The sequence below is a fragment of the Phascolarctos cinereus genome, unplaced genomic scaffold, assembly GCF_003287225.1.
Source record: "Phascolarctos cinereus isolate Bilbo 61053 unplaced genomic scaffold, phaCin_HiC Scaffold_5;HRSCAF=322, whole genome shotgun sequence".
Taxonomy (NCBI): domain Eukaryota; kingdom Metazoa; phylum Chordata; class Mammalia; order Diprotodontia; family Phascolarctidae; genus Phascolarctos; species Phascolarctos cinereus.
The window spans coordinates 43962657-44106835 of NW_027555958.1; the positions used below are offsets into that span (position 1 = coordinate 43962657).

Below are 144179 nucleotides of genomic sequence, written 5' to 3' on the forward strand. Positions count from 1 at the left end.
TTTGTTCTGATTCTTCTTTCACAGTATGACTAATGTAGAAATATATTTAACATGATTGTACACCTATATGAGATTGCTTGCTGTTTTGGGGAGGGGGAAAAGAAGGGAGGGAGAAAAATTTGGAACTCAAAATCTTACAAAAATGAATGTTGAAAACTACCTTTACATGTAATTGGAAAAAATACTATTAAGTTCAAAACGAAAAAAGAAAAAAAAAGAGGTATGCTCAGGTGAGGAAATGCAAGAAACAGAAAGAGGAAGCCTGATAGAGAGTATCTGGGTAAAAGTCAAAAGGAGAAACAGAAGTGGGTTCCCAGCCCCAACCCCTTAAAGCGTACTACTGCAGAACACCTACACAGAAAGAAAAACTAAATAGCTTGGGAAACAGATCCAAAGGCTGCCACAAAGGGATAGTGGTGACAGAGGTCTTCAATTATTCCAGACATCAGCTGGAGCTTTTCTCTCTTTTTCTCTCTCTCTGCCAAAATCCTAGCACTTAACTTGGTGATAATTTCATCCTTCAAAAGGTGGAGAAACCAACAAGGGATAGCTGATTCTTGCTAACAGGGAGAAACTGGTTTCTGCGATAAAAATGACGGGAAACTTAGTGGGGAGATTTAATCCTAGAGATGGTGATAGAGACAGGGAGGAAATCTGGGCATTGTCTGTTACATACCCTAGAATTTGGGAAGGTAGACGTCAAAGAGTTTAGAGGAAAGATAGGTAAGATACCACGGAGTAAAGTGCTTCAAGGGAAGTTAGCTCAGATGGGATGGCAGATGTTCAAGAATGAAATTCTTAAGAAACAAAGGGAAATAATTTCAATGAGAAGAAAAATAAGATTTATCTGAAGAGACCAATGCAGATGCACAGGAAATTCAGTAACTTTTTAAAAAGTAGAACCAGGGGTTCCACAGGGGATGTGCAATATTGCGTTTCCTGGTTTTGGCTGAGCACATGTGATAGCTCAGCATTTGGGTGCTTTAAGGACGACAATCTCTGGCTGCTTCTGGTGACTCAGTGCTGAAGGTTTGTTGGGAATGATGAAGCCAGCTATCTTTAAAAAGAAAATGACTTCACTCCGGGCCCTCCTTTTTTTAATGCTTCATATATATAGCAAGTAGCTTTCCTGCCACAGGTAAGTTGAGGGGCTGCTCTTCTCCACATACTAGCAGAAATGGCTGCCATGGACATGTGGAAGCTAAAGGCTACTTCTTGCCTAGGTGATCTCGATCCTTGTATTGGTCTTCTCTCTTCCATATTTGCTCTTTCCTGATCTCAGCTGAATGAGCATCTCTCCCAAAGTGGACGTGTTCAGGCGTGGAGCCGCCTCGTGAATTTGAGAGCCATGGTAGCCACGTATCCTTTGGTCAGAACAAACTCCAAAGCAAAAGGAAGAATCCTCATCCTCAGCAACTACTCTCATGCCTTTGTAGCAGATGACCACCAGTATAGAGACTAGCCAAGCCCTGGCCGGGCTTGCCAGAAGACATCTACCATGAGATGAAATGCTACGTAAAGAAAACTTTGTGTTTAGAGGATGTTTAATTGAGCTATAAGAAATGATGAGTAGGAAGACTTCAGAAAAACCTGGAAAGACTTATAACTGATACTGAGTGAAATGAGCAGAACCAGGAGAACATTATACACAGAAACAGCCACATTGTGCAATGACTGACTTTGATAGACTTGGCTTTTCTCAGCAATGCAAGGATCTAAACAACTACAAAAGACTCACAATGGAAAATGCTATCCACATCCAGAGAAAGAACTATGGAATCTGAATGCATGTGGAAACATACTATTTGCTCTCCTAATGTGAATGTATAAGTACATCAGATTGCATGCCATCTTGGAGAGGGGAGAGAAAATTAAAAAATTTAAAACTCAAAATCTTATGGAAGTGAATGTTGAATACTAAAAATAAATTAATTATTTTTTAAAAAGATGTTCAAGTCTGAAACTCCCAGAAAACTATAACAGTAGCTAATACTGCTTCTTATTTAAGTTTGCTTCTGTCAAACATGTTCTGTGGTTAACATTTCTTTTTTTGTGTAGGAAAGAAATACCTGTCCCTTAATTTTTATTATATATTGAATACTTTTCTATTTTCCCATTTGGGAAGACCCTAAACATGGGCTAAACTTTAATTAAATCATGCTCAGGTTGTTGGGGTGGGATTTAACAAGCCAAAACCCCCCTCTTTAGAAGTCAGATATCCCCAGGACTGAACCTTGTCCATACCAAGTATGTACATCTAGAGCAGATGGGATCCTTAGTGGAAAGGGGAGGGGTACAGTAGCCTAGGCTTCTAGGCCCAGCAGTGGATCATATTGTTACACACACACACACACACACACACACACACACACACACACAAAATAGAAGCAAGGCCAAGTGGTAGAGGATGATGATGTGATTCTACAAAAATAATATCAGCAGTGCTAAAGTTCAAAATGGACTGAGACCAGAGAGTTAAGCAAAGACTAATAGAGAATGGTTTGCTCTCTTGGTTTGCTTACAGTGACTAGGATAAGGTCATAGATGGCATCCCTCTAAAGTTTGTAGATGACAATACCAGATGACAGCTAGGATCCAGAGAGACCTTGACAGGTTAGTACACTGATTTAAGTCTAATAAAATAAAATTCAGTAGGGATAAATGTAAAGTTTTATACTTGGGCACATTCATAAGATGAGGGAGCATGGTCAGATCATGGTCTGTTTTAAAAATAAGATCTAGAGGACCAGTGTACCATAAACTTATTAGAAGTCAACAATGTGATATGGTAGCCAAGAGAGCTGATGCTGTCTTGGGCTACATTAAAGAGAAGCATCACTCTCAAGAATGAGGACGTGATAGTCTCTTATGGAGATGCAACTTGGCAGTTATTCCTGCAGGAGCTACAGTCACATCTATTCAAGACCCAGAAAAGAAAGTTTTTGCCACTAAAGTCCATGGCACTGTTATATGTTTCAACATTAGAAACTGAAAAATTTTATCAGTGGAAATGGCATTAAAGAAGAGGAATTATCTTCTGCTTTTGAGCTGTCCCCTAAAGACCATGGGACCTTTCTTACTTGCAGTGAAAAATCTTTCATATGTGCTCTTTCCCTAATTAGAACATGAACTCTGAGAAGGGACTCTCTTGTTTTTCTATTTATATTCCCAGTGCTTCACACATAAGTGCTTAATAAATGCTTTATTTATTCATCTATGTGCAAATATGCATGTGTGTGGAGAGAGGTAAATAAGTCACAAAAGAAAATCACTTGCTCTCCGACTAAGCTAAATTATGACATGGCAGGAGAAACAGAAGGGAGCTACTCATGCAGCTCCTGTTGAGGAATTATATCAGCAGTTTTGTACTTTTTGATGGGTAATTCAGTGTTAGGCAGGTCCTATTCTGTTTGATTATTACTATTACTAGGGTTATGTTTTATTTCTTTTTCCTCCTTGTTAAAAGCATTCTAAGCAAGTGGTATTTTGCATTATGTGAGCATCATATTTAATCTTATGGTAGATTTAATGTCCCCTCCAAAATGACTATCATAGCTCTGAAAATTTTTAGCAATGGTGGCTGATTCAACACTGGCTTCAATAGCTTCTTTCCCAAAGTCTATATTCTGTTACTGTGTCTTTAAGAGAGGTTATAGAACCTTGAAATGACTGTTTAACTGCCATTCCCAGGGGAGGAATCTGTGAAGAGACTCTTTTCCTGTCCTAATAGAACAGGACGGTGCCAGGTACAGAGAAAGAGGATGAAAAGAACTTTTTTTTTTCCTTTAGAGGGTTCAAATGGCGGAGCTGTGCTACAAGAGTGAGAAGTTGGCGTGATGCTCAAGGGCGCCTCTGGCTGTCATCTTCCTCACAGCTTCAACACTGTCAATAATGTTTTATCTCGCTTTGTTGGGTTTTTTTTTTCTGGGTTGCCTTGTTAATAAATCACATAGCCAGTAACTTTAATGTTCACTTAAGCCTAAGAGATTAGGGATTCTGATGGAGAGAGATGAGCATCTGCCTATGGGAAAATAAGTTTCTTCAATTTGTTAAATGAGTAATATTTAATAAATTGAGGTGGGGACTCTGAACTTTTTCAGTCAATCAATCAAAATTTAAAAAGCATTTCTTAGTCAACAAGTATTTATTATCAAACCCTCACTATGTGCCAAGGATACAAAGAAAGGTAAACAGTTGTTGCCCTCAAGGAGCTCATATTCTGACGGAAGTAACACATAAGACCCTAGGTGTAAATACCGCCTGCCCCACACACACCTACCTCAAAACTCAGAGGGGAAATCATTAGCAGCTGGAGGGACCGGGAAAGGCTTCCTGTACAGGATAGAATTTGAATTGAAATTTGAAGGAAGCTAAGAGATGGAAATGAGGAGGGAAGAGCAATCTAGGCATGAAGGCTAGCCAGTGAAAGGCACCAGTGTGACAGCTAGGTGGTACCAAGACTCTAGAGCACTGGGCTTGGAGTCAGGAAGACCTGAGTTCAAATCCAGCCTCAGACTTTTATTAGCTGTGGGGCCTTGGACAAATCACTTAACCTCTATCCACCTCAGTTTCCTTAACTGTAAAATGGGGACAACAGCACCTATCTCCCAAGATTGTTTTGAGGATCAAAAGAGATATTTATAAAAGCACTTAGCACAGTGCTTTATTATTATTATTATTAGCTAGTATCATTATGTAGAGAAATAAGCTTGTCTAGCAGGATTATACAGTGTGTTTTAGTGGAGCAAATCATAAAAATACTGGAAATGCAGGAAGAGGTCAGTTTACGAAGGGCTTTAAATGCCAAACAGAGGACTTTATATTTGACCCTGAGGATAATAGGAAGCCATTGTTAACTGAGTAAGAGGGTAACATATATTTATGCTTTAAGAAAATCCCTTTGACAGCTGAATAGAGTATGGCTTAGAGAGAAGAAAGACAAGATGGGGAGAACTATTAAAAGAATATTGCAATAGTTCAGCTGAGAGGTAAGGAAGGCCTGAATTATGATAGAGGTTGTGTGGATAGAGAGAAAGAGAGGTAAACAAAAGATGTCAAAAAGATAGAAAGGTCAATATTTGGCAATGGATTGCATATATGGAGTGAGAGTAAGGAGTTAAGGATGACATAAAGGTTGTAAGTCTGGATGACTGGAAGGATAATAGTACTCTTGGACAATGACAGGGAAGTTTGGGATAGGGAAGGGTTGTGGTGGGGAAAAATAATAAGGGAGATGTGCAATTTTAGTCATTATAAGGAAATATTAGATCTAAGACAACTCCAAAAGACGCAGGACAGAAAATCCATATCCACATCCAGAGAAAGAACCATGGAGCCTGAATGCAGATGGAAGCATACTATTTGCTCTCCTTTTTTTTGTTGTTGCTGTTTTATTTCTCCTTTCTCATGGTAACTCCCATTAGTTCTAATTCTTCTATACATCATGACTAATGTTGAAAATATGCTTAATATGAATGTTTAAGTAGAGTCTATATCAGATTACATGTCATCTTGGGGAGGGGGGAGGAGAGAGAGAGGGGAGCAAATTTAAAACTCAAAAGTTTATGGAAGTGAATGTTGAAAATGAAAAATAAATAAATTACTTTTTAAACATAAGGAAATATCCAGGCATTGGATGGCATAGATAGAGAGCCAGTCTCAAAGCCAGGAAGACTTTGTTCAAGCCCTGCCTCTCTGTGACCCCAGGCAAGTTACTTAACTTTTGATGGAAAATATCAGTCTATAAATTGCAGAGTAAATGCTGATCTTCATTATAGAGGGAGTTTCCTCACCCAGAAGTTCCCATACCAATGAAACTGCAGATTCAGTCCCTATCCCTATTCAAACCTACCCATGAATTACCCTGGAACTCAGGATTATGAGAATGAATATGGTAACAAGTTAAGTAGCTGACTGAGGGAAGACTACCTCACATGTGCTACAAGTAAGCATAGTTGACTCCAAAACCCTGTTGTTACAATGTCTATTGTGGTAGTGCCCTTTTTTGAGATATGGATTGACTTAGACAGTCATGATTTTCTGATTCTGGACAAAATTCAACAGTATATACTTACAGATTTTAAATATTTAGAAAGGGAATATTAATCTTGGCTTCATCAAGAATAGGTCATGCTACACTAACCTCATATCTTTTTTTTTTAAACAGACTTGTTAGACTAGTAGATCAGGGAAATGATATAGTGTACTTGGATGTACACCAATGAAATAACAGATTCATCAAAATACTGAAATGTGTATGTCTTATCCTTCTACTAGATCCTAAATTCTTAAGTCCAGGGACTTTTATTTTTTGTGTTTGTATTGCCAGCATCCATCCCAGCAACCTACACATAATTGGCTCAGTGCCTAGTACGTTTTTACATTCTCTTTATCATTAAACTACTCATTTGTAAATAATATTCTTGCATCATTTAATGACTTATTGTAAATTCAGTATGATCTTGCCATATATGAATATATGTCATATATGCACATATCTCTATATGTATATATACATATACAGAGCTCTGTATAAGTGTATTATATATAAACATATGCATATATTTAGCTGAGAACCTCATCCTGTGATTCTGTGATTTATGGATCCCGTGATATTTTAAAATTCTATAAGTAATTCTGGCTATATCTAATGAAATAGCAAATGGAAATACAATTTTTCTTGAGAACTATAGATATACTTCCCCTTTCAGTGTCATTTACTGAAATAGCAATGAGAAAAACTTTTATTTATGCTTACTTTTATAATCATTATTGTTTGTTTTAGGCTGATACTCAAAGCTATAGCTAGATATGTATATAAAGAACAGATTCATCAATGCAAGTATCATAATTGTAGAAAAGAAAGCTGGAAAGGGTGGCAGGAGAGACCTGAATTCAAATCCTAAATCTGTCACTTATCAGCCGTAAGGCCCTTAGAAAGTCATTTAACCTTTCAGTCTTAGTTCCCTCCTTTATAAGATAGGCCTACTTCATAGGACAGTTGTAAAGAAAGTACTTTGTAAAATTTAATAAATAATTACTAATGGAATATAAAGGATAACTTGCTTTTTCTTCCAACATTGCTGGAACAAAGTATAATGTCATTAGATTTAATTAAATATGTAAAAATGCATAAACATGTACACTTGCATAAGCTTATTTCTTCGGTTATCAAAATGTTAGCTTGTAGAAGAGTAGACTTAGTGGAAGTATGATCACTGCCTTTGAATATTTGAAGAACCATCAGATGTAACAGGGATTAGACTTAATCTGTCTAGTTGTAGGGAGCAGAACTGGAAAGCAGGAAAGCAGGTGAAAGTTACAGGGAGGCAAGAGAAAGGACTTTATTACTATGAAAACTATCCAAAATTAGATGGGCTTCCTTTTAGGTAATGAATCTCTTGTCACCTACACTACAAGCAAAGTTCAAATTATCTATCGTGGTTTTTGTAGTGGGGGTTCCTGATTGGGTATAGAGAAAGACAATGACTTCTTTTAAAGTTTTATTGCTACCTTTTGTTTTCATACACCTCAGTAATTTCCTTCTATACCTTCCACACCCCAGTGAATCCTAATTGCAAAAAAACAGTTAAGCAAAACTGATAAAGCAACTGCGTGTGATAGTACATGCCACATTCTATACCTATAATCCCACACTTCTCCAAAAGAAACAAAGAAATATGTTTCATCATCTGTTACCCAGGACCAAGATTGGTTACTGCAAGTAATCTGGCTGCTTTTTAGTGGCATTTTTTTATATCATTACAGTCATCGTATATATCGTCCCTCAGTTCTGTTTCTTTTACTAAGCAACAGTTCATAAAAGTCTTATCGTATTTCCTATATATGTAGTTCTTTGCACAAATATATTGCATTATATTCACATGCCACAGTTTGTTCAATCATTCCCTAAATGACAGGAACTCACTTTGTCAGTTTTTGTTACCACGAAAAGTGATGCTCTCAATATTTTTGCATATATAGAATATCTTTGTCTTTGAATTATATGATTCATAGGTCAAAGGGTATGAATTGTTTAGTGGCTTTTCTCATATGATTCTAAATTTCCCACCCTGCCCTGCCCAGAATGGTACCAACTGACAGAATGGTACCAACAATGCCTGTCTTCCCAAATATACTCCAACAACTACTTTTTACATCTTTTATGAACATTATCAGTTTGATGGCTGTGAGTTGAAACTGAATGTTGTTTTAATTTGCATTTTATTACTAGGGACTAGGAGCATTTTTAATATGGTTATTGATAGTTTACACTTCTTTTAAAAACTATTCATATCCTTTTTGATCAAATAGCTTTTTTTTTTTGCTAGGCAATGGATTAAGTGACTTGCTCAGGGTCACACAGCTATGTTTTGTTGTGTTTTTTTTTTTGTCACACATCTTTTGGAAAAGAACTCTTCAGCTTATATATTTATGCCAAGCTCCCATGAAACCTGGGTATCAGAACTTTATCAAAAATATTTAGAGCAAAGACTTTTTTCCCCATGTGAATTTTCTCTTATTCTATATACATTTTAATTTTGTTCAAGTAAAAGCTTTTTTATGTAACCAAATTTTTTAATTTTTATTTTAAATAGCCTCTATCTCTTGTTTAGCTGAGAATTTAATTCCTAATCACAGATCTAAAAGGTACCTGTTTCTTCTCCTCTAATGTTTAAATGATGTGATCTTTTATATTTAGGTCATATAGCCACGTGTAATTTATTGAGGTATATGCTAGTATAAACAAACTTATTTTCTGAAAAACTGCTATTTTTTTTTCTTGTATCAAATGGTTTGGCCTCTAGGATACTGATTCCATTTTTTTTCACTCTTCAGGTTACGTCCAATCTCATGGCAGCTTTGTTATCATTATTGTGCAATTCAGAGGAAATGAAAGCAAAGGCAGTATCTTGGCCCAGACATAGAATAGTTTGTTTTCTCTTCTATATTTCTTCTGAATGTCCTACTGACAAATGCATTTCATGCTGATCATTTTAATGGAGGAAATGCAATACTAAACATTCTAGTCTAGTCCTTCCTTTTTCCACAGAAGGAAACACAATACTGAGGACTCAAATCTTTCCTTTAAAAAAAATTGTGGAAATACACACCTACATTTTATAAGAAATAATTGTTTACCCTACTTAATTAAAAAATTGTATAGCTGATTTAAGAAATCACATTATATATTTACATAGACGGAAAAAGACAAGAAATTACATCACACATTCACATAGTGGGGGGGGAGAGGGAGAGAGACAGAGGGAGAGAGATCAATTTGAGATGGGTATATCAATTCATCTTCATCTTCCTTATATTTAAGGCCAGATTATTAAATTCATTGATTATCTTGCCAAATTGGCACTGTTGACTATCACCGAAAAAGGCATTTAATGCCGTTGAAATTAGTTACTTGGGGGGGCAAAAATATTTATTAGGCAGTTACCATGTGCCAAGCGCTGATCGCAGCTCTGGGGCTTCATTCCGATAGCAAAAGAAGCTAGCTAGCCATTGCTTTGAAGAAGCTCACACTAACAGGGAGACACGGCACATAAATGGTGCAAAATTAATTCTAAAAGAAAAACAGCCCTAACGTGCAGAACAACATTGTGCAGACTCCTGCCGCCATTAACCCCTTGGGCCACGTCCTTTTTTCCTCTATCATCTAGGGCAGGCCGGCCCAGCCGGGGAATGCACGAGCTACAGATCCTGGAGCAGTGATGGGCACTCTGGTAGGGCCGCCGCGGCCGCGCTCAGGCCCCCGAGCCCCGCAGGGCCGCACGAGGCGGGCGGAGGTGAAGCACGTCCGGGGCAAAGAGGCCAGGCCGCGCAGCACGAGGGCAGCGGCTCCAAGCAACGGCGGCGTTCACCCGGGCCTGAGGATTACTAGGCGGCGCTTTCCCGGCAGGCTGCGGGCTCGTAGGGCGGGAAAAGCGGCCTCGGAATTGGCCTGCCGGGTCCTCGTGCCCTGGGCGTTAACCGCCGGGGGTGGGGCCTGGCGAAGGTTGGCACGTGCGCAGTGTGCAGTGTGCAGAACGTACCTGCGCCCGAGAAGTTGTCGTCGTTCGTCGCGAGTCGGCTTCCCAGGCGTCCTGTAAAATACGTATTTAGCCCGCTGTTTCCCAATCTCTAGTTACACAGGCTGACTCCTTCGAGTCTTGGGCAGAATGTCTAAATATTTTAGAAACCGACAAACGGGGCTTGTAACTTTTTGCAGAAGGTTGTGTCCAGGCCGCAGATCATGAAAAGGGCAAATTGAGGCGGCCCAGAGGCACGCCGGGCCTTGGTTATCCGCCCATTACTGCGGATTGAAAGGGGAAAGCCACAAACCATACGAAACTACAAAAGATTTGCTAAAAAATCAGATGCTTAAAAAATGCATGTGCCCTGCTTCCCTTTGTTGGCCTCTAGAAAATCACCGTGGGCAAATTGGGTGCAGTGTGTTGTCACTTGCAGTAAGGGAAGAATAACAGTCTGTTATTTTAAACTGCAGCCTGAAAAGACAAATGAGGGGAAGGGAAATGGGTTTTTTGAACAGGGAGGGCATGACGGGGTAGTGGGGTAACAACTTTTATTAGTAGTGTTTACTGAGGAATTTGCTGACCCTACCAAGTAGACCAAAAAAGAAAAAGTGCACAGAGAAGAAACAAGCCATATTATCTTTTTTTACTTGTATGTCCAATTTCACAAACTGTTGAACTTGGCTTATTATTTTCCCTTACATGATGATTCTTGCTAGTCAAAGGCAAGTATAAAAAAATGAGAAAATTATAGGAAGGAAGATTTTTTCTCAAAGTTATTTAATTTTGGGTGTGGAAACTTTCCATGTGTTCATCTCTTCTTCATTAGAAATTCTTGTCTACTGTGTATAGAGATGAGAATTTAGAATGGTGAGGATAAGAATAAAATCGAGAGTTAAAAATTTTTTGGGTTTTTTTTTCACAAGGTTGGAATAAATTGGACACTTTTATGAAGAAAAATGGCTACTGCTCAGATGCAGAGGAATTTTATGGTATGACTCCATTTATATGAATATTATACTTTGCTACTAGAAATAAACCAAGAAGTCTCTTAGTGGGTCCCTCTGAGCTCCAATTACTTTATAATGGATTTTTACATTTAAAACATAATTACAATCAAATGTTTTATGCTTGGGCCTTTTATTATAAAAATAAATTATGTTCTCCCAAAAAATAATGATCACTTAGCAAGTGCTTGACATGTTGAGAATGCATTAAAAATGTGTTTTAAAAAAAAGGATTTTGGGAGCTTTTACTTAAGTTCTTGGTTCAAGTTCATTCTATATTAGGTCTTAGAGAAAGTTGCTTAGTGACTTTAAGAAATATAAGTTTGTCAGCTTCATTCCATCTTTCTGGAAAAGGAGGTCCTTCCACAAAGACACATATCAGTGATTTTCTTCTAAATGTTGTCTGTTGTTCTAAGTACAGAAGAAGCTTGTATCTCTGTTGTTTCTAGCTAGATAGTGACAAAAAAAAGAAAATGACCTAGCACTAGTGATAAGTGTTGTATGCTTGCATACAATTGTTCTACTACCAAATTAATGTTAGATGACTTATATTTAGTAGTGTACATTTCAGTTACAAAAAGTCTCCCTCCTTTATTTAGCACAGGATCCCCCAACCACTTAAAAGACTAGTGGGGGAAATAGCTAAACTTATTCAAAATTGTTATTGAATTATTTTTGTCAACTTCATTTTTTACTATGACTATTGGAAAATGTTTTAATTCTTAAATTTTAGAGTGCAGTGATATTTCCTAATAAGATTTCAAGTGAGCAACAGTCCTTGGTGTTGGTGAAGAGGCTCCTAGCAGTTTCTGTATCCTGTATAACATACTTAAGAGGAATATTTCCAGAATGTGCCTATGGAACAAGATATTTAGATGGTAATGTAATTCTTATAAAGGCCTTTTTAAAGGATGTGCCGTATTTTTCTGTTTCAAAACTCTAATTTAGCTTTGATTTATTGAGATTTTGATTTTTAAGGTTTTAAAAAATCTATCTGTCTCCTCTGCTTCACCCTTTGAAGGGCGATGAAGACTGGTCTTCAATTTTTGCTTGGTGTGAATTATTTCTACCTGCCACTATGCACTAATAGTGCAGTGGACAAAAGTAGTGCACTGTAGAGCTTTGTGCAGCAGTAGTATCTGTTCTTGTGCTGATTTAAATAAATGAAAAGAATGTGGACATGATATACTATGCTTATTGACCTTTTTTAGACTGTTAATCTCTTGGTCCTGTGAAACCGCTTATATTTTGCTGATGGAGTCTTAGCAAATACTTTGATGATAAATATGATAAGAGTATATTTTTTCTAGTTTTTTTTAGATTGCACAGTAATCCTCATAATACCATGCTGTATTATTATTGTATTAGTAATACAATGTGTTCACATTTTTTATTTTTTAAAATACATAATAATGTTCGTTACCTGGAAATTCACTGCTAAATTTCAACAATAATGTAAATTTAACCCTTGCTATAGTGAGTTCAAATCTGGACTCATATACTTACTAGCTATGCAACCCTGGGCAACTCACTTAACCCTGTTTGCCTCAGTTTCTTCATCTGTAAGATGAATTGGAGAAGGAAATGGCAAACCACTTCAGTATCTTTGCCAAAAGAAAAACAAAACCAAAAAAACAAATGGGGTTATGAAGAGTCAGACATGGCTGAACAACAAAAAACCATTGATATGTAACTGAAGAATTTACAAAAAATATCCCCCCAATTGATAGTCAGAGGATATGAACAGGCAATTTTCAAATGAAGAAATTAAAGCTATTTATAGTCATATGAACAAATGCTCTAAATCAGTGTTGATTAGAGAAATGCACATCAAAACAACTCTGAGGTACCACGTCACACCTGTCAGATTGGCCAACATGACAAAACAGGAAAATGATAAATGCTGGAGAAAATGGGAACACTAACTAATGAATTGTTGGTGGAGTTGTGAACTGATCCAGCTATTGTGGAGAGCATTTTGGAACTGTGCCCAAAGGGCTATAAAACTATGCATACTCTTTGATCCAGCAATACCACTACTAGGTCAGTTTCGCAAAGAGATCATAAAAATGGGGAAAGGATCCACACGTGCAAAAATAATTTATAGCAGCTCTTTCTGTGTTGGCAAAGAATTGGAAATTGAGGGAATGTCCATCAATCGGGGAACAGCTGAACAAGTTGTGGTATATGAATGTAATGGAATACTATTGTGCTATAAGAAGTGATGAGCAGGCTGAGTTCAGAAAAACCCGGAAAGACTTGTATGGTCTGATGCTGAATGAAGTGAGCAGAACCAGAACAATGTACACAATAACAGCATCATTGTGCAGTGATCAACTATGATAGACTTGGCTCTTCTCAGCAATTCAATGATCCAAGACAATCCAAAAGACTCATGATAGAAAATGCTAACCACATCCGGAAAAAGCACTGTGGAGTCTGAATGCAGATCAAAGCATACAATTTTCACTTTTTTTTTCTTTCTTGTGGTTTTTCCCTTTTGTTCTGATTTCTTCTTTCACAACATGACTAATATGGAAATATTTTAACAGGATTGTACTTATATAATCTATATGACATTGCTTGCTACCTTCAGGCGGGGGTAAAGAAGGGAGGGAGGAAAGATTTGGAACTCAAAATTTTACAAAGATGAAATGTTGAAAATGGTCTTTAAATGTAATTGGGAAAAAATACTAAGTAAAAAAATTTACAGTTTCATTCTGTACTTTGTATTTCATAAATGCGATTTTATTTGTTTCTAAGTTTTTACTGTTTTTTTCCTCAAGAAGCAAAATAGCATTATCATATTTTTATGTTTAGATCTTTGTGTCAAAATTCTGAGAGAAGACAAAAATTGTCCAGAATCCACTCAGTTAGTGAAATGGTAAGCATAAGAGTACCTAATAGGAGAGGTTTTCTTTAAGTCACAAAAATCTTTGGTTGAACTTGTTTTAGCTATGCATACTTTAAATTGTTTAACTGAATTTAACCCCTTCAGCCCTTACAACCCCATAATATTTCTTCAAGTTTCTATTTTTCTCAGGTCCTATAACAACACAATAGGCTCGATTTCTGAATTACCTCTAGTTACCCTCTCCCCCAATAGCTGCCAAAACCTGTATTTTGCCTTTAGAATATTTCCTCTTGTCTCATTTCCTATTTCCTGCTATAATTTTATAATTCTTCCATAATATATGAGAGAAGCCTCTGTTTAACCTAAAACAGTGAAACAGTTTTAAAATTACTTTTGTAATGGTCTATCTTAAGACTTATGCAAAGAACTTAATTTTCTGGAAGTACTCAAATATGCAAGAGTTCAAGATAGAAGACAAATAACGTTTGATTTTTTTAGGATGCTAGGATGCTATGATGCTTTGCAGAAAAAATATGTAAGTCTTCCATTGTTATTTCTTTACCTTTTATATTAGTATATATAGTATTACCATGTTAAAGGATCACTAATTAGACTAAGAAAGGCATACTCCAAAGTAGATAAAAATCTGAATTATAGAATATTAATAAAGAAATAGCCTTCTTACTTTAAGTCATCTGTATCAATTAGAAATAATACTAAGCAAGTATTCCCAAATCCTAACAGCCTTGTTTTAATTAATAGATTAAAACGTTTGTAACTAACAATCATTAACTTTAAAACAGCATATTAAAGTTTGGGGGAAAATCTCCTTCTTTATGTGTTTAATGTACTTTCAACAATCTTTCTTTTTCCATGACTTACTTAGCATACCCTTTATCCAAATACAGTGTCAAGGTATACCAGTACTGTATAGATTGAATTAACAGATTTTGCATCAATAAGGATTGGCTACAAACTTATAATATACTAACCTAACTAAAATTTGATATAAACATAATCATGAGTATATATCTACATTTAAACAGAAATGTAGTCCTAGAAAAAATTGTGAAATAAGCTATTTACTACTTTTCATCTCCCCTTTTAAGGGCTCTCCCAAACTCTTCTGTTTTTTGGTCTCTTTCCTTACAATTTCCTTTAGGCATTCATATTCTGCCTTTCCTTTCATAAAACTGGCTCCCAGGAAAGCAGCAGTCATATCATTATTGATGTTTTAACATTTTAAGTTTCTCAGAGTATTTACTTTTATAACTGGTTTCAAAATTCTTATTTGATTTAAGCCAAAAAACCCCGCACTATTATTATTCATGAAACTTTTGGCAGTAAATTGTCTGTTTGATATGAGATTAATGGGACACAAGGAAGATTTTCCTAAGGCATCTGTTTATGTAGCTCACCCTGTACGATAGTAATTTCCTATTGGGAATAAATAGTGAAATAGTAGTTTTAAAATGTTATGACCCATCTTAAAATATTTTACAAAATTAGGATTTTTTTTTATTTCAGCTAAGGATGGTCGTTCTGGCTGTAAGTACTTTTGATTCTTTGATATTTTTCAAGATCATTTAATTTGGCCTTGTGTAAGTGATGCCAAAATTTAAAGTAGTTTAATCAGTTGTTTCTTTTACTGAATTTACCTGATGAGTTTAATTAAAATAGGCTTATTCTTAAATAACTATTTTCATTAATTTTAAATAGGTATACAGCAATCCAGAAGACCCTCAGGTAAATTTGATTGATCTAGTAAAATAATGCATTGCCTTTAATATCTAAAAAGACTTTGTTTTTCAATTTGTGATGTAACAAAGGGGAGATATTATAAAACTTTTTAGTTTTCAGAAACTTTCACACACTTCCTTATTTGATAAGGAAGCCAGGGCTCAGGGATTAAGTGACTAATGCAGAGCCGCAGACATGTTCAATAGTGATGGCATAATAGAGAATAGCAAAGGCTAGAGAAGGACCTGCTGTGAGAGGTGGGAAGGCCTTGTGTTTGTAATGCAGTTGGTTAGTAAAATGTCAACAGAAAGAGCTATGACACACAGTATTACATAATAAGTGCATTGCTCTGGAAAGCCCCAGGGGCCCATCTGACCAGAGGCATCAGAGAAGCTCTGTCAGTGACCTGGCATGCAAGTGGGCATTACAGGATGCTTAGGAATTACACAACACACACACACGCACACGCACACACGGAGGACTGAAGGCTTTCCAGCAAAGAGACGTGTGCAAGTGACTGGAGGCAGAACGTTGACAGAGAGAGGAAAAGTCTGTTGGGCATAGAAAATTCACTGGGGAGAGAAGTAAATGAGGCTAAAAAGGCCAATGGAACCAAATCATAGAAGGTCTTGAATGTCAGGCAGAGGAATCTGAGCTTTAGTCAGTCAACAAGAAGGAGGTACTCAATGTTTTTGAGCAAAGGAGTGACATGTGCAAGAAGGATTATTCTGGAAGCAACATTCGGGGAACTTGGGAAGTGAAGAAGACTAAGGAAGCTAATGAGGGTAGGGTGGTGGCAATGAAAATCTCTGCTCAGAGCCTCATGGGAGTGGAATAGAGGGGGGAGAGGGAGAGACAGACAGAGATGTGAGAGAGAGAGAGAGAGAGAGAGAGACAGAGAGAGAGAGAGATGTAAGAGACAGATGTGAGAGACATTGTAATGGTGGAAACAGCAGCAAGAGGGATAGGACCCATGACTACATTAATATAATGTGCATTGGTGCATCTCTGAGTAAGGGAATTTCCTTTTTGGAGCTTAGAGTTTGGGATAGTTGCCTAGGGAGGTTAAGTGGTTTGTCCGGGGTCACACAGCTGGGAGGGATCAGAGGCTAGACTTCAGTCCAGGACATTTCTCTATCTCCCAGGCTGTGCTGTCTCTCATAACTGATTGGATAAGAGAGGGAAAATTAAGAGTTAAAGAAAAAACTTTTGAACATGGAATGTGGTTTAAATGATAATGCCCTAGGCAGAAATAGTAAAACAATAGGGTTGAAGTGGAAACACAAAGAGCTTGGCTTTGGGCTTGTGGAGTTTTCAGTCCCTGGGATGCACTGAAGTGAAGTAAGTAGTTGGAGATAGGAATCCATAGTTCAGAAGAGAGCTGCAGGTAAACAGGTCACTTAACCTCTGTGGACCTCAGTTTTCTTATCTGTAAAATAAAGGGATAAGATTACAGGATATTTAACTTCCTTTCTAGTACTAAATTTCATAAAGTTATGATTGAGAGTTGGCTACATAGAGATTGAAGCCCTAAAAATAGCTATATGCCAAGGCAAAAAGGTGTAGAAATAGAAAAAAAAGAGGGCCAAAGACAAACGTTTGGGAACACCCACATTAAAAGACTGGTAAAGGATTAGGAGCTTTAAGGGGGGGGGCGGGCGGGGGCGGGGTGCTGCTGGTATAGATGTGGGAAAAGAACCTGGAAAGGGTGGAGTCTCTGAAGATGGAAGGAGAAACAGTCTGGTTAGAAGAAATGATTAATAGTATTAACACCTGCAGAAAAGGTAAGGCGTAGAACTGAAAAAGAGACCACTCCCTTAGACAATGACCTAACAGTTTCAATAGATTGACATAAGGCTGCAGTAATGCCCCTCTTACTGGGATAACCAGTCCACTGCTTTTTCCTATACCATATTGGCTCTCTACAAAATACTGCTTATCTAATAAATATGCCCATACTTGAGGTCAGAGAAGAAACCAACACATTTTCTCTCACCTTCAAACTCTGAAACATCCTCAATCCTGATTGTACTCATCATTTGGGGGTTTGAAACGCATCCCAACCAGGGAGGGGAAAAGGGAAAGGGTCAGAAATGAAGAGAAAGGTAGAGGGAATGAGAGAAAGGAAAGCAAGAATAAAACTAAGGGAAAGTTCCAGAGATAACTTAGTTCTGAAGTGAGAGTAGAACAAGCATGAAATTCCTCTCCATTTAAAGTCTCAGATTATGCAGAAAATGATAAAACATCAAGATTTTTTGAAGGAAGAAAATATTTTTTTCTCTGATTCTCTTTGGTATCCAAATGAAAATATACATGATTGTAAGGCCTTATTAATCATAAAAAGCTATAGAAATGTAAGTTTCATGTAATAGAAGATGTTCAATAAATTTACATTGATGATAATGGAATATATCACTTAGTCTCATTCTCTGTAGGCAATTTGAATCAATAACACTGTTGATTTGATGAGGGGCTGTACAGAAATTGGTGACTGGGGGGAAAGATTAAATAAATATATACTCTCTTATAACTTAACCATAAATCCCTACTTCCGTGCCTTACCATGATGTGGTGGTGACCATGGGTTCTTGAAGACATACCAGTGAAACACAATTTTTGGTGGGTGCTGTCAAGCTTTAAATAAGGGCTAGGGGACAGTGTATGTGTTGACCAAAGACTAGCCTAGATAAGTTAGGAGAAGACCGTCATTACTAGAGGGTTGGGCACCAGGTAATAAATATTTTTGGCCATTGTAGTACATAAAGATTATCTACAAAGACAGAGGGGTTGAAATCATGGATCGCTAATATAGTGAAGTAAGCTAAACCAATAGAAAGCAGTATCCAAATAAATGTAGTGAAGTAAACTAAACAGTAAGCAAATACAAAGCAATATCCAAATATATTTATAATTTTTAAAAATTTAAAATAATAGCTTATGTTTATATATTGTGTTACAGTTTACAAAGTGAAATATGTTATTTAACTAATTCCACAACAGCCCAGTGAGGTAGGTAGTGCAAGTATTTTTATATCCATTTTTTAAATGAAAAAACTGAAGCTTAAAGAGTCTAATTGCTATACACAGGTAGTTTAAAATTTTCCATTATCCATAAAGGACTATGCTCCTTTTTTTGTCCATTATCGCTGTGTATACTTCTAAAAATAGTTATAGTCCATATGAAAACCATTTTTTGATTCTATTCTGTTGAATTTACAAGCTTTACATTTTAATAGCCAAATCAAAGCAGCAAATAAACATTTGGAAACTAGCATTCTATGTTAGGTACATAACTCTAATATTTTATTTGTGTTTTAAGACAATTTCAGAATGTTATCAGTTTAAATTCAAGTATACAAGCAATGGACCAGTTATGGATCTCACAAGGTATTGTCCTGTTAGTTTCTTTCTTCCTTACTGAGTTCCACTTATTCATATTGATAAAACTAATTTAAGAGTTGCTATCTGTAGCTATTCAAGCTATCCCATCTACCCCTTAAAGGAAAGTTGTTAAGAGTTGTGATCCTTTAGTAGCACTACACCACAATTGTGTCTCAGGATATGTTAGTCTTATGGAAAACCTGGACAAAGAGCAGGAAAGCATTGAAATTATTGAATTGTTGTTTTATTTGGGGATTGGAACCACTTAGTAAAGTTCCAGCACTAGTTTCTTTGAATGTTTGTATAAAAAAATGAACGAGATTATGAAGGCATTTTAATGTGTATAAAATTAAACTGAGGCGTGATTAACCTATTAAATGTTAGTGAAGCTCTTTGAAAATAAATATTTTCATGTTATGATGGGTTTTACCTGAATAATAATGTGATATACTTGAATACATTTAAAAACATTAAATTTGGTATGTAAATTACTGATATCATAATTTCTCTATTATTTTGTTCTTTCTTAGTAAAAGCAAAGGCAGTAGTTCTAACCTGTCATCTTCTGACACAAAGAAAGCAAGTATTCTCTTAATTCGCAAGATTTATGTTCTGATGCAGAATCTGGGGCCTTTACCCAATGATGTCTGTTTGACAATGAAACTTTTTTACTACGATGAAGGTACTATTTACATTGCATTTTGTTTTTAGCAAATATATACAAGTTTTATTATTGAAACACCTGGGTTTAACTGTCATTTAGCTATATGATCTTACAGTATAAACTTATAAACTTCAAGAAACTTCCCATTTAATGTCAATATTTGAGAATGTAGCTTGGAATAATTTAACTATGTAAAATGTTAGTACTATATATGTTTCTCTGATGACAAGAATATATTTTAGGGGCACTTACCTCTTAGGATATATACTTTATTTCACTATGAGTTTTTATTTGTTATAATATATTCAGAACTCAGGCAAGGCTCTGTGAGTTGTACTGCTAAGTTTTCTTTGAGTTCATAAAAAATGCAGGAGTTTTTGTTTTTGTTTTTTGTAGTTACACCACCAGATTACCAACCTCCGGGTTTCAAGGAAGGTGATTGTGAAGGAGTAATATTTGATGGGGAACCCACGTACCTAAACGTGGGTGAAGTTCCAACACCTTTTCATACCCTGAAAGTGAAAGTGACAACTGAGAAAGAACGAATGGAGAACATTGATAAAACTGTACTAACAGAGAAACAGTTAAAAATACCACTACAGAAAATCCTGATGGATAAAGAAGATCTAGAAGCACAAGAACAGTTTATGAATGTAAGATTTGTGTAGGCCTGTGATGGGTGATAGCACCATGTTTTACTCTTAGTTCTAGTGGTCAGGGTCAGGGAAGGATCTGTGTTGACCTTATATTCTGTGAATTTAATTTAGTACAATCTAGGTAGCGCATTGGACATAGTGCAGGACCTGAGTCAGGAAGACGAGAATTCAAATCCAGCCTCAGATACTTACTAGCTATGTGACTTTGAGCAAGTAACTTCATTGCTGTCTGCCTCAGTTTCCTCATCTGTAAAATGGAGATAACAAAAGCACCTTTTTCCCAGGGCTGTTGTGAGGACAAAATGAGTTTTACAACACTAGTTCGTAAAAAGACTTGGAAAACCTTAAATATTAAATAGTTTAAATACACTAAATATATTATTACATAAATGCTAGCTATTATTATAAACACATTTGAGAGAAAGGTAATTCAGATTGGGAAGAAAAGAAATTTTCCCTAATAACCTTGCTTTATTAATGATATATAGTGCTATGTAGAATATTTTCTTGAAATACTCCAAGTTGTTTGACATATATGTTCATTGCATATAACCTTAAAATGTCCCTCAGATATTATTTTAGATATCATTGGGGCAAACAAGTTATTGTTCATACTATTCTGTCACTTGCAGCTTTCTGACTAAGGAAAAATATAGGATCTGTAAGAAGTGATTTGCTAAGTAGCAGTATCTGGTTCAGTGCTCCTAGTGATGCTGATATTCATTTCAACAAATATTTATTTGATTTATATTCTGATGTAGAGTCAGTGTCTTTTACCTCATGATGTCTGTTTGTCCATGACACTTTATTTACTACAATGTGCAATAAATTAATCATAGGTACTGGAGATAGAAAAAAGAGAACTAACATAGATGACGATCTTAAAGATCTTAGGATCTTGAGTAGGGAAATACATAGACACAAGTAACTTGTACGAGGAAGAATGTGATGAATGCTAAAGAGTAGTCCAGGCAAAGTGCTCTGAATGATTTGAGGCAGAAGAGATCATTTTCATCTGGGGAAGAGAAGTAAGAGTTCATGGAGTAGGTGGAACCTGAGTTGGGCCTTGGAGGAACAGAAACTTCAAAATATGGAGTTGGGAGGAGTATAAAGAGTCCATTAGGCATAGGGGATCGAATGAGCAAAGATGAGGTAGGAAGAGTCACGATGAGACCAAAGGATAGAAAATAATAGACTTTGGCTACTGTGAAATGAGTGAATAAATGAATGAGTAAGCAGCAAGATGGTAAAGTGGATAGTGCTAGACTTGGAATCAGGAAGACCTGAGTTCAGATCCAGTTTTGCACACTTAGCAGCTATGTAACCCTGAGCAAGTCATTTAACCTCTGCCTGCCTGTAAATAGTGCTTTGCAAACTTTAAAGCATTATATAAATGCTAGATATGTACAATATCATGTGGAGTCAAGGCTCTTTGCCATCTTGGTTACCTTCCTCTGAACAATCTCCAGCTTATCATTGACTGTCTCAAATGGTGATTTCCAGAACTGAACATGATACTGCAGCAGAGGTGCCTAAATTATAGTGGGCAGATTATACTAGGGCTATCTTCTTTCTATTCCTGGAAGCTGTGCTCCCCTTAATACAACCCAAGACTACATTAGCTTTTTGGCTGCTACATAATACTGTTTCATGAATGAATGAAGCATTTATTAAATGCTTACTATGTACTGTGGTAAGCCCTGGGGATGTAGATAGAAACGTAAGACAATCCCTTCTTTCAAGGAGCTCAAATTCTAATGGGAAAGACAACTTATAGGGAACTCATATGGAAAGGTCCCATGATCCTTAGGGTACAGTGGAAAAGAGGATGATACTGTCTCTTTTTTAAAAATAGCATTTCCACTGATAAAATGATATTTTCTGATGTCAAACCATTTGATAATGCTAAGGGCTTTGGTGGCAAGAACTTTCCTTTCTGTGTCTTCACCAGCTATGTCCATAGCCTCTACAGGAGCAGTTGCCAGGCTGCATCTCCATGGGGGTTGCTTCCCAGGTTGATACCTGAGGACACTGGCCTAAAAGCACTGTTTTTCCTGAAGCTTTTGGATTCAAGATGGAGCAGGATCTTTATTTGGACTTTCTTTATTGAGGTTCGAGGGAAAATGTTGGTCAAGAGGTAGTAGTGGTTTGACTTGCTTGGCACATGCCACTTCCTTTTTGTTTCTCAGAGTACTTTGCTGCTTCACCAGGCTGGCTGTCTTGCCTGTCTCAATGTATGGCAGTTGGGTGACAGTTAGTGAGAATGACTGGCATATTTTTCACAGGAGTCGTGTACCCAGCTGATGGCTGTAAGGACTGGGCTGGAAGCACACTGAACCACTGTGAGCTGGCTGGCCACGAAAACGTCCAGATCTTTTTCAGAACAACTGCTTTCTATCCATATCTTCTCCCTCTTATCTTTGTGAAGTTGAATTTTTTGGACCTAAGTATAAGACTTTATTCTGATACCTACTGAATGTTATCTTGTGAGATTCACTTAAAATTTTAGCCTACTAGATCCCTTTGGATCCAGACTCTTGTCATGTACTGTTTAGCTATCCCTAGCTTTGTGTTTTTTGCAAATTAAGTGAACATGACTTTTATGCCTTTATCCAAGTCCTTGATAGAAGCATTAAATAGCGTAGATCCATGGAGAATTCCCCTGGAAACCTTCTGCCATGTTGTTGAACCATTAATGACTACTCTTTGAGTCAGGTCATCCAACTAGTTCTAAATCTATCTGATTATATTATTATCTAATCCATATCTCCCAGTCTTCTCTACAAGAATAGATGATGTTGGGGCAGCCAGGTTGCATAGTGGATAGAGCACCGGCCCTGAAGTCAGGAAGACCTGAGTTCAAATGCAGCCTCAGACCAAACATTTGAGACTTACTAGCTGTGTGACCCTGGGCAAGTCACTTAACCCCAATTGCCTAAAAAATATAAAAATAAATAAATAAAATAAGAATAGATGATGTTGAAAAAATGTTAATATAAATATCGTACTCTGTGATTTAGGCTGAAGTTTGCCAGAAACAGTATTTCTGATTATGTAACCAAGCCATTTCTAAATTGGAAAAAGAGATGTCCAAACTGGCATAGTTCTTCATGCCTTCATTTTTGAGGCAGGATTTCTTTTTTAATTTTTTAAACATTTTTATTTAAAGTTTTGAGTTATAAATTCTATCCTTCCCTCTCTCCTCCCTGAGATGGTAAGCAATCAGGTTGTACATGTCTGCAGCAGGATTTAATTCAGGTCTTCCTAATTCCAGAGCCAGTACTCTATTGGCTCCACTGCCTAGCTATCTCTTAATGAACAAGGATAGGCAAATGAGAGTCAAGGGCTTCAAGCAGTCTAATTTGATTGGAGAGTAGAGTGTGGTTGAGATGGGTAATAATCACTGAGTTTTATATAGAATTATAAAATTTGTAATAAACTTTATGTATATTATCTTAGGACAAACTACCTAAGTATAAAGTGGATTATCACTAGTAGGCTGGCCATTTAGTGATTAATTATTTGGCCATGATAATCCATTAAACAAAGAATAATACAAAATAGCCCTCAATTTTGTGTTATCCTCTTCTGTTTTTGTAATAACAATGGGAGAGTAGCAGAAAAAGGGGGCAGAGAATGCTAAGAATCACATTTTTAGATTATCTATAAACACTAATCTCAATTTCCAATGAACAAACTACTGGAGGAAATGTATCAATCTTGAAATTTTTGTTATAAATGAAACCATAAAACAAAAGGAAATTACAATTAATTAAAGGAGAGAATGGCTCACAGCTTCTGTTTGATGAGGCAAATAAAGAAATGGGTGGAGTTGGTTTTATCCTGCAGCCAAAAGCTGGAGGAAACATTTCTTGGAACATTTTGTCATCTAATATTGTAATACATATAATGTACCTACCTATAGAGAAAGTGGAAATGGCATTTTAAAAAAGGTAGTTAAAAAGTAACTGGACCAAACCAAATAAATAGACAGTAGAGAACTGTGCTAAAGGTAACACAGTCTGAAGGCAATAAGGAATCTATTCTTAAAATATCTGAAGGAGGGAAGATTACCAAGCAAGGAAAAATCTTGGGCTGTCCTCAAAAATGTGATGGAGAGATTATCAATAACTACAAAGCCATATATGTAGTTTTTCATCTATATAAAAAATTTCTACATTGAGGATATTTTTGATTAAGGGCATTAAGGTATTTATAAGAGGACAGGCAGGTTTTCACTTGCTGTATTCTACAGTAGAATACAAGGTCTCATTGTGCTTACTGTTTGTTGACTATAAAAAAAGGCAACTAGGGGGTACAATGAATAGAGCACTGGACCTGCAGTCAGGAAAAGGAAAAATAAAATAGCTAGCATTTATATATGGCTTTAAGGTTTGCAAAGCACTTTAACAAATGTCATCTTATTTTATCCTCACAACAACCCTGGGAAGTAGGTGCTATCACCATTTTATAGACAAGGAACATGAAGCTGACAGAGATTAAGTTACTTGTCTAAACTCACACAGCTTGTAGATATCTCAGGTTGAATTTAAACTTACGCCTTCCTGATTCCAGACCCAGTGCTGTATCCACTGTACCACTGAGGGGCCTCTTTATAGTCAATAAACAATATTTATATAGTATTCTCTACCTGGAGTTTCACATGTTACAGATGACATTGTGATGATTGCATGAAATCCAGAACACTTCAAAGCTTCCTAAATAAGATTTGTAACTCAAAAGTTTACCATCCACATAGGAAAAGCCAAATGGATGAAAATGTCAGTCATTTGTATTATAACATACACTTGGGTGGACAACCTATCGAGCTCATCAGTCAGCATTTTTATCTTGGACAGACACTGAAAACGTACAATGACCTGAGCACAGAATTAAACAGAAGAAGATTGGATTGAATTGCATTTGAAACAATGAAAAGTTCTTTTGATAGTCTTAATTTCTTCTTGAAATTAAGGCTTATCTGTTTAAAACCCGTATTTTATTTAATGTTGCTGTTATATGACTGCAAGTCATTATAAACCACTATTTCTGAAAGATTGAGGTTAGAGATCCCAGAAAGGGCCCATGGACATTGTATGGTGAGCATTAGTGAGCTGTGGGAGGACCTCTTTAAAGAAATCATTTGACTGGAAGAAATATGGGCTGGTCACAAAATAAAAGTCAGGATACCAACCAGAAGCCTGTGTGCTGTGTTGTTATCTGTGTGGTAACCAGAAATCTCAAGGAAAGGCTCCATGGTCCCCTGTTGCAAACATATGGGAGACCATGGGTGAGAGTCAAACAGGACTGGCAGGGTGTAATCTGCGTCACTAGAGGGAATAGTCACATTAATGAGACCACAGATCTGCTTGAATATTGGAGTAATAAGCCTGTGTGGTAGGTATAAACATTCTTATTCCCTTTTTACAGATGAGGAATCTGAAACTTGTAGTTATTAAGTGCTTCTCTAGGTTCACACAATTATTGTTAAAGGTATGATTAGAACTCAGGGCTTTCTGACTTCCAGGTCCATTGAGCTGTCTACTACACTGCACTCCTTCTTTCTAAACGTGAAAATAGGGGCAGCTAAGTGGCGCAGTGAATAGAGCACCGGCCCTGGATTCAGGAGGACCTGAGATCAAATCCGGCCTCAGACACATAACACTTACTAGCTGTGTGACTCTGGGCAAGTCACTTAACCCCATTGCCTAGCTAAAAAACCGAATAAACATGAAAATAGTAGATGAAATTGACAGGGTTTGGATGTGGAAAGTGAAGGAGAGAAAAGAGTCAGAGATGATGATAGTGTCATCAACAGAAATAGAACAGGTTTTGGTAAGAAGATAATAAATTCAATTTTTGGACATATTGAGTTTGAGGTAGTAATGATTTTTCTAAATAGAGATGTGAATAACCAGTAGACAGCTAAAGATATTAAACTAGATCTCTGGTATAGTTTTTTAGAAGCATCATACTTCCATGAAAAAGTCTCTTATCACTTGGAAGAATTACATTTCTTCTTTTCTCCTTTTTCTTTTCTTTTCTTTCTTTTTTTTTTTTTTGGCAATTGGGGTTAAGTGACTTGCCCAGGGTCACACAGCTAGTAAGTGTCAAATGTTTGGTCTGAGGCTGGATTTGAACTCAGGTCCTCCTGACTTTCAGGGCTGGTGTTCTATCTACTGTGCCACCTAGCTGCCCCTGAAGAATTATATTTCTATAAGGATGCAGCAGGTGTAGTGTCATATTATGTTTAACCTTTACACGAAATTAATTTGTTTAAAATTGTAATAGATGAATATCATGAGAAAAGATAGAAGGTACGATTTCAGAGAAATCTGGGAAGATTTGCATAAACTAATACCCAATGAAGAGAGAAGATCTAGGAGAACAATTTATATAGTAACAACGTCATATAGACAAATGATTCTGAAAGATCTAAGGACGCTGCGGAACGATAAAGTGATCAAGCACAAGTCCAGAGGAAGGATGGTGAAATGTGCCACATGCCTCCAGACAAAGCGGTGATGGCCTCAACATGCAGAGTGAGACATGCATTCTATGTAGGACAGCACAGCCAGGATGGGAGTGCGTTTTGCTTTACGAGGACATATTTGTTACAAGGATTTTGTGTTTTCCAAATTTTGGGTAAGGAGATAGGAAGGGAAGGTAGAGCTAGCGACAGGGTCTACTCTTCCCCCAAAAGAAAACGGAAGGAATCACAGATAAGCGGTACCACTTTGAAGATTACGTGTTAAATTTATTATATACAGTCAAAGAAAAGTAAGCTCTATATAATGAGATTCCAATTATATATGTAATCTTCTCTGCTACTATAATTCATATGGAAATGCTGATTTTATTTGGTGTTAGGTTCAGAATAAAAATAAAGTTTAAATTTAAAAAATTAATTTTTCATGGTAGTAAATACTTCTCTCTAGCTGTTTTTGTGCCTCTTAGTAATATGTGCATTTCATTCTTGTTTATGTGCTTTCTATATAGGAAGATTTTGTCATTAGTGATAAAATGAGAGAACAGGAAAAAAACCATGAGTCTTCAGAAGTTGGAGGTAGGTTTATGAAAATATAGATTAATTCACCTTAATTTCTATTTTATGTCATTTTAATCTTATTGTTTCTACAGAATTAAGTTTAGCTTGTGAGGAAGATGAAATTATGAGGTCTGAAGAAAGCCCAAATCCTTCCATCTCTCGTTCTCAGGTATAAAAACACTTTTTAATTTCACTTTAAAAGGATTGCCTTTCAGTTTTCATGGAAGAAATATAAACTATCAATAGTCACTTGAAAAAATGCTCCAAGTTACTAATAATTAGGGAAATGCAAATTAACCCAACTCTGAGGTTCTACCTCATATCCCATAGATCGGCAAAGTTGACAAAAAAGGCAAATGATAAATGTTGGAGGAGTTTGGGAAAACAGGTACATTAAAAACAGGTACTATTGGTAGAGCTGTGAATTGGTCCATTCTGTAAAGCAATTTGGAACTAAACCCAGAAAGTTAATAAACTGTGCATATCCTTCAACATGGCAATACAACTATTAGGCCTACACCCAAAAGAGATTAGCGAAAGAGGAAAAGGACTCATATATTCAAGAATATTTATAGCAACTCTTTTTGAGGTAGAAAAAAACTGTAAACTAAAGGAGTACCCATTAATTGGAAAATGGCTGAACAAATTATATGAATGTAATAAAATACATATTCTGCTTTAAGAAATGATGAAAGCAGCGGTTTCAGTGAAACCTAGGAAAACTTAAATGAATTGATACAGAGTGAAGTGAGCAAAACTAGGAGAATGATTTATACAATAACAACAATATTGTAAAGATACAACTTTGGAAGATTTAAGAGCTCTGATCAACGTAATGACTGACCACGATTCCCAAAGGACTCATAATGAAACAGACTAACCATCTCCTGACAGAATGGGGATGTTCTCGGTGCAGAGGGAAACATACTGTTTTGGACATGGCCACGTGGTAATGTGTTTCACTTGACCATATATATTTGTTACAAGGGCTTTGTTTTTCTTTCTTTTTTAGTGGGTATAGGGAGGAAGGTAGGAGGGCAAAAGAGGGCAGATGTGGGTTAATTTTTAATTAATTTAATTTAAAAAACAAAAAGATCGTATTTCCCAAGAATGAACAATTTCATTTATTTGTTTTGGCTTCGTGTATTTCTTTTTTTTTTTCTTTTTTTTTTTTGAGGTAGTCAGGGTTAAGTGATTTGCTGAGGTTCATACAGCTAGTAATTGTCTGAGGTCAAATCTGAACTCAGGTCCTCCTGACTCTAGGGGCAGTGTTCTAACCACTGTACCACATAGCTAGCTTTGGCTAGCTATTTCTTATGTTTTATTTGCTTATTTTCAGTTCTTCAAAAAGAATATTCACCAATTTGAGCTCCTGTTACTTTAATAAAATCTGGCAACTGTTGGCAGAAAGTCATTAGTAGCTGCAGGTTCATTTAATGATAATCTTACATGCCATTCCTATATAGTCATAGATTTTTGTGGCCAGAAAGGATTTTATAGGTATATAATCATAACTCTTATTATTTTACATATGGCTCACAGAATGCTGTGGGAGGAAGGGTCATATGACCTGGAGGCAGGAAGACCTGAATTCAAATGCAGCCTCAGATACTTAATTAGTTGTGTGACCCTGGACAAGTCACTTAAGCTCCATCTGTCTCAATTTCTTCATCTGTAAAAGGATAATAAAAGAACCTACCTTCTAGGGTAGTTGTGAGTATAAAATGGGATAATGTTGGTAAATTGCTTAGCAAGCCTTAAAGTGCTGTACATATGCTGGTTATCATCATCATCATCATTATTATTATTATTATAGACCAACCGCCTTGTTTTCTAAGTGAGGAAGCTATGACCTATGAAATTAATGTGACATGTCTAAGGTCACACAGTGTCAAAACTGGCACTAGAACCCAGGTTTCCCAGGCTCCAGCCCAGTGCTCTTTCACTTATACCAGTACTCCTTTAGTAACACTGATGTTAGTATCTGATTTTCTCAAAGTTAGAGCGAAATATTCCTTAAGTTACTTTTCACGTGTTACATTGTTAGATGGTTTTGTACTGTGGTGATATATACTCTCCATTTTAGGTTGAGCAGTTGATCAATAAGACATCAGAACTTGATGTATCAGAAAGCAGAACAAGAAGTGGAAAGGTTTTTCAGAATAACATGGTAAGTACTTCATTCAAAATGAAAAGTATATATAGTACAACTGGTTTGTTTTATTTTATAATTTCCAATCATAGTGAATTGTGTTGCAGTTAAGAGTGTGAGAGAGTGTGGCCAATTGGATGATTGCTCAACTGAGATTTATGGGATGTCTTTATCTTAGAGAAGTCAACACAAATCAATATGATATTTAGCTTTGTTGTTTTAGAAACCCAGCGTTACCAGTTTACCAAGGGGTGGTCGTGCTGGTTCAAGCAAATCTTCCCCTGTCCTGAGCTTCCCTGTTATTGTCAAGGGCACTAATGTCTGCCCGGTGGTTGCAACTTCAAGGTCGTTACAGCTTCTTCACTCTCACTCATCCTACATATCCAATGTTACCAAAGGCTAAGAACTTATATATTGTAGGGAGAAAGTGCTCTCTCTGCTTTGAGGGCCAATGCTTTTTTGGAACACAAGCCAACCGGCCAGCTGGTTAGAAGCATAAGCATCTAGTCTTTTTTTTTTTAATTTCCTCCTGACAGGATAGCTGTCTGGCCCAGCCCTTTCTCTGATTTAGGGTTAAAATATTTTTCTTAGTCCATTTAACCCCTTATGAACTCATTTTAGAGGGTTCTTTCAAGGAAACTCCACAGAAGTCATGTGGGTCTGAGGCACAAGATTTTCCCTGGGTCTCTGAGTGAATGAATGGGGTAGAGGAAAGGCAATAACAACAACAAAAGACTGGGGGAAGAGGGGTGTTAGATGTGAGTCTAATGCCTTCTTTACCTGCAATTCAATTTCTTTGTTGTGAATTCCTGCCTGTCACATGCAAGTATAGTTAATAACAAACCTGCATACTTTAAGCTACCCTATAATTAGATGATGTGTTATTTTATATTGGTTACATTTTTTATTAATGTTTCCTTGATGAAATTTGGGTGACACCCTAATCTCATTAGCATCACATTTTTATGTGTCTCTTAGGATGGATAACTTCTGCAAATGGCTAATCTTATCCATCTTATATTCATTTTTGTTTCAATTTCAGACCATTTCCCCAAATTCTGGGGGTGTATGCTATTTAACCTACATGCCCTAAGCATCAAATATAAAATTAAATAATAAATAATTTTAATTTTTCACATTAATCATTTATTCTCAAAGTTCACGTAAGAGTTATAGGGTTGTAAAGGAAAATATTATAAAATAGAGTCCTCCAGATTGTGGCTCAGTATGTAGTGTACAGCATGTGTCTTGTTTTCCAATCCCAATGAGGTGAGAGTTCACACAGAGCAAGTTCCTAATCACAAGTAGGAGAAAAAAAGAAGCGTGGAAAAGTAGAATCACTAATACCAAAAACCCTCCACTTAGATTGAATGTTAGAATGTAGGGAGAAAAAGCTGATGTTTATAAAATGACATGATAAAACCATTTGAATTTTTATTAGTTTGGGCAAATCTTCTTTGAAGAGTACACTTATTGGGAGTATGGATCCTTTTAATAAATGGTGAATGGAGATGTGAAACATAAAAATGACATGAATCAGTGGCTTAGAAGTCTATTTCTAGCTCTTTGAACATATAGCAGGTATGTACCAAGAGGAATTAAGTACGTTTCTTCCCCTTCCTTCAAGGAAGACTCCTAGAACACCTTAAGAAATAAGGCAGCTGATTCTGTATGAGGAACTACCTACCACATGGACATAAAGGAAAGACACAGAGTGAGCACACCATGCAGACTTGAGGGGGGGGGCAGGCCAGATAAGACAGAGACGCTAAGACACATGTGAACCTGAGAAGAGGCCTTCGCTGAAGAATGCTGCGTTCACAGGGCCCTAGAAGGAAAGACATGGCAGGAATTGGCACCGGATGGACATACTGAGCTAAACGAATACCTGGAAATAGACCAGCACTGAAAGCCAGTGCACTCACACAACCCTAGAGGAAAGGAACAGGTGCCAGATGGAGATGCTGAACCAGAAGTGGAGCAATGGGGGTGTTGTAATGGGGAGAAATATCAATGTGGTAGGAAACTGAAGTGAGGACTAGAAAAGAGACCAGAACCAAGTAGCAGTAAGTACAGGGCCATGACCTGAAAGAGCAAACCTTTTCCTGGTACTGCAAATCCTAGAGATTCCATAAGGATCCAGATCCAGATGAATGTGAACTCTAGCATTCTAAGCCACATGTGGTACAAGTATAAAGTGAAAAAAAAATGTATAGGTCTCTGTGGGAAGTGGGAGAGTTTTGTTTTTTTTTACTATTAGCTTGAGCATGAGTCCTTTCTTTTTTGTACTAAAAAAAAAAACCCAACAAAAATACATTCAACTTTTATATAGTAATGTCTTATTAGTTCAAGCAATCAGGTGAGAAAAAAACCAGGAGAATTTATAGTCATGAAAACCCAGAAAGAGAGAGTGCCCAGGAGAAGGTGGTCAACAGTGTTAACTGCAGCAGAGAGGTCAGAAAGGAGTGAGATTGAAAAAAGGCTATCAGATTTGGCAATGAAGAGGTAGCTTGGGAGAAAGCAGTTGAGCAATAGGGTTGCAAAAGGCTGGGAAGTCAGAGGAGACTGTGAGTAATGGGAAGGGATCAAATACAAGAGATATCATTGATTAACTACTGGACATTTCACACTGAATATCCTTTGGATGTCTCAACTTTGATGACACAACTGAACATCTTTCCCTCAAAACCTACCCCTCTTCTGAATTTCTGTTACTTCCTGTGATAGCCCATACTTCTAGTCACCCAGATACACAATTCTTCACTTTCCATCATGTCATAAATTCAGTCAGTTGCCCAGTTTCTTTATTAAGACCTCAATAACATCTCTTGTATTTGATCTTTTCCCATTATTCACAGTCACTGTCACAGCGACTGTTTATCAATTGGGGAATGACTTAATATTCTTAAAAATTTGACTCAGCTCTCTATGTATTTGAGAAATGAGGCCTTTATCAGAAACACATGCTGTAAACATTTTCCCGCAGCATTCTGCTTTCCTTCTAATCTTGGTTGCATTGGTTTTGTTTGTGTAAAACCTTTTTAATGTAATATAATCAAAATTATCCATTTTACATCTTGTAATACTCTCTATCTCTTGTTTTGGCCATAAATTCTTCCCTTATCCATAGATCTGACAGGTGAACTATTCCATGCTGCCCTGATTTGCTTATGGTATTACCTCTTGTGTCTGAATCAGGTATCCATTTTGACAGTGTTAAGGGGCCCCCTGAACTTGTCTTCCTGAGTTGCCATATTTTCCAGACGCACTAGACCCAGAGTATGCAAGAGGCTCTGAACTTGTCAAGGATGAAACCTCCCAAGCTGACATAATTTGTTGTTTGTACCCCAAGCTGGACTCCCTGTGTGTCAAGACAGGAGCCAGTCAGTTTTCATCAGAAGGAGAAACTGTCTTGTGTTTCTGGGACCTTTGTAGATAAGCAGATCATCCTATCTTCATGGTCTAGCAGTTCCCAAGGGAAAAGAAGGGATTAGTCCTTTTCCCTATAACTTAAAAGCCCAAGGCTTTCCCTGCACCACTAGGCTGCTTGGTATAAGGAGTTGCCACATGCATATGCCTTTCTCTTATAATAAATCCACTTCCAATGCATGTCTCATGGACTTGTGATATTGTTTTTGGTTAACAACCTTATCTTGGTATACAGTGTAAGATGCTGGTCTATACCTAGTTTCTGCCATACTGCTTTCCAGTTTTCCCAGCAGCTTTTGTCAAGTAATGAGTTCTTGTCCCAAAAGCTTGGGTCTTTGGGTTTATCAGACACTAGATTACTGTGGTAATTTATTACTGTGTATTGTGTACTCAATATATTCCACTGATCTACCACTCTATTTCTTAGCTAGCACCAGATTGTTTTGATGATTATCGATTTATAATACAGTTCGAAATCTTGTATGGCTAGGCCACCTTCCTCTACATTTTTTTCATTAGTTCCCTTGATATTCTTGACCTTTTGTTCTTCCAGATGAATTTTATTATTTTTTTTCTAGGTCTATAAATTTTTGGTAGTTTATTTGGCATGGCACTGAGTAAATTAACTTAGGTAGAATTATCATTTTTATTATAATTGGCTCAGCCTACCCATAAGCAATTGATATTTTTCTAATTGTTTTAGATCTGACTTTATTTGTATGAAAAGTGTTTTATAATTGTGTTCATATAGTTCCTGGGTTTGTCTTGGAAGGCAGACTCTCAAGTATTTTATATTGTGTATGGTTATTTTAAATGGAATTTCCCTTTTTCTCTCTTGCTGCTGGACTTTGTTGGTAATATATAGAAATGCCAGTGATTTATGTGGGTTTATTTTATATCCTGCAAAAGTACTCATCTTTTATCCCTTCCCTTATTTGAGAATCCAGAAATGTCCCCATTTTAGTTTTAACCTTGCCAATTCATAAAATTTTATTTTTCAGATAAAGAAAACCTTTATTAATTTGGTCTATCACCTTGACAAAATTTTTTCAATAAGCTAAGTTTAATGTTGACAGTAATAAGAAAAATTTTCCAGGACTAACCAATGGTTGGTTTATCTAATTTTTATTTCTTACAATGAATTATTTCCTTTGAGTTTGGAGTTTTTTAATGTAGTGGTTTTTTTGATCTTTTGTTTTGTTTTGTTTTGTTTTCTGTCTCTGCCGTCCCATTCACATCTAGTCTTGAGGGACTGATTGGCTGGTTCCAAAGGTGCTACAGTACTGTGCCACTCCCTGGTTCTGAACCCATGCGTGCATTGAACTCAAAGTTCAGTCTTAGATGGGGCTTGGCCTCTAATTACAGGGATTAGGGTTCCCTTTCTCACCCGCATTGGCTTGCTAAGTCCCCAACTGGAGGAAAAAAATGCTTCAAACTTCCCAAACTGGGGAGTAAAAGAATATAGTATGAATTAGGTATGAGACAGGTAAATTATCCTGTTACCCAAAAGGAATGCTAAATACAGAACACTCACAGGCACACATTAACTGAGTTATTTCATGAATTAAGTAGGATCTAGTAATTTATAACTACTGTTATAATCTGCTGAAAGGCTGATTTTTTTAACTGAATCAAAACAGGTGTTTTGTAGTACTGCTAATTAGGCATTTTAAGTTACACCTTGGCTTAGCACTGAAATCGCTGGTAAAATGGGCAGACCTAAGCAGGCCCTCTTCTTTTCAGTGGCTGTTCTCGTTAAGAACACTGGAATAGTTGTTGAGGGCTTCTCACACCTTGCCTCAGTTTAGCTCTGACCTTTCATTGGACCTCTAGACCATTTGAACTTACATGGCCACTTCCAATCCTGAACATATTTACCTCTGGATATTCATTTGCCCAAGATCAGGAAAGGTCAAACAGGAAGATGGCAAAGACATCCAGGAACCCCTGTGCAAATCTCATCCAGCTGTGGCCTCCTACAAGAGCTGCCATGTCCTAATACCATGATACTTTTAACTGGAGTCACTTGATGAACCTGGAGAACCGAAGCCAAGGGCATGACAGACGGACTCTGTAGACTCTTGTAACTACTGCAGTATCCCACTAATGACTAAGAGAAATGACTAAGGAATTATTCAGGATTTATGACATCATGCTAGAACACCAACTCCTTTAAGTGATGGGTTACTACTGAGCCAGAAGCCAGCCTTAGATCTCCTGTGCAATCAGAAAGAACCAGGAAGGACAGCTCAGTGTTTCATGGAATGGCCCCTATAGGTCCATTCGTTCTCCATTACACCCAGTAAAGTAGCAACATTTGGTATATTCATGTTATAATCCTAATTAAAGAGCAATCACTTTCATATCCTACAGACATGCCAAAAATATTTGTCATGTCTTTTTTTTTTGGGGGGGTGTTAGGCAATGGGGTTAAGTGACTTGCCCAAGGTCACACAGCTAGTAAGTGTTACGTGTCTGAGGCCAGATTTGAACTCAGGTCCTCCTGACTTCTGGGCCAGTACTCTGTCCCCTGTGCCACCTAGCTGCCCCAATATTCATCACTTCTCAAGAAAAATGTCATGTTTTGGACAAATTTTGTTGCCTTCTTGCAGAAGATTTCATCCTTCTAAGATTGCTTTGGGAATGTTATGATAAGATTGTTTAGGTATGCTTGAGATATTAAATGAGGATCTTAAGATTAAAAGATTACTTACAATGGGGGATTGCCTTCCTGGTTTTCTTATCTAACATTGTCTGAGTCTCATCCTTACAGTGTGAATCATCAGGTTCATGTTTTTCATCCAGATTCTAGGTTTCTGGTGTTTTTGTTCCAAATAGTTCTTCACTGTATAAAACAGTTTTTATGGCTTAAGGTAGATTTAGATATTGTACAGCATGTTTAGTTGTGAAGTATATTTCTCCAACAAAAATAGAAATTCTGGGAATTGTAAACAGTGTAATAAGAGCCCTGCTTGCAGTCAGTCAGTAGTCTAACAAAAAGGATGTGGCACAAGTGAAGGGTCTGAGTCTCATCCTGATCACCTATTTTACAACCAGAAGAGTAAAGTTTTGCTTCATATTTAAAGGCTGGCTTGCCACATACATAACAAAAATTATTTAGATGATCTATACATGAGGCATAATGAGAATTTAAATAATACACACCACTATTTACAAAGGACAAGAAATTGAGCGAACAATATTAGAAGCAGTAATGCTGTTTATGTAATGGTACCTGACGCACAATTGAACAAAAATGCGATGTGCTTCATGTTCCAAAGTTTCTCTATATGACAGTAACAGGTCCCAGCCTGCATACCTAGTGACTTCTCACTGCAGCCTCCTCTCCTGCATCCTCAACCAAATCACACTCTATTACTTGTACTGCAGGTGGAGCAAAGATGCTCTGGCTCCCCTTGCTACACGGTTCTAGGGGACCCTTGAGGAGTAGGATATTTCTCCTCTCAAATGTGATTGACTTGAGCCCCTACTGGCTGTTCCCAGTTCCATTTAACAATTTAAAATCAACAGATATATAAATATTTTCCCCAGTACCTCAGGGGCATAGTTCCTATATCACTTCAGTCTGGGGGGTGGGGAGGTGGGAAGGGAAGGATGAAGATGATAGGATGATAACTTAGCTCAGTTACTACATAGCATTCGTCTGTCCTGGATGTGGCATCGCTGCGGGGAGTTCCAAAAGTTACTCTAGAAGATCCCTCCTTGCTCTTTGGGGCGTTGATGTGAGGCTGGCAGCAACATCTTGCCTCCATTCTGACTCTCAGGCTAATGTGGCTCATGCTTCTGACTCCATTGGAAACTTTACTCTCTACCCCTAGGAGGGAAAAGAATAAACCAGACAGCCAAGGACAGAGGCTCATTTCTGGGGGATCTATGGCCTCAGAGGTGAAGGCCTTAAAGCTCGTTTGCTTTTATAGCATGGCCTCTCATTGTGAGCTCCCTTAGACACAAATGAAGCAAAAAGAGGGTACCAGAACTGACACAGGCCTTCTGGAAGATACCAACTGTCTTGGCTATGTAACTAGTTGAAAAAGGTTCTTCCCAGCCAATTATAGTATGTCTACACAAATGCAAGGCTGTTCTAAAGCCAGCTTATGCCAGATTGGGAAAGCTGATTGTTAAATTTTCACTGTGAATATTTGCACCTCAGAAATGGGCAACCACAGGGTTTTATTATTTTATTGGTTGTCTAGACATATGAAAGTGATGGAGACCATGTTAATAATGCATATTAATTTTAACAGTGTATCATGCACATATTTTTGGAGAGCCAGTTGTTAAACATTTGCCAACACACCCCTGTTTTACATGTTTCATTTTTTTGGGTACTTCCTTTTCAAGTCATCCTGATTCTTCTAGAAGCACCAGAGTCCTCCTGGTAGAGAGATTGTTTCAGCAAGCTGATGGGGTCTACACGTATGCCAGATACTCATTGCAAATAATCTAGATCAAAAATCACAATAATGATGGGTGTTTAAGAAGTTCTATCTGCACTTTTGAATTCAGCATGAAAATATACAAATAAAATATCAAGAATTTTTATATGACAAAATATGTGTTGAGCAGTGTTATCAACTCTACATAAATGACTAAAAAATCTATGTAACCAGCCCCAACTTCTTTCATGAACCCCGGTTCCACATTACCAGGTATATATAGGAGGATATTTCTACCTAGATGTCCCATTAGCTTCTCAGACTCAATAGTTCTACAGTGGTCTTAGTTATTTTTCTCCCTAAATCTGTTCCTCATCCAGTCATCCATCTTCATAATCTTAGAGACACCCTTCACTCTTCCTTGTTCATCTTCCGTATCTAATCTGTGATCAAGCCTTGTTAATTCTACCTTCACATCATTTCATGAATTACTTCTCTCCACTGACACTGAGGCCTTATGTTAGGCTCTTCCCTTTTTTTGGAGTGAATTACTGCAGCCTTCTAATTGATGTTTAGTTTTTAGTCCTCTTCCCCTTTGATCCATCTTTTATGTAACTATTAAAATAATATTTATAAGGTACAGTCTTAGTCAGGTTGCGTCAAAGCTTAGAAAGTATTAGTGGCTTTCTATTGACTCTAGGATAAAGTAGCCAGCCTTTCCAACTGGCACTTAACGCTTCTCAGAGTCTGGCTCAAGCCTACCTTCCTAAACTTGAGTTCATATTTACTCTCCTTCAGACACTTTATTTCAGCCAAATTGGCCTGCTTGCCAGTACCAGAACTTAGTATCCCATCATCTGTCCTGTGCTTTTGAACGTACTGTCCTGCATGACTAGAATGGACGTCCTTCCTTACCTTTCCTCCTTGAAATCATTGATGTTGGTCAAGGCTCAATTCAGGTGCCACCTTCTCCTCGAAACCCTTCTGGATTTCTTCTAATTACTGGTGCTATTTCCTTCTCTGTGGATGTGTTGGATGTGGTACGTTTTCTAGTAGAGTATAAACTCCTGGAGTGCAAGAACTGCTTTTATTTTTGTCTTCGAATCCCAGTGCTTCTCAGAGTGTTGTAGACATAGTAGATGCATAATAGATGTTTGTCGGATGAATTATTAAATGTTCACAACTATAGCTTTCAGTATTATTACTATATATTAGCAATATTTGTATTGTCATACTTTTGTGCTGTAGCAGTATTTTTATCATGGAAATAAAAATTGAAGAAACATTGCAAGTGTCTATAAAAAAAAAGTTTTCCTGCAGGGAAGAATAAGGTAACTACTTTCTTCTTTTTCATAATTCTGAAGTTTCTGAAGAAGTCATTTTAGATATGAGATTTGGTATGACAATGATAGGGAAATAGACGTCTGATCAAGTAACGCCTTACTACTTTGAAAGCTAACCAATTATTTTGTGTCTCTTCAGGCTTACAGAAATCAGCCAATGAAGCTGTGTAAAGAAACTAAGAGGAGTCGGCCTGAATCGAGGCGAAAGGTAAATGTGCTGCCGTGGTGTATGTTGTGTGAAATATGAACTGTCAGAATATCTCCAGAAGCTAGCATCAAAGCGGTGAATAGGATAGAAAATGGGCTTTCTGTGGCGCATCTATTATTGATGGTCAGTTCTTGGTATAAATGTGGGGTTAATTCTTCAATAAGATGCTTTGTCCACATACCATTTATAGTAAAGTTAGAATTTTGTTCTCCTAAATCATCAGATCACTTAGAGCAGTGATTTGTGTCAGATATTACTGTGTACTTTGAGGAGCCATGATTTTGTCAGTGAGAGTATTCACTCCACTGAACAACTACCATGGTCTTAGTGAGTTGCTGTGGCCAAAACTTTCATCCCTGTTTAGCTAACCTTTTTGGTTTCTTCAAACTTCGATGCCTGGTCCTAAGATACTAGGCATACATTCTCCTGCTGGCCCAAGGCTCAGAGCCTTTCCAGCCCAATAGGACCTGCCACAGCTGTGCTTTGTTGACAGAGTCTTCCAAAACTTCTAGGGTCACCTTCATGACACAGTGAAGCTTCTGAGTAGCACTTTAGGAAAGATGTAATACTACATTAAAGTTAAAAAACAACAAATGTTTTAAAAAGAATAAAACCCTGTCATTTGAAGTATTTAAGAAAATAAACAGCTCACAACTACTTTCACTTTAAATTAATACTAATTGTTTTAAATATAGAATAATATTAACTTAGATTTGTGTAATACCTTTTCTAAAGAACTAATTAAAGTTCTAAGCACCTTTACCTGTAGTAAAATTAAAATACGGGTTTCCCGTTTCCTCCCAATGAAATTCAGAGTTTTAACAATTTTCTATAAAGTGATTCCTGAACTATAGTTTATACTGATAGCTTTTTTCCCAATATAAATCTTTATGAAAATTACCGTAAGCTCAGGAAATCATGTTAATAATGCCCTAATCTTAATCTTATGCATCTCCAAAGGAAAGACATTTTTACATTTGCCTTTCATAAAGTATTTCTCTCTCTTTGCAGTTCAACTGAGTTAAACATTTATTAGACATTTACTGTGTTAATGGTAATGTGCTAAGCCCATGGGATACAAAGATAAAAAATGATCCAGTCCTTAACTTCAAATAGCTTACTTTCCAATAGAGGGAACATAACGTACATAAATACATAGATGCGCATATATATATATATATATATATATATATGTATGTATGTATACAGATGTGCAAGTATGTGTCTGTAAATGTATTCTATGTGGACCATATATAGATACATACATAAAACACAAGATCTGTGATGCTAGAAAAGGATACATCCAAACAAAATACTTTAGAAAAATTTGAGGATTGGAGAACACTTTTAAATGCTAGACTTCACAAAGGAGCTAGCACTCTATGCTAAGTGTTTATGGAAAAGGACTCTGAACAGTAGAAATAAAGAGGGAGTATTTTCTAGAAGTTGGGGATGCCATGCTAAGCCTTGGGGACAGATTTATAGTACAACATTGCTTAGTATGTAGAGTTCATGAAGGGCAGTAATATGAAATAGACAAGAGATTAAAATTGCTTATTTGGGGAGCACGATGCTTTTTAATCTGACATTGCCTAGTACATACTTCAAATGTGTATTGTTTTAGCAGCCATCAGGAAAGACACATATTAATAGTCACATCTTTTTGAAGAAGATGTGAATTCTTATATCTTTACATCAAAGTAAAGCTGACCTCAAATAGCAAATGAACAGAAAGAGACCTAAATTCACAATGAAGTTGGCACAGTAGAATGTATCCTTCCTTAGCTGTATTTTCTCTTGACAGGTCCTCCAACCATTTGAATCTTCCTGTAGTCAAGATTCAATGCCAAAAAGGAGAAAGTTTAGTGAACCAAAGTATTACATATAGAGATGATTTTCCCTTCTGCTTGTTTGTAAAGATCTTCTCAACTTATGCTATCTAAATTGAATATTACATTTTAAGGTGTGTCTCCTCCTCTGCCTCTATACCCAATCCCCGAAGAACTTGAAACTTTATGTATGTAACCCTAAAGCAGGTCTCACACATTTTAGAATTGACTATAGCTTAAAATATTATGAATTAAGAACCAAATTTTGATCTATTCTGAGGAAGTTTGTGGGACAAAGGCAAATAAAATTGTCAGGTGACTGGTTAACTCATTTTCCAATTAGCACTGAATTATCTCTGTTTGGCAGACCATTCATTTAGAAATATATCCATTAATTTTTAATTTGCTTTAATACTACCAACTCTGATATATTGAGGTATTAACATTTTGGGGATTCACAATTATATGTATGTTTGAACTTTACCATATAAATTGTGACTGTCATTGTGTTTTATTATTAAAACAATATTCTTCAGTACTTTTTTATAGTGTATTAAAATGATGATCTATAATTTATTGCAAATATTGGTACTTTTAAAATGTTTTTACAGATTTCATACAGCAACAGATTTTATTGTATGACATTACTTTAGTAAGTTTTTATTGATATTTTCTCTTTCTTACATTACCATTGTATGTATCCCTCTCCTTTCCCTCCTGGAGAGCCATCCTTTATGACAAACAGTATTTTTTTTAGAGAAGAAAAGTCAGCACAATTGATGATACATTGAAAAAGTCCTAAAACATGTAAGACCTGTGGATCTTTCACCTCTACAAAGGGATAGGTGGGAGGTGTTTTCTCATAGCTCTTTCTTTGAGCTTTGTTTGATCTTTGTAGTTTTGTTACATTTATGTTTGATTTTGTGGTGTGTTGTTCTTTCCATTTATATTGTTGTAGTCACTGTGCATATTGTTTCCTTGGCTCTGCTTACTTCACTCTGCATCAGTTCATCTAGATCTTTCCATGTTTCTCTGCATTCATCACATGCATCATTTCTTACTGGACAGCAATCATATTTCATTATTTGTTTAGCCATTCCCCAGTTGATGGGCATGTGCTTTGTTTCCCTCTTTCAGCTATCACAAAAAGGGCTACTATAAATAGTTTGGAGGCTGTGGGGACCTTCTCTTACCCATGGCTTCCTTGGGGTATAAGTCCAGACATGGACATTTCAATCACATTATTTGCCTAATTCTAATTGTTTTCCAAAAGGTTGTACCATTTCACAACTCTACCAACAAATTGTCAGTGTGCCTATCTTTCTACAGCCCTGTCTGTGTTGCCATTTTTTGTCATTTTTGCTGATTTTCAGGATCTGAGGTGAAACCTCAGGGTTGTTTTCATTTGTATTTCTCTTATTATTCGTGATTTGGAGCGCTGTATGGCATTTTCAATAACAAATAAATCCTTTACTGTTTAGCATGGTATGACTTTCGTGGCTTCTAGTTTTTATTTAAATAGAAGAAAACTGGCAAGCTCTCAATATATAGTGTTTTGCTAGTTGGTACCTACACTTTTAACTAGTGGGTGGGAAAGGTAATTACAGTGATTCGCATTCACCACTCCAAAGTGAGAATTTCCTCACCACAGCCGGTGGAGGTGGGCCTAGCAAGGGTTATCTCCTTTTTGCAGATGAAGGGCCTGGAACTCTCGGAGAGGTTAAACGATAGCTCGCCTGGAGAACCCCATAGAGGGCCTAATTGCATGGGGTGGTACTGGAACCCAGGATGCCAGACTTTAGGGCCATCATATGCTTTCCATTAGGCTCGGTGATCTCTAGCGGGGAGCCCTCAGAATCCGCCAGTCTGGGGTCTAGGCCCACCTGACAGGGTTTGGGTTTCCATTTCTTTGCAAAGCAGAGTTTGGTTGGCCAGGTTCTGAAAACATCAGCCCGTCAATTTCTGCACTGACCAGGCTCAAGCTTTGCTGGCCCGCAGGCCCGGCCGGTGACGTCACTCCTTCTGGGCCCACCCCAAAGCGGCTGGTTTGACCTCTTCCCGCTTCCCTCCTCACCCCCTCCCCCATCTCCCTCCTCCCATCCTCCCCGGCCCAGCCCGGCCCAGCCCGGCCCAGTCCTGCCAGGATGCTCCGCCCGCACACCTGCTCCAGGGGCTGTGGGTCACGCCCCTCCCTCGGCCGGCCCCGAGGGTGGGCTGCCTTCCGTGCCCTCCAGGTTAGGGGTCCGCCATTGGGCTGGCCGGCTGTCAGCCCCGAGCCTCGACCTACCTCTTTTTTGTGGGGTTTGTCTGGACGGCAACACAATAGCGGGGGGGGGGGGGAGGGGGACGCCCACCCCCTCTCTGCCGCCCATTGGCTGGAGCTCCGCCCTGGCGGGCCCTGATTGGCCGAAAGCGGAAACACCAAGCTAGGTTGCCTAGCGATCGCCGAGGAAGCTGATGTGTTAGTCCTTGTTTGCAGCCGAGGATCAGGAAGTAAAGTTGGTGCTTCGTCGGCGCCAAAGAAGTTTCTCACCCCGAAGGAGCGGAGGGTGAACAGGTGTCCTGAGCCAAGGGGAGCCCGACGCCGTCCGGGCCCCGCATCTCGAGGAGCCGCCGAGACGCCAGGTGAGTCCGCCCGAGGCCTCTGCCCGCTGCCGGCCGCCGGGCCGCCTGTTTGCTGGTCAGAGCGGGCGCGGGCTGCGGTGACCTGTTGGTTGTCCGTCGGCTAGCCAGCTTGCACACCCACGTACGTGGCCCCCGCACAGGTCCAGCTAGGAAGTTCTCCTTCTTGGTCACGGTCACGCGGGGCTTGAAGTTTCTCGGCCGTGGGGCGGCCAGGACGTACGCTCCGGCTTCCTGCAGTGCCTGATGCGAGCATTTACCTTCGTCTTCCTCCTCCCTCCTCTCCCTCCTCTTCCTCTTCCAAGTAGGCTTCCCTCCAGCCTGCTGGAACGACCCCACGAGTGTGCCTACCTGGAACATATTTTGCATAAGAAACCGTATTGTGAGGGATTCGACCTTACATCTTTTTCCGCTTTAAGTGTTGCTTATACATTTTTCTTATGTACAGTCGGTATTGAGGTTCCTCCGAAGCACAGCGTGGCTATTTGAAAGTACAGTGTCCTCTAAGAAAGGACAGGGTCCTGGATGAGGTCCTGAACCTGGGAATCGGAGGCCCCCCCTCCCCCCAGATCCAACTGCTGACACGTGGGCACATCACTGAGGTCAGCAGCAATTTCCTCTTAGTCCCTACCTGGAAGGATTGTTTGTGAGGCTCAAGTGAAAGAACCGAGCAATAGGTAAATGGCACACCTGCTGTTGTTGGTAACTATGTGACCTTATCAAGTCACTTTACCTCTCTTGGAGTTTCCAGTTACCTCATCTGTAAAATAGGGGAGGTGGACTAGTGAGCCCCCTTTTAACTCTAAGCCCTGTTACTAGGGAAGTTTCCTTCAACCTTCAACTAAAGAAATGTTTCCAGTGCACTGCTCACTTGCACTCTTATTCTCACTTCTTGGGTACCTGTATGTGGATGGCCTGGCTATCATTACCCTTCTCCTTACACCTTTATTTTTCAAATGTAGTCTGATGGCAGCACTTTTCCTTTAGATTTGAAAAAGATGCCACACATGAACCGTGGGGAGATCGTTTGGTATGAGTTTTTACAGTGTCAGAAATAGATTTGTAGTGATGGAAGAACAAACATTAACCAAGCTCCTACTATGCACAAGGCATGGACAGTACAAGACAGAAATGAAGCAGTTCCTGTGTTTAGATCCGTATGTTTTATTGGAGAGCTATAGCACATGCACAAATACAGTACTAAGTAATTTGAGGCATGGGTGAGCATTAGCAGTTAAGGAAGTCAGAGGAAGTCTTAGGGAAGGAGGTGGCAGGGGAGCATGTTTTTGAAGGTGTCCTGGAGGAGAGAGCACATTCCTGGAATAGGGGATGGTGTATGCAAATGCAAACCGAGTGGAGGATGAAACATAAGGAAATACTAATAGTGCAGTTAGGATTGAAGATGGAAGATCTATTAGCAGGATAGTAAAATAGAACAGGTAGAAGTCTGGAGGTCCTGAGTCAAGTTGGTGGCTGTGAATAGAGAGAAGGCGTTGGGTAATTTTATGGAGATAGAATCTAGTTGATGGATATTAGAAGTGAATAAAAAGAAAGAGTCAAGGATGACTTTAAAGTTACAAAGCTGAGTGACTCAGGTGATGGTGGTACTCTCAACAGATGTAAATCTGTCCACGTTCCCATGCCACTTTCTGTTGTGACCAACTGTGTGCATTTGCCAAATGGAGGGCTGGCTAAGATTAGTTTAACCGCTACTTAGCACAGTGCATAGCACATAGTAGGTGCTTAATAAATACCTGTTGCCTGACCAACCAACATTAAGTCTTCACTAGCCATGGAATGAAACAAAGTTGACTAGTCACCATGAAGACAGAATTATAACCGTGACCTCACATCATTACTACTATGGATGTGCTACAATTCTCGTGATTACCCGTGCTTGCAGCCTTGAACTCATCTTTAACTCTTTCTGTCCTTTATCTTCCATATCTAATGAAACACCAAGTCTTATGGATTCCACCATCACAAAATTTCTTAAATCTGCTGTCTTCTGATCATTCCCACTGCTATCATCCTAGGCCAGCCCTCCTCACCTCAGGCTGTTGTAATAACCTTTTTCTGTCTCTCTGTCTTCATTCTTTCTTTCCCTTCTCCAGTTCATCCTGCACACCACTGCTAAATTTACTTTCCTACTTTGCAGCTCTGATCCCTTTACTTCACAACAGAAACCACCATCTATCAAATGAACTTCAAACCTTGTAGTCTGGCTTTCGAGGAAGGCTATTTGCAATCTGGTTCTAGCCTACCTACCTTTTCAACTTTATCTCACACTGTTCCCCCATCCTGAATTCTGAACATCAGCCAGATTGTGCTGCTTGCCCAGTCCTGGAGTACATCTCATGCTTTCCCACTTTTGCTCATGCTGTTTTTCTTCTGCTTAAATGCCCATCTCTTTATCTCTGCCTGTTGAAATCCTATCCATCTTTTAAGGCTCAGTCGCCTCCTTCATGAAGCCTTTTTCATTACTCTGTCTGCTCTAAAGTGAAGTTTTCCTTCAAATAAATATCATAGAACCTTTTTTGTTTTTTTTACCTCTTTCACATGCTTTTATATTAAATTTTTTGTCATAGCTGTTTGAGTCTGTGTCTTATTTCCCCTACTAGAATGTCAGCTTCTTGAAGACAAGTGTTTCTTACTTATTTTTAGAGCTTTCACAGTATCTAGCAGCCAGGTGTCTAAAAAGTGTCTATTAGATGAATGAATGAACTGTGTTAATAAGTCAGGCTTTTTAATTTGTAGATACAGTGTGGAGGATATTTTGCATTAAGTCATAGAAGATTCACACTTGAGCTCTAGACAGAAAGGATGATATATTAATCATAAGGATATCTAGTTGAGCAGCAGGTTTCATGGTTTGATCTGACTTGTTATATGAAGAAACTGGGTCATTGCCCCTCCCTTTTAACAAAGGCATATTTACTTTATTTTTTAAATGAATTTTAATATTTTTCCAATTACATGTAAAAACAATTTTTAACCTTTGTTTTTTTACAGTTTTGCCTTCCAAATTCTCCCTTCCTCCCCTCCCTCATCATTGGGAAAGTAAGCAGCTTGATAAAGTTATACGTGTGCAGTCTGGTCATTGCCTTTTTAAAAGCAAATAGGATTTTCCAATTTCATTGTTAAAAACTTCCCCTTTCATTCAATTGTCAACCTAAATTTCTAAGTATTTCTTGTTTTAAGACATATATAGAGATACGTATTGAGAGATACTTGAGCATATATATATATACATATGTATGCATTTGTGGGTGTCTCTGTTGAGTTTTAGGGGTTTAGGGGTGCTGGGACTCCAAAATCACAACACACAGGTCCTGTGAGAAAAAATTTGACCCTACCTTTCTTTCAGCCAAAGACAAGGTTTATTAGAATATCCACCATATTGGCCACACTCTTAAGGAGTATGAACGTTAATGAGCTATTAGCTATATTATAAGAATCTAAGCACCTTAATAGAGACAAGATGGACCTTATATACAGAAAGACTGTGGGAGAGATCCAGGAAGGATCTTGATTGGAGTGACTGGGAGATAGAGAATGGGGTCTAGATAAGGTCTAGGGTGGGAAATAGTCAGGGGCCATAGGAAGGTGAGAGTAATGGGCCAGGTTAAGGGTGACAGAGAATTGGGAGATTGGGCTTGGCCATAATGAAAGGCCAGTTGATAGGATCATAGCCTCAGGGGAGCTTCAGATGCACTTGATCGAGTGGGAGAATTCAGGGAGAGTCCCCTTAGACTGTGGGATCCAAACTCCCTTTGGGGTAAGGGGCAAAGGTCCCAACTTGGGGCCCATACCCCATCATCTCTGTACACACACACACATACACACACACACACACATATATGTATAAGTGTTTGTCCAACCTCCCCTGGGACAGGTAAGAATGTCATCTTTGACTCACCGAGGCCGGCGGCGAACTGAGGGTGGCAAGAATTCTGAAAAGAAGTTGGAAGGTGAGGAAGACTCCAGCCAAGAGAGAGGTCTGGATAATGATGACTCCGGGGACTCGAAGGATATTCGCCTCAACCTTATGGAAGAGGTGTTGCTCCTGGGCCTGAAGGATAAGGAGGTAATGGAGTTCAAGTATTGATCTCCGTGTGCATGATACATATTAGTCATATTAATATTGAGACGTTTAAGAGAAGTAAACCTTCTGGGATTTTTTTTTTGCCAAGCATGGCTCTTGTGCTCCACAATTTGGGAGCTCCAGTAGCCTCTGATGACTGAGGCCTGTAAGATGATATCCAGAAGTATAACTAACTGAGAAACTCCTCCAAAGTCTTAGATTTTGTGGGTGAGGAAGGCTTATTCACTGGACAAAATTGTTGATGTAACAATTCACCATTAACAAGCCAGAATTAACTGCCTGCTCTGGAGAGTCTATTGTATTGATGGCTTCTTGAGTTCTGAAGGAAACTTCTTGCATTGAAATAAAGAAGGGCTGTTTACCTGTTTTACAAATGTAAAGAATAGGTAGAGCCCTATAACTTTTCGAATGTTATGAATTCTTTTCTTCACTTAGGTTTAAATACTCTCATTTGGTGATTTGGATTTTGTTTGATTTTTTAAAACAATTTAAACTTTCCTCTTCCTGCTGTGTTTTCCCTTATCACGACAGAACATTTATTATGTAGTCAAATAATGTTTTGAGAGGTCAAGCTTTGCAGAAGAGATTCTTCCTCCCAATAGGACATTTTACCCTTTATTAGTCATTTAAATCCTTGTCTGTGTCTGAGTTTCCTCAGTACTTTTTTAACCTTTCACAGAGGGGGACTAGGAGTATATATCTAGAAAGTGTTTGAATATCCTATCTATGTAAATACGAGAACACCATATTATTGATACAGATGTTGAAATTTTCTTAAGAGTGAATTTAACTTGTTTTTTAAAAAAAAAACCTCTTACTGCTATTTGACTTGAGCTGAAAGGCAAAATAACATGGCCAACATTGGAGTGTTTCAGGGTACTTAAGGAAACATCCTGAGTGGTATCATGTCTCCCTTGGCTTGGATTCTTTGGTATAACCAGGAAGAGCTCTGGTGACATCTTTGGCTTGTAATTACACTCTCATTACTTCCCATTTCTCAGGTGAAGCTGCAAGCCTTTTATGTAGAAAGTTGTTATTAACCTTAATATCAGACAAGTGCCCGGTATGTGCACAGAGGACATACATAAAAAGGCTCATGGGCAACTCTGTGCCCAGTGGGGATTTATAGCCTTTTCCTTAAATAAAATTATAGGTTTGTTAATTGCATTCACAAAGGAGTTATTTATTTAAAGGTTCCAATTACTTCTTTCTTTTCCCTCCTTCCCCTCCCAGTTAGCTGAGAAAGTTGAATTTTGGATCTGTACTACAAAAGAAATATTCAGTACAAATCAATTGAGAAAACAAAACTCCATTGTATTATTAGAGTTAGCTGAAAAGGTTGGATTGGGATCTTGTATTAAATAAGAAAATTTTAAAGAATAAATTAAGTAAACAAAGCTCCTGATTGGGAAGGATGTTCAGAGTGCTGTTTAGGATGGGATAGAAATATGGTTCCTGGGCCCCTTAGTGCAGTGGCCAGAACACTTCTTACAAAGTATGTAGCAGTGAATGCTAAAGAGATTTATTTGTTCACTGTGAGTGGCTGGCTTCAGCCCTGGTGGGGGCAGGGTCAGTTCATTTCCAGCTGACCTGTGGATGCTTAGATTTATATTGCTACTCTGAGACTGCCCTTATCTGATCTTGTCTTTGTATGTCTCTTTACACTGGTGCCAGGAGGAATTTTACAGCAGGGGAGAAGAGGACCTTACACAACTGTTGTGTCACAGGACAAAGTTCTAGGGGCAGGGGTGATTAAGTTGGAAGGGGAAGTCACATAAAGAAGTGTCAGTAAAACACTTTTGAAAATTTTAAGCACCGTATGTGATGTTAGAAACACCAATACTAACTGATGATTGTGGGAGGAATCTAAGAGAGCATGGAGTCCTGCCCTTTCATTTAATGAAAGAGCTGAGAAGTCTGCTGAGGATGGGCAGGTTAAAAGGGGTTCATAAGTCATGGTGAAGAGGTCTAGAGGTTTTGGGGTGCTCATGGGAACCCTAAGATCACGATGCCGGGCCCTGCCTGAAAGAATTCAACTCAAATCTTTCAGCCAGAGGAAAAGCTTATTAGTGATAAATCACATAGGCCAGGTGATGCCCATAAGGACGAGTGGGCCCGAGAAAGTCTCAGCCTTTTGGGCATGAGATTCTCAGCATCTGAATGGAGGCCAGGGTGGATCTTAAATACTAAAGTAACTTTGGGTGGCCAGAGAAGGGGGCTGGGAGAAGGGTCTAAGTAAGAATTCTAATTGGGGAGGTCTGAGAGATTGAATAGACAATGGGAATAGCTAATGGAGGGAACTGGAAGGCTTCAGTCAAAGGGAGATAAGGGGAGTAGATAAGGAACCTGAAAGTTTAAGTGTTTTATGGGGCCTGTAATGAAGGGAACTGGAAGGCATCTGAGTAAGGCCAAAAGGTGGGGCTAAGGCTTTCAAAGGGAGATAAGGAGCAGGAGTCTGTAGACAAATGGGAGCCAGATTCCCTTTGGTGCGAGGGGCAGGAGAGATCTATGCTTGAGCTCACCCCATCAGTGGAGGAGGATGGAATCTAAGAGGTCAGTTTGGAAAAGTGCTAGATTCAAATCCTGATTTGGGCAAGTCACTTCACCTTTCTAAGCCTCAGTTTCCTCATTTGTAGAATGAGGGGTTAGCCTAGATGGACCCTCCAGCTCTAAGTCTGTGATAGTCAGTATTTTGTGTTTGCAACGTTTTGATCCTGTCATCTGGCTGCTCTCCTTTCCTTCCCTGTGCAGAAATCCCCTCTGCACAACAGCCCGTCCCTGATTAGTGATCATCTAACCTCTAAGCAACTCTGCTGTGTACCCAGCGCCCTGAATGTAGCAGGCAGTAGTTAAATGGCCAGTGAATTGAATTAACAGCCTTTTGGATTGCTCTAGTTGGCTTTCAAAGGGAAGTTCATAAATAAAGGTTTTATTAGTTAACTTGCAGTACAGAAAATATGAGAAAAATTTATAGGCATTTTTGAATCAGACCATTTAGGACGAAGTATTCTGATGTACCTAAATGTTAGCAATTCCAAATGGCCAGATACTTGCCTTTCCTATCTTTGTGAATGTGTAAATTAGGTGGCACCTGCACTTTTGCTACTGGTCTTCCAAATTACTGACTTAATGAATATTCATTCAAGAGATATTAATGAGTTTAAGACAACTATGTGTCTGGCTAGGCCTTTGAACTTTATCCTATGAGTAAGGGGGTGGGGAGCTGTGAGTGGAGGGACCATTGCAGCTTTTTAGGCGAGAGAGCACCTTAAGGAAATTGGAAAGAAGCTCATTGAAGTGCTTTAGCCAAATCCAGCCATTGCCTGTTAGGATTTGTTGTTCATTATGTTCGTTCTCTTTGGCCAAAGCTACTGGTTGTGTGGTGTTGGGTGTTTGGTATAAGTCAGGGATAGACGCTAGTCTCGTGATTTCATTGGCGTAAACTTCCTCAGCCAATTGTAGGTCAATATTTTGGCCCAATTTGTAGTGTTAGAGAACTTCCTAGAGCGATAAGGGGTTGAGTGAATTGCCTCAGGTTACTTACACTCCCCACTAAGTGTCAGAGGCAGGCCCTTGAATCCAGGCCTTTCTAGGTCGCTAAGCTATTATGTCTCCTTGCCTATCTATCAGTTACATACTTGAACAAATATGAAACTTTCTTTCCGTGGAAAACGCTATAACTCAAAAGACCCATGTTTAAGATAATTTTGCTAATGATTTCCATATTACTGTGGCCAGAACCTCTGCTTAGAAACAATATTATTTAATGTCACTAGAAATTAAATTTAGATCTGTATTTTAAAAGCCTAGAAGACAGATTTTTCAGATAATTATTGACCTCAAAGAAGATTTCATTTCAAGAAGGTAATTCATTCAGCTCTCTCCCAGATGGATTTATTCCAAGTATCCAGAAAGACAGCTAGCTGTCTTCTCTTTTCTTAAAAATCTGTAATTTAGAAGATATGCCACAACGTTTCTTGAAAATATAAATTCCTTTATGATCTGTTGGAAAGTTCAAATGTGGAGAAGCACCTTTGAAAAATTTGGTTATTACCTCAGACAAATAACACTTGGCATCGATGAAAACACTGACCCTGAGTACCAACGGGGCCAGCGTAAAATAGATTCATTTCCTGTTGAAATGTCAATATGGCCTTTGTTAAGAATTCTTGATACTGAGCTTTCATTGGCTCACTGATATTTAGTCGTGAAAGACTAGGATTCTGTAACTAATAATTTATTAGAATCTATATTTTCTGGATAAAAAGTTACCCATGATAGGAATTAAGTGAACTCTCTTGTCTTAATGATTTTGGGGGAGGATTCTTTTAACCTCTTGCAATTATGGTACCCGGCTTGGCTTTTCATTTGTAATTTTATTAACATAATAGAAATGTATCGAGCATCTGCTACATACCAGTCACTGTGTTTAATTTCTTCTCTTGGTCATTGGAAAAATAGTATGTTAATGTAACTCTGTGTCACTGAAATGCAAATGGAATAGCTACAAGTTTTCAAAGACATATATTCTGTAAGTACTAGGCGTTTTAGAAAAATGTTCATTAAAATTTTTAAACCAAATCCCAAATAGGACTAGATAGGCATATTTTTAAATTAATGCTTTATCATTTTGACTAATCTTGCACATAGAAAAAAGATAAAAGTTTTTGAAGAGCTTAAGAGCTCTGAGTGTGAAATGTAGCACAAGCTCTCAGATGTGGTCTGCTTATCTGTCAGTCGTATTGAACTTGTTTGGATTTTATGTTTTGTTTTGTTTTGTTTTATATTTATAACCATGGAGGCCTCAATGGGTGGAGGAAAGTGTATATATGGAAATAAATGTGATGTAAAAACAAAAGACATGAATAAAATTTGGCTTAAAAGTGGAAAAAAATTGATGTTTGCACTATTGAAAAATATAAAAAAGAAACGATAGGAGAAGTTAGACAAGGTAAGTAAGAATCTGACTTAAAACTGTGAATATGGTGTCCCTGGCCTTGGCATTATACTTGATCAGGCTACTGCTGCCTTTTGCTAAGAACATTATTGTTAGCTCCTTAGGAAGTCTGAGGTGACTAGTTTTTTTGTGAGTCTTTCAGCCAGCCTGTGGCCATCATGTAAACAACTTGTTAGAAAGAATGAATGAAATATAAGCTCTCTCTAAAAGGTTAGTCTTTTTCTATATTTGAATTTCCTGACATTATAAGACAGTTGAACTTTGTCTTTTCAAGGACATTTAAATTTAATAGTAAAATGAGTAATTCTTCTCCCAAGGATTAAAATGGCTATAGCTGTTGTTATTGGGTTAGAAGATTTGTTTGTCAGGTTGTTCTGTGTGGTCTGTGGAGTTCTGCTGTTTGGTTATCACGCTTCAGAGAATTATATTGAAAAATGTAATTAGACCCATGGCATATAATAAAAGGATCATTGGCCTGATAGCTCGAAAGGCTAAAGGCTTATCTTATATGTAGAATAAATGTAGTTCAGATGAACTAACTTTTCTCTGTTTCTTCTTCAGAGTACCAGCTCTCTTCTTGATCTAACTTTGGCAGTGAGGAAAAAGCCCTCATGCTCCTTGTTTTTTGGCTGAGATGGAGAGCTTAGAGCACAGGGCCTGGAATCAGGAAGACCTAAGTTCAAATCTGGCCTCAGAAACTTATTAGCTGTGTGTCCCTGGACAAGTCACTTCACCTCTTTTGCCTGTTTCTTCCACTGTAAAATGGGGATAATAACAGCACCTACCCCCATTGGGAAGGGACTTATCTCATTTATGAATAAGATAACATTCGGCACACCGCAGGCACTTCTCAAATGCTTGTTTCCCTTCCCTTTCCAGTTCCCTTATGATGATGTGACCACTGAGTCTAGGAACTTGCTAAAGGACCATTTTATTCCTGCCACCTTACTATTGAAGATGACATGCTTCTAAACACATCTGTCACCTATCTTTGTCCTTTTTGCTTAAGGCATGGGAACTGTTCAGGCTTGTTAACTCTTTTGAGTAGAACTCCCACAAATTTTATGCCCTGGGGTAGCTTCATATGTAATCTAGTGGTTTATCATATGTTCTATTTAGCAATAAGGACATAAATCCTCTATGGTGACCTTCAGCTGATAGCTTTATCACAAGCCATTTGTCCTAGGCTGTTGTTGCTCTGATTCCCAGCTTCCCAGCTTGTGGACCCTTCACCCCTGTATGCCATGGAATCATGGTAAGGAGTCCAACCATCTGTTCACATACTAAACGTTTGTCATTTTTACTCATTACTTAGCTCCAACAAAATAGGCACCATGACTCCGTACAGTAAGTAAGAAAACAACTGGAGACCAAATAAATAATATCAGAAATATTTTTACTATTTTTCAGATATAAAATCTCTCCCTTTTGTTTATCAAGGCCTGTGATTTCATTGGTGTGGGGAATCCTCATCTGTAGATGCAACTCACTCACTCCTCTGCAATGCCTAGTCTTAAAGTGGTCCCCAGAGCATTGCCTTTCCCAGAATCACACACTCAGGATGTGTCCCAGGAGGCATTTGGGTCAGGTCTTCCCGTTCATTCCAGAGTCAGCTGTCTGTCCACTATACGTACCATGCTGCTTTTTTTAGAATTGTGACTAAATCCATATTAAGTTTTCATCACCTTGTATTTTCTCAATCATTGGATTCTCAACTACTCCCATGGGGTTTTGAGAACTAATTTGACGGTAATAAGGCCCTTTTACTCAAAACAATTTGGGAACCCTTCTTCTAACTTTTATTGTGTTGGCATGCTCACTTGTGGCATAAGACCTTAAGACTAAGCCAAAGTCAAAGTTTGGAAACTAATGAAGTCACTATCTAAAGTAATGTCTAGAAGATAAGCCCACCATTGTGGACAGAACCTTAGAAATGTTTCCTTCTGTTCTGAGGCCATGTTTTGGATTTGGAGGGCATCCTGAGTAGGGTGACCAAGATGTTAAAGGGACTTAAAATCACATCACATGACAAACAGCTAAAGAAACTAGTAATGTTTAGTGTAGAGAAGAGAAGCTTTGGGGGGAGCAAGAGAGCTACCTTCAGGCAATCAATAACATTTAGTATCTGGTGTTGCAGAGGATAGAGTGCTGGCCTGGAGTCGGGAGGACTCATCTTCCTGAGTTCAAATCTGGCCTCAGACACTTCCTTGCTGTGTGACTCTGGGGCAAGCCATTTCACCCTGTTTGCCTAGGTGTCCTCATCTGTCAAATGAGCTGAAGAAGGAAATGGCAAACCACTCTAGTATTTCTACCCCAAAAAAACCCCCTAAACTAGGTCACAAAGAGTCTGAAATGACTGAACAACAAACAGAAGTGAGAACGGCACTGTGCTAGGTCCTGGGAATACAGAAATGAAAGTGAAAGAATTGCTGCTCTCAGGGAGCTTACATTTTATCAGGAAAAAATATCTAAGTTTATAAAAGTAGATAGACGGTAGTTTGGAAGGGTAAGCCTAGAGAGGCAGCTTGGAGCCCAGATGGGAAGGGCTTTAAATGCCAGAGAAGCCTGTATTGGTCCTAGATATAGGAGCCAGTGGAGTTTATTGAGAAGAGAACAAATGGGGAGGACTGTGCATTCAGATTATCACTTTCCAGATATTTGAAGTACAGTAATCTGAGGAAAGAATTGTCTTAATTCTCCGTGGATCCAGAAGACAGAACCGAAACTGCTGCTTGGAGGTCAGAGTCATTTTCCAAACTTAAAAAAAAAAGGAAAGAAAAGATCTAACAAGTAGGACTGTCCAGAAATGAAAGAGAGTGCCTTAGAAGCAGGTAGCAAGTCTTCTCCCACCCCTGGCCCCACCAATCAGCCATGGTCTAGGATGTGTTGGAGAGCATTCACAGTGTGGGAAGTTACACCAGATAATCTCCACGGGCCTTTTCTCTCCTACGGTCCTGTAAGAGGCCTCGATGCTCTAATCTGCTCAGAGTGAAAAAGAAGGGTACATGAGGACATGTCTAACTACAAATCACAACTTCAGAGATAAGAGTAGAAGGATATCCTCTTGGCAACAGTTCCGCAAGTGCCACCTGGGAGACACAGCTGAAAAAAATGCGTCAACTTCAATTATCTCCCTTCACCCTTACAGCAACGCATTCATTTGAAAGGGGATCAGAGGAAGGAATCAGCAAATATCATGTTTTTCCTTTTGTTAAATTTCATTTTTTTAAATAATAAATTTTTTCCTAATTGCATGTAAAAATTTTTAACATTTATTTTTGAACATTTTGAGTTCCAAATTCTCTCCTTCCCTCCCTCCCCTCCCCTCTCCCCAAATTGGTAAGCAGTTTGATAGAGGTTATACATGTGCAATCATGTAAAACATCATTAAATCTGTTTTCTAACAGCTGCATTTACAGGCAGACCAAGATGTGGTGAAAGCTAACGGGTCATCCAGGGCACCATAACTTTTTAGTGAAAGAATGAAAGCAGGTACCCCTTCTAGAACTTTCCCAACGATAGAAAATAGAAGGCTAAGCATTACGAGAGAGTGAATAGAGAACCTTGGGAAGACCTAGGTTCTAGTTCCACGTCTTACACCTGTTGGCTTTGTGAACCCAGGCATGTCCCTTAACCTCTCAGTGAACTAGACAGTTCTCTAAGTTACTGTTAATGGGATCGTTCTTTTCTGAGTGGTCCCAATATTAATGAATTCACAGGTCCACTTTCTATCCCTTGTGAAATGGAAAGATAATAGAGATTATTGCTTATTCCTGCATGGAGTGCAGTTTCTTCTCGTTAAACTAAGCTTCTTAAGGAAAGTGACTTCTTTCATCTTTGTACCCTCAGCATCTCTCATAGTGCTTTGCACATAGAGGCTGTTGAATTATTGAATTGAACTATCTAACAGGGTGGGGGACCTGCGGCCTCAAGGCCACATGTGGCCCTCTAGGTCCTCAAGTGCAGCTCTTTGACTGAATCCAAACTTCACAGAACAAATTTAGTTTGGATTCAGTCAAAGGGCCACACTTAAGGACCTAGAGGGTCACCTGCGGCCTTGAGGCCACAGGTCCCCCACCCCTGGTCTAGGAAGTACGTAAGTTAAAATTATTATTGTATTACTGGCTTCCCTTGATGGCTGCTACTTTTATCTGTTCCTGCCTAGCCATAGTTATCCATAGAATAAAGAATGAAAGTGACAGATGGCTCCAAAAACTCTGTAGATGGGAAAAATACTAAGCTACAGTCTTAAGCTTTTTGTTCAGTAATCTGTAGACTCTATTCCCATTTCACTAGTAGCAGGCTAGTATAGGTTTTTCTCTTCCATGACGATTATCAATAATCACCATCACAGGGGCAGCCAGTGATGCAGTAGATAGAATGTTGGACCTGGAGTCAAAAAGACCTGAGTTCAGATTTAGCTGGGTGACTCCAGGTGAGTCACTTAACCTCCCGTTTGCCTCCGTTTTCTCCACTGTAAAATGAAGATAACAGTAGCACCTACATCCCAGGATTGTTGTGGAGGTCAAAGAAGATATTTATAAAAAGTGCGGAGCCTGACATATAGTAGGTGCTGTGTAAATGCTTCCTCCTTTCCTCCCTCCCACTAACAGCATTCCTTACCGTGGCTTTCCAGGCTTTTCCATCAGATGCCTCCATCTGTCAGCCCTTGTCTTACAGTACTTCCCAACATAAATCTTTTATTTCAGTTTTGCTTTTTACAGAAAGCATATGTCTCATCTGTGGCTTCTTTTTGTTCATGCCTCTACTGCCCCTTCCTGAATTTCCTTTTCTCTGTCGGGTATAATCCTACAGTTCTTTTGAGGTCCAGTTCAGGTCTCAGCTCCTCCTTGAAATCTTGAGCTTCTCCTGTATATGTTGATTTTTCTGTTCCCTAAATTTCCATGGCCCAAGTCTGTAGCCACACAATATTGAACTTATTTAAAGATACTTGTAAAAAAAAAAATCTAAAGATACTTGTCTTTGTTCTCTGAGGGACAGCTAGGTGGTACAGCGAATAGAGTGCTGGCCCTAGAGTCAGGAGGACCTGAGTTCAAATCCAGCCTCAGACAGTTACTAGCTGTGTGTCCCTGTGCAAGTCACTTAGCCCTATTTGCCTCAGTTCTTCATCTGCAAAATGAGCTGGCAAAGGGAATGGCAAACCACTCTAGTACCTTTTTAAGAAAACCCTAAATGGGGTCATAGAGAGTTGGACACGACTTAAAAAAACGACTGAACAACAGCAAAATTGTTCTCTAGTTGCGTGTCTTAATTATTAAATGGTAAATTCCTTGAGGGAGAGCTCCCCGGCTCCCACTTTGACTTTATCACCCGTGTTTTAGTGATGGCACATAGGCTCAAAATTTTAAAAGCACCCGTATCCTATGTTTGCTCCAATTGAAAATAATAATTATGGCTTGCCCATCAAGCGACTGATCAGTAATGGAATGAGCATGGTGCCAAATAAAGTAGTGGGTGTTTTGTTTGCTAGAGAAGTACCTGGCCTAAAGTGACTAGTATTTCTGTTTTCAGGCATGGCTTCAAAATGTGAGCGGCCTCCACCACATGAAAGTGTTAGGGGGCATGTTGTGGCTTATCGATACAGCAAAAGAGACTGAGCAGGAATGGTAAACCAGGTAGGAGGAAGACCGAGGGAACAGTATCATCAAAATGAATCCATAAGTGAATGAATGAATGACTATGTAAAGTACTGTGTGCTAAGCCCTAGGGAGACAGCTAGAAAGGCAACAGCCCCTTCTCACAAGGTGCTTACAATCTAACCAGGAATACAGCTTATGTACAGATAGATATACACAGGAGAAATTGGAGGTAGTCTCAAAGGGAAGGAACTGGCATTAAGGGGAACCACAAAGGGCCTTTTGTAGAAGGTGGGATTTTAGCTTGAAGAAAGTCTGGAGGTGGAGATGAAAATGGAGAACATTCCCAGTATAGGGGACGGCCAGTGAAAAAAACATGTTGAGTATGTTTGTAGGTGCTGAGGAAGGGACCAGGGAAAGACTGAAAATTAGAAGGAAAGGAGGAGGGTTGATAGAAGGCGCAGTCTGCTTGGAAAGACATGAGAAAATGATAAAGGAGAGGCATTGACCTTGGCCAGGAGAAGAATCAATTCATCAGTAGCATGGGGAATGGGGGGAATAGCAGAGTGACCCTGGGCTGGAACTTGGCATGGTGTCAGTGGCAGCAGGTCAGTGAGTATAGTGTAGAGGTGAACTGGATAAAAGGTTCTAGAATGAGAAGGCAAGAGAATGGAGTCAGAGCAGGAATGATGGCCCATGAAACACTGAAGGGCCCAGAGATTAGGGGGATGAAGAATTGGTTTAAGTCGCTAAAGTGTTGGCCCAATGAACTGCCCTGGTGGAGCTGGAGAAGACTCAGGGAAAACAGATAAGCTGCTGCAAATGCTTTAAAGGCCATCCTGTGGAAAACGACTGTTCTGCTTGTCCCTAGAGGGCCAAACTAGTAGAAACGAGTAGAAGTCGAGACTGGATGTCAAGAAAAATGCCCCAGTGTAGTGGAGGTGAGAGCTCTGGACTTGGGGTCAGGAGGACGGACCATAGGTGAAATCCTGCTTCAGACATTTCCTTGCTGTGTGATCCTGCACAAGTCAGTTCATTTCTGGGGTTGGGCTTGAGGACCTCTGAGGTCCCTTCCAACTCCAAATCTGTGGTCACGTGATGATTAGAACTTTCTGAAAGTAGAAACAGTTCCTTCAGCGGCTCCCCCTTTTAGAAGTCTTCAAGCAAACACAGGATGACTGTTGTCCCTTGTGCCAGCTTTCAAACATGAGTTGTGCTAGATGATCACAGGGGTCTTCTAACTCTGAAATTCTGTGAGTCAACTGAGAATTTATGTATGTATGTAATGTTACAAAACTTTAAATGCTCTCTGTATACATTAGCTATTACCTCTTATTGTTAGCCTATGAGGATACGTACTAAGGGCAGAAATACAAGATACATTTATCTGAAAAAAAAATCTCTCCAATATCCTCTGTGATAGCTTTTTGAGTGAAAGAGAATAGAATTTCATTTGTTTTCCTTAGTCTTTACATGTGAAAACACAAGGACTGTCTTAACTCACAGGAATCACTCACACTTTGCTAGTTATTGGCTTTGGAAGTTGGCTCTTAGGAATTATTATGACCAAGCGGGAGGATGAAGCAGAAGATTTATTTTCCACTCTGCAGGATAATAGGGGAATAAAGGAGAGAATCAGTTATTCTTTTTTGAATTATCATGGATTTAATCATTCAAGTATTTTCATGTTCCAGTGCTTGATGCAATCAGGACAGTGTCATCTGCAGCTAGAAACAATTGAAGAACTCCCGCCATTGCTTTCTTTGTATTAAACTCTGTGTGGGGCATCCTCCTTTGCACTGATAGACACCTGTCTATGGGTAAATAGGTCTCCTTTTTCTTCGTATTTTACTTGTCAATGCTCAGATGACTGATGAAAACAATTATCTTCCTAGCTGTGTTTATCATAGAGTCTTGTATAATTTTAATGTGTGGGAGACCCCTTGTTTGAAGAGCCCTCAATTTGCATTTTTCACTATGCTATCAAATGCTATATTAAAACCAACCAACAGTAGACAATGTGGGATCTTATATTCTGGTCAATTTTCAATCAATTTTGAGGTTATATAGATTTCTGCTATAGAAAATAATCATCAAAAGCCTATCCATCCCCTTCTAGTTCCATCAAGATACCCTTGATGTATGTAGGCTATTTTCATAAAGATTTCACAGAAATGAGAAAGTAGCATTAAGAATTGGTTGTTCTTTATACTTTCTTTCTGATGAGACCACCATAGTGCAGGCCCTCCTCAACTCATGCCTGGATTATTGCAGTAGCTGAGGGGGTGAGAGGATCTGGCTGCCCCAAGTCTCTCCCCACTCCAATCCATCCTCCATTCAGTCACTAAAGTGATTTTCCTAAAGCACAGGAAAAATGACATGCGGCATTTCTTTCTCCTCCTCTCCACCCCTTCATCCAGCTCCAGTGGGTCCCTGTAGCCTCCAAGATCAAATACAAAATGCGCTGCTGGGCCATCAGAGGCCTTTATAACCTTGCCCCCTCCTACTCTAGTCTTCTTAGGCCTTACTCTCCAACACGTACTCTTTGATCCAGTGACACTAGCCTCCTGGCTGTTCTGTGACTCTAAGCATTTTCTCTGGCTAATCCCCATACATGGAAGGCTCTTTCCTCCATTGCCGCTGCTGACCTCCTTGTCTTCCTTTAAGGCCCAACTGAAATCCCACCTTCTACTGGCAGCTTTCCCCAACCCCTCTTAATCCTCATGCCTTCCTTCTGTTAATTATTTCCCATTTATCCTATATATAACTATATATTATTTATGTTATTTCCTCATTTGATTTAAAGCTCCTTGAGGGCAAGGACTGTCTTTTGCCTCTGTGTATCCCTGGCACTCAGTGCAGGGCCTGGCACATAGTAGACAATAATGGTTTATTGATTGATTGATCTTCACTCCTACAGTGCTACCTACACACTTGATTTGCCTGCGTCCATGACAGAGGGATTCCTCCCTCCACTTTCCAGCTATCCACTGCTAATCTACCTGATTTCTCAATGATGAATGTAATTCTTTTTTTTTTTTGTTAGGTAGTTGGGGTTAAGTGACTTGCTTAGGGTCACACAGCTAGTAAGTGTCAAGTATTTGGTCTGAGGTCGGATTTGAACTCAAGTCCTCCTGACTTCAGGGCCGGTGCTCTATCCACTGCGCCGCCTAGCTGCCTCTATAATTCTTACCCAGTCATTCCCTCCCCATCCCAGTAATTCTAAATCCCTAACTGACATTCAGACTCTGTTCTCCATCCCCTGCTGACAGCTCCTGCCCCATCCCTTCAGCCCTTCCTCCCTCACCCCAAACCTCACTGTAAAACTTTCCGCTCCTTTTGCCATGCATTCAGAATGCCTGCTCCATAAATAACAAACTGGCTTTCTTCTTAAACCTTTGCCTTCCCCATTCCTTCCATCTTCTTGTACTGAGATCTGTCTCCATCCTCATGATAGCTTCCCTGGCCACCTTTCCAGCACTGATTGCACTTTCACTCACTTACAATCTCACCTCACCCCCAGATCCCTAGTTGTATGTGTTGGGGGGTGGGGGTGGGGTTGGAATACTCTTTGGTTTAAGGTGACAGCTCGCCTTTTACCTATGGAACAAGCCTAGAAAGGTTCTTCTTTCTCAAGCAGACGCAGGCAAGGCAGCTAACTCCTGGTTCATCAGCAGCTCACACATTCCCTACCACCTTCTCCTTCATTCTTCCTCAGCAATACGCAGAGATGTCCTTGATGTTGTCATTACACACAAATGTTCCACTTCTGTGTTGATGCATTATGGAATTTTCTTATTTGATCACAATCTCATGTCAATTCCACCTCTCCTTCAGCCTTGCGACCTCTAACCATGTTCTTTGCCTTCTCCAGTCCCAATATGCAGTCCTTTCCCAGGCTATAACTCCCCTGCACTGACTACACTCTCTTCCCTTCCATTTTAAGTATGTGTTAAAATGTGATTGATTGTAAATGCCTACTGTGTGCCAGCCAGTGGGAAAGCCTGGCAAAAAAAAATGCTTTTTACCTTTGTACCTGTTTGCTTTGGCCCTTATGGACCGCTTGTTGGCACTAAGATTTCCTCAATTAATGCTGTTCTTCTGACCCTGAACCTGGACTTATAAACCACCAAGACTAATGGTGTGATAGGGATTTCAATCATGCCATCATGAAATCATCCACTGAACTTGAACAATTTCTAATATTAGTATTTTCTTAATTACCTCACCAATCTTCTTTATCCTCAAGTATCCATGATGGACCCTTGAGAAATAACTACCAGCTCTGTCTGTGCAGGTTAGGATAAGTTGGATAGGCATCTGACAAAGGGGTAGACAAGAAGAGGTCTGGGGGAAGCTCCAAAGCACTTATATTTGTCTGCTTCTTCAATAGAACAGATTGGAAAAAAATACCATATTTTTCAAAAAGTGCTGTTTGATGTAATTTTATGAATTAAAATTAGTTACATTTTTTCAATATTCTTTTCTGTCTTTAGGGGATTGATTCCTTCTTTGAAAATTACACCAAGTTTCAAGTCAAAACTTTAAAAGATATTTTTAGTTTATGCTTTCAAGATTTTTTTTCTATCTTTAATTCTGTTTGCCCTGAGCAGGAAACTTTTCAATCTTTGACCTTCATAGAATTGTTTTAAGGTGTGTCTTCAAGGAAGCTTAGCCTAGGGAAGGGCACTATGTATACATAGATGGGTGGAAATTCAGGTGAGATAATTCTGGTGGAAGGTTATGGAAATTTCCTGACCTAACATAGAACCCTCTTCATACTTTCCATCTCGGTCACTCCACTCCTCAGAATATTCCTATTTAGCCTCTTTGGTTTTACAGACAAGAGAGTCCCTGAAGTTTTTTGAGCAAGTGAGTTTCATGATCAAAACACCATTTGAGATTAACGTACCTGTCTCTATAAAAGCAGAATTTATAGATAGGAGAGATTATAGTTCCTGGAGTCCTGCTGTTGGAAGTTTTAGGGGTGCTGGGACCTCAAAATATTGAGAGCAAGAGACGGGGATCTTGCCCGAATGAATTCAACGCAAGCCTTCTTTCAGCCAAAGACAAGGTTTATTAAAGATCTGCCATATTGACAAAACTCTTAAAGAATATGAGCATTAGTGAGCTATTGGCCAGATTTTAAGAATCTGAGCACTTAATTGGAGACAAGATGGACTTTATGTACAGAAAGACTGGGAAGGGATCTAGAAGTAAGTACCCAGCTAGTTTGGAGTGACAGTGAGGAGGGGTCTAGGGAGGATCTTGATGGGGGTAGTGACTGGGAGGTAGAATGAGGTCAAAGGGGTGGGGGGGTGGGGGGCAACGGAGGTGAGAGACAATGGAGGGCCTGGCTAGGTTAGAAAGGCCAGTTGATAGGATTATAGCCTCAGGCAAAAACTAGATTTCCTCTACTGAGTAGGAGAGTTCAAGGAGAATCCAAGGTAGGGTTTTCTAGGGCCTGTAGAGAATGGGCCAGTGTTTGCTGCCAGGGTGCGTCCACTAAGTTTTACTGAAAACAGTGTTGGTGAGGAGAGGGTCATGACATGCACAAGTCTTCAGTAGTAAGTGTTGCTGTTTCCAACTCCATTCCTTCCTAGAACTCTCTGCCAAGTCTGGTAGTCTGAGCCTACTCTAGCATTAAAGTCACCCAGAATTATAAGCTTGTCTTCTTTCTTTATGGAGAACTCACACAAGCCAAGCGTTCACATGATGGTCAGAAGAAGCGATGTGAGGACACTCTCAAGGTCTCTCTTAAGAACTTTGGAATTGATTGTGTGGCATGAGAGACACTGGCAAAGGGCCCACTCAAAAGGTGCTGTGTTCTGTGGGCAAAGCAGAATTGAAATAGCTCAAGAGAAACCCAAGATACACAAGCTTAGAGAATCTACCTCAAAGGTACACACGGACTGTTTGTGTCCAACCTGTGGTAGAACATTCTGAGCTCACATTGGTCTGAGCAGCCACAGTCAGACCCTCTGAAACTTGACCCTGGCATAGTGATGTCGTTTTGGTCCTCTTCGAAAACAGACAAGTGGGACCCAAATTCTTTTTGGGGGGAGGTGCAAAGCTCTCAGCTTGGGCTACTAACCAGATTCTAATCTTTAATATACCCTCCAAAATCAATGTGATCCATAGCTTAATTGCTTCTTGATTCTGATCTTATAAGCCGTTTTGGCTTATAGGAAGTGGACAAAGTACTTAAGATGGTGTTGGGATCTGGGCCCCAGAAAGGAAAAACCCTGGACTTTCCCACTTGGCCAGATCTCTGGAATTTTTGCCTGAGGCATTAATCCCATCAACTGGCCTTTCATTGTGGCTATACCTAATCTCCCCTCCATTGTCTTACCTCCCTATGGCCCCTGGCCATTTCCCACCCTTAATCCTAGCTTGGCTCCATTCTCCCTTGGCCACCAGGTCCAGGTCCCAGGAGTTCTGTTCACCCCAGTTTACTGGACACTCCTATGTTCCTCCTACAGTCTTTTTGTATATAAGGTCCATCTTGTCTCCATTAAGATGCTGAGATTCTTATAATCCAGCCATTGCTTAGATTCCTAAAATCTAGCCACTGCTTACCTATGTTCAGACTCCTTAAGCATCTGCCCAATATGACAGTGTTCTAGTAAACCTTGTCTTTGGCTGAAAGAAGGCTTGGGTCAAACTCTCGGGCAAGACCCATGTATTGTGATATTGGGGTCCCAGGACCCCTGAACTCTTAAGCTGCATCACCTAAAGCACTCAACTCTCCTTTTCTTCCCAGCCCTCCATCTCAGATCTTTTCTAACCCTAACTTTCTTAAGAGCCCAAGTTCCACTTACCACTGACAGGTCAACAGCAGCCTTTACAAACACCTCCTGGCCTCCCTGGGCTCAAGGAGCTTCCTGAGGTCTAGTCTGCTTGCTTATCTACCACTAAACCACACCATCCCTTTTTTGTGACGTGTTTTGCTGGCACAGGCTTTGGGGCAGGGTTAACTCTTGTACCAGAAGGTACTGCGCAGCCATAGAAAGCAGTGGTCCTTTCTCACTAGGGTCCTTCTGACTGCTTATATACATGGATTATAGGGATATGATAGATTGGATGTTTTACATTCAGAAGGCAATCCCAGGAAGAGCCCTTTGGAGATCCAGTCCTTAAGCCTTCTCCTTTGCTTCTAAGTATTATTTGCCCAGATTTATGTCGGCATTCTCTTTTGTTCTGAGACATCACCAGAGAAGGCAGTGCCACTGCTTAGCTCACACCTGTTCCCACCTTGCACCCCTCTGTTCTTACTTGTCCATCCTTATTCTCTTCCTGCTCCTGCACAGTCCTAAAGGAAGATAGTTTTCTAGGGTTTTATAGGTTTTGTGAGGACAAAGTGGGAAAGAACACTTTTCAAGGAAGTCCACGCCTTACATCCTGGTTTCTGTTGTTCCTTTATTGACACTGTTGAAATCTTTGACCTCACCACAACGAAAACCGAACCTGAGGAGTGAGTTGGAAAGAAGAAACCCCTGGAAGAAACTTTTCTAAATACTTTGAAGTGTTTCTACACACCTAGTGGAAATGTACTGGGCTCCCCAGGCCTCTGATACGCATATACATTTTATTGCCTCTTCAGGCTGCCTTGCTGTTCAGGAATGGGTTATGCTTTATCTGAACCAGCAGGGAAGGAGGAATAAGCTCCAGTGTTTATATGACAAGAATAGATGTGGTTGTTTCCATGTGCCCTGCAGAGCAGGTGCAGTTCAGTGGCAGATAAGCCAGCGCCTAGACCTCAGGAAGCTTTCAGGAGGCTAGGTGGAGTTTGTAAAGGCTTCTGCTGACCTGCTTTAGGAACTTGGGCAGAAGCATCGAGATAGGGGCAGCTGGGTGGTGCAGTGGATAGAGTACTTGCCTTGGAGTCAGAAGGACTTGAGTTCAAATCTGGCCTCAGACATTTGACACTTACTAGCTGTGTGACCCTGGGCACGTCACTTAACCCCCATTGCCTCATCCAAAAAAAGAAAAAAAAACTGAGATGGAGGGCTTGGAGAAAAAGGAGAGGTGGGTGCTTTAAGTGCTTTGTTCACTTCCTATAAGCCTGCAATAGATGACTCCAGATAACTCCAGTTTGCACTGTCACAGAAAGCAATTGATGCTGTGGATCACACTGATTTTGGAGGGTATGATTAAAGATTGGATTCTGATTAGGACGCCAGAAGCAATAATCTGTGCTACTTGCAAATTCGTCTGCTCTTATAGAGATAGGCACATCAGACTAAAATGGTGTTTGGGTCATGAAACTCACCGTTCAGAAAAACTTCAGGGACTCTCTTATCTGTAAAATCAAAGTTCTTAGTCTGGTATTCATGACCCTCTATGACCTGGCTCTGACTTATCCATCACCTCTAATAGTACCATCCCCAAAACACCCCCTCCTCTAAACATGCCTTGTTCTTTCCTGCTTCTCCCTTTTTGTTCACATTATCCCCTCACAGCTTAGGATGCTCGCCCTAGTTTTCTCTCCCTAGCCTAAGTGTAGCTCAGTCTGCCTCTTTGTTCAGATTTCCTGCAGTACTCCACAGCAAAAGGGATCAGTACCTTAGAACTCCTGAGGGGCACTGTCAGTACCATTTATATCTCGATCAATCATGTACTTCCTTGTGATAGCTCTTCTTTTCTTCTCCTTCATATCTTATCTCAACTAGATTATTATGCCTCTCTGATCCCTAGCACCGTGATACGGTGCATTGTACTTAATGCTTATTGGTTGGTTGGTCTGTCAGAGAGCGAGATGGTTTGTGGTTTACTCTTCCTCACTAATCTATATTCCCCCCTAAACTTTAGAATTGTCACAGGAGCAGTTTGTAGAGAGCTCAAAGGTGCCTTTCTACAACGGTAACTTAAACTTTTGGATTAGCATTGAATCACAGACTCCTAACTTTGGAAGGTACTGCAGAGCCCATCTGGTCTGGCTCCTACTTGAACAGAAATCGGCACGTGCACATGCCTGACAAAGTGGCTGTCTGGTCAGCTAGACTTTGCTTGAAGTAGACTTTGCTCTGGGGGAGTGGAAACCCACTACCTCCCAAACTAGATCATTTCTTGTTGTTCAGTTGTTTTTCAGTTGTGCCTAACTCATTGCAAGACCATGGACCATACTGTCCATGGGGTTTTCTTGGTCAAGATACTAGAGTGGTTTGCCATTTCCTTCTCCAGTAGATTAAGGCAAACAGGGTTTAGTGACTTGCCCAAGGTCATATAGCTAAGAAATGTCTGAGGCCATTGAACTAGGATCTTCCTGATTCCAGGACCAGCAGCACTCTATCCATTGAGGCATCTAGATGGCCCATTTCAACTCTGGGATTCTTTGAATGGTTGGGAAGTTTTTACTTATGTCAAAACTAAATCTACCTCTCAGCAGTTACCAAACTTTGGACATTGTGTAGGCTCTTTTCTAGAAAGAGAGACTGACAGGCTATTTACCAGTTGCTAGTGGAACCATATTATTTGGTCTTTTCTGGAAGAGTCACAAAGACTCAGGAAGCAGTTGGCTTTCTCATGCCGAACTTTGTTTTGTGTCCATACCCTCACAGGTTTACTTCTGGCAGGATCTTCAAGGTAATCTATTCCAACCCCCCTCATTTTACACACAAGGAAACTGGGGCTCAGAGTTCAGTGACTGGCTCAGGGTCCCTTAGGCCTATAATAAATGACAAGCCAGATTTGAACCCAGGTCTTCTGTCTCCAAAGTGTGTGCTGGCTGCAGGAGAAGAGAGACAGAGAAAGGAGATGCTGTCCCCTTATGCCAAGAAGGTCCAAAGCTGTGCCTAGCTCCTGCCTGGAAAAGTTCACAGTCTGTTAGGTAACAGAGAACACAGAGATAAGAGAGAGAGCCAGGCACCAACTGTACAGGTCATCATCCATATTGGCAGGGCATTGGTATGTGCCTTGAAAGTGAACGAAACCATCCTCAGAGATGCCCATGACAAGCCTGAGCCCTCACACTTTTCTCCCCGCCTCTTCCTTTCCCTTTACCTAGGGTTATACGTCCTTCTGGAATGACTGCATTTCTTCTGGGCTTCGAGGAGGCATCCTGATAGAGTTGGCCATGCGAGGCCGGATCCATCTGGAGCCCCCGACCATACGGAAGAAGAGGCTGCTTGACAGAAAGGTAACCCGTTAACTCCTCTTCACGCCATGGACACCACCTCCATTAGTAGAGGAAAACTGGGTGAAATTGGAGTGTGGTCTGTCCCTCCCAAGAACCCCCTGAGACCTCCCTTCCCACCTCCAAGCAAGGAGTAAGGCCTGGGGGAGGGGAAGAAAGCAGGCGTGTGGTTGCCTATACAGCTTTTTCCTTCCATTCAACTGGGTGAACATGGGAATTATGCCCAATGCTCTCATCTGTCTCCTCACAGACTAACCCCTTCCCTCCTGCAGCCAGGCCGCTCTCCTCATCGCCTCTGGGAAACTGTGGTCTCATTGGTCACTAATGATTACCAAAACCAGTGACCTTTTCTTAGCTCTGAAACCAAATTCCTCATCGTCTTCCCAGACCAGACCCCCTTTTTGGTTTCTGTAGACCAGTCTCAAAACCTTGGCATTCTCTTTGAATCCACCCTCCCGCCTGTCCCTTCTATCCACCGCCAGTCCTTTTGGTCCTTCCTTATAATCGCTCTTCTTATAGTGATGTGTAACTTTTTGGGGGTCCGTGCCCCAAGTCCTCATTCAGTTGTAAACTCCCGAGGGCAGAGAACATGTAATATATCTTCATATAGCATCGACATAACATTATGAATATAATGGTTTCTTAATAACTATTTGTTGAATGAATAAATACATGCCCCTTCTTCCTTTTGTCTTCTTCCCTAAAAGGTGTTGCTAAAGTCAGATAGTCCAACTGGCGATGTCTTACTGGATGAAACACTCAAGCACATCAAGGCCACAGAACCAGCAGAAACGGTTCAAACATGGATAGAGCTGCTCACTGGTACAAGAATTCAGAATGTCTCTTATCTCCGCTTTTCGGTGGCTGAGACATAGCCCTGAAGCAGAAATTCAGATTATTTGTTCATGAGAGAATAAGAACTTGGTTTTGAATGCATACAATTTATATAATAATGATAAAAGTTAACATATGACACTTACTGTGGGCCAGGCACAGTACCAGGTGCTTTACAAATATTGTCCCATTTAATCTTCACAACAACCCTGGAAGATAAACGGCATTATTATTTTCATTTTACAGATGAGGAAACTGAAGTAGACATAGAAGTTAAGTGACATTCCTCTGTCCACGGCGCCTCCTAGCCGCCTAATGCCAGAGATGCCAGCCCTGGCCACCCGATTGTGGCTCTCCTTTTCTCCCCTCCCCCACTGATTTCTGGTGCCTTGTTGAGGCTTCTCGAGTCTTCAGGATGCTTTGGATAGCAGGGTGATGGTTAGAGGGGAGGGCATGGAATATGTAGCATGACAGGGGTCACACTACCCTTCTGGGGAGTGATGATACCCCAAACAAGAGCGTTTATCCTCAACTTCAGGAAGATACAGCATGATGTGTTTATGGTGTTGGAAGCATGCTGCCTGCTCCCTAGGCAGCAAAGATATAAAAGTCGGTAAAGACTGGGGAACCTTGTTGAGAGAGGCAAGGAAGAACAATCTGATGGCTACCCAACGGGCCTCTGGGGTGTCCCCTCGGTGGGACTGTGAGGTAGGGGAAAAGACAGAAGGAAGACTGGCCAGCACACAGACGCTTAGGTAGTGTGAATCTAAAAGAATAAAAACCTTTGTTGTAACTGGTAGCAGCAAGAAGGCAGCCTGAGCTACCCTAGGCTCCTTTACTGCTATGCATGGGAAGTGTTGTGATTCTTTTAAATTCAGACACCAAAGACCACAGGCCTGGGACAAGTATTATTTTCTTATTGAAGGAGTCCCTAATCTGGAATAAGATTATTAAAGGATACAAGCTTATCAAGAGGGTGTGATAAATACTTGGGAAATAACTATATCAGCCTATAGAAATTAATGTTTTATTTCTTTTGTGCTTATAGTAAACTTAAGAATTTATTTCCTTTCCTGTTGAATAGAGGGTTCATAAAGCCAAGGAGGACAGAGCTTGAAAGAGACTGGGAACCTCTGCCTGAGAGGCCCCAGAGCACAGGGCCACTGGCTGGGAACTGTTGGCCACAGTCCTACCTGTGTCTCTTCATCTGTCTCCCAGCCTGCGCTGGTGGCAACCCAAGCAGCAGTGAGATTTTTCCTCCTCTCCCCCTTCAGCAGAGTGCTTCAGTCTTTCCTCCTGCCTGGTTCGGGCCAGTGGCCATTTCACCTCTTCCCTACCATCGTGGGAGGGACGGGGATAGGCAGTGTGCTTCTCCGTACTGTCCCTGCTAGAGATGGATGTGCACCCTCTTTTGTATTGGTCCTTCTCACTGCTGCCCATGCCTCCACTCCTGCTTACTTCACGAAGAGCTCTACCATGCAGATTGTCATAAAGTTTGGAAAAGTCCCAAGAAGGTGCCAGAAACACTGGAGGTGTGGGTGTGCGTATGTGTGGGGAGGCACAAACTCATAGTTGGATTATCTCCATCACTGCAAAGCCTTTGTTCTCTCTTTTTTTTTCCTTTTTGGTGAGGCAGTCAGGGTTAAGTGACTTGCCCAGGCTCACACAGCTAGTAAGCGTCAAGTGTCTGAGGCCGGGTTTGAACGTAGCTCCACCACATTTGCCTGAGACACCTAGAATTTAATACATGCTACTGTAAGTCAGAAAATTAATCTTTTTCTTTTTTTTGCTTGTTTGTTTCTCTCTGTGTATTGCATCCATTCACCCATCATCACAGGTGAAACATGGAATCCCTTCAAGCTGCAGTACCAGCTGAAGAATGTGCGAGAACGGATTGCCAAAAATCTGGTGGAGAAGGGTATCCTGACCACTGAGAAGCAGAACTTCCTGCTCTTTGACATGACCACCCACCCCGTGACCAACACAACAGAGAAACAGCGGCTGGTCAGAAAGCTTCAGGAGAGCGTTCTGGAGCGATGGGTGAATGACCCCCAGCGAATGGACCGCAGAACCCTGGCGCTCCTGGTGCTGGCGCATTCCTCAGATGTGCTAGAAAGCGTCTTCTCCACCCTGGCGGATGACAGATACGACATAGCCATGAATCGAGCCAAGGACCTGGTAGAGCTTGACCCAGAGGTGGAGGGAACAAAGCACAGTGCCACGGAGATGATCTGGGCCGTGCTGGCAGCCTTCAATAAATCCTAACGCCGGCAGGCAGCTTCCTCCTTGCCCTGGCGGCGGCTGCTGACCACCAGAAGCCACGTGGCTCCGTTCGTGGGGGGAGGCATGTTTGTTTTGGAGTTGCTTGATTTTCATCTGTTTGCTCCTTCTCTTGGACCAGATTCTTGGTGAGCAAGGGAGCGACCTCAGGGCATCGCCACAGGCCTTGACATGGTAAATGAAGACTTGCCTCTTTTCCCAGCACTTCTTACCCTGCGGAGGAGAGCTTGGGGCTCAGCACCCTGCTCTCCTTTTTTGGCTCGCCCCCATGACTTGGGCAGATGTGACCAGGGTGGGGTCTGGAAGCTTCGGCCACAGCGTCAGGCAGAAATAGCCAAGCAAGCTCTTCATTTTTCTAAAAAATTTGTCCCATCTCAAATATAGAGCTCACTCAAGTCCTTTGCGTCTCGGACTCTCTCAGTGTGCTGTAGTTTATTAAAGTAGCATCCTCCTTGGGTGAAGGGCAGAAATCGAAACCAGCTTTTGAAGCACTTGAGATGTGGTGTTTGTATATCCCTGTCATGCCAACGTTCCTCCCCCCTCCCCATCTTTCCATTTCCAGCTTAAAGCATGTCTAAACCCTGTCAGCCTGGTCATACATAAATATTTAGAGATGAGAGATAAATTTTCAGACTCCCTCCTCTTCCACCCTTCCCCCAGTCAGAAAACCAATTGAAAAATTTGTCTCTTAACCACCTTCTCTATGCATTGCAGCATTGGAAGCTGTGATAGGGAAGGAACAAAATTCGTACAGCGTACCACAAGATTATTTTGGTTTCCTCCTCCCTCCTCCTGTGCCCTCCAGTCCCTTTCATATATTTATTTTGGCTTCAGCCAGTGAAGCTAGAACCGAAATTGCTCTTGGAATACAGCCTCTTGAGTTCAGAGTAAGTGTCTAAGCTCTAGGTCTTCATTTGCTCCATCAGGCTTTCTGACCAGAGGTGGGGAGTCCCTAAAAACTCCATTTCTTTGTTAGGGTTATAGGGTAGCTTTGTAATGGCCAGCCCCCTCCAGATCACTCATCTTCAAACCTCCTCCACTTAATTTGTAACAGAAAGGTCTCCTGTTTTCACCTCTATAGAAGAGGCAGGAAGAACCTTTATTGAGGGCTCCTCTTGGGGATTATGTATCTTAAGAAAGGAAATTTGGTATTTGAAATGCAGGTCCCAGGAATGAGTTTAGCTAAGGTTAGAAATTGAGCCATCCCTGCACAGCCCTGCATACCCCTCCACCCCCACCCCACCCCCAATAAGCACTGCCTCTTGACTATGGCTAAAACATAGTCTGTCAATGTCCAGGCCTCCTGGTAGTTCTGGAATGGACCTCTCCAGAGGGTTGTCACGCATGTTCAAAAGTAATTGAATGTTTCAACATAATCTCCTTCCTTCTCCCTAACTTGGCCACAGTGACCACAAATATTACCAAATTAACATGTCTTAGTTTTCCCTTAATGACCTTTTGGTGGCTACAAGCAAATTACTGGTGATAATTATGAAACTAGGCTGAATTCCAAATTTGCTTTTCTTGAGATAGAAGCCAAGTTCCTCACAACCTCCTTGGCTTTGCTTTACTTGCAGTTTGAACAATTCATATGCATGAAAAAACCAAGTTGTCCTGTGGAAAGCATCAGTTTAAACGGTGCTGGAGGTCACGTGAGTGAGGTTCTTTTCAGTCCTCGGTTAGTCATTATTTTTAATACTTCTCTCTTGAAAAGACAGGGAGAGGCCAGGCATAAATCTGCATTGTGTATACTGCCAGACAGCTTCCCTCTACTTGCATATGGCCATCATCTTTGTTCAATAAAGTTTGTATTCTTGGCTCTCTTGTCTGTCTGAGTACAATTTTATAGTGTCCAGAGCTCCGACTGGAGGTTGGGGTCCTTTGTGAACGAGTCCAGAAGTGGCTGCCCTTCCTTCTCACTCCACATGATCAGTCTGTATTATTTCATTAGGCAGTTCAGCATTTCAGGGGGCCAGGATCTCATCAGTATGGCTATTCCCTTAACTAACCCTTCTGACACCTTCGCTGCTATAGCTGAAATCACTAGTAACAGCACTAGGCTGGTTCTTGGAAGACAAGCATTCAAAGCCTTTCCACTTTGGCAGGATCTCTCAATCAGAGCTATGTTCCTTTGGCAAAACCTTCAAGACCCCAGGGTCACCACCAGGCATTTCGGTGTTGCTTCATTATGTATGGAAAATCTGAGGTACGCAAAATTTTAGAATTGCAATGTGCTTATATATAGACATGTTACGGCAAAAATCCAAACACCAGCTACCGGGGACCTTCACCAGAGGAATCTTTGTGATATCAGCATTTAACACAAAGGTCATGGGAAGAACACAGTAATAATAGTAATGTTATGGAAACTAATAGGATTATTCTCATTCTGATGATTAATATGTCTGCTGGAATTAACCTCATGATTTTAATTTTACTTGCTAGGAGGCTAAATCTCCGACTTAAACACAGCAAATATTCTAAATAACAACACTTAGAAAGCTAATATTTGTAATGATTATCCTTATAAATAGCTTATTTTTCTTCCTTTGTTCTAATACCTATAGCAGAAAATAACAATTAGAAATTTTGTTAATTAGGGTCCTGTTTATATTTATGTGGCCATTTGTAATTTAGTCATTTGTTTGAACAAAGTTCTTTTGGGGTCATCTGTAGCCATCTGTAAGTGATAGTATTTATATTTCACAGATATTTGAATTTTAGGTATCTGAGATTCCTAGAAAAAGACCTTGAGGGTTATCACCAACACAGTCATGAACTAAAGAAATTATCCTTTAAGAATGCAGTTATATACATGTTTCTAATTAATGTATATATAATTTGTTCCTCCCCTTTGTAGACCTTATCCCCTGATCATGGCCACCCCTCCCTCTCTCCCTTCTCCCCTACTACACATAACTCTTTTTTTCTCTTTGGTGAGGCATTCGGGGTTAAGTGACTTGTCCAGGGTCACACAGCTAGTGTCAAGTGTCTGAATCCGGATTTGAACTCGGGTCTTCCTGACTCGAAGGCCAGAGCTCTATCCACTGCGCCACCTAGCTGCCGCTACACATAACTTCTGAGAGTGAATATTTCGCTTCCTAGAGAAAAAAAAAATCACAGAAACACACCTTTTCGTGTCTACCTATAGTTTATTCAACTTTCTTCTGGTGGAGTCCTGTCTTTCTGATTTTGTCTCATTTGTGTGCAACTATATCTTTGTGTATGAATATCTCACACTTTTAGTATGATCAAAGTTTTGAGTTGTATTCCCAGTTCTTCCCCCCAAGGCCTTCTTTTTTGCCTCAGTAGGTGCCAGATTGCCCAGGCAGTGTGGAAGGAGACAGCATTGGCTGCTGCTTCTTGGGGACTGGTGAGTGGGGGTGAAGGGAGAACCATCTTTCCCAGAAAGGAGCAATGGTCTCAGTAACAAGCCAGACACAGATAGGGCCTCTTCCTTCCAGAAAGAAACCTTCTTGTCATGGTCCAATACACCTATTACATTTTTTTTCACACTGTAATAAATTAATGGGAGGGAAGTTCAAATTGAGTAAATTAAGTGCCTTTTAGAATTGTTCTCCATATTACACATGTAAACAATAAATCTGTTTTATTTCTTAATCCAGCTAAAATGAATTGTTAGCTGTGTTTTCCTGGCAGTATACTCACTTTGGAGGGTTAGCTGGAGGTCTAGAAGGCTCCTCTAGGGCTTTCTGATGCCTATTTAGAAGACAAAATAAAGGTTGATTTCTCTTACATGCCACATTTCAATATAGTTTAATTTGATTTTCTATTCCCCTATATATGAAAATAAGCAAAGACTTTAGAAAGTACTAGAAATGTAAAAAGGAAACAGGGCCTGCCCTCAAGAAGCTTACACTGTTAGGAGTAGGGGGAGTAGGGGAGGAGTATACAGCAAGTGCCTACGCAAATAAGTATAATGCAAGGAAAATGGAGGAGAACACTGAAAACGGGATGAGTTCCGGCTTCATGGAGGACATGATGCCTGAGCCTTGAAGGAAAACAAAGTTCCTGAGAGGCAGATAGGAGGAGGCAGTATGGTTTAAAAATAGCCGGTAGTTTAATTTGGCTAGAACACAGTGTTTGAACGGGAGAACAGGATGAAATAAAACTGGAAATGTAGGTGGGCGCCAGATTGTGGAAGGCCTTAAATGCCAGGCTAAGGAGTTTTTAAAGCTGATATGTCTCAGAATATTTTAGGGTTCCCTTCCTACTCCCCACCCCCTCTTCTAGTTATGAAGACAAATCTCTAATCTGTCCCTTTTGGCAGGGGGTGGGGTGGGTGTTTTGTCCTTTGCTTCAAACTCTCAGGTACAGACCAGTCTTAAGACCTCTTTTCATGACTTAAGTTAAACAGTATCTGTGTCCATGGGAAGATGGGTTAAGGTTGAAGAGAGAAAGGGAGCTTTTTCCCAGATCTAAAAATAAGCAAGGACTCCTGTGTTCAATTCAATATTTATTAAGTTCCTGCTATGTGCAAGGCACTGTGCTGAAGCACCGAGGATACAGAAACAAAGGAAAATTCCTAACTGGATTCTTAATAAGGTTATGTGTATCTAAAAGACTGAGCACAAATGCCTTCTGTTGAAATGCTCTGGAATGTATTTAGTGTGGGTACAGGTATCACTGCCAACTATTTTACAAACCAAGAGTTCTTTTGCCCCCTTCTAACGTTTTCCATTTTCTTCCCTCCCTGGACCCGCCCCCCCCTTGTCACTGCATTATAGATCTTCACAATCATCTGACAGATTTTATGCATGTTTGTGCTAGGAACAGCTTAGATAAGTAAAAGCTAACCATTAACTCCTATGATGTTACTATGGTTCATTTAAATAGGCCTACCTGGAATTTAAGGCTTTCCAACTAATTAAATCCAGATAATAGTTCATTTCAGCAGACGCATCATCAGGCTGCCAACAATCCTATTAGTTTCAGTAATATTACTATTTATCTTAATTTATACCAGAAGTTACTTTTCTAAAATATAACCAGTATCTTCCAGAGCAAAGTGTCTTTAACATGAATAATTTTTTTCTTTTTCTTCTGCTTGTTCCTTTTTTAATTATTAAACTTCATTTTGTTACATCACAGAAGACTTTAGTGTACTCATAATTAAATCTCCCATAATGTGTAATTTCTCCAGTGAAGTGAACTCTGGTGACCATGATTGTGAGCAAGTCGTTGTCATGTGGTTGTCATAACTGTATATTCTCTTAGATCTGTTTTGTTCACTCTGCATCACTTCATATAGTTCTTCCTGTGTTTCTTTGCAGTTTTTGGAAAAAAGAAATTGTACTTTAGAGTCCCACTTTTCCCCACATCTCCAACATTTATCATTTTCCTTTTCTGTCATGTTAGCCAATCGGGTAGGTGTGAGGTGGTGCCTCAGAGTTGTGTTAATTGCATTTCTCTAATCAATAGTGACTTAGAGCATTTTTTTTCATATGACTATAGATAACTTTGATTTCTTCTGCAGTTACAATTAGGGCTGCAGTGAGTTTCTTCAGATAGGGTTTTCCTTGTTTTCAATAAACTCCTGGAGGTATAAACCCAATCAATTGCTGGCTAGTAAAATGTAAGCCTCTTTAGGACAAAGGGCTATTTCAGCTTTTGCTTGTATCTACTATTGCCTTGCTTAAATTGTCACTTAATAAATGTCTGAATTGTTTTGTTGAATTGAATGAACAATTTTATAACATCTCTTGCATGATTCCAAATTGTTTTCCGAAACAGCTGGACCAATTCATGGCTCTACCAGCAGTTAGTTACTCTCTTCTTTCATTCCTGTCATTGAATTTTTTCATCTTTTACCACTTTTGCCAATTTTTGAGTATGAAATGATAACCTCAGAATTTTAAAAATCTGCATCAATATAAAACTTTCGATGAGGTACTTAAAGTGAAGTAACCAAAACATGTTATAGCTGGAAGGGACCTCAGCTTAACCCCTCATTGTACAGTTGAGGAAACTAAGGCCCAGGGAGATTCAAGAGCTTGCTTCAGGTCACACAGTTAGTTTGATATAGCTAAGGTGCAGCTCTCCCACAATTCATAAACCCCAGTTTTGGCCAGAAGTTTCCATCCCCTTTCCCCAAATCAAACTTAGCCATCCCATGGCCTAGCCTGAGCTTGTCCCATCTTTGTTTCTCCATCCTTTGGTAGATGTATATGAACAAGGAGCAAAATGGGCAAATCGCTAATGATTAGATCCTGGATTGCTGAGGAAATAGCTGGCCCTAAACATATTGGAAAGGAAATAGAGTTGATTTAGGGTTCCCTCCACTCCATGTGCTTTTGTTTTCCCTTTAGGGTGCTCCTCCATGCTATGGGACTCACTGTTCTCTTCATATTTGCTGAGTGTGGGGCAGCTAGGTGGCACAGCGGGTCGAGCACCAACCTTGGAGTCAGGAGGACCTGAGTTCAAATCTGAACTCAGACACTTGATATTTATGAGCTGTGTGATCCTGGGCAAGTCACTTAACCCCAATTGCTTTGCTAAAAACAAAAAAAAAATTGCTGAGTGTCCCCAACCCCAGCCATGGCACTTAACTTAGGCTTGCCTTCCAAGAGAAGCCTCACGTTCTGGATTATTCCCTGACATCATCAAAGTAATTCTGCATAAAGTCAGCCTTATGCATGAATAAGGCCAACCACTCACCCCTTTGGTATGATTTTTAGGTGAAGAGACCCTGCCTTTAAAAACCTCTCCCACAGGTGGCTAGGTGGTGTAGTGGATGAAGTACCAGCCCTGGAGTCAGGAGGACCCGAGTTCAAATCCAGCCTCAGATACTTGACACTTCCTAGCTATGTGACCCTGGGCAAGTCCCTTAACCCTGACTGCCTCACCAAAAAAATAAAAATAAAACCTCTCTCACTAGCCTATGATAATATTTGAAATTTTGCTGTTGAAATGTATTCTCCTTCATAGTAAAATTCGATAGACATTCTTTTAAATACTAATATTCTGAAGGACTCACAATATCAGTCATCTTTCATTTTATCAAAGGTTTTCTTTCCTAAATAAAGAAATTGGCTAGCAGGGGTATTTGAGAGGTAAGAGAAAGGTAAGAAGCTCTAAATAAAGGCTCCATCTAATGCACGGTTTTGCAGAGCTGGTCATATCAAATGGCTGGATAACTAGTCTGACTGATAGAAGGTAAAGCTTCAGTGGCTAGTAATGTCTTAATGTGGTCCTTCCCCCAGGTGACATTGTTTGCATTTTAATGCTTTAATCCAAAGGTTAGAGGTAGTGGGTTTGAAGGTACCTTTCAGATCCCTCGGGCAACTCTTAAGATGAGTCACAAACGAGTTTTAGTTCCTGGACATGGAAATGAGCCAGTTAGCAGAACTGGGTTGGCTTCTGTTTAGTATTCTCAACCTTGCCATCAGAGGGCACTGGTGATGTTAGGTGCAGAGTGGCATCAACACAACTTTATGTGTCTAACCTGTTATAGAAGGGTTACTGGAAGCTGGTGAACTTTTACAATGTTACTGTCCTCGGTGGGGAAGAACTGTGCCAGAGAAGAGTGTTAAAGATGTTACCAGAGAGGTGTATGACTGAAAAAAAGGTGTGCAAGTCATGTGATGAGAATTGATAGCCTCTGTTCCATTGATATATCTACAAGGTTCTCATCACGTTGGGTAGTCACCATAGGATAATTTATGGGAGGGCAGAAGAAAGAGTTACACAGAATGAGAGTGTATGGAATGAGCCGCCATCTTCATGGCTGAAGTTCCAACCCTGATTATCTTATGGATCCTTTAAAATATGAAAACATTATCTCAGAGCCGGGGGGGGGGGAAGGAACAAGTATTAATCAATGCCTACTATGTGCTAGGCATTTTTAAAAATATAACCTAATTTGATCCTCAGAACTCTACGAATATAGGTGCTATTATTATCTCCATTTTACAGTTAAATTGTAAAGTTTACATTTCACTGTAAACTGTAGTTTAAAGTGAGGCAAACAGTTTAAGTGACTTGTCCAAGGTCACATAGCTGGTAAGTGTCTGAGGCCAGATTTGAACTCAGGTCTTCTGACTCTATGCCTAGCTCCAGTCCATGAGGCCACCAGCTACCTCATGAACCTTTTCCGTGTCATTGGTGGTTTTTTTTTTTTTTATCATTCCAGTGGATATTGGTGACTCATATCTCAGGTAGGAAATACCCTTCCACAAACTTCTTCCCTTGGAATCTGTGCCAGTGGTTTTTCCTGGGTTTCTGCCCTTTGGATCACTTCCACATTGGACTACACTCCTTTCCCAAACCTCTGCAGCAGCACAGAGATGGTTTTGCCCCAGCCAGGAGCCTGATCCAGCCCCATCAGCTTCTTGAGAGTCTCAGAGAAATGAATCCCTCCCTGCCTTAGTGGAATCCAGACCATAAACATGGGGAAAGACTCAGAATAAACATGTAAACTGAGGGCATTCCCATGCTTGAGAAATTCTGTTCACAGGATCATAAATTCAGAGCCAGAAGGAATCATAAAAGTAATACAGAAGAATCCCAAAATTTCTAATCTAATTCCATTCAAACAGAAAAAGAATCCTCACTATATCATGCCCAACCAGCATCCATCCAGCTTGTTTGAAGACACCTGAGGAAGGGAGGGATCCGCCATGTCCCCAGGAAGTCTGTTACATTTTGGGGTCACTAATTGTTAGCAAGGTCTTCCTGGTGTCAAGTTCATTCCTCTTGTGCTGCTTAGGCCCACTGCCACTGGTTCTGCCTTCTTGGGTCAAACCGAACTCACTCAGTCCTTCGTCCACTTGACAGCCCTTCAGGTATTGGAATACAGCTATGATGACATGCTCAAGAATGAAAATCTGAAGCCACAAAGGGAAACGATTACAAGGAGGAAGAAAAAGGGTGATTTCTCTGAAGAGGCTAATGTGAATATACAGGAACTCAGTAATCAACTTAGATTTTAAAAACAAGTATACAGAAGATGGAGGCAAAGCCAGGTATGGAAGATGGATATAAGACCTTGGCATGATCCTGGGGAAATCCTGTGGTGATATTTAACCAGTTCCTTCAACTGATCCTCATATGAGGGGGACTCAAGACCCTTTACATACAGGTTACCATGTTCTGGATACTCATCAGCTTATTAATGTCTTTTTCAGACAGTGGTGCTCAGAACTGAACGATTCTCTAGATGAAGTCTGATTAGAAGAGACTATGGTGGTATTTTCAGCACCCTGTTCCTGGAAACTATACCTTAATGTAATCCAAGGTCACGTTAGCTTTTTTGGTGGCCACCTCATACTGCTGACTCAAATGGAATTTACAGACTTCTAAAACCCCAAGCCTTTTTCAGAATCACTGCTGTCTAAACATGCCTCCCCATTCTTGTACTTAGGAACTTGATTTTTGTACACAAGCCTTAAGGTTCTCTCCACATTTGTCCATATTAAATTTCATAGTATTAGATTAAGACCAATCAATGTTACAGCCTGTCTTTGGGATTTTTAAAAATTCTGATTCTGGCATCCACTATTTTAGGTATCTGTCCCAACATTGTGTCATCTACAAATCTGGTGATGATGCCATCTGTGCCTTTATTCAAGTCACTGATAAATATGTCAAACAGTACAGAGCCAAGCACTGACCCCTGAGGTTCTCCAGGCTTTGTGCTACATTCATAGTGAACCAGCTACTCTTTGAGCCACTCTGTCTAGCCATGTCTGAATCCATGTAACTATTTTCATCTAGTGTACATTTCTCCATTTTCTCACAACTCTGCTAAAATCTAGGTATGAAAGCATATATACAATATTCATCTTGTCTACCAGTTTAATTACTAAAAAAAAATGAGTTTTGTCTGGCATAAATTGTTGATGAAACCGTGCTGGCTCTTTATAATTAGCACTTCACCCTGTGTATGTCAGTCCACACCTTTCCCTTGTCAACCATATATTTAATGATCCAGTCTAGAATTTTTCCCAGGAATTAAAGTAAAAATGACTGACCTATAATATGCAAACTGTTTTTTCTCTTTTCTCTTTTTTCTCTTCCCATTTTCCATGATCATTCAAATGAAGTTCAGCTGGCCCTAAGTGACTTGAATTCATCAAAGGAAACTGTGTGCTGTCATACCGTCCCCTTACTTACCTTGAGCTTTCAACTCCTCATTAGTCACTTTTGGTCTTTCATTTCCAGGGCAGAGAACACAACAAAATAAGAAATTAGCCGCTGTCTTGCCTCTGTTGTCAGTTATCCTGTCTATCCCAAGCAAAGGTCCTCTCCCTCCTTTAATCCTTTTTCAGTCATTATCATCATCATAGCATTTATACATTTATGTGACACTTTAAGGCTTGCAAAGTATTTTTACAAATATCTCATTTTATCCTCACAACAGCCTGGGAAGAGGAGGAAACTGAGATAGGCAGAGGTTAAGTGGCTTGTCCAGGGTCACTGTGCTAAAAAGTGTCTGAGGGGGGATTTGAACTCAGATCTTCTTGACTCCAAGCCCAGCACTCTATTCATTGCACCACTTACCTGCTTCCCAATTGTTGTTGTTGTTTGCCCTTCATTCTCGAAAAGGACCATGGCATCAGGGAGGTGATGCCATGACATGCAGGGAAATTTGACTTAAGTGAGAGTGGGCCATGCAAAGTCACCAGCCTCACTTTCTCCTCAACAACACCTGCTTGCCAATATAGCTTTAACAAAAAAAGCCACCACCAACAAAACCCTCATCATCATCCTTAACTCTGTCAGCTTAAACCCATTCTGAACTTTTGCATTTGTACCATTTTCGCAGGCTCATGCCAAGGACTTATAAATCGATTCTCTGTTACCTCGCTTTGTCGTCCTATTCTGTACATTTGTTTTAAAAATCTGTTGATTACTGAATTGCCAGGCATTCACATTAGTCTCTTAAGACGAATTCCTGGTTTGTTTGGGTTTTTTTTTTTTCTCATTGTAATTGTTTCCCTTTGTGTCTTCAGATTTTCATTTTAGAGCATCTGTCATCTATATTGGGCTAACTTTCCATGCAGAATTTTAGTACGTGAGATTCTACATATTTTTCCTCTAAACTTTTTAAAATCAGTTCTCCTAAATTCTAGGGTACATGTCAATCCACACCTGAATTTTCTGCCATCTATCACAAACCAGCAGGGTATTGTCACTTTTCCTCAAGATTCATATCATTTCTACCCCAGCAACTAGTTAGTGAAAAACGTTAGTGAAAAATCAGATCCAGAATAAAATTTAGTTAATCTATTTTTATTAGTTTATTTTGATTTATCAAGAATCATTTCCATAAGCTTTTGAGTTTAAAATTTTTCTCTCCCTCCTCCCTCTACAAGACTACGCGCGAGCTGATACAGGCTATACATATATATTCCTATTAAACATATTTTTCACATTAGTCAAGTTGTAAGGAAGAATTAGAACCAATAGGAGGAACCACCAGAAAGAAGAAACAAAACAAAACAGAAGAAAAAAAATAGCAAATAGTATGCTTTGATCTGCATTCCAACTCTGTAGTTCTTTCTTTGGATGTGGATAGCATTTTCTATCATGAGACCTGTGTAGATGTCTCAACCTTACTTTTCTCTTCTGGAGAGTTGAAAGAGTCTTTTAACCTTTCAACTTTGAATTCAACAAGCATTTTTTAAATGTCTTCTATGTACAAAGCTGTGTGGCCAGGGGAAACAGAAAATTTCGATAAGACCACTTACTGAATTATAATACAAAATAGTACCCATTATGTGCATAAAGTACAAACAAAATACTACAGGGATCTTTTGTGATCTATATTCCTTGCTTCTACTTCCTTACTTCCCCCCCTGCAAATTCAGCCCTCAACTGAAATTGCTCTAAGGTGACCAGGAATTTCTGAATTGCTAAATCTGTGGCCTTTTCTCAGGCCTCATCCTTCTTTGCAAAATTGGATACTTGACTATCCTTCTCTTCCTGAAGACTTCTTCCTTCCTTGGTCTTTTTATATTTTTAAAAATATTTTTGTTGGTATCTTTTTTTTCATATCACCTACATTTATTTCCCAATATATTCTCCACACACCCCCACCCCAATTTTCCAGAGCCATCCTTCATAATAAAGAGTAGGAAAGGAAAAAACAAAAAACAGTTCAACAAAAGCAACAATGGAAAAAGTTTAGCAATATAGCCACTTTGTGGGTTCCAAACGCAAAGTCTGCACTTCTGTATATAAGTGGGGGATTCATCTTTTCACATCTCTTTTTTAGAGCCAAATTTGGTTATGATGATTTCATAGCATTCAATTTCCATTGTTTTGTTGTTCTTCCATTTACATACATACATTACATGTATATTTCCTGGTTCTGTTTATGTCTTTATATTTGTTCATATAAGTCATCTTCACAATGCTCTTAATCATTTCTTACAGCACAAGTACTATTATATTCATACCTAATATATTACAATATGCCACAATTTGTTTAGCCATTCCACAGTCTATGGGCACCTACTTTGTTCCCAGTTCTTAGCTGCTACAAAAAATACTGCTAAAATATTTTGGTATCTGTCTTCTGTTTTAATCATTGATCTTTTGGGGATATAATTGGGATCTCTCAGATCTAGACATCCTAGGCCCAGGGGGTCTGAGGTCTTAGATACCAGAGAGGCACCATAAAGAGCTATGATGGCAAGAAGAAAGGCTTATGGCAAAACCCAGAAGAAGAGGATGCCTCAAAAATGTACAAGCAGAGCCTCAAAGAAAAATATAGCTTGGACCCAAGTCTAACAAGAATTCCTAGAAAAGTTAAAGCAAAGGGCATAGTGGAGAGAGCACCGGCCCTGAAGTCAGGAGGACCAGAGTTCAAATCCGGCTTCAGGCACATAACACTTACTAGCTGTGTGACCCTGGGCAAGTCACTTAACTGCCTCACCAAAAAGAAAAAAAAAAGTTAAAGCAAGAATTTAGAAAAGGAGCTAAAAATCTTTAAGCTCCAAATGAGAGCTATGGAAGAGAGATGTGAAAAGAGAATTAACAGCTTCGAACAAGAGGTACAAAATTTTATACACAAAAATAACTCCCTAAAAATTTGAATTAATCAAATGAGACATCAAGAAATATCAAAACAAAGTAAAACTGGAAAACTAGATGAAAATATGAGGTATCTCAAAGCAAAACAACTGATCTGGAAAACAGGTCATTTAAGAATCACTGGACTACTTGAAAGCCATGATCAGACAGATATTATATTTTAAGAATTCATAAAAACTGCCCAAATCTCTTAGAAACAAAGGGGAAAGTAGAAATTAAACCAATCTACCAGCCACCTCCTAAAAGAAACCCCAAAATCGATTCAAAGCTCCTAAGTTAAATAAAAAACATTGCAAGCATCCAGAAAGAAAGAATTCAAGTATGGCAAACTCACAGTCAGGATTATATATAATTTAGCAGCCACCAATATAAAGGAGCAGGGAGCTTGATATAAGCTTACAACCAAGAATACCCAGAAAAACTAAGCGTAATCCCACATGGAGGAAAACAGATCTTTAATGAAATAGAGGACTTCTAAGCATGCTTGATGAAAAAGACCAGAGCTAAGTAGAAAATCTGACATACAAACACAGGAATCGAGAACTATAAAAAGATAAACATAAACATGCAATCATAAGGGACTAAACAAGGCTAAACTTTTTCATTCTTACTGGAGAGATGATGGATGTGGCTTCTCAGAACTCTATCACGATGAAGTCAGGGAGGTAGTCTAATTTGACAGAGGGCCTGGGGTTGATTCTCTTATGTTTTGATTCTCTCTTTTTTTTTTTTTGAAAGGAGAAAGATCAAGGGAGAGCACAAATATGGTCCCCCTCTACCACAAATTATGCAGTTAAGTTTCCCACATTTGAGGAAATCACAGGGGTGGTATGCAACGGATAAGCCTCACCCTGGGGAAACTACCTTCGTAATTATGGAATCACCCCTAAAAGAAGAATGGAAAGAATAGGAAAATGGAATACCCTGGGAGAGTGGGAAAGGGAGAGGAAGAATGGGGAGAAATTTCCAACATAAATAAGGTTGTAAAAGTAGAAATTTATACAAGGAGGAGAGAGTGGGGAGACTTACTCATCTAAACTAGTCAAATGAAGGAAGAATACACACACACACACAGATGGATACAGAAATATATTTCACCCACAGGAAAACAGGGAAAAGGGGTTAAGGGAAAGGGAATAAGGGGGAAGTAAGATTAAAGGAGGGATTAATCAGAAGCAAAACAATCTCTTAAAGAAGGTGTGAAGGGGAAAAAAGGAAAGAAAAATCCTAACAATAATAACTGTCAATGTGAATAAGATGAACTCACTCATAAAACAGAAGATAGCAGAACAGATTAGAAACTAGGTCTAACAATGTTTTTAAGTTTTTTACACTTGATACATTAAGATGCATAAAGTTAAAATATGGGGATAGAGCAGAATCTATTATATTTCAGCTGCAGCAAAAAAAAAAAAGGCAAGAGTATAAACTATAACCTCAGACAAAACAAAAGCAAAAATACATCTAAGGTTGGAGGGGCAGCTAGGTGGCGCAGTGGATAGAGCACAGGACCTGAGTTCAAATCTGGCCTCAGACCAAACACTTGACACTTACTAGCTGTATGACCCTGCACAAGTCACTTAACCCCAACTGCCTAAAACAAACAAACAAACAAAAATACACCTAATAAAAAGAGATAAACAGGGAAACTACATTTTGCTGAAAGGTACCCTAAACCAGGGCTTCTTAAACTTTTTTCACTTGCAAGCCCTATAGTGCTTCTTAAACTGTTTAAGAAGTTTAGAAGTGCAATGGGCCTAAACGATGAATATAAATACTAAACGTGTATGTACCAAATGGCACAGCTTCTAAGTTCTTAGAAGAAGAGGTAAATGAGTAATAGGGAGAAAAGTAAAACTAAAACATTAGAGAATCTCAGTTTAATCCTGTTTCTCAGCTGTGCATGGCATCTTCACAAAAAACTGACTGTTAGGGCCTAAAAACCTCATAAATACAGAAAAGCAGAAATATTAAATGCATCTTTTACTAACCATAATATGATAAAAATTACATTCAATTAAAGAGGGCCTTTGAAGCAAGAATTAAACATTAACTGGAAAAACTAAGTAACTTAATCTTGAAGAATGAGTGTGTAAAAGAACAAATCATAGAAACATTCATTAGAGACATTCACTAATTTCATTAAAGATAATTACAAAAATGAGACAATATATCAAAGTCTTTGGGATGCAGCCAAAGCAATACTTAGGAAAAATTTTATATCTCTTAATGTTTTCATCAATACAATAGGAGAAAAGCAGATCAATGAATTAGTCATGCAAATAAAATTTAAAAACCTAGAAAACTAACAAATTAAAACCTCCCCAATTAGATGCCAAAATATAAATCTCGAAAATCAAAAGATTAACAAAATTGAAAGCAAAGAAGCCATTGAATTAATAAAAGTAGGAGCTATTTTAAACAATAAAATAGATAAGCTATTAACTTGATTTTTAAAAAAAGAACCAAGTTACCAGTATAAAAAGTTAAAAAGATGAATTCACAACCAATGAAAAAATAACATTATTGGGAGCTATTTTGTCCAACTACATGCCAATGAAACTGACGATCTAAATGAACTAGATCAATGTTTATAAAAAACATAAATTTCTCAGATTAGCAAAAAAGGGAATAGAGTACTTAAAAAAAACCAACTCTACCTTAGAAAAAGAAATTGGACGATCCTTAAATGAACTCCCAAGGAAAAAATTCCCAAGACCAAATGGATTTCCTAATGAATTCTACTAAACATTTATAGAACAATTCTAAAGCTACATAAACTTTTGGGGGAAAAAAGGAAAAGAAGGGTTCCTACCAAGGTCCCTTATATGATAAAAAATATAAAGTCTTTGTACCTAAACCAGAGAAAGCCAAAACAGAGAAAGAAAACTATAGACCAATATACCCTAATGAATACTGATGCCAAAAATAATGAAGTATTAGGGGCAGCTAGGTGGTGCAGTGGATAGAGCTCCAGCCTTGGAGTCAGGAGGACCTGAGTTCAAATGGGGCTTCAAACACTTGACACTTAACTAGCTGTGTGACCCTGGGCAAGTCACTTAACCCTGCCTGCCTCACCCAAAAAGCCAAAAAAAAAAGTATTAGCAAAGAAAGTAAGCACAGATCACAAAGACTGTATCCTATGATCAGACTAGATTTACACCAAGAATACAGGGCTGGTACAATGGTAGGGAAACTATAAACATAACTGACCACATCAAAAACAAAAAATAGTGATTTATCAATAGATGCAGAAAAGTCTTTTGACAATTCCTATTCCTTTTATAAACAATACAGGAATAAGTGGAGCTTTTCTTCAAATGATAAATAGTATTTATTAAAAACCAAGAGTCAGCATTATCTGTTCAGATAAGCTAAAGGATTTTCTAATAAAATCAGGAGTAAAAGCTATCAGGTATCATCATTATTATTCAATATAGTGCTAGAAATGCTAGTCAAAACAATAAGACAAAAAGAAATTGAAGGAATAAGTATAGACCAAAAGGAAAAGTTTTCATTTTTTGCAGATGATACAATGGTCTCTTTAGATAACCCTAAAAAGTCAACTAAAATACTAATTAGAACAATGAACAGCTTCAGCAAAGTCATGGAATATAAAATAAATCCGTATAAATTATCAGCATTTCTGTATATTTCCAACAAAATCCAGCAGGAAAAGAGAGAAAAATTCCATTTAAAATAACTACAGATAGCATAAAATACATGGGAGTCCTTCTGTCAAGTATTTGAAAGTATAGGAATACAATTACAAAAGATTCTTTATATAAAAACATCTGAAAAATCAGAGGAATACTAATTGCTCCTGGGAGGGCCAAGCCAATATAATAAAAATGACAATACTAACTAAATTCAATTGTTCAGTGTTATGCCAATCACACTACAAAAAGATTAGACAGCTTGGGAGAAAAAATGACAATTCATCTAAAGGAACAAAAGGTCAAGAAAAACAAAGGAATTAATGAAAAAAGAGTGGGAAGAAAGGGGGCCTGCCAGTACCAGATCTCAAACTATATTACAAAAAGCTGTAATCAGCAAAACAACTTGGTACTGAGAAAGAAATAAGTTGGTCAGGGGATCAAATTAGTTACACAATAAGCAGAAGCAAAAGAGCACAGTAATCTAGTTTTTTTATAAGCCCAAAGATCTCAGGTATTGGGACAAAACCTCATTATTCAATAAAAACTGTTCGGAAAACAGGAAAGCAGTCAGAAAGAAACTAGTTATAGACCAACATCTCACACCATATATAAAGACAAGCTCTAAATGGTATGTAATTTAGACAGAGGGTGACATCATAAATTAGAGGAGCATGGAAGAAACTGCCTGTCAGAATGATGGATAAGGGGAAGAATTCATGGCCAAACGAGAGAACAAGAGCGACAGAAAATAAAACTGACAATTTTGTTTACTTAAAGAGTTTTTGCACAAACAAAACTAATGCAGCTAAAATTAGAATAGAAGCTAGAAATTGAGGGGAAAATCCTTGTAGCAAGTTTATCTGACAAGGATCTTATTTCTAATATTTATAGGAAATTGATTGTAATTTATAAGAATAAACCATTCCCCAGTTGATAAATGGTAAAAGGATAAAAATAGGCAGTTTCCAGAGGAAAAGATCTAAGCTATCAATAGCCATATTAAAAAATGTCCTAAATAGAGAAATGCAGAAAAAAATACATCTGAGCAATCACTACACACCAATCAGATTGGCACAACTGACAAAAATGGAAAATGGCATGGAGGAGGGGCTGTGGGAAAATAAATACTTTAATGCATTGTTGGCAGAGCTCTAAAACGGTCTGACCAGTCTGAAGAACAATTTAGAATTATGCCCAAAGGGCTAGTAAGCTATGGGTACAAACCCTTTTACCCAACAATACCACTACTAGTTCTATACCCCCAAAAAGATCAAAGAAAGAGGAAAAGGACCCTTATGTACAAAAATATAACAGCTTTTTGTGGCAGCAAAGAGCTGGAAATGGGGGAGGGCAGCAGTGCCCATAAGTTAGGGAATAGCTGAATAATATATGGTGTATGTATGTGATGCAATGCTATTGTGCTGTAAGAAATTATGAAGGGGATTGGTTTTAGAAAAACCTGGGAAGATTTTTATGAACTGATGCAAAGTAAAATGAACAAAACCAGGAAAATAATTTATTCAATAATAATAATACTGTAAAGGTAAAGAATTTTGAAAGATTTAAAAACTCTGATCAACATATTGAAACTAATCACAGACAGACACGATGAAACATGCTATCTACCTCTAGCCTCAGAGCAGGCTCTGAGAACAGACTGAAACATGTTTTTCAGACATTGCTAATGCAGGAATTTGTTTTGCTCAACTACATACACACACACACACACACACACACACATATATTTGTAACAGACTTTGTTTTTCTTGCTTTCTCAATGGGTAGAGGGGGTGCAGGTGGGAGAGAGAGAATTCAGAACTGAAAATAAAATTTAATTTAATTTAAAAAGCCATTAAGTCTTATTCTAATGTTTAAAAAGAATCATTAGAATAAAGAATTTTTAATTACAAAAAAGAATCATCTAACTACTTAAAAGCTATGATCACAAAAAATAACTTAGATATCATATTTTAAGAATCATAAAAGAACTGTTGCTCGGATTCTTTCTTAAAACCAGAGGGCAAAATGAAAATAGAATCTACTGGTTACCTTCTAAAAGAAATCTGAAAGTGAACACTCCCAGTAACATTATAGCCAAAATTCAAAGGAAAAATTACTGAAGCAGCCAGAAAGAAAGAATTACTTTCAGAGTAATGATCACACAAGACTTAGCAACCACCAATACTAAGAAGTGAAGAGCTTGCAACATGATATTCCAGAAGGCAAAAGATAGAAACTTACAACCAAGAACAACTTATCCTAGCAAAACTGAGTAAAAGCTTTCAGAGAGGAAAATAATCCTTAAATGAAATAAAGGACTTCCAAGCATTGTTGATGAAAAGACCAGAGCTGCATAAAAACTGAAATATAAACACAGGAGTCAAGGGAAATATAAAAGGGTAAATATGAACAAGCAACCATAAGGGTGAACCGTTTACATTTCTCTAATATGGGGAGATGATACACATCTCCTCAGAATTGTTTCCTCATCAAAGATCATAGAAGGTATCTAATAAGATAAAGGTTGAGAATTTTTTTTTTATATTTTGATATTAAAACAAGGAAGAAAAAGGAAGGGAAAGCAACACATTAGGCAGTAATAAGAGGACAGGTAAGAAAAACTATCTCATGTAATTTGGGTGTATAAGAGTTGATTACAAAAATAAGGGGCGGAGGGAGTAGGCAACATTTCAACCTTATTTTCATATGAACTGGTCAAAGGAGGGAAGAAAACAAACAGGTGGGTGCAAAAATACACTTTATTCAAAAGGGAAACATGAGGGAAAAGAGAGAAAGGAGAAGGGGAGAGAAAGAGGTAGGGGTGGAGTGGATTAGAGAAGGATTTAGTACTAAGCAAAACAAACTCTAACCATGGAGGGTAGAAAGTGATGAGGGTTTTAAAAGAAACAGAAAAAGGAAAGGTAAGAACCTATGGTTAGGTTTTAGTCAAAGGAAAGAGAAGCAGGGGAGTGGAAGCAGATAGCTTCTAAACATACAGTGCTGATGCTTGGCATACTCTTCTCTCAATACCCTCTTCTTTTTTAGAAAGAGGAAAGAGAAAATGATTAATGCAATGACCAACCACTATCCCAGAGGACTCATGATGAGACATACTGCCCACCATCTGACAGACAGATGATGGATTCAGGGTACAAATTGAAACTCTTTTTGGATGTGACCAATGTGGAAATTTGTTTTGCTTGACTATGCATATTGGTTACAAGGGTTTTGCTTTTCTCTTTCAATGGGGGAAGGAGCAGGGAGGCAGGGAGAGAAGATGGATTTTTGTTCATTGAAAAAATAAAACTAAGTTGTTTGTTTTTTTTTAATAAGAGGGTTTAGGTTGTAGCTAAGAAAAGAAACAGTTGACTGGGAAAAGATCTTTGCAGCAAGCTTCTATAATAGAGTTCTCATTTCTAAGATATATAAGGAACTGTATTCAAATTTATAAAAATAAGATCTATTCTTCAATTAATAAATAGTCAAAGGATATGAACAATTTTCAAAGAGAAAATTCCAGGCTAAAATATATACATAAAAAATGTTCCAGATGACTAATAATTAGAAGTACATATTAAAGCAACTCTGTGGTTCCACTTCACACCTCTCTGACTGGCAAACTTGACACAAAAATAAATGACAAATGTTGGAGGGGCTGCAAGACAACAGGTACATTAATGCACTGTTGATAGAGCTGTGAATTGGGCCAGCCTTTCTGGAAAGCAATTTGGAATTATGCTCCAAAAGTTATATCCTTTTATACCATACCACTACCAGGTTTATACACCAAAAAGAATTTTAAAAGAAGAAAAGTATAAAATATTTATAGCAGCACTTTTTGTATGGCAAAGAACTGGAAACTAAAACAGTGCCCACCCATCATTTCGGAATGGCTCAACAGATTAAGTTATATGAATGTAATGAAACATCATTATGCCCTAAGAAATGACGAAAAGGATATTTTCAGAGAAGCCTGGGAAGATTTGTATGAATTGATGAAGAATGAAGTGAGCAGAATGAGAACAATATATACAATAACAACATTGAAAAGACAAACAACTTTGAAAGACTTAAGAACTCTTATCAATGCAATAAAAAAAAAGGATTTCATAGGACCAATGATGATGAATACTACCTACCTTCTGACAGAGAGGAAATGGATTCAAGATGCAGAATGAAAGATACATTTTACATGGCCAATGTTGGAATTAGTTTTGTTTCACTTGCATATTTCTTACAAGAATTTTGTTTTTATTTTTTAACTTTTTTTATCCAAGGGCAGGAAGAAGGAGAGAAAATAAATGCTTGTTAATTGAAAAAAAATTCAATAGAACATTAGATTTGTTAAGAGATCATTGAAGATTTCTGACAGTGCAGCCAAGATGGCAGTGTAGACAAAGCACTCAGCTGAGCTCTCCCAACATTCACCTCCAAACAACTTTAAAATAACACCTCAAATCAAATTCTAGAGTGGCAGAGCCAACAAAAGGTCAGAGTGAGACATTCTTCTAGCCCAAGACAACACAGGAGATCAGAAAGAGAGATCTGTGATACAGGGGAGGAAGCTAGCCTGTAGCCCACATGAATGAGACACCAGTGATGGGAACAGATGGTGATGACAGAAGTAGTAGCAGCTTTAGGATGTCTCAGGTGAGAGACAGCAAAAGGACCTGGCAACTGGTCAGAAAGAGATTACAGGGTACCCCTGTGCTAGAACTGGATGCAGGACCATATACTGTTTGGCTACTCCATGGCCTATACTCCCTTCTGGGATACAGTCCAAGGACAGAGAGGAGCATGTTCAGTCAAAAGGGAATGAAAACCCTGAGGGGCAATATCACTTCTGGCCCCAAGGAATCAGAAAACCTGAGGAACAGTATCATTTCTAGTCCCAAGAACCTGACTATAAAAGCTACTGTGGTGACAGGGAAAAGCAAGATACACTCAGAAGAAGACAATGAAGTCAAAACAGCTACAAGCAAAGCATCAAAGAAAAGCTGTGAATTGGACACAGGTCTAACAAGAATTCCTGGAAGAACTGAAAAAATTATCTTAAAAATCAAATAAGTGGTAAATGAAAAATTAGGAAAAGAAATGAAAGCAAAGGAAAGAAATTTTGAAAAGACAACAGCTTGGTAAAATGGGACACAAAAAATACTGAAGAAAATGACAACTTAAAAATAGAATTGGTCAAATGGAAAAAGAGGTACAAAAATTCACTGATGAAAATAACTCCCTAAAAATCAGAATTGATCAAATGGGGAAAAAAAGTTCCAAAAGCTCACTGAAGAAAATAATTCCTTAAAAATTAAAATTGGGCTAGTGGAAACTAATGACTCCAAGAGACATCAAGGAACAATAAAAGTCAAAAGAATGGAAAAATAGAAGAAAATATGAAATATCTCTTTGGAAAAACAATTGACCTGGAAAATAGATCAAGGAGTGATAATTTAAGAATTGCTAGATTACCTGACAGCCATGATCAAAGAAAGAGCCTAAATATCATATTTCAAGAAATTATCAAGAAAAATTACCCTGATATCCTAGAACTGGAGGGTAAAATAGAAATTGAAAGAATCCACCAATCATCACCTGAAAGAGATCCCAAAATGAAAACTCTCAGGAATATGACATCCAAATTTCAGAGCTCCAAGGTCAAAGAGAAAATACTTGAAGCAGCAAAAAAGAAACCATTCAAATACCATGCAGCCACAGTCAGGATCACACAAGATTTAGCAGCTTCCACTTTAAAGGATCAGATGGCTTGGAATATGATATTCTAGAAGGCAAAAGAGCTGAGAGTACAACCAAGAATAAGCTACCTGACAAAACTGAGTATAATTCTTCAAGGGAAAAAATGGATATTAATGAAAGAGAGGATTTTCAAGCATTCCTGATGAAAAGACTAGAGCTGAACAGAAAATTTGACTTTCAAATACAGTATTCAAGAGAAACATAAAAAAGTAAACATGAAGGGGCAGCTAGGTGGCGCAGTGGATAGAACACCGGCCCTGGATTCAGGAGGACCTGAGTTCAAATCCAGCCTCAGACACATAGCACTTACTAGCTGTGTAACCCTGGGCAAGTCATTAACTCCATTGCCTAGCCAAAAAAAAAAAAAAGGTGAACATGAAAGAAAAATCATAAGGGACTCAATAAGGTTAAACTGTTTACTTTCCTATATGGGAATATGATACAGGTATCTTCTAAGAACTTTATCATTATTACAGCATTAGAAGGATTCTACATAGAAAGAGGGCATATGGATATTCAAGGAGGACTAGTACCTCTGGTGGGGAGGCTTATCAAGTCCTTCTCAGGGCTGCTCATCCACCTTTGGTCTCCACCTGACACTCAACTCTCACCTGTGACTCCAAGAAGCTGGAGCATGCCCAGCAGCCATACCTCAGTAAACTATCTCTGCAGATAGGCTAACCAAGGTTGAGGGTGACAAGCCATGAGCCTGTCAGCGAAGACTTCCCCCAGCAGAATGGTTGGATGAGAACAATTTGTTCCAATGGCCATGAAGGTGGCTGAAGCAGGTGCAGACTCCAAAGCTTGGTCAGCCATCAAAGATGCCCAGGTCATCTACTGCATCCCAAGCCATCACCGGTTGTCTTGACTTTCGTCTTGCCACTGGACTTTGATGATTCTTCTAGAGTCATCTAGACTGCGCAACATCTGTGCAACCCTGCCTACTTAAATCCATTTCACACATGAATGAAGACATCACCTTGCGATGTCATTGGTCCTCTTCAAAAACAAAGGACAAACAACAACAACAAAGAAAGAAAGCACAGGTATGAGTCATTTAGTTGGTATGATGTAAAAAAAAGTATATATGAGAAAGAGGAATGCACTGGGAGAAGAGGGAAAAGAAAAGAATGGGGAAATTATCTCACATAAAAGAGGAAGAAGAGCTTTTACAGTGGAGGGGGAAATGGGAAGTGTGGGCAATGCTTGATCCTTACTCATATCTAAATTAGATCAGAAAGGAAAAACATACATACATATTTAATTGGTAATAGAAATCTATCTTACCCAGTGGAAGTAGGAGGGGAAAGAGGCTAGGAGAAAAGAAGGGTATATGTGATAAAAGGGAGGACAGATAAAAGGAGGCAGTGGTCAGAAGCAAAATAGACTTTAGAGGAAGGACAGGATAAAAGGAGAGGAGGATAAACAGAAGAAAACAGGATGGAGGGAAACGCACAGTTTGTAATCAAAACTGTGAATGTTAATGGGATGAACTCACCCATAAAATAGCAGCAGATAGCAGAATGGATTAAAAACCAGATTCCAACAATATGTTGTATACAAGAGACACACTTGAAACAGAAAGACACATACACAGAGTTAAAATAAGGGACTGGAGCAGACCTATGCTTCAGCTGACATAAAAAAGGCAAGGGTAGTTGTTAGGAGCCGGCTGTTCCCGGTGGGTCTCGGCTTTGTTCACTGATATGGAAACTGTCCTGGAAGCGGAGTAGAGGCCAGGGCCTGAGCGTGACGTCACTCTAAAGACGGCAAAGCCTATGCTTCTGCCACGTCTCCATCAGATAGAGGCATGTTAACACGCCTCTTATGATGTCTATTGAGGCGGCTGAGCCTATGAGCTCAGCCACGTCTCCGTCTAGAGCTGCAGCGGTGTGTATTTGTTCTCCTCCGCGGAAGGGGTGGGGCCGGATTGGTGGGCGGGGTCGGTCTCCCCCTTCCTCCTCCCTCTGGCTCGGGCTTTGCTTCTCCGTCTGCTGATTTCTCTCTCTCTCTCTCACTCTTACGGCTTTTCTGTAATAAAAGGTTAAACACCTCCCCATCGACTGGTCCTTTCGTGTATCTGGGTAGGCTCCGAAGACTCCGAGTGGCCACTGTGGTGAGTATGTTCCTGGCTGCCTGGTCTCAATAGGAGATCTCAGACAAAACAAAAGCAAAAATAGACCCAATTAAAAGGGATAAGCAGAGAAACTGTATCTTGCTAAAAGGAACCATAGACAATGAAGTAATATCAATACTAAACACATATGCACCAAATGTCATTAACAGCAAAGTTCTTAAAGGAAAAGCTAAATGAATTACAGGAAAAAAACAGACAGTAACACTATACTAGTAGGGGACCTCAACTTTTCCCTCAGAGTTAGATAAATCTAACCATAAAATAAATAACAAAAGTTAAGAAGACGAATAGAATCTTAGAAAAGTTAGATATGAAAGACCTCTGGAGAAAACTGAATGGGAATAGAAAGGAGTATACCTTTTTTTCAGCTATACATAGCACCTTCGCAAAAAATGATCATGTATTAGGGCATAAAAGCCTCCCATCTAAATGCAGAAAAGCAGAAGTATTAAATGCACCCTTTTCAGACAATAATTCAATAAAAATACATTTAATAAAGGGCTATGTAAGCATAGATTAAAAGCTAATTAGAAACTAAATAATCTAATTCTAAAGAATAAGTGGATGAGAAAACAAATCATAGAAACAATAATTTCATTAACGGGAATGACAAGACAATATTTAAAAATTTGTGGGATGAAACCAAAGCAGGACTTAAGGGAAAATATATGTCTCTAAATATGTACATCAATAAACAAGAAAAAGAATGAAACAATGAATTAAGCATGCAACTAAAAAAACTAGAAAAATAATAAATATTTCCAATTAAACACCAAATTGGAAATCCTGAAAAATCAAAGAAGAGATTAATAAAATTGAAAGAAAATTATTTAACTGATAAATAAAATTAGAAGCTGGTTTTATGAAAAATAAAAAAGATAAACCATTGATTAATCTGATTTTTAAAAAGAAAAAAGAAAACTAAACTCCTAGTAACAAAAATGAAAAGGGCAAATTCACCACCAATGAAGATGAAATTAAAGCTTATTAAGAATTATTTTGCCCAGTTATATTTTGCTGACAATCTAAGTTAAATGGATGAATATTTACAAAAATATAAACTGTCCAGATTAACAGAAGAGGAAATTGAATTCTTAAACAATCCTATCTTAGAAAAAGAAATTGAATAAACTATCAATGAGCATCCTAAGAAAAAATTCCCAGGATCAGAAAGATGCACAAGTGAATTCTACCAAACATTTAAGAAATGATTAATCCCAACACTTTCTAAATTATTTGAAAAAAATAAGTAAAGGAGTCCTACCAAATTCCTTTTATGACACCAATATGCTTTTGAAAGCTAAACCAGAGAACAAAAATAGAGAAAGAAAACTATAATTTGCTTAATGAATATCAATGCAAACATTTTAAAATAATAGTTTATGTTTTTCAAATTACTTGTAAAAACAATTTTAACATTCTTTTTTCTTAAGTTTTGAGTTCCAAATTCTATCTCTCCCTCCCTGCCTTCCCACTTCCCTGAGACAGTAAGCAATCTGATATAGGTTGTACATGTGCAATCATGTAAAACATATTTCTATATTAGTCACTTTGTGAAAGAAAATATCAATTGAAAAATTTTAAATAAAATATTAAATAAATTAAATAAAAAAATTAAATAAAAATTATTTAAATTAAATATTTAAATTAAATTAAATTAAATTTTTAAAAATTACAGTGATATATCACAAAGATCATACACTATAACCAGGTGGGATTTATATCAGGATTGCAGAGCTGGTTCAATATTAGGAAAACTATCAATGTAACTGACCACATCAATAACAAAAACAACAAAATGATATGATTAAATCACTATGTGCAGAAAAAGCCTCTGACAAAATACAATACCCATTCCTATTAAAAACACTAGAAAGCACAGGAATCGATGGAGCTTTTCTTAAAATGATAAGTAGCATCAGTCTAAAACCAAAAGCTAGCATTATCTGTAATGAGAATAAACCTGAAGCCTTCCTAGTAAGATCAGGAGTGAAGCAGGTATGTCCATTATCAACACTGTTATTCAATACTGTAACAGAAATGCTAACTATAACAACAAAAGAAAAAGAAATTGTATGAATAAAAATAGGCAATAAGGAAACAAAACTATCACTCTTTGCAGATAATATGATAATATACTTACTTAGAGAACCCCAGAAAATCAACTAAAAAACTAGATGAAACAATTAACAACTTCAGCAAAGTTTCAGGACACAAAATAAACCCACATAAGTCATTAGTTTTTCTATATACTACCAATAAAATCCAGCAGGAAAAGAAATTTCATTTAAAATAGCTGCAGATAATATATAATACTTGGGAGTCTACTGCCAAGACAAACCTAGGGAATATATGAATACAATTACAAATAAAGGCAGATCTAAACAATTGGAGAAATATTCATTGTTCATGGGTAGGCCAAGCCAATACAATAAAAATGATAATTCTATCTAAGTTAATTTACTTATTCAGTACCATACCAATCAAACTACTAAAGAATTTTTTTGGGGGGGGCTAGGCAATTAGGGTTAAGTGACTTGCCCAGGGTCACACAGCTAGTAAGTATTAAGAGTCTGAGTCCGCATTTGAACTCAGGTCCTCCTAACTCCAGGGCCAGTGCTCTATTCACTGCGCCACCTACCTGTCCCCCAGAGAATTATTTTAAAGAGCTTCAAAAAAGTTACAAAATTCGTCTGGAAAAACAAAAGGTCAAAGAATATCAAGGGAATCAATTTTTAAAATGTTAAGGAAAGTGACCTAGCAGTTCCAGATTTCAAACTATCTTACAAAGCAATAGTCATCAAAACAATCTGGTAATGGCTAAGAAAAATCAATGGAATAAAATAGGTTCACAATACATGATAGTAGGGGCAGCTAGGTAGTACAGTAGATAGAGCACCAGCCCTGAAGTCAGGAGGACCTGAGTTCAAATCCGACCTCAAACCAAACACACTTACTAGCTGTGTGACCCTGGGCAAGTCACTTAACCCCAACTGCCTAAAAATTAAAAAAAAAATTTTTTTAAAACACCAAAACGATACATGATAGTAAATGACCAAAGTAATCTGGTGTTTGATAAACCCCAAGTTCCAAGCTTTTGAGGTAAGAATTCAACATTTGAAAAAAATTGCAAGGAAAACTGGAAAGCAATTTGACAGAAACTAAGTATAGACCAATATCTCACACCATATACCAAGATAAGGTCAAAATGGATAAATGATTTAGACATAAAGGGTGATTTCATAAGTTAGGGGAGCATAGTAAAATGTACTTGTCAGATCTATGGATAAGGGGAAAAAAATGACCAAACAAGAGATAGAAGGGATTATTAAAATTGATAATTTTGATTACATGAAATGAAAAGAGTTTTGCACAAATAGAACTAATGTAGCCAAAATTAGAAGGAAAATAGGAAACTGGAAAAGAAAATCTTATAACAAGTTTCTTTGATACAGGCCTCATTTCTCAAATATAAAGGGAAGTGAGCAAAATTTATAAAAATAAGGGCCATTCCTCAGTTTGTAAAAGGTCAAAGGATATGAACACGCAGTTTTCAGAAGAAGAAATCAAAGCTATCAATAGTCCAATGAAAAAAGTGCAATCACTATTGATTAGAGATATGCAAATTAAAACAATTTGAAGATACTACCTCACACCTATCAGATTGGCTAACATGACAGAAAAGGAAAATAACAAATGTTTGAGGGACGTGGGAAAATTGGGATACTTATGTACTCTTGGTAGAATTGTGAACTGATCCAACCATTCTGGAGAACAATTTGGAACTGTGCCCAAAGGGCTAAAGCATATATACCCTTTGATCCAGCAATACCACTACCAGGTCAGTATCCCAGAGATATTTAAAAAGGGGAGGGGTGACCCATTTGTACAAAAATATTCACAGCAGCTCTTCTTGTGATGGCAAAGAATTAGAAATCAAGAGGGTGCCCATCAATCGGGGAATGCCTGAACAAGTTGTAGCATGTGATTGTGGTGGAACATGATTGTGCTTTAAGAAATGAGAAAAATGGTTTCACAAAAACCTGGGAAGACATATATGAACTGATGCAAACTGAAATAAGTAGAACCAGGAGAACACTGTACATAGTAAAATCAATATTATAAAGATGATCAACTGTGAAAGACACAGCTACCCTGATCAAGATAATGATCCAAGACAATTCCAAAGGATCCATGATGAAAAATGCTATCTACCTCCAGAAAGAGAATTAATGAATTCTGAATGCAACTTGAAGCATGTTTTTCAACTTTATTTTTATTGCTTTATTTTGTTTGTGTTTTCTTTTACAACATGGCTAATATGGAAATGTGTTTTGCATGACTTTACACGTATAACTGAAATCAAATTATGTGCCTTCTCATGGAGGGGGAAGGGCAAGAGAGAGGGGGAGAATTTGGAACTTAAAATTTTTAAAATGATTGTTAAAAATTTTTATATGTCATTGGAAAATACTTAACAAAATAATTTTTAATTTTTGAAGAGCTCATTGGTGAGTTTTCCCAGACCTGAGGTACTCCCTGAGAGCTCTTTTTCCTCAGGCAGCAAACATTTCTTTTTCATGACAGAAATTCCATTAGAAAAAGCTACATTATTATCTGCTGCTCCCAAGGCCTATAAGTCTGTTCCCTTGAATTCATGGAAATAGGAATTGCTTGAAGAAAAGATGAAATGGGGGAAGCAGATTCATTAGAACAACTTTTTCAAAGACTGAATGTAGTCAAATGTACAGATCAAAGAGCTCATCACAGAACAGAGACAGAGTCAGGAACACACAGCAAGACAGAGAACTAATAAAACACAGAGACATACAGACTGTGAGACATAGAAATTAGACTGATCTGTTAGTTGGAGGTTAATTTCTATGAACCTCAAAGTCACATATCACCTTATTGTTATTCTTTGAAATACTAATTAGCTCTATGTTAAAAATTCTTTTTGAAATAGGAAATAGTATTTCTTGGGGGTTTTTTTAGATCGAAACTTCAAATTTTATTTTGGTAATATTTATTTTCCCTAGAATGCACAAAGGGAGAGTTGGAAAAAAGAGATCAATAGTAACTTTGGAGAGAATAGTTTTAGTTAAATGATGAGGTCAGAAATCAAGCTGGATAGGATTCAGAAGAGTAATAAAGAAAGAATTTGCGGAACCTACTTGGCTTTTTCAAGAAGTTTAGCTTAAAATGAAATATAGGATGATGGCTGGTATGGAGGTAGGATCTAGTGAAGGTTTTAAGGATGGGGGAGACTATATAACCAATTCTGCATGACCGACTGCCTACTGGACATTTCAAACTGGATGTCCCACAGGCACCCCAAACTCAACATGTCCAAAACAGAACTCATCATCTATCCCCTAAACCCCTCTCCTCCTCATTTCCCCATTTCTCTTGAGGGTACCACCATCCTCCCAGTCACAGAGGTTTGCAATTTTGGCATCATTAATGACTCTTTATGCCTCCTCACCCACACAGCCATTCAGCTGCCAAGGCTAGTTGATTCTACCTCCACAACATCTCCTGCATTTGCTTCCTTCCTTTCACTCACACAGTCACCATCCTAGGTCAGGCCTCATCAGCTCTCACCTGGACTGTCCTAATAGCTTCCTCATCAGTCTCTCCCCTTTCCAATCCACCCTCTGCATAGCTGCCAGTCTCCTGCATAATTAATCCAGTGGTTCCCTGTTGCCTTTAGGATCAAGTCCAAACTCCTCTTTGGCACTGAAGGCCCTTCACAACCTAGCTCCAACCTGTCTTTGCAAGTTTACTCTACATCTGTGGCATTAGTCAGATAGAAACAGATCCCAGCAAGTTACATATTGACTTAGAAAAGCACAAATTAACATTATCTGTGTTTTACTCTGTTTTATTTATTTTGTTAACCTTTTCCCCATTGCATTTTAATCTGGTTCAGGCCTCACTCAGGAGTTTGGAGGGCCTCAAGTTTGACACCTCTGCCCTACATTATTCTCCCATTGGGTTGGGCCCTGCAGTTTGGCCAAACTGGTTTTCTTGCTGGTTCTCAAGCATGACATTTCATCTCTCATCTTTGCTCTCCCTTTACACAGACTGTCCTCATCCTCGAATGAGCTGTCTCCTCATCGCCCCCTTTTAGAATCTGCAGCACCCTTCAAAGCCTAGCTCAAGCACCACAGCTAGGTAAAGCCTTTCTGATTTCCCCTGGCGGCTAGTGCTGCTCCTCCTCAAAATACCTTGTACTATAGTCTGTGCTTTCCTGTGGGTAGACACGATTTCCGAACTTGATAGAATGAAAGTTCCTGACAGCAGCAACTGTTTCATGTTTTGTCTCTAGATCCCCAATACCTGGCATAGAATAAGCTTCGAATAAACACTTGGTGATTGATTCCTTAGCTGTGGATGACTGAGAAAAGCATACAACCCACTCACTTCTGCCTTTTCTATAAAAATATCATTTTTATTACATAATAACATTTCAAGTACTATCTAATTTCAACTTATACTATGGCATACAAATCAGAGCAAAATTCAAATCAGTGTCACAACCAGATGTGAGTTATGAAAGGACTCTTGTCACTAGACTTCAGTTTTTATAGTTTGATAAAAAAAAAAAAAGTCAGATGTTGACAGTTTACCTAACAAGCCTATATGACCTGGTTCAGAGGAAGACTGATTCATTCAGATGTTGTTCTGCCAAGGCCACACTTTCTGTCTGGAGCTGTGAGTGCCCCTGTACTGCCACAGGCTCCAAAGTGGAGGCTGATCATTCTGGGATGGTCTTTCCCTATTCCTTGGCCAATCCTCTGAAGCTTCTTTGCCAGAACGGTTTAAAGGGGCAAAACTTCTTCCCTCACCTCCTTATCACCTTAAAACTGATAAAAGCCAAAAGTAGTTTTTAAACTGGAATTACAGAGATTTCTTTTTTCCTCCAAGAAAGAAGCCAGAACACTCTGACATGAGTTCATTAGTCTGGTTCTTTGTGTAAGCCACCTGAGAAGAGGACCCTTTCTACCACAATCACCTCAGAACTACATGTGTGCAGATATATACTGAAGTCAAAGTTCCATCTGGCAAGTATTCTAACTTGAACTTTGGGATTGGATAATCTGACTCTTCCCTCAACAAAATTCTACCACCACAGGATCACTTCTCCTGTTGTCATTGTCATCATCATCATCATCATCATCAGTATCATCATCATCTATTGCTTTTGTTCTGGACCTGTCAGTGTGGGTAACTTCCAACAGAAAAGTTTTCCCATATTCCCTCCATCACTGCAGACCAGCAACTCAGTGGTTGTAACTTGGGTTATTTTAAAGTGTAATATGAGTGGGAAAATAGGAAAGGGACAGATTACAAACAGTTTTAAACGCCAAACAGTTTATATTCAATCCTGAAGTTAACAGGAAGCCACTGCAGTTCATTAAGCAGTGACAAGGTCAAACTAATGATTTGGAAAAATCACCCCGGCAGTTAGCTCTGTGAGAAGCTGGGACTGTGGACAGTGAGAGTAATTGACTGAGGTCTGGCACTAGATGAGCAACAACAGAATATAAGGGCAAGGAATTCTAGGGCAAAAGACAGTGTAAGAGTTAAATTGGCTAACTATAGGATCAAGATAAAAGTGAAGTCAGAGCAGGAGAGTGGCCTAAGAAAGTACTGGGGGGGGGGTAGAGCTAGGTGGCATAGTGGATAGAGCACCAGCCCTGAAGTCAGGAGGACCGGAGTTCAAATGTGACCTCAGACCAAACACTTGACACTTACCAGCTGTGTGACTCTGGGCAAGTCACTTAAGCCCAATTGCCTTTAAAAAAAGAAAAAGTACGGTGGGATGGAGGAATTAGAAACTTTGATGAGGAGAAAGAATAGGTTTAGAGGGGTGAGGCATAAGGAGAGGTGGTGGTTGTGCAAGTGAAGAAAAGGGTATGCTTAGAAAGGTGGAAGAATTGGGAGAATGTGGAGTCACAGACCATAAATTTAGAATTTGGATGGATGAAGAGATCATTTAGGGGCAGCTAGGTGGCTAAGTGGATAAAGTACTGGGCCTGAAGTCAGGAAGACTCATCTTGCTGAGTTCAGATCTGGCCCCAGACCCTTACTAGCTATGTAACCCTGGGCAACTCACTTAACCCTCTCCACCTTAGTTTCTCATCTGTAAAATGAGCTGGAGAAGGAAATGGCAAAACATTCTAGTATCTTTGCCAAGAAAACCCCAAGTAGGCTCACAAAGAGTCAAACAGGACTGAAAATCAACAAAGATCATTTAGTCAACTCCCTCACTTTACAGACTTGGAAACTGAAGGCCAGGGAATTTAAATGATTTGCCTAAGGTCATTTGGGTGGTAAGTGACAGCTGAGATTTGCACTCCAAATTCTCTGGCTCCAAATTCAGCATGTTTTCCACTATTGCATGACTGTATCCAGACATTCTGGAAGCTGATATAAAATGCCACAAAAACGTCAATCAGGATGAGAGCTGTGGAAACAAATGTCATTGCATCAATTAATCAGCTATTCTCTTCTTTAAGATGAAGCTACTCTTTATGTCCTCTTCCCTCTATATTCCAGCCTCCTAAGTTTATACATTCTTCTTCAAGATTTTCCTTTCTGTCCCTCATGTGGATGGGGTACCTCATGCATAACCAGCCTCCTAGTCTATGTAGACTTCCCATATGACCCCAGCCAGAGTGAAATTGAGAGGCAGAATGAGGTAGTAGAAAGAATGGGTTTTGCTATAGGACCTTGTGTCAAACACCATTTACTGGCTGTGTGACCACTGAGGCAGGCTTTTCATTCTTTCCCAGCATTCCCTAGGTGGTTCAGCAGATAAATACCTGACCTGGCCTCAGCAAGACATGAGTTTGACACCTATCTTGGACACCCAAACCTTGGGCTTGGATAATCTAGTAACTCTTCCCTCAACCAAATCCTGTCACTTTAGGTTTACTTCTGACATCAATCATCATCATCATCTTTGTCATCAGGTGACCTTGGACAAGTGACTTAACCATTGAACCTTTCTCCGTCTGTAAAATGGGGGTCATGAATCGTACCTCCTTTACAGGGCTGTTGTTCCAGGGCCAAATGAGACAATACACATAAAGCACTTTGGGAATCTTCAAAGGGTTGTGTGTTGGCTAAATCGTCAATAATAACACTGATCTGTAAGATGAGGATAGCAATCCTTGTGCCACCCACCTCACTGCACTGGTGTAAAGAATGCTTTGCAAAACATGATGCAAACGTGAGTTATTACTGATGCTGACATTGCCTAGACACAAGCCTCTGGCCAGATTAGACATAATTAAAACGGATTCAGTGAATCCTGGGAATTCGCTTATTCCTCCATTCAGCCAATAACAGTCTCTGAGCATCCTATTCCGCGGCCCTTGGATACCACGAGGGATATCAAGGAAGGGCCCGCCCTGACGCTAGAGCGCCCCACATGAAAATACACAAAGCAGCCCCTCATCATCGTCATCCTCATCTTCGCTGCTCTCCATGCCACGTTCCCGGGTGCCACATTGTACCCGGCTTGGCTGGCAGTCCAATCTGACCTCCCGATCCTTTTCTACTTTTCCCGAGCGCTCCCGCTTCCTCGCCACCTGGAAATGAAAATGCTCATCAGAGCCAAACGAAGCTCCTCATTCTGGATAACGCCCTGAGGACTTTTCCTGGCCTGCCCTCACTACCTAGCGGACCAAAGGAACTAAGAGCCCAGCAACAGTAGCCCCGCCTCCGATACCGCCTCCACAGGCTTCCTATTGGTCACCGTCTCTAATTCTCTTACTCTGTTGGCTTTCCGAGCTATCCATCATCAACGGAGCGCCCACCTTCACCCAGCGGCTATTGGCGGGTTGTGACGTCATCTCCGGCGCCCGAACCTCATTGGCTCCTACGAGCAGAGGCCGTCAAACGTCACAGGAGCGGGCCGCCATTTTGACTGAGCTACCCCAGTGACAGGAGCCGGGCAGGCAGACGCAGCTTCTCCCCGCTTCCCCTCCCCCTTCCCTATTCCTTTTGCCGTCCCGCGCGCCCCGTACTCCCGTCGCCCCGGCCCTGCCATGTCCCAGAAACAGGAGGCTGAAAACCCCTCGGAGGAGACCGGAGAGGAGAAGCAGGTGAAATGGAGGGGGTGGGGGGCGAGACGGGGCGACTGTGTTGGGGCGAGAGACGGCCTTCCCCCCGGCGTCTATTGGCGGGTAGGGTCCCGAGCTCCACTCGGGTTGGCCACTTCCCTCGTCGTGTATGGTGAGCCCCGCCACCGCCGGGTCCTTTGAGCTCGGGTTAGCTAGGCTGTCTGTCGGTCAGGACCGTGCTGCGACCTGATTGGTCGGCCGGTCTGTCGCTCAACTGGGACAACCCGCTCTGTGATTGGCCAGAGCTGGGCGCCGGGCGGGTGCTGGGAGAGGCCGAGTGAATGAAGTGAGCTAGAGGTCTGCTGTGTTCCGGGGGCGGCGTGGTGCTGGGACGCGGGGCCGGCGTGTCGGGGCTCAGAGTCCCACGCTCTTTCGTTCCTTCTCCCTGTCCTCCGCCCACCACCCGGCGAACGCTCGGTAAACAGTCGGCGGGCTGGTGGGGGCGGCGATCCTCGTCATGTCTATTTAAGGTGGAGGCTTTCACAAGTGAGAGATTCGTGTTTGTGGAGGACTGAGACAATCTGTTCTCCACCTCCAGCGAGACGGCGCAGGATGGAAGGGGGCCGAGACCTGGGGGGAGAAGTGAGGCAGGCAGAAGACCCCCGCCCCCCCACCAGCGCGGCGTGGTGCGGGCTGGGCAGCCTCGGGGGGAATCCCTCCAGCCAAATAGGGCATTCCAAACATGGCAGGGAAGTGTCTCCCAGATTGATTCGTTCAGCAGCTGTTGATCAAGTTCCTTGATGTGGGCTAGATCCTGAGACTGCAAAGACGGATGACACAGGCTGTGCTCCAGGAGTTCACAGTCTAATGGGGAGGCATGGAGACGTGCTGTCTGGTAAGAGGGAGAGCAAGAATCGCCAAGGCAGTGCTGCGAGACATAGAAGTTGCCACCTGGTAGAGAAGGCTTCAGAGGATCTTCCCTTCCTTCCCCCCGCTCCCCAGCACTGACACAGACCAGAACCAGCTAAAGGTGCTGGTGAAGAATATAGCACCTCAGTACCACAGAGCTAGCCCCATTCCGTCTTTCACAGTCTGCTAATTTTCATCCTTTGTTAGGAGCGTCCTAGTTTAGTGAAACATTGTGAGTAAATTCTGAGGAGACCTTTTTGTGCCCATTATGCAGTTGAAGATCTTAAGGCAGAACATGCCACTTGCCAGCTACCGTTATCCAGTCAGTCAGCACCTACTAAGTGCCAGGCACAGTTGCCAAGCCTTGACAGTTTTACTTGAACAGAATTTCTCAAGACTGATCTATTTCTCTCTGCTCACCTGGACCACCACCTAATTTATGGCTTCTTCACCTCTCACCTGAATTAATACAATAGCCACCTAATTGATCTCCTTGCTTCCTGTCACACCTCTCTCATTCATCTTCCATACAATTGCCAGTATAATCCTTTTTAGGCACAAATCTGACTGGGTCTTTGTCAAAAACCTGCAGTGACTCCTATTTCCTTTAGGATAAAATACAAATTCTGCTTGGCATTTAAAACACTTTTTAGTCTGTCTAGTTCCAGCTGTCATTATATCCCCTTCTTCCTTCCCCCCACAGTCCAGTTAAATTAGAGTACTAGCTATTCCACTCAACCCATTACATCTCTCTCTATGCATTTGTGTAAGCTACCCTTAATCTTTGCTGCTTCTGAGGCTGAGCTCAGGTGCCTCTGGCTGTTTCTGCTCTCTTCTTCCTCCTCCAATAAAATGGATAAGATTGGGATGTTGCTCATTTTTATCTCTGTATCTCCAGCACCTGTAGGACTCTTATTAAACTGAATCACCATATGGTTCAATTAGCACTGATTAATGAAGTGGATACTATGCACCCAATACCATAGGAGGCCATGTCATATAAAAGCAAAAATGAAATCATTTTGCCCACAAGGAGCTCCCGTTCTAGTAGGGGGAACGACATGTGCACAGAGAAGTGAATACAAAGCGTATACACAGTAGAGACCAAAGTGTTTCAAAACAGTCACTCCTGGGGGCATTGGGGAAGGCCCTCAATGGAGCTTTAAAGGAAGCTTGGGGCTCTAAGAGATCCCAGGCAGGAAGACGGGAGGTAGAGCGTCTTGTGGAAGGCATAACAAATAGGTGGGACAGTTTGGCTGAAAGATAGAGCTCACTAGGGGAATCGTGTGTGATTGGCCTGCACGAGATTGACTCTGAATGCCAGACAACAGTTTGCATTTTATCCTACAGGCATTAGGGAGCCACTGAAACTTCAAGAGTGGAGAGTTACATGTTCAGACTTGTGCTTTGGGAATATAAATTTGGCAGTTATGTGGAGGATTGATTGGAAATAAGAGAGAAACAGATGCAGGGAGACTAGTTAGGATGCTGCGGCAGTATCGCAGGTGAGAAATGATGAGGATGTGAATTAGGATGGCGTTGATGAGTAGGTATAGACAAAAGCTTGGTAGCATTCCCATTGGCTCGTTCCTGAAGGAACAGTGCATCCAACTTACTTCTCTGCATGTCTGTGATGGTGGCTGTGTGAGTAGAGAAAGGAGGACAGATATGAGAGATGTTGTGGAAGTAAAATGGATTAGCCTTGGCGGTTGATGGGATGTAGAAAATGAGAATGCAAGGATGACACCAAGATTTTGACTGACAGAAACAGAAAGAATTCTGGTTTCAGAGCTGTAAGAGACCTTAAAGGTCATATAACCTAACCCTTTCATTTTACTATTTAGGAAACAAGACACCCAGACGTTATGTGATTTGCTCAAGGTTACATGGCAATTAAGGTACAGAGCTAGTATGGTGGTGTCCTGGACAGAAGCAGGAAAGTCAGTCAACCAACAAGCATTTATTAAATGCTCATCGTTATGCCAGACCTTGTGCTGAAGGCTGGGGATACAAAGAAAGACAAAAAAAATAGACCCTGCCCTCAAGGGAGCTTACAGTCTAACTGGACGGAAATTAAAATGAGGAGCCATCTCCAGTGGTCCTGATGACTATCTGGCCACTGGACCCAGATGGCTCTGGAGGAGAAAGTGAGGCTGGTGACCTTGCACAGCCCTCCCTCACTCAAATCAAAGTCAGGTGCAAGTCAAGTCGTCATCTTCCTGATGGCATGGTCCTTTTCCAGAATGAAGGACAAGCACAACAGCCACAACAAATTACAGTGAGACGTGGCTAAAGCTGATGAGTTCAGTTTTCTGCATAGATTCCTAGATGAGGCGGAAGGGAGGTCAAGGGGAGATTAGAAATGAATTGAGTTTTGTGGTGAGACTTCTCTTGTCCCGGTACTGTTAAAACTTCTCACCATGAGAGAACTCTGTGTAGAATCTGCCATTCTATTTATCTTTATTATCCCTTTGTTTGCTAGCTTAGGCACCCAAAGTTTGTCCATGGCTTTTGAGCTTTCAGTGCTGGGAATGAGCCTTGTTGCCCCTTCTTTTATTTAGCCTGAGGATTGTTCCGTGGTTAAAAGTGCCATATTAGGATATTGACCCCTGCCTATGTCTTATAAACCAGTGGAGTTGGTCAGTGGGGATGGTGTGAAATACAGCTCTTCCTACCCTTGGTAGGGTGGGAATTGTCTTGGCCCTCATGGATTTATTTGAGCATGGAGCTCTTTAAACAGGAGTAGGGAGTGAGCGCTAATGTTGGTTGTTAACTGCAGCTGCTACTTGGTCGTTAGTTTGACAAAATGGTTCCTGTTTATTTCCCCAGGACACACAGGAAAAGGAAGGTATTCTCCCCGAGAGAGCTGAGGAGGCAAAGCTAAAGGCCAAATACCCAAGCCTGGGACAAAAGCCTGGGGGCTCCGACTTCCTCATGAAGAGACTTCAGAAGGGGGTATGAGGCACCACCTGTTCTCTGTTATGTGTTTGTCATTTGGGCCCTACAAGCTGTGAGGGCAGCTTAGGGGGAGGAGGGTGAAGGAAAAGTGAGGAGGAAGAGGACTGTGGATGTCCTACTGTTGGAACTAGCAGCATTATAAACTGTGAGTTAGCACCCCTAGGTGTCCCAGAAGCTTAAAAGAAGGATATTGTTAGCTTTGTTATGATCACAATTCACATTAACTCTCCCAGAAAAAAAAAATAAAAAGGAGAGGTCCAAGGAGGCTTCGTTTGGATGAGTGGAGGAAGGTGGAAGATAACAGGAGCCTGACTTCCCCTAAAAATGGCTTCTGTTTCCTTTGTGGTGTTCTGGGCATTTGCTTACTTCACAGTTGAAGAAGAATGGCTATGCTGTGTGTATCTTAGTGGTGCTTTGTTAAATCTTGGGGTGCCTCACTGGAGGGAACACCAAACCATTCCTACCATAGAAATCCCCTTTCATAGTGAGTGCCTTGGAGGTGGCACCAGCCTATGTTAATAGTCCCTTCAAGAGGCTCATTTATCTTATCCAGAATGATTTCCCCCTAAGGAAGGAGAGAGTCTATCATTATAGCCACCTATGTGGGATTCTTAGGCTTCTGAGATACCTAACAAGCTAGAAGATGCTTCCTCTTGTAAGTGGAATGGGAAGCTTAGTTTGTGAGTATTAGTCACAGTTGGTGATAGGAGGCTGACTTTTGACTCACTTTGCTGAGTACGATGCAAGCAAGGCATTTTTCAGCAGTGGAAAAGTATGGAGGAAAGAGGACAGAGATCAGATTTTCCTCAAAGACTAGCTCAGCTTCTCACTTCCTGGCCTAGGGAGTTTGTTTCAGCCCTGAACCTATTCTGTAAGCCTTGAGTTTATCTCCAGCTGACTGATGAGACTTCCAAAGACTGGCCAGTAGACAGGCTAGTCAGTTTCCTTCCCTCACTCCCTCATTCATTCATCATTATTGATTGTACTCTCTTTTGAGTGCTATGGTATAGAATAAAGAGGAAGAAGGAAGTGTGGCTCCTGGCCCCTGGGAATTGACTGTAAAGTGGAGAAATTGGATGTGATTACAGGAAAAAGATTTAGATAAAGAATCATGAACAAAATATATAAGCAAGTGGTAAGAACACAAGGTGATCAGAACTTGGGATGATAATTTCTTGGTAAATGTGAGTTTTGTACGGGTTGGAGGGAAGGTCAAAATGCGTATTTCCACCGTTTTGAGCCAGCACAGAAGTCCTAGACCCCACTTTTGCCTAAATTTTCCCCTCTTGTTTTCTAGCAAAAGTACTTTGACTCAGGAGACTACAACATGGCCAAAGCCAAGATGAAGAACAAACAGCTGCCAAGTGCAGGACCAGACAAGAACTCGGTGACAGGCGACCACATCCCCACACCGCAGGACCTGCCCCAGAGAAAGTCCTCCCTCGTCACCAGCAAGCTTGCGGGGTAACCTGTGCCCCTCCCCTCCCCTTCCTCCACCATCGGACTTCTCTGTATTGTAGGCTGGGCTGGGCTGAGCAATTAGTCATTCAGATCTTCACACTAATCTAACCAAAAGGGAGCGAACAAATGGAGAGATGACTTTGGACCTGGTGTTGGTAGCTGGAGGCTGCTGAGGAAGGGGGCAGGTGGCTTGAAGAGAGGCTGTCATCTCAGTTCATGACCTTTTGTTAACAAGGAAGATTTTCAGGGTATCACCTGCAGCCTTGGAAATCCTCCTTAGTAAGAGGTATTGGCATTAGATGATGATATAACTTCCTAGCTCTTATAAGTTGGGTGGGGAAAGCAGTCCCCTCTTCCTTTGAGAAGGGGTCATCCTGGATTTGTTCACACTGATCCCTGAAGAGGTGGGAAGGAATGAGTCAGAGATCCCTTTGTGATAGGTATGGCATCCCCAGTGGACGTGATCTACAGTAAAGGAACGGAAGTCAGGTGGATGGAATGCAGTCTTTTGGCTGGCAGCTGTTCTTTTACTGAGGAAGGTTAGGAGAATTCTCAAGAAAGGGAGGAAACTCATTTACTTGTGCAAAACTTTAAGAGCTTGCCTGTCCACTCCTCCATGAGATGCTATCAGTTCAGGCTGACCTTTGGTCTGTCTTCATGTGGCAGTGTGCTGGTGTGGCTTGGCGTGCCTGCTTTCACTCTTGACCCATTGCTTGAGTTCTGTTACCCTTTTGGTCACTAAGTAGTAGTGTGACCTTGAACAAGTTATTTAACCTATTTACATTCATCTCCTTTTCCTTTTCACTGCAGGAGTTGGACTAGCCAGTTGCTTCTAGCTCTCTGGGTTTCTGCTTGAAAAGCTTTTTGCTGTTAATCATGTGACTCTAAAGTGATAGACTCTGCAGTTCAGCAGTTGCTTGATGTGGGTTTCAGCCAGGGCAGAGCTATAGGTTGATTCCATTAAGGATTGTTTATAGAGATTAGAAAGTGAAGTTTGGAGGTTTAACTAGGGGGTTGAGGCCCCCAGGTGTCAGGACGGAGAGAAGATGGTTGAGAAGCCAGTTGTGGGTGTTTGTCTCTCACTCATCTTCTTTCCTAGCCTACATTAGCTCCAGGCCTAAAAAGTAGCTGAGGAATGGTCCTTGGGCAAGTGGGAGCCTGCTCATCATAAATATATGAAGTCCCGTGTTTTGCATGTATTGTTAGGGAGCTGGAATAGGAGAGGAATGGGATGACCTACTTTTCAAAGGGCAAGAATGGCAGCAGGGCCACAGCTGTGGAGCAGCCAGTTTTACCTTGGAGGAGGCCAGGAAAGTGGGTAGGCTGGGGAAGTGCTAGAAAACTATTTCCTTAGGGGTCAGGACTCCCAGCTACTAAGAAGCAAAGAGGTCTGGCACATCTTAGAGCTCATTTATAAACAGGTCAAGGGAAGGGGGTGCAAGTGGTCAAGAAGGAGCAAGGCAAGCCTTGGCTTGAATAGAGTTGTCGAGCAGGCTATGCCTCATTGCTGTTACTTATTGGAGAGGGACAGGGTGAATGTTGTTCTCTACTTGCCTTTTTATTGTATAAATCCTGATAATCCGTTCAGTCAACTTATGTGAATGACTAACTGATCAACTTGATGTGTGTATATAGATACTATGTGTGTATATATATACTTCCCTCCTGCTTAGCCAGTCAGATTTCTTGCTGCCACTTGAGTAGATAAGGTATGGGAGGATTAGGGGCACAGTTTTCCTGACCCACAATTTCAGTGGCTTCTCACTTGTAAATGTATATAATTATTTTTGTGTTTCTTGCTCCATTTCCTCATGCTTTCTTCCTAGGTCTAAAGCCCCCTGTGGAAGGGGAGAATTGCTAAGCACCCTGTATAGTTGCCTCACCTGTCCCAACCACTTTGTACATAAATATGTCACATATATTATATATATAAATATATATATAATTTTTGTACGTCCTTTTCATCTCCAATCTTCTTGAGTTCTCTGTTCATTTCTTTCCGTTCCAAGTTACTCTTTCCATTTACCGGTGTGAGGCCTCAGGACTAGTGATCATAATGAAGTGTGGTTTGTAGGGAATACGTAGAAGAGATAGGAAAATTAGGCCTCCATTGCCCTCCTCCATGTCCATTTCCCAGAACTATGAAAACAAGCAACCAAATAATTTCCTGAGCTGGCTGCCCTTTTCCACACTATGGAATTCCATAACTTTGTTAACAAGGAAAAGCATTTTTCAAAATAAGTTCAGATATTCTTGATGAAAAGTTGGATTTTGGTTGTATTCTCTCCAAAAGATGGTTTTGTGTAAGGTCTAAACAAAGGAACTTGTCAACTTCCATCATCTGCTCAGGTGTCCCCACCCCATCAGTCCTGCTTCCTCAATCAGCTTGACTGTTTTGAATGGTTTTAGTCCTACCTCTGAAATAGAGTCTGCTCTGAACTAAGAAATTACCTCTCAGATTTGAAACCCTAGATACCTTTTGTTTTTTGGCTAAAGGATGATTTTTGTTTCTTTGTTTGAGCATCCCCCAGGTGCTGCAGAGGGGCAAGGAGAGTGCTACTGTGGGAGAAATAAGATTGGGGATTTCTCTCTTACCCACTTCCTTTTCCCTTTGCTGCTCTGGGAGCAATAAAAGAGTTTCCCTGTATGGATGGGAATGGGGAGAAAGCCAAGTGGCTTAACAGTTGTTGAGTATGGAGCAGAACCATGGGGTGGGGAGAAGTATGGGGCTGGATATTTTTTCCCCTGTTACTTGACAGTGTTTTTATTTTTTCTTCTGTGTTCGTCCGCAGTGGCCAAGTTGAATGATGCTTCCCGGGGCTCCCGACAGATCCTGAGACGCTGCCCCCCCTGGGTCCTGTGCTGGCTCCTGCCCCTCCTTGCCTTAGTGGCTAGGGGGTCAGGAGGTGGCCTGGGTGCGGGCCGGAGAGGCAGAAGCCCCTGCCCGACGGTGTCCCAGCGCATGGAGCCCCTCGGGTTGAGCACCAAGACCTTGAATCTTTTTTTTGTGTTTTATTTTTCCAAACATCTGCTGGGAAAAATCTCTATGAAATCCTGGTGTGGGGTTGAGAGGGTGGGGTTGGGTGGGGGGAATATGGGGTAATATGAATTGGGGCTTGGAGCAAAAAAAAAAAATTGCTGACTACCCTTTTTCTGTAGCCCTTGGTGATGGCTGGGTGTGGGGGTTGCTATACGGAAAACGGACTGAAGATGGAAGGATCAGTCCAGTTCCACAGAAAAATGCCTTGTGTGCTGGGATTGGTGCCAGGTGATTTAGTGTCAGGTAAATGGGACTGTCCATCCAGATCTGTTGGCTGCAAATGCAGCTCCCTTGTTTCTGTAAAGCAGGCTGGGAAATTGAACTCTAATGTACTTAATTGTCTTTGAGGATTGCTGGCCCTTTAAAGTAGAGCTACTGTGGGAATTGGGGCTGTGAGTTTGGGAGGGAGGCATAAATGTATGGGGAGCCCCAAAGAGCCTAGGGAACTTTTTCAGTATTTGAAATAAAAAAAAAAACACCCACAAAAAACCCCCCCAGAAGTCCTCTGAAGCTGCTGGTGTGTTTTATTGAGGGGGGAGAAAGTAAGACCATATAGAGACCTTCAAAGGGAAAGCGGGTCTAGAATCTTGGACGGGCATGGAGCAGGGATACCTCAATAAGGTCTGGGTGGGGTCCCAGCTTCTGTTGCTGAGGGGTGGGGTAAGGAATGGAATAGGCACCTAGCTGAATAGTCTAAAGCTTTTCCTAGCCTACCAGTGGTTCTGTCTTTGTTTTCTGTGGCAGGTATGGGACAGCCAAATCAGTCATCTGACCATCGTGGGTAGTAGCTTACAAAATCATGGATTCAGGGTTCTAAGGATTTTCATGGCCCCATTTCAAAGTTCTAATAGGTTGAACATAAAAGAAAAGGAAGCCCCACCCACCTCCTTTCCCTTTGAGTTTTTCTAGTTCCTGCTCCAGTTCTCATTGTGAGAGCTGAAGCCTTTCTGCTTGTGACCCTCAAGGATCTGGAGACTATTCTCCCAAAGCTGTCCCAAACCTAACCTGGCAGGCTGCCACTTAAGAGCCCAGAAGCTGCCTCATGATGTCAGTTAAACTCTTCAAGGTACACACCCCACCCCCAGCTGATTTTACCTGAACTAGCATGTTTTGCCGGTATTTGGTAGGGATAGGTGATAGTCATGTTTTCTTTACCTTTTTTTTTTTTTTTTGGTAAGGCAGTGGGTGAAGTGACTTGCCCAGGGTCACATAGCTAGTTAGTGTCAAGTGTCTGAGACCAAATTTGAACTCGGGTCTTCCTGAATCCAGGGCTGGTGCTCTATCCACCTGTGCCACCTAGCTGCCCCAATAGTCTTGTTTTCTAAGGTATGATTAAAGCATGTAGGAAGAATATGGTTGAAAGTGAAGTGAAGTAACATCTCCTGCATGGGAGAAAATGAACTACTAGGCAGAAAGGTCATTCTTTCGAGTCAGCTAGGTTGTTACCCAGCCAAAGGGTTTCCAGATGAATGAGTTCTCTTCTAGGAGCCTGGCTTTTGCATCTGCAGAGAAAGTGAATGCTCAGGCATCTCCCATCTCGTTCAATGCAGTTAATACCAACTGGATAACAAATATGTGCTATGGACTGTTGGCAGTAATAAGATGAGTAATTCACAGTCTCTGCCCTAAAGGCAGTTATAGAGTCAGGGTGGGGAGCAGGTAGGAGAAGAAACAAAACATTCAGCTATAATACCAAGCAGAATGTAATTAAGTAAGATAGGATCTAAGTGCCACAAAATGCTCTATGGTATAGGACAGGGCATATTTTGTTGTGGATAAAGGGGAAGTTTTCACAAAGTGGCCTTTGAGATGCCCTTCAAAAACATTAGTCACCTGTGTGCCTCTGCCCACTGATAGGAACTGGGGGGAGTTACCACTTAGGGAAGACAGAGTCCCTGCTTTCATGGAGCTTCAAATCTAGTCAGGGATCTGACATGTACAAGTTAATGATGTTGCAAATTAAATACATTGAAGAAATATGAAGAGGTGGGGTGGAGGGGGAAGATCTGGGGGTCTGAGAGAGATGGCATTAGTGATGATGGGGTTGAAAGGATGCTAAAACAGGCATAGTGATGAAGAGCATGAAACAGCCTAGCAGCAAAGTACAGAACATATTTCACATCAAAGAAGCCCAGTTTAGAGCAGGTAGAGGGGATTGTGAGCTACAGTGAGAAGGTAAGTGCCAAATTAATGCCAGGAAGAGGAATTTGAACTTGTAGGCAGTGGAGAGCCACTGAAGATATTTTGGTAGCATGCTGACTAGATTTAGGCAGGAAGGAAATTATTCTGGCAGTGATGTGGGGGATGGATTGGAGGAGATAGGTGGGAAGATATGTTAGGTGGCTCCTACACTGGTACATATGGGTAATAATGGGGTCCTGTTAATAGGGTGATCACAGTGGGAATAGGGGAGGTGAATGAGAAAATTGCAACGGTGAAATCTATCGAACATGGTCACGGGTTAGACAAGAGAAAGAAGAAGCACAGATAACATACTGCTTGGAACATGGAACACAAATGATTCAAAAACAAAATCAGAAGGACCAGGTTCTGAGGGAGAGATTGGTTTTGTACATGTTGAGTTAATAGGTGATGGTGAGAAATCCAAGAGATGGCCTGTAGCTACCATTTGTATATGGTGTTTTCAAGTTTTACATTATCAGAAGTGGGATTTTACTTGGGCTGAGTTCATTCAGAGGGCGTGTGCAAAGGGTTGTTGTTATGTCAAGTGCAGGGCACAGCTTGCTTGCTGGGCCTTAGCTCTGGAAAATGGTGTCTCCTAATAGCATAAAAAAACAAAACAGGAGGGATGGCCTTGGCACAGGAATCCTGAAATTTCTGCCTTTTCACCAAAAGGAGGGACTTTAAAAGAATTCCTCCAATTCTGGCTGATAAAGTTGAGGTAGGTATAAGCCAAGAAACCATGAGAGGCCAGTTGACAACTGAAGCAAATAGGTTAAGTGATTTGTCTAGGGTTACACAATTAGTGTCAGGCCAGATTTGAACTTGGATCTTATTTCAGGTCTAGCTCTTAACTATACACCCAAGTGCCTGTAGGCAGGTTGGAGGTGCAGCTCTGGAGCTTAGAAAAGAAGGGCTAGAGATTTAAATTTGTCATTTGCATGGAGATGGTAGTTGACAAGAGAAAAGGATATTGCCAAAGAGAAAAATGGGAAAGGCTAAGTGCAGAACCTTAGAGAACCCTTACCTTAGAGAGAAGATAGAGTGAGTGGGAAAGTGAAGAAGTGATCGGTTGAAGATAAGGGATGAAAAAGGCAATTAGATTTAGCAGTTAGGTTACTGGTAACATTTAAGAAGCAACTGTAGAGGGGGCAGCTAGGTGGCGCAGTGGATAGAGGACTGGCCCTGGATTCAGGAGGACCTGAGTTCAAATGCGGCCTCAGACACATAACACTTACTAGCTGTGTGACCCTGGGCAAGTCACTTAACCCCACTGCTTTAAAAAAAAAGGCAATTGTAGAGTAGTGGGCTGGAAGCCAGAGTACAGGAAGTTCAGGAACATATTATAAAGAAACTAGAAGTCTTGAAGAATGTGTAGCGTTTGGAAACAAAGATGGGAGAAGGAAGGTGACCATTCCAGGTGGCACTGACACCATCCTTAAGAGGCAAGCGAGATGGTACAGTGGAAAGAGTGCTGAATCTGGAGTCAAGAAGGCATAAGTTCATATATGACTATAAGATACTAGCTGTGTGACCCTGGGCAAGTCATGACCTCTGCCTTAGTTTCTTCATCTGTAGAATGGGGATGATAGTAGCACCTACCTCCAAGAGTTTGCAAGGCTCAAATGAGATCTTTATTAAACACTTTGAAACCTTAAAGTACTGTGTAGACATTAGCTATTCTTATCTTCAAAACAGCCCCCTAAGATAGCAAGCATGAGTACCTCCTATCTGTGACAGATTTGGTCAGCAAAGCTATAGAAGTGAGAAATGGTAAAATATCAGTGTTTGAAAAATATAGTTGTCAGGATGGCTCCAGTATTGGGTAGTCAAGGAAAATAGTTGGTGTTATAGGTGGAAAGACTTACTGAGGACACAGTTATGAGTGAATGTCCTCTAATGCCAGACTGAGAAGTTACAGTGCTATCTACCCTAAGAGAAGTCAAGTAAATATAGGAAATCCTATATTAAGTGCTGTGGGAGATCTATGAAAGAAACTCAGTCCATGCCTTTGAGCCCAAAAACCAGATGAGAAAAGACAATACAAGTAAGAGCCTAAAGGACATTTAGCCAAGCAATGTTAGTGTGCAAATTAACAGAATCTTAAAATTTTCATGAGTTGAAAATACATTGCAGTGCGAAGGGAGGGATCAGGGGAAGTTCATTAACATTCATTACCATTCCCGAAGCCCTGTTCCAGTCTGAACTAGTCCCATAACTTTTTAGTCTTGTCAGGTGTGACTGTTAGTGGCACATTTCAAACTATCTAGGGAATGATATCAGTAAAGGTGAAGGCAGGTGGCAGGGAAATTCCTTCCAAACTTCTGGGCCTTATTCATTCAAGAAACCTTTAGCACCATGTATAAACACTGAGGAAGCAAAAAAGCTAAATTGATCCCAAGAAGCTCATATGCTAGTAAGGGACCTAAGACACTAATGACTATAATAAAACATGAGTGCCAATAAGGGGTGCAAACTGCTATGCAACATTCAAAGAAGGAAATTTCCAACTGGGATGAAACAAGGAAGACTGCAGGGAAGGGGCAGCATTTGAGTCAAAGGGAGGCAGGATTTCAGTAGGCGGAGATGCAAGGCGAGCCAGGCCTAGGTGACTGAACAAATGCACAGATTTCGGAATCATAAATTAAGTGAGTGTGTGAAACCAGGCAATGCTCATTTTTGTTGGAGCATAATTGAAAAGAAAGAGGTAAGATAAGTCTGCAAAGCCCAGTTGGAGACAAACTGGAGGACCTCTAATGCCAAGATGAAGAGTTTAGACTTCATTTGGTGGGCAGAGAAGGAGCCAACAAAGATTTTGAGTGGTGGAATGGTTTGATCTGTGGATAAGATATACACACATTTTGAAGTGTAAGGGAAGGAAAATTGAAGAAACTAAGTTTAAATGACCTCATCCTCCGCTGAGTAGTCAAGAACGTAGAGTGGGGAGAGAAGGTGGTTAGGTTCCTTTAGAGACAAGGAAAAGGTCTGAAATGAGAAAGGTGACTGGGTGTTAAGAGTCCAAGACTAAAGGAACTGGGGACTCAGAATAGATAGGACTCAAGGTGAGATACCATGGATTTATTTTTTTGGTCCAGAGCTCTAGGGACTTCCTAGTACAGAAGCTTTCTTCACTGATGTAGTTGGTAACTCCTCTGTAAATGACAGTGGTCTGGGGCTGTTGAAAGACTGAGTGATTTGCCCATGGTCACACAGCTATAGTAACAGAAGCAAGACTGAAACCCAGACCTTCCCGAACAAAAGGTCATCGTCTCTTTATCAATTACACCACCCTGTCTCTACTCTGAATAGTTAATGGATGAAATTTATTTAGTTTTGCCTCCTAGCAATAATTGGTATTTGGATTCTGGAAGGTTGTGGGGAGTACGTGGGGAGGACTCTAAAATGACAGTCAAGGGAGTAAGGAATTCTTTATCTTGGGTCAAATAAAATCATTATAGCCCTAGAAAACGGGAAAGTGGATCTGTTTGTTTTTAAATTACTACACATCTGCTATGTGAAAGGCACTTATGCCCAAGAGTACAAAGAAACATTTTCTACCCTCAGGGAGTGTACAACCTACCGGAGACCAAAATAATGGTGAAAACAGACAGTTGATTAATAGATGACGTTATTTTTTTAAGTTTTTTATTGTTTTTTTTTTTACACCACCATAATTTCTCCCAGTATCCTTCCTCCTCAGACGGCTATCTCATATAAAAGAGTATTTTTAAAACAAAGAGTAGGAAGGAAAATCAACATAACAACAGTATATTGAAAGTCTAAAAATAATGTACAATATACACTTGTAGACCACCCCACCACTGCAGAGGGATGGGATGGATGACATTATGAAGAGGGCTGTGTTGTCCTTGGGAAAGCCTAGTAGAGTTTTGGGTAAAGATGAGTGTTTAGAATGGAGCATGGTAGAGTGGTAACAGCACTAGAGAAATAGAGAGGAGAGACCTAGTTTCAGAGGCCAACTTTGATACCAGCTGTGTGATCGTAAGTAAGTCACTTTAAACCTCTCTTACCTTCAGGTGCTTCATCCGTAAACGTAAGATCTGTGACTTCTGAGGACCTGCTGATATGGGGGAATCCTCCACCGTAAGAGGTATCAAATCTATGACAAGTAGATCCTGAGGATTTGGTATGAGTTCTGAGAGGTTGCGACTTGTGTAGAATCATGCCATTTCTGGTTACAGTGTTCATGCCCCTAATGTTACCTGTCTTCATCTGTAAAGTGGAGAAAATACCTGTAGTACTTACCTCACAGGGTTCTTGGGATTATCAAATGAGATAGTGTATAACTCTTAAAAGTACAATGTTAAAGAATTTGCCTGATGCAGCTAAAGACCTACCCTTGGAGTCAAGAAGATCTGAGTTCAGGTTCTTCAGGCACAAACTATGTGACTGGGTAATTTTTTAAGACAATAATTTACAGATGAGTGGCTGGTTTGCATCTACAGAAGAATTTTACACACTGGAAGTTACTCAAAGTGACAGGTCAAGAAAAGGAGGGAGAATATACTATATTGCAGAAGAAGTAAGTCTGAGGTGGTAGAATTTTGTTGAGGGAAGAGTCAAGAGATCATCCAGTCCCAGAGTTCAAGTTAGAATACTTGCCAGATGGAACTTTGACTTCAGTATATATCTGCACACATGTAGTTCTGAGGTGATTGTGGTAGAAAGGGTCCTCTTCTCAGGTGGCTTACACAAAGAACCAGACTAATGAACTCATGTCAGAGTGTTCTGGCTTCTTTCTTGGAGGAAAAAAAAAATCTCTGTAATTCCAGTTTAATAACTACTTTTGGCTTTTATCAGTTTTAAGGTGATAAGGAGGTGAGGGAAGAAGTTTTGCCCCTTTAAACCGTTCTGGCAAAGAAGCTTCAGAGGATTGGCCAAGGAATAGGGAAAGACCATCCCAGAATGATCAGCCTCCACTTTGGAGCCTGTGGCAGTACAGGGGCACTCACAGCTCCAGACAGAAAGTGTGGCCTTGGCAGAACAACATCTGAATGAATCAGTCTTCCTCTGAACCAGGTCATATAGGCTTGTTAGGTAAACTGTCAACATCTGACTTTTTTTTTTTTATCAAACTATAAAAACTGAAGTCTAGTGACAAGAGTCCTTTCATAACTCACATCTGGTTGTGACACTGATTTGAATTTTGCTCTGATTTGTATGCCATAGTATAAGTTGAAATTAGATAGTACTTGAAATGTTATTATGTAATAAAAATGATATTTTTATAGAAAAGGCAGAAGTGAGTGGGTTGTATGCTTTTCTCAGTCATCCACAGCTAAGGAATCAATCACCAAGTGTTTATTCGAAGCTTATTCTATGCCAGGTATTGGGGATCTAGAGACAAAACATGAAACAGTTGCTGCTGTCAGGAACTTTCATTCTATCAAGTTCGGAAATCGTGTCTACCCACAGGAAAGCACAGACTATAGTACAAGGTATTTTGAGGAGGAGCAGCACTAGCCGCCAGGGGAAATCAGAAAGGCTTTACCTAGCTGTGGTGCTTGAGCTAGGCTTTGAAGGGTGCTGCAGATTCTAAAAGGGGGCGATGAGGAGACAGCTCATTCGAGGATGAGGACAGTCTGTGTAAAGGGAGAGCAAAGATGAGAGATGAAATGTCATGCTTGAGAACCAGCAAGAAAACCAGTTTGGCCAAACTGCAGGGCCCAACCCAATGGGAGAATAATGTAGGGCAGAGGTGTCAAACTTGAGGCCCTCCAAACTCCTGAGTGAGGCCTGAACCAGATTAAAATGCAATGGGGAAAAGGTTAACAAAATAAATAAAACAGAGTAAAACACAGATAATGTTAATTTGTGCTTTTCTAAGTCAATATGTAACTTGCTGGGATCTGTTTCTATCTGACTAATGCCACAGATGTAGAGTAAACTTGCAAAGACAGGTTGGAGCTAGGTTGTGAAGGGCCTTCAGTGCCAAAGAGGAGTTTGGACTTGATCCTAAAGGCAACAGGGAACCACTGGATTAATTATGCAGGAGACTGGCAGCTATGCAGAGGGTGGATTGGAAAGGGGAGAGACTGATGAGGAAGCTATTAGGACAGTCCAGGTGAGAGCTGATGAGGCCTGACCTAGGATGGTGACTGTGTGAGTGAAAGGAAGGAAGCAAATGCAGGAGATGTTGTGGAGGTAGAATCAACTAGCCTTGGCAGCTGAATGGCTGTGTGGGTGAGGAGGCATAAAGAGTCATTAATGATGCCAAAATTGCAAACTTCTGTGACTGGGAGTATGGTGGTACCCTCAAGAGAAATGGGGAAATGAGGAGGAGAGGGGTTTAGGGGATAGATGATGAGTTCTGTTTTGGACATGTTGAGTTTGGGGTGCCTGTGGGACATCCAGTTTGAAATGTCCAGTAGGCAGTCGGTCATGCAGAATTGGTTGTATAGTCTCCCCCATCCTTAAAAACTTCACTAGATCCTACCATACTCATCAACTCTCATCCTAAATCTGTTCTCTTTTTCTTAGCTAAACTTCCTGAAAAAGTCATCTACACTAGGTCCCTTGACTTCTCTCACTGTCCTTTAAACCCTCTGCCTTCTAATCTCATCATTCAACTGAAACAAGTTACCAGTAATCTCTTAATTGCCAGATCTAATGCCCTGTTTTTAATCCTCTCTTCTTAACCTCTTGATTTGTCATTTGACACTATTGATCACCTTCTCTGGGATTCTTTCTCTTTGGGCTTTTGTGACTGTTCTCTCCTGGTTCTCCTAACTGCCTAACCATTTCTTCTCAGTCTTTTTTTCTGGACCTTTATCCATACTATGGATAACCATGAGTGTGTCCTAAGGCTCTGTCCTTGGCTTTCTTCAATTTTCTTTCTATACTTTCCTTTTGTGATCTCATCAACTCTCCTGGTTCAGTTATCTCTGTCCAAAGATGGTCTTTTTTCTTGAGCTTCAGTCTTGCAACCAGCTGCCTGTTGGACATTTCAGACTGGATGTCTGGTAAGCATCTCAAACTCAACATGCCCCAAACAGTACTGGTTATCTTTCTCTCCAAACCTTCTCCTCTTCTAAACTTCCCTATAACTATTGAGGATACCACTGTTCTCTAGGTTCATTCCCTTGATGTCATCCTCAAATCCTTTCACTCACCCTACGTAGCCAATCAGTTGCTAAGTCTTGTATTTCTTCCTCTAGAACATGTCTTGCATATAGCCCCTTCTCCCCACTCACAGCCACTAGCTTTTTTCAAACACTGGTCACTTACGTATTGACTATACTATTTCAATAGCTTTCTAATTGGTCTGTGTCTCAAGTCTATCTACCTGATAATCCATCCTCCACTTAACTGCCAGCAAATTTCCTGAAGCATAGGTATGATCATGTCACTCCTCTCTCCTAAGCAATAAACTGGAGTGGCTCCCTATTTCCTAAATTCCTTTGTTTGGCATTCAAAGCAACATTTCCCTTTCTTCTCTAATCTTTTTACATTCTGTTCTGACTACAGTTGAGCCACACTGGCCCACTCGCTTTTCCTGATACACACCTGATATATATCTCCCTACCAAGCCTTTACACCAGCTGTTCCCCTTTCCTGGAAAGGTCTGCCTCCTACCCTCTGACCCTTAGAATCCCTGGCTTTCTGTAAGACAGCTCAAATGCCATCTCCTCCAGGATGCCTTTCTGGTCCCCCTAGCTGCTAATTCTGTTCTCTCAGGTTACTTTCCACCAGCTCTACTTAATCTTGTATGTCCTGATTTATACATGTGGTCTCACCCATTAGAATGTAAGTTCCTTGAAAATGGTATTTTTGCTCTTTCTTTGTATTGTCAATACACAGTGTCTGGAGCATAATAAGTGCTTAATAAATGGTTGATTGATTGAGCACGTGGGAATTGATGAAATCACCAATAGAAAGAGGAGAGAGAAGAGGGTTTAGATGCTCACAATTACAGGGATCTTACGTAAGATGATCCAGCAAAGGAGACTGAGAAACAGTGAAGACTGAAAGAAGAACTAAAAAGAGAATAGTGTCATGAAAACCCAGAAAAGAAAAATTATCAAGGAGGAAGGGTTGGTTGATAATGTCAAATGAAAGAGGTTAAGGATGAGGACTGTGAAAAGGACACTGGATTTTTCCATCCCTTCTCCAGTCTATCCTTCACATAGCTCCCAAAGTGATATTCCTAAAGACCATTTACCTCGGATGGAGAGAGCCATTGAGGGATCACTTCAGAAGCCAGATTTCAAGGGAATCAAAGCCCCAGAACAAGATCCTAACTCCTGGTTTCCTTTATAGGCCTTGCCCCATTCAGCAGCCCTAGAGAAGATCCTATCTCCCAACTTCCATGGCCTGCCTATAGGACCTGCTACAGTGCTGGATCCAGACAACCAGATCCACACAAAACCTAATCACCTACTTCTGGCCTTAGTGGCCTCTAGGGCCTTTTCCTTCTCCAGGGCCTGCCCTAGAGCACAAGATCTCCACTTTCTCACCCTGAGGACGTTCTCCAGCACAGGTCAAGCACTACCACCTCTTAGTTCCTATACCTCTTCCTGCTCTGGTCTGCTATAAAACGGTTCTTCAGCCTCACAAGGCACAACATCACCATGTATCACATGGTTGTGCTTTCAAGCAAAGGCCTTGGAAAATATAATCATGTCCCTCTGTCAGTGGCCTTCTCTCCAACCATTCATATTCTTCCTGGACTCCTCAGTGGTTAGCATATTTCCACCTTCTTCTGCTTTCACCATAACAATGTTATGAATACAATATCCAAACCCCATTACCCATCCCCAACTGTGTACTCCTCTACTCCCATCCACTTCATCCCAAACCCTCCAGTGTCCCACTCCAGATTTATTTGGCACTTCCTCTGTGTCCTCTGGGATGCCTCCATAAATGACAAACCTTTTTCATCACAAACCTGTTCTTTTCCTACTGCTTGCATCTTCTGGCACTCATTGAGCCCTACCCCCCCCCCCCATAAAACTGCTTCTCTCACCACCTTTTCCAGTACAGTTCACACTTTCACTCAAAGCCTGACTCACTGGTCAGGTAGGGGTCGGAATACTCCTTGCTCCTGATTGCTACTTCTAGAATCTCTACCACCATCACTCAGCAAGCCCTAGTCCTTTGAGGTTTATATTATCTGAATATCACCTAGTCCTGATCCTGGTGGCCATTATTTATTGAATTCCCCACCCTCCAAGAGATGGTCTTTTCCTCAGGGAGTTCGATACCTGACTTACAGCTTTTCTCTCCATCCCAGCACCAACCCTAATACACTTTAACAACTTCAACTACCTTAACTTCTCAGTTTCTTAATCTATTCAATTTATACAACCTACTGCTCCACTCCACATCAGCTAATCACAGAAACATCCATATCATTGATCTTTCCATCACTCACAAGTATACCATGTTCATGAAATTTAAAATTAATTTATCTGATCATAATCCTGTTTTGTTTCACCTTTCTCTATGTCTTATGACTCTTGGTTCTCTGTTTTCACCATGACCTTCCTTAGCCCCTCAGTAATTTCCTAAGCCATCACCCCTTCACTGGCTACACTGTTCTCTCCCCAAGCTCAATCCCTTGATGAACCAATTGAACTCTGCACTATCCCCTATTCTCAAATTCCCTTCCCCCCCAACCTTGTTCTGTCAGTGGTCACACCTGCCTAAACCCAATCCTGGATTTCTCATCATCTGTTTCTGATTCTCTAATTCGTGTACTACTGAGCAGAACTGGAAGAAATCACAAAACCATGATGATTGGGCCCACTGAAAATTTATATTATCTGCTTTCAACTGGGCCCAACTTCAGCAAGGCAAGTATTCTACTCTTCTCTAATTGATTGGCTACTCTATTCTTCATAGCAGTTGCTGTAACCCATATCTCTTTGCAAGCCTCCCGTGGCACCCCATACTCTTACCCTTTCTTCTGAAGTCCTTGCCTCCCTTTTCCTTCTCCCCTCCTTACCTTATATCACTGAGACATCTCCCACCAACTATTCCTTCCAGTCTTGAAGAAGTGACCCTTCTCCTTTCCAAGGTCAGCTTCTCTATGTATACCAGTGATCCCATCCCCACTCATCTTTTTCAGCAGATTGCTTCCACTATTATCTCCATTCTGTCTTAATTTATCCTTGGTCTCTATCTACTGGCTCCTTCCTTGCTACCAAAAACACTCCCATATCACCCTCATTCTTTAAAAAAAAAAACAACCCTCACTTGATCCTGCCATAGTCACTGGCTATTGTCCTATATATTTTTTCTCCTTAGCTAAATTCCTTGAAAAAGCTATCTCTAGTAGGTACCTTCACTGCTTCTTCTCTCACTTTGTTCTAGGGTCTGTTCTCATTCAACTGAAACTTCTCCAGACTTACCAAATTGCAAATCTCAATTGCCAAATCGAATGACCATTTTTCAATTCACATCCTTGACCTTCGTGGATTTGTCATTTGACGCTATCAATCATCGTCTCCTCCTGGATACTTCCTTCTTCTCTGTAGGTTTTCAGGACACTGCTCTTTTCTGTTTCTCCTCCTATCTTCCTGACTTCTTAATCTTCCCAAGGCTCTGTGCTGAGCCTTCTCTTTTCCTTCTTTACTATCTCACTTGGTGATCTAATCAATACCCATATTTATCATTTCTCTGCATATGATTCCCAAATCTGTATAACCAGCCCTTGTCTCTCTGCTGAGCTCCAGTTTCCCATCACCCACTGCCTTCTGGACAGTTCAAATTGGATGGCTCATAGGCATCTCAGACTCAACATTCTCAAAACAGAATCATTATCTTCCCTCTCCCCTGACTCTTAACCCCCCCGCCAAAAAAAAATCCTCCCTTTTTCTGAACTTTTTTGTTACTGTCAAGGGCACCACCACCATCCTCCCAGTCACCCAGGCTTGCAGTCTTGGTGTCATCTTAAATTTCTTTCTCATCCACATATCCAATCCTTTTCTAAACTTTGTCATGTCTACCTTCACAGTGTGTCTTGCATACATTCCCCTTCTTTCCATTCACACAACCATCACCCTAGTTTAGAACCTCATCACCTTTCTGCCAGACTATTGAAATAATTCATCTCACTGCCATAGGTCTATCTCCATTCCAATCCAACCCCACCCCCAACGCAGCTGTCAAAGCAATTTTCTTAAAGTAGAAGTCTGGCCATGGGAATCCCTCCCCACTCAGTAAACTCCCATGGCTCCCTATTAAAGTTCTGTTTGGCATTTAAAACCCTTCACAACTTGGCCCCTTCCTCCCTTTCCAGTCTTCATAACCTTGACTCCGTTTGTCACATTAAGGTGAGGCCACTGGCCTGATTGCCCTGTCTCAGACATAACACTCTGTCTCCCAACTCTGCCTTTTCACAGGTTACCCCTGGAATATTCTCTATCCTCATCTCCCAGTCTTAGTTTCCCCTGTCTGGAGGCACAAGAAATGTAAGCTCCTTGAGGGCACGAACTGTCTTTACCTTTCCTATACCCCCAGAGATACTCTACCGGGCACATAGTGCTCAATAAATGCTTTTTGATTGATTGAAAGATGCGTGAAAAGAGAGGAAGGGGAGGTGAGTGGTGTAGATATCTTTTTCTAACAGACTGGCTCTAAAAGGGAGGCAAGATATATGGTCAGACCAAGCGTGGCCTGGATATTTTATGAACAGAGACACCTATCAACAACCGCTCATTCATAGGCAGCAGGGAGAAAAAGCCTCTAGATAGGGAGAGACTGAAGATTAGAAAGAGGATATAAATACCTGCACAGTCTGCCCATGGAGGTGGGGTCAAGGGGATATGAGCAGGGTTTAATCTGCACAAGGAGAATAGTCATTTCTTCATCAAAGCCTGAAGGACTAAATGTTACAGTGGGATGACAAGAGAATTTGAATATAAGGCAGGTCCTCAGTGAAGAAGGGTGGAGCGGGAGAAATTGGCACTGTAGTAGGTTTGAAGATGGCAATCTTAGAACAGCTGTTGTGGAAAATGTACTAGAGAGGGGCAGCTAGGTGGCACAGTAGATTGAGCACCGGCCCTGAAGTCAGGAGGACCTGAGTTCAAATTCAGCCTCAGACCAACACTTGACACTTATTAGCTGTGTGACTCTGGGCAAGTCACTTAACCCCAACTGCCTAAAAGTTTAAAAAAAATGCACTAGAGAATCTATTACAGAAGCATTTTAAAATTGCCTTGTTGCAGGGAAAGCCCAGTTGAGCTTAGATAACACAGATTTGTAGTGACCCCAGTCTGAAGGGTTGCATGAAAATAGGAGTGGAGGAGGTAGATGGTGGTGGTTTAGGGTTTGTCAAGGCATGAGCAGTGATAGGATAAGGGAGCAAGAGATTCAGTAAGAGGACAGTGTAAAGTAGACCTGGCTAACCTCAGGGTCAAAATTCGGAAGGGAAGAAAGTGAAGCCAGTGCAAGGTGGACTGCCTAAGAGGGAAGGTCCTAGAAGGGGAAAGAGTAGAAGTAACCATAAGCAAAGGAAGTCGATGCATTCACTGAACATCCGCCAATGAGCACCATCTGGTGGCCACTCACCCAAAGTGCATCTATAGTGTATAGGGTAGTCAGGGAGCGCATGGTGTACCTCTGGTGGGAGGGCTTGCCAAGCCCTTTGCAAGGCTGCTGATGCACCTTTGGTGTCCACTTGTCATCTGGCTCTCACTTGTGGCTCCAAGTAGCTGTAGCATGTGCAGCGGTCACACCCAGATAAGACCATGTAGGCCGATGGGCCAAACCAGTTGGTAAGTTAGGGGGATGTCTACCAAAAGTCTACCCCCTAACTTACCAACTGGTTGATGTGAAGACTTCTCCCGGCAGAATGGGAGGATGAGAACAATTTTGTTGCAATGGCCATGAAAGTGGCTTGGTCAGACATAGGAGATGCCGAGGTCATCTATTACATCCCAGGCCATCGCTAAATTGTCTTACCTACTGTCTTGCCAGTGGATACCGATGACTCTGGAAGAGAGAGTGAGGCTAAACCACCCTACACAACTCTGCCCCACTTAAATTCGTGCCAACATCATGATGTTATTGGTCTTCTTCTGCATGAAGGACATAGTGACTAAAAGGAATGTTAAGTTTTCAAGGACTTAACCTTGCAACTCCAAACATGAATAAGGTTGTAAAACATCATACCCTGCCAGGGACATTTCTAGAGGTAATGTTTCTGTAGTGATTAAAGTTAAAACATTAGTACTGTAGTAGGTATATAAATAAGGGAGATAGTTGGAGGCAGGAGAGCCATCTCAGCAGCTCCACCTCCACTCTCCCCAAATCAAACCATGTAGATCAGTAATGCAAAACTTGAATAGAAAACAGGGACCCTGCAGCCTGCATATTGACTAGCTTTACCTTTTAATGCTATGTTTCATTGCATTTTTATTTTGTTAAATATTCCCCAGTCACATTTTAATCTGGTTCAGGCTGGAATGTGGTGGGCCACATGTGACCCGTCTGGCTGAGTCTGACACCTCCAATGCCAACAACAGTCTCTTTTGTCTGTGTGTGCCCATATTCAGTAATTATCAAGCCCTAGGGATGTACATTGTCGCTGACCATGACTCTGAGTCAGCCTAAGTCACTTCCTCTTCCACTGACCCAGAGTACCAGGAATTTTCTAGGTCTTCCCAGGAAGCTCCCATCCCCCAATTTCTAGAAACCAAAGGCTTCACCAGACATTTAGTCATTGTTGTAAGGATACCAAATAAATATTTAGGCTAGAAGTCTGAGTGGAATCTTTGGTCTAAAGAGGTCTGGAGGGGAAAGATACACTCTGACTTCCCTTCCTGGGAATTGGGCCTAAGACACTAAGCCACAGATGTTGTTACTTCCCCCAGTGACCCCCCACAATAAGTAGAAAAAGGAGATACCACCTGGGATCAATTTCGGATATCTTAAGGTGGCTAGGACATCTTGGGCAGCCTGAGACCCAAGTCTTGCTATTTTTGCCTTCTGTTGTAATTGGAATCCATGCCTCTCCTCAATTTCTTCTCCATTCTTCCAGGCCCTGAATGTGGCACCTGAGGCAAAAATGGCAAGCTAAATCGTTAATCCCTTCCTTCTAACCACTAGGAACTCCCCCTAATTTGGATGAGAATTTGCATAATTCAATTTTAAAATTGTTCCATGGCCCAGACTTTGTTATGACTCCTCTGTTATAAGGAGGAAGAGAAAGTTGGTTTTTAAAGTGAATTGTCAGTCCTTCCTTCCCCACCCCATGTTAGGACAGGGGCAGGAGAGGAAGATGTCACATACCAGTGTCTGCTTTGTCATCTCCTGATAACTTCCTGACCACCCCTTCCATTGCCCATATGTAAGGCTGCTATGTTATCACAAACAGAAAACAGATGGTTGCTATGGGCACCTCTTTTTGTTTTTTAACATGCCAAAATTAGCTTATTTTCAGGCTGGCTGGTGCAGATGAAGCTGCAGTCATTGCCAGAATGATCTCTCTTCCCCTGGCTGTGCTCTAGCAACATTAGTTAGTTACTCATCTCTTTTCCCTGCCTTCTTTAGGCTTGTACCTGTACTCCTTGGTCCTCTAGTGACACCCACACTGCCCTCAATTTATTCCCAAACTCCTACTTCTTGTCTAGCTCTCTACCTTCCACTTCAATCTAGGTTGCTATATCTCGTTCTCCAGTTTTGGCACCCCTAGGAGCCACATTCCAGGCTGAACGCTTAGAAAACCTCAATGCAGTTTATTTCTGGAAAGGGCTATTTCTGTGGTGCCCTTTGTCCCAAGAGAAAGTGGGAGGGGCAGAGGAGTAGGTTATCTCTTCAGGGCTTTAGCCTGAAAGTTTAGTTGTTCTGGGTGAGAGGTCAGAATCGGTATCAGGGAAAGGGAGGGATCTCCTCTGTTCTATAAGTGGGAAACAAAGTCCAATAGGACAGAGCCCACTGCTAGACACAGAATCACCCTCCTTGGATGAGAGGGGAAGATGAGGAAAGAGCCATACTGCCTTGAACCTTTGCTCAGGAAACACAAGTGTTCCCTGTGCTATCTCTGCCTTTTCCAAAATACAGACCTGAAGTGAAAGTGGAAACAAGAGTGCTGTGCTGGAATTCTGAGTATGGAATCCTGGGTTTGACTTCTGAAGAGTTGTTTTGTTCTTGGTTTTTGGTTTTTTTTGGTAGAGCATGAATTTTTACTCTTTTTATTATTTTTTTTCAAATTAAGCAAGCATTTTTTTCTGTTCTTACTTACCCTCCCCAACAACGAAAGAAAAAGATAACCTTCAATATGCCTAGCTGAACAGAACAGATTCCCACATCGGCCGTGTCCAAAAGCGAGTGCCTCATTCTGTATTTTAAGTCTGTCGCCTCTCTGTTAGGAGGTGGGCAGTGTGCTTTGTCTTTGATCCTCTGGGATCCAGGTCTGTCACTGCCTCTTCTACCAAAATCTAAAGTTTTTTCATGTCGTTTTCCTTTATTAAGTTCTCATTGCACCAATTTTTCTTCTGGTTCTTCTCACTTCACTGTCTGTCATTTCACAGGAGTCTTCCCAGAGAAATTTCTAAAATCTCAATTTCATCACTTCTTATGGTGCAGTAATATTCCATTACATTCATATGCCAAAATTGTAATAGATTTTATTTTTTCAAATAACAAAAGTTCACTTTCTCTCCCTCCTACATCTCATTGGAAAAAAACAAAAGATAAAGCTCGACAAAAATATGTACCATAATTTATTCAGTCATTACTCTTTAGTTTTCAATTCTCTGTTGCTATAAATGTTTGTATGTATAAGTCCCTTTCCTCTTTCTTTGATCTCTTTTGGGTACAGACATAGTAGATGTATGAATGGGTCAAAGGGTATGCACAGTTTAGTAACCTGTGGGCTATAGTTTCAAATTGCTTTCCAGAATGGCTGGACCATTACACAGCTCCACCCACACACAGTGCATTAATGTACCTCCATATTGGTGATTTTCCTATTTTGTCAACTGACAATCTGATGGATGTGAGGTAGCACTTCAGAGTTGCTTTAATTTATATTTCTCTAATTATTGGTGATTTGGAACATTTTAAAAATATGGCTATTGATAGCTTTCCTTTGAAAACTGTCTGTCCATAACCTTTGAGCATTTATCAGTTGGTGAATGACTCTTGAATTTTAATCATTTCCTTATATATCTTGAATGTGAAATTTTTATCAGAGAAACTTGTTGCAAAGATTTTTCACTAGTTACTTAGTTTCTCTCCTAATTTTAGCTGCATTGATTTTGTTGGTGCAAAAATTTCTTAACTTTATAGAAATTGTCCATTTTATCATCTCTGACTCTCTGGACATGGTCACAAATTCTTCTCATATCCAAAGATTTGAAAGGCAATTTCTTCCTTGCTCTTCTGATTTGCTAATCATATCAACTTTTATGTCTCAGTAATATATCCACTTGAAGTTTATACTGAAATGTTGATCTTTACCTAATTTCTGTCAGACAGCATTCCAATTTTCCTGGTAGGTTTTGTCACATAAGTAAGTCCTTACCCTCAGTGACTGGGGTTGTTGGGTTTATCAAATACTATGCTACTGGCATTCATTTGTTTCTATGTGTCATGTAAGAAATCTCTTCCACTGATAGATCTATTTTTTTTTAACCAGTACCAAATTATTTTGATTACTGCTTTGTAGTATAGTTTAAGATCTGGTGTTGCTAGGTCCCCTTTTTTTCCATTTTTAAAAAATTACTTCCCTTTAGATTCTTTTTATTCCTCCAGATGAATTTTATTACTTTTTCTAGATGAGCTTTCACTCCTAAATCCAAGCAGGGTCAAGATGGCCCCAGTCTAGCACTGTCCTCTTCTTCAGAAATATGCTTGATTTCCTCAGCTGAAGTCCTACCCTGGGTCCAACTGCTTGACAGGAACAAATATGTACACTCTCTGTATTTCTTGCCCTTGCACCAGAGGAAGATCAGTTAAGGCATTTTTCCTTCTTAGGTTCTAGGGACTAGCCCTAGAAATTGGATTGACCGAGACTAACCCCAGATGGAAGGCAAGATCAGACTAAAGTGTAAGTGAGGCATACTCAACTATAATCAACATGGGTCTTCCCTCCAGAAATACAGATTGCAACCTAGCCATACTTGCACAACATTTGTGATTCTTGTTCATGTGTTTCCATAAGTTTGCCACAGGGGTGCATCCAGTATACTGATGGCCTTCCTTGTGTGATGGGTGTAATTAGGGGATTTCCCCCCATCCCTACTGGCTCTGGCTAAGATATGCTGTTTAGAGCATCTCCAGGAGTCTGGAGCTGGGACCCTTCTGGAGACACATTTACTCTTGTCCTTTGATATGTGCAACAAGAGGTTTCTGATTCAAGATTACATGTTGCTGTCCCCCACACCTTGGAGTGGGCATTAGGGGGTGTATCAGAGGATACTGGCCACTGAGCCAGGAAGAGCCATCCACTTAGGAGACCTTAAAAGGAGCAACTGCCCTCTGGCATATCTCTTTCTCCAAATGTGGGGCACATAACTCTTCCTTCCCTGGAATTTCCCTCTGAGGTGTTGGATGGGTCAGTATTGATCCCTTACCCTGGCAGAAATGGCCATCGTTCCCATGCATCTACTAGAGTAGGGGCTCACCCAGATGAGCCTTAATTGAGATATCAAGGCCCTGGTTACCTCTTCTGCTTTGTATTTCTTTACCTGAGTCTAAGTGAACAAAGTTGTCCTCAGACAACGTGATTCATAGTCTTGACAGCAACCTCGTTAGACTAAGAGGTTGGTCAGTGCTAGCTGCACTATAGAAAGTACCTCCTAGAGTTACCACAGTGATTTCTTGAAGAAGAGAGCCACCGAGAAGTCTGGACAGCTCCTTCAAAGTCCCTATCTTCTGGTAAACCAGGCCAGGGGTTGAGTTTATCCTCCTGTCTGGGGAACAGCCATACATGGAACTCAGCAGATATCTCTGCTTGTGCATGCTGAATCATGCTTTGTCTTGACATCACAAGCAGACTGGACACTGTCTAGTGGCTTAACACCTCACCAGCCCATTTTCTTTTTTGAATATATCTTTTGTTTTTTTAAAACATCCTTTACTACTCTTCCATAATTCCCTATAATGTGTTATATCCTACTCAAACCCATTATGTGCCTTTCTGTTGCCCAGGACACTTGTTTTCAGCCAATTCTCTGGAGACTAGTGTTCTGTGTCTTAAAGCAATACAATAACAATGAAAGAAAACACTTATTTTAAAAATAGACATATGCTCACCAATAGTTCTAGTTCAGTTAGTTTTAGTTTGCCATTAGTTTTAGTTGTCCTGGAGAAAATAATCTATCGTAAAATATTTTGCAAACTTTAAATCACTAGGTAAATGTGAGTTATTATTATTTACAGAGGGTGTTTAAGAAAATATGCTGATGAATAAGCTCTGTTGATTGGCCATTCAGCTATATATCATTAACTGAATAAGAGGTATTCTTCACCCATGAAGTTTTTCCTGCATGAGGTTAGGCCAAACTCTTTTGAATGGTTATGGACCCCATCATGGAAGCTCTTCATTGTTCCAGAGGCTGATGCAGTCAGTAAAATGTCATCCCCAGAAGGGAATATCTGAAGAGTCTTACCATCTTTAGGTTTACAAAGCACTTTTACTTATACTACCTAATCTGATCTTCACAATAAGCTTGTGAAGTAGATGCTATTCTGATTCTCATTTTACAGTTGAGAAAACAGATTCCAAGAGGTTGAGTGATTTTTCCAGGGTCACACAGTAAGTGTCTGAAGCAGGATTCAAACCAGGTCATCCTGACTGCTGCTCACCATCTTCTACATCATATCAATCCTCAAAAGACAATGAATTGGGCACAGAATTGGAGTAAAGCAGGTGAGCTATGGGTCATTGAACAAAGCAGAGTCACTGAACAAGCTTATCTCTGTTATATATTTCAGGGAATATTATATAATTTTAGCCTATGCAAGAAAACTATCTTGTTGGTAGAAAGCCTTCAAGGACATGTTTGCTCTAAAGAATCAGTTTTTTTTTAAACTGTCAGCAAACAAGTACAGTAGGATCTTGTATTCTCTGTATCTTTCTATCATTTGAGATGATACAGAAGTGGTCATTTTTGGAATGCCATTTGTGAAAGTCTTCTTGTTTCCTTCTAATTCATTTGTTCTTTGTTTCGAAAAGGATTAGTGACATCACAGGGTGATGTCTTGACTTGTGTGTGAATTGGACTTAAGTGACGCAGAGTTGCACAAAATTGTCAGCCTCATTCTCGTGTCTAGATTATTTTAATAAAAATTTCATCTAGATGAGGAAGTACACATGTGGGTCTATTATTTACTAATGTTCACTTAGTCTATTTTTGATAATAATGTCTAAGTTTTCTCCACACCTTTAGCATATTTTCCTCCTTCAAATACCTAGAGAATAAATCTTTGAAGGCACACACAATTCTACCTCCATAGAGCTTCTCCTTTTGTACGTACTTGGTCTAGTCTGACTGCCTTTCCCATCTTTGTATTTTCAGTCCTTTCCAGGACTTTGATGTGAGAGTCTAAGTGTGGAAGCTTCAGTGTCTTAGATGGAGAAAAGAGTTTGTTAAATATGTGTGTCTTTCCTGTCCTCCTTCTCTTTGTCCCCCTTCCACCTTCATCTTTAAATGGTCTTCAAGTTGGCTTTGCTTAGTCAGGACTTTTGCCAAGCTTTCTTTAAATTGGCATTACCTTCCACCAATTCCATTTTTGTAAGGAAATAACGGCTTTAAATTTTCCACCATTCTTTTGTATGAATTTATAAATTAATTTATATTCAGAATTTGCATTGCACTTTGCTGCCATATCCTTACACTCAACAAGTGAGCCAACTTTTTATTGACAGGTGGATTTTAGTTTCATTTTGGTCTCCTTGTTAGGGGAATTGATTTATATCATTTAAATTATTTTAATATATTGATGTCCTTTCAGATCTCATTTTTTAAAATATAAATAACTTGTTGAAATAGATCAGTTTAGAATTTTTTAATTGAATATCACATCCTTTTCTCATTTTTATTCTTTCTACGTTGTATTAATCATGCTCCTTGGTCTAACAAGTTGGTGGAATACAGCTGATTCATGATAAACTCACATCAATAACAAGTCACTTCCTTGTTAAAATACAATCAGTTTTTTGTGTTGTTCAATGATTGTTAAGTCTGTTATTTTCTGATCATTTTCTTGGAAGTGTTCATAATGTATAGACATGAAGCAGTCTTTGGCCTGCCTCATTCCTTACTCCTTATCCACATTTTCTAACTTTTTGCCATTCTCACCCATTGCCCTGTTTATATTAAAGTCCCTGAGTATCAAAGTATATGCTGATCTAATCTGGAGGGTCTTATTAATTCTTTGTAGAGTCTTCTCTACCTCAGTGGATAGAGCTCCAGCCTTGGAGTCAGGAGGACATAACTTACAGCCTTGGAAAGTTATGAGGGCTCGAGGTACCTCACTTCAGCCATAGTCACACAGCGTGTAAATGGCAGAGGTGGGGTGTGGCCCCAGCTTCCTGACTCTGAGGCCAGCTCATTCCTATGACAGGTTGCCTCTCAGCATCTTTGAATAAATGAATTATTTTCACAGTGATCTTTCTGCAAATACTTACTGTGAGCACTGCAAATCTGAAATGACAAAATGTTTCATGTGGTCCTGGAGCCCATGATAAAAAACAATTTTTCAAACTCTTCTTTGCCCGCTACGAAGAACCTGTGAGCTGTCCTCCTGTTTAGCCACGACCTCTTTCTGTCTTCTGGTTTCATTTTTTGCAAGAATATCAAGAGTCATACGGTTCAGCTCCTCCAGTAGTATGTTCACTTGGTTACTGGTTGAGGATCTCACATTTAGTGTAACAACTGGTAAGTTAATATTTGTGGACAATTTTTATGAAAACCTATAACCCCTGGCACCCATTGCCCCCACTTCTACCACTCTGCTACTTCCAGGGCAGATATTTTCCCATCTGTAAAGTAAGGGAAGTGGACTCGATGACTCTAAGGTCCACTCCCCCTTTAAAATCTACGGTGCTTTAAGTGAATGGTTGTTACACAAGACACAAGGCTGTTTTGTATTTTCCTTTGTTTCATGCATTGCTATGGCCAAATAATTCATCTCCAAGTTGTCAGCTTACTGCTAGTGAGCCTCCATGATTAGCCAGGCTGGTCTTTGGAAAGCAAACACAGTCTCTTGACTGAGCCACATTCCCAGTCTTTTCAGCATCGTAGAACTTCATTGTTGTTGTTCAGTTGTTTCAGTTGTATCTGACTCTTTCTGACCCCATTTGGGATTTTTCTTTTTCTTTTTTTTGCTTTTAGGCAATTGGGGTTAAGTGACTTGCCCAGGGTCACACAGCTAGTAAGTGTCAAGTGTTTGGTCTGAGGCAGGATTTGAACTCAGGTCCTCCTGACTTCAGGGCCGGTGCTCTATCCACTGCGCCACCTAGCTGCCCCCATTTGGGATTTCGTTAACAAAGATACTGGGTCATTTCCTTCTCTGGGCTGTTTTACAGATGAGGAAACCGAGGCAAACGGTTAAGTGACTCGCCCAGGGTCACACAGCTAATAAATGTCTGAAACTGGATTTGAACTCGGAAGATGAGTCTTCTTGACTGTAGGCCTGGCAATCTATCCACTGTACCACCCTACCCTTTCCTAACACAGCCTGTAAGAACCCAGGATCACCTACGCATATGCCAGAATGAGGTATCAGAGGACAACTTTATGGAGTGAGTCTGTGGATTCTTCCTGATAATTTCTATAGAACTTTATAATTTACAAAGTATTTTCCTACTGCTGGTCTCATTTGGTCATCACTTTGTAAAGTAGTCAGGGCTGGTAAATATTACGCCCATTTTACTGATGAAAAAACTAGGGCTCAAAGTGACTTCTTTGACAGGGACTGCTGTAGACAGGATGTGTTTACTACAAAAAGACATCCAGCAGTCTCTTCTGACGTTCTTGTAGACTAAATAGAAAGATGGGGTATAGATGAAAGTTCTGTTGGATGAACTGAGAGCCTGTTGACTGGATGGAAAGTGTTTTGACGAATGAGTTATTGTAAGCCGGGGGGGAGCCTCTCTCATCGCAGGCATCAGGCGTGGTGCCCTTGGCCTTATTCTTTGCAACATTTTTATTTGTGACTTGAAAAACATGGATAGCCTGCTTATCAGATTTGCAGATGACAGAAAACTAAAATGATAGCTGATGAATAACCTCGCATCCAAGGCTCTAACCTTTAATTGGGCCTTATAAGTACTGCCTCTTGGCATAATCTACCATCCTGTTAAACAGGACTATTCTTTGTTCTCATAACAGGTCCCAGCACTTCTTGTCTCAGGATATTTGCTCGCTACATTCCTATGCTGGGAATGCATTCTCTCCGAAGATAAGCAAAAAAACAAAAATAAGAAAGCCCATGGGCCTTAGAGTTGGGAAAGGCCTTAAAGGTCATATAGTTGAACCCTTTCAGTTTTAAAATGAGGAAACTGAGGTCCAAAGAGTTTAAATGTCCTATAGCAGGGCTAGAAAAAAGTTTTCCCTATTGTCCTGGAAAATATTGAATGCAAAGCTCAGTTTACTCTCCACATTTACAAAAGAAACTTTATCTTTCACAGTGGTTATGTCCAAGCTAGCTGTCCAAAATGTAGCTGAGTTCTAGATGTGTTACTTATCTATACCAGGAATGCTCAAGTTAGCATTTGATATGACTATCACTCATACTGTAATTTAATTAATGTATTGGGAGGTCGCATGGTATAATAGAAAAAACATTGGAGTCAAAAGGCTCGGGGTACCTGTCTTGCCTCTGCCATTTAATACTTATGTGACCTTATCACCTCTTTTTCTTCAGATGTAAAACAGTTAAATGATACTCTAACTTATTGGCGTTTAGTATTAAATGAGATAATGTATATAGTAACAGAGATTTCACATTGTTATATACAACCCTCTTTTCCTATTCTATGTATGAGAAAGTACTCATTTTATTTTGTTTATGTTAAGCTCAGAATTTGAAAAAAAATTTTCTTGGCCAGGCATTTCAGTAAAAAAAAGTTTTTAAAGATGATGTATGTAAAGCACTTTGTAACTGTAAAGCATAATAGGTAAGGTAAATTGCTGGATAAAAGGCCATAGAAACCATCACCAAGCATTTCCAGCTGAACATTTTTGCTTAAGTTGAAAATGAAAACTGCTTACTTTGTTCAGGAAGCTGTTAACTGAGGAGGGAAGGAGCTTTCCAGGGTACGGGAGATAGAATATATTAGGAGTGGAGTATATAAGGAAGAAGGCCAAGCCCCTTCCCTATTTCTATGCATCTCTCTCCTTATTGCCCACTTTCCCAACTATTCCTGCTTTTATTTCTTTTTTTTTTGGGGGGGGGTTAGGCAATGGTGTTAAGTGACTTGCCCAGAGTCACACAGGTAGTAGGTGTCATGTGTCTGAGGTCGCATTTGAATTCAGGTCCTCCTGAATCCAAGGCCAGTGCTCTATCCACTGTGCCACCTAGCTGCCCCCCTGCTTTCATTTCTTCCAAATTTTTATTCATTCCATAAAATTGACTGAAACTTACTATGTGTGATTGAGGCATTGTCTTCTGTACAGTAGCCACAAAGAATGAGACTTTGGTTAGGGTCGTTATTTAGCTTACAATGTTTACAACGCTGCCTCCCCTCAAGTTTTACCCCGCCCCACCCCCCCTGCAGAAGACACTAACATTTTCTGAGTCCCATCCTTCCTGGATAAATGTTTACATACCCCACAAGGCAATTACATCTGATTCCCCTAGTCACAGACTAACTAGGATATAGCCAATCCCTAAAGACTTTCTGGAGTGAGGGGTTATTACTGGCCCTGGAAACTATGAATTAGAGTCAGTAAGCATTGGCAGGCCTGTTCTGACAGGTTTATGACCCCTGTTTTGTGATAATGTCTAAGCAGAAAATGGAAATGTGGTTCTATTATATGGAGGGGTAGGTGTCAAGGAGTGTAGAATTCAGTAATTCTAAATAGATTGAAAACAGGGCAATTTTGTTACTGTCTTGTTAAATTTAATATGTACAATTAAAAAGCAAAATGCATGTAATATAAATTTACAGTTCTGTAAATAATTCCTTTGCAGTTCTTTTAATATTGGATTGTTTCTTTTTGTTAAGTTCATAATTTTTAAAAGAAAGAAAGTAGGAGATTTGGAGCCCTAGATGATCATGATTGCTGGAAGAGTTATGAAAAGTTAGTAAGTTGGTAAGACTAGTGAATTCAGTTCATAAAGAGAGAAAAAAAGGGATAATTTGGTTAAATTTAGGTTAGAGTGCATTGTTGAGGGAATTTCTGAGGGTAGAGTCCAAAAGATCCAGTCAAGCTAAGGTTCAGTTAGTTAAGACGAGAGAAGTTTTGACTTGAAGCCCTGGGAGCTGGACCTAGGGCCTGGACAAAATTGGACATGGCTTCAATTCAGACCAAAGGAACTAAACAACATAGTTGACCTGAGTCTGGGTGGGGAAAGTAGGATAAACTAGTAGTCACTAACCTCTGGTAACTAGGAGTCACTAGGTTTGGAGCTAGAGGACCAGCCAGATACCTAGAAAAGAAAACAGTGCTCATTAAGTAACTTGAAACTTTATATCTGTAACATGTCTAATTCATGTGTCATTCGTAACCAAAAGTCACCTCATGCTGTAAAAGTTTGTGTGTTTGGACTCAATGGATAATTGTACTGTAGTGGACACTGAAAGGGTTTATAGAAAGTTCTTTAGTGAGGAGGACTCCCCTCCACACCCCTTCCCAGGGAGTAGCAGCAATGAAAGGTCATCGTCATCAACTCACTCCGACTGAGCATCTCCTTTCTGCAAGGGCGTCTCCATAGACAGACTAATGCTAAATTGCACTGGTGCCTTTGAGAGGTGGAAGGGACCTCAGAGGCCACCCAGGCCAAGGGATACAGTCACTGACCGAGCTCACCTTTGACCATGCCTTCAACAAGTAGTCATCTGGCCTTTGCTGGAAGACTTTTAGTGAGGGGAAACCTACCACCTCCCCTGGGCAGGCTGTTCCCTTTGAGGAAGCTTTCTTTGTCAGTATTTTTTTTCCTCTAATCAATATAAATCTTTCTCTTTGCATCTGCCACTCACTGGCCAAGTTCAGCCCCCTGAGGTCTAGCAGAACAAGGCCGTCTCCCTCCCTCAGCAGTCTAGTGGGTAAAACACATGTACACAAAAGGACAACTCCAACAGTATTTTGTATGCCTCATTCTCAAGTTGGCCCTGAGTTTTCTTAAGACCTAAGTCAGTGGAGCCCAGTCTGTAGCAGATTCTGTCAACCTGGGAGGTTTTCCCACATGGGCCTGGTGACAGACTATACAACTTTTCCCTGGACCAGCCTAACTAGGTGTAGAGAGGCTCATCCTACAAGAGCTAGCCATCATGGGTTGAATTTCTTCTGCCAAAGCAGCTATTTAAAGATTGTCTAACAAAGGTATATGAGGGACTGTGATTTCCAATATCAATCACAAATTCTTGAAATATTTGTGTATTTATTGTATTCCTCTATTAGATTCTGCATTGAATCCTTGAAAGCAGCAACCATGTCTTTACATACAGTAGGTGTTTAATGTTGTTGAGTCGTTTCAGTCTATTCTGACTCTTCATGACCCCATTTGGAGTTTTGGCAAAAGTACTAGAGTGATTTGCCATTTTCTTTTCCAGCTCATTTTACAGATATGGAAACTAAGGCACACAAGGTTAAGTGACTTGCCTAGGGGCACACAGCTAGGAAGTGTTTGGGACTAGATTTGAACTAATGAAGATGAGTTTTCCAGACTCTAGGCCCAGTGCTCTATCCACTTTGATAACTAGCTGCCCAGATGCTTAATACATGTTTAATAAATGGAATTTTTTGAATTTAGTAATGATACAAGACAGCATATGCCAAATGCTAAAAGACTTCATAGAGAAGGTGAGAATAGAACTAGGCTTTTGAAAGAAGAGCATGACTTAGAAGGGGAGCAAGAAATTCTAGGCAGAAAGAATGGTCTTAAATGCTAGGGTGAGTGGGAATGGGTCCAGTGTGTTTGGTGCAAAACAAGATCAGTTTGGCTGCAGCAGGAAGTGTTTGCTGCTCAAACAAGTTGTGGAGAAGAGCCCAGTGAGGGAGCCTCCTGGGAGGGTGGGGGCGGGAGTGGACGCTTAGTTACCCTGGGCTCTTTCCTTGTGCTTTTTTGGCACCAAAACTCTTTAGTGGAATAGGTGAGGGGAAAAAATGAAGTACCAAAAAATGGGAACGTAAACCCAGGGCCTCATGGAATATGTTGGTGAAAAGACTAAAACCAATTCTAGCCTCCTTTGCAGCTGGTGATTGGCAGCACTAGCAAGGTTACTGTGTTTAGGAGTAGGGAACCTAAGAATGCTCAGTCAGCAAGCCTGAGGGGGAAGTGTCGGTTAGATGGGCCTGAAGTTTTTCCTCATTTCCGATTCTGTAGGATGTGAAGTAAGTTCTCAGAAATAACAGCACTATTTCAAAACTGCAGTGTCATCAGAAGCTTTGAGGGGTGAAATATGCTTGGGGGCTATCACTGGCTCTCTCTTGCAGCCTAGGCTTTTGCCAGCTTCATTTACTCCTAACATGAGCAGCAGAGATGATGGATGAGAGGCCTTATAATGCTCCAGAAACTCAGTTATGACCTTGAAAGGCCAGATCTTAACAATTCTCATTATCAAAAACTATAATAATGATAGCTGACACTTGTGTGGGCTTTAAGGCCCACATTTACATTATCTCATTCAATCCTTACAACAATCCTGTGAGGAGAGTATTACAGGTTTTATTATCCTCCTTTTACAGCTGAGAAAAATGAGTCAGAGAGGCCAAGAGATTTGTAATCCCGCTCATACAACTAGTGTCATGGGCAGGATTTAAATCCTAGGCTCTGCTTGAGGCTAAATCCCCCTGCCCTTTCCAGAGCTTTCCCTGGGTTCTTTCTTCCTTTTTACTTTTTTCTGGCATTTCTATCTCTTCCTCATGATGACATGGCTCCACATGGTTCAGTGAGGTCCTACCCAGCGAGGCCTTTGTCAGCTACCCAGCAAATTGGACAGTGTCAGTTTTCTGTGGCCCTTCCCTTCATTATAGTTCATTAGTGGCTCTCATCAAAAGCTGTGCTTTTCTTCCCATTAATTTTTGTGAGGTTTTTCTTAGTGGTGGAAAATAAAGATGGGTGCAGTAAGTGGCCTGAAAGGATTTTTTTATGCTGCCGAAATGGTGTTTTGTCCTAAGGATAATTCAGAATCTCTAGGAGTAGAGAGATGGGTCCATAAAGGGTGAGAAGTCCTTTGGACTCCTGCTCCCTCTGAAGAGGCCTCTCTACTCTCACCCTTCCTATTGCAAACCAGCTCTTTCCTGGTTCTAGTTAGTTGGTTGCTCTGGATTCTTTCTGGAATTATCCAGGTTACCTTGATGATATTAATTTTTACTTCTATTCCTTTGCAAATCTTATGTGTTTTTCATCTGTGCACCCTATTTCCACTATTACACAGAGATCTGTTAGGCAAAGATGCTGTTTCCTCTTTTCCTACTTCCCTCCTTCTTCCTCTGCCCTCAACCTATCCTGCAGGGCACTGCCCACAGACAGGTTGCTTAATTAACATGTTAATTAATTAGCAAGAGAAAGCCAGTGATAACCCTCCTAGGCATATTTAACC

At 40.2% G+C, this 144179-nt stretch overlaps 3 protein-coding genes, 2 long non-coding RNA genes and 1 pseudogene across 5 annotated transcripts; 3 read left to right on the forward strand and 3 right to left on the reverse strand.

Annotated features, from left to right (window-relative positions):
* Nucleotides 1-10946: 10946 nt before the first annotated feature.
* On the forward strand, nt 10947-41114 carry HORMAD1 (HORMA domain containing 1). The gene is made up of 14 exons (XM_021004587.2): nt 10947-11014; nt 11763-11907; nt 13850-13913; nt 14382-14418; nt 15411-15431; nt 15603-15629; nt 18943-19010; nt 19535-19686; nt 20065-20321; nt 27324-27390; nt 27465-27541; nt 29459-29542; nt 38833-38901; nt 40706-41114. Exons 1-14 carry the CDS (start codon nt 10982-10984, stop codon nt 40787-40789), a joined length of 1185 nt encoding a protein of 394 aa, XP_020860246.1. The 5' UTR covers nt 10947-10981; the 3' UTR covers nt 40790-41114.
* A 2011-nt stretch (nt 41115-43125) lies between these two features.
* GOLPH3L (golgi phosphoprotein 3 like) lies at nt 43126-73081 on the forward strand. Its single transcript, XM_021004598.2, has 5 exons — nt 43126-43355; nt 47248-47439; nt 68018-68149; nt 68854-68968; nt 70818-73081. Exons 2-5 carry the CDS (start codon nt 47254-47256, stop codon nt 71243-71245), a joined length of 861 nt encoding a protein of 286 aa, XP_020860257.1. The 5' UTR covers nt 43126-43355; nt 47248-47253; the 3' UTR covers nt 71246-73081.
* Nucleotides 73082-85068: 11987 nt separating this feature from the next.
* On the reverse strand, nt 85069-85218 carry LOC144458144 (U1 spliceosomal RNA; annotated as a pseudogene).
* An 8916-nt stretch (nt 85219-94134) lies between these two features.
* LOC144457894 (uncharacterized) lies at nt 94135-96213 on the reverse strand. The gene is made up of 2 exons (XR_013487487.1): nt 95231-96213; nt 94135-94731 (listed from the first exon to the last, which is right to left on the reverse strand). It is a non-coding gene; the product is annotated as an uncharacterized LOC144457894 (long non-coding RNA).
* Nucleotides 96214-105774: 9561 nt separating this feature from the next.
* On the forward strand, nt 105775-114808 carry ENSA (endosulfine alpha). The gene is made up of 4 exons (XM_021004567.2): nt 105775-105987; nt 109684-109809; nt 111110-111276; nt 114066-114808. Exons 1-4 carry the CDS (start codon nt 105931-105933, stop codon nt 114079-114081), a joined length of 366 nt encoding a protein of 121 aa, XP_020860226.1. The 5' UTR covers nt 105775-105930; the 3' UTR covers nt 114082-114808.
* A 5309-nt stretch (nt 114809-120117) lies between these two features.
* LOC110220524 (uncharacterized) lies at nt 120118-131691 on the reverse strand. The gene is made up of 2 exons (XR_002327896.2): nt 130369-131691; nt 120118-122097 (listed from the first exon to the last, which is right to left on the reverse strand). It is a non-coding gene; the product is annotated as an uncharacterized LOC110220524 (long non-coding RNA).
* Between the last annotated feature and the right edge of the window lie 12488 nt (nt 131692-144179).

Bases quoted from the DNA above. Each gene is read 5' to 3' on its own strand.
- ENSA (XM_021004567.2), top strand. From the start codon at position 105,931: ATGTCCCAGAAACAGGAGGCTGAAAACCCCTCGGAGGAGACCGGAGAG. The intron at 105,988-109,683 runs GTGAAATGGAGG...TTATTTCCCCAG, and splicing joins AGACCGGAGAGGAGAAGCAG to GACACACAGGAAAAGGAAGG. The intron at 109,810-111,109 runs GTATGAGGCACC...CTTGTTTTCTAG, and splicing joins TGAAGAGACTTCAGAAGGGG to CAAAAGTACTTTGACTCAGG.
- HORMAD1 (XM_021004587.2), top strand. From the start codon at position 10,982: ATGGCTACTGCTCAGATGCAGAGGAATTTTATG. The intron at 13,914-14,381 runs GTAAGCATAAGA...TGATTTTTTTAG, and splicing joins TCCACTCAGTTAGTGAAATG to GATGCTAGGATGCTATGATG. The intron at 19,687-20,064 runs GTACTATTTACA...TGTTTTTTGTAG, and splicing joins ACTTTTTTACTACGATGAAG to TTACACCACCAGATTACCAA.
- GOLPH3L (XM_021004598.2), top strand. From the start codon at position 47,254: ATGTCATCTTTGACTCACCGAGGCCGGCGGCGAACTGAGGGTGGCAAG. The intron at 47,440-68,017 runs GTAATGGAGTTC...CCCTTTACCTAG, and splicing joins TGGGCCTGAAGGATAAGGAG to GGTTATACGTCCTTCTGGAA. The intron at 68,150-68,853 runs GTAACCCGTTAA...CTTCCCTAAAAG, and splicing joins AGAGGCTGCTTGACAGAAAG to GTGTTGCTAAAGTCAGATAG.